The sequence below is a fragment of the Magallana gigas genome, chromosome 1 (genome assembly GCF_963853765.1).
Source record: "Magallana gigas chromosome 1, xbMagGiga1.1, whole genome shotgun sequence".
Taxonomy (NCBI): domain Eukaryota; kingdom Metazoa; phylum Mollusca; class Bivalvia; order Ostreida; family Ostreidae; genus Magallana; species Magallana gigas.
Window position 1 is genome coordinate 59062915 of NC_088853.1, and position 144179 is coordinate 59207093.

At 33.4% G+C, this 144179-nt stretch overlaps 2 protein-coding genes and 3 long non-coding RNA genes across 6 annotated transcripts; 3 read left to right on the forward strand and 2 right to left on the reverse strand.

Annotated features, from left to right (window-relative positions):
* Positions 1-19603: 19603 nt before the first annotated feature.
* On the reverse strand, positions 19604-21656 carry LOC117685124 (uncharacterized). Of its 2 annotated transcripts, none has more exons than XR_010712246.1 (3): positions 21532-21654; positions 20445-20552; positions 19604-19828 (listed from the first exon to the last, which is right to left on the reverse strand). It is a non-coding gene; the product is annotated as an uncharacterized lncRNA (long non-coding RNA). The 2 variants fall into 2 exon arrangements; XR_004598815.2 differs by lacking the exon at positions 19604-19828 and adding an exon at positions 19978-20073 and having other exon boundaries at positions 21532-21656.
* On the forward strand, positions 20449-21597 carry LOC117685123 (uncharacterized). The gene is made up of 4 exons (XR_010712249.1): positions 20449-20533; positions 21019-21102; positions 21209-21256; positions 21493-21597. It is a non-coding gene; the product is annotated as an uncharacterized lncRNA (long non-coding RNA).
* Positions 21657-64841: 43185 nt separating the features above from the next.
* Positions 64842-97920, forward strand: LOC117685755 (adhesion G protein-coupled receptor L2). The gene is made up of 30 exons (XM_066078321.1): positions 64842-64984; positions 71986-72213; positions 79566-79817; positions 80136-80342; positions 80863-81093; positions 81184-81246; positions 81405-81563; positions 81676-81813; positions 81939-82037; positions 82115-82209; positions 82334-82525; positions 83143-83214; positions 83491-83596; positions 83712-83855; positions 85009-85075; positions 85276-85411; positions 86141-86193; positions 86333-86441; positions 86517-86620; positions 87743-87845; positions 88038-88215; positions 90929-90998; positions 92550-92616; positions 92838-92923; positions 94252-94378; positions 94475-94516; positions 96927-97064; positions 97214-97342; positions 97473-97541; positions 97712-97920. Exons 1-30 carry the CDS (start codon positions 64912-64914, stop codon positions 97778-97780), a joined length of 3606 nt encoding a protein of 1201 aa, XP_065934393.1. The 5' UTR covers positions 64842-64911; the 3' UTR covers positions 97781-97920.
* Positions 97921-112492: 14572 nt separating this feature from the next.
* On the reverse strand, positions 112493-115348 carry LOC117685856 (uncharacterized). Its single transcript, XR_010712251.1, has 3 exons — positions 115088-115348; positions 113131-113230; positions 112493-112666 (listed from the first exon to the last, which is right to left on the reverse strand). It is a non-coding gene; the product is annotated as an uncharacterized lncRNA (long non-coding RNA).
* A 14398-nt stretch (positions 115349-129746) lies between these two features.
* LOC136273588 (uncharacterized) lies at positions 129747-135663 on the forward strand. The gene is made up of 3 exons (XM_066078327.1): positions 129747-129764; positions 130355-130591; positions 135089-135663. The coding sequence occupies exons 1-3, from the start codon at positions 129747-129749 to the stop codon at positions 135266-135268; spliced, it is 435 nt and encodes a 144-aa protein (XP_065934399.1). The 3' UTR covers positions 135269-135663.
* Positions 135664-144179: the final 8516 nt, after the last annotated feature.

The following is a 144179-nucleotide window of genomic DNA, read 5'->3' on the forward strand; positions in this document are numbered from 1 at the left end:
TTATTATGCTATGAAAATGATTTTTTTCTTATTGCTGCAGAGGGGGTGGGAATGGTGTTTGTGGAGGGGGTACGCTACGTTCCTCTGAATAAATTTTCTCCTTTTCATCCAAGAGGGCACTTGATAACTTTTATGAAATAGAATCTTTAACCCCTTTAAAGACCTTCTCCATCTTGATATAGATATTTTTATGAAATGTTTGTTTTAGGTAATTGTTCAGACAGAGGGTATAAATCAGAAATATGTCATAATAAAAACGCACACAAATAAGAGAGGGGAACTGTATTCGCCGATTTCAGAATTGTTATAAAGAAAGGCAAACACTTTTGGTAGAATCGGTACTGTCTTCAGGGTTTGCCCCATACATGTAACTTACTAATTTTTAATTAAATGAAATAATTCGACAGCATGAGTGTGGTTTTTGTAAACAGTTAAATGTATGATCATGTTACATATATTTTCTTTGTAAGTATAGAATAGGCGTGAAAATAGGTTGAGAAGGAAAATCACGCTCATTCCGTTCTGTTCCGTGGAATACCAATATCCACAGGGGTAATAATATATTGCGGAACGTAACGGAAACAGAATCTTACAAATAAGTCAAGTACTGCTGACATTGTAATTTTAAAGATGGTATGCTTTGGAATGCGTTTCGTTTGTTTTAAATCTGTAACTAATAGAGAATATTTTTTGCTAGCTTAAACTAGTTAGTAAGTTCTGCCGTGAAAATACTGTAATATGTTAATATTAGAGTAGTAAGTAATATAATTATGTATATTTTTCTTTAAACAACGAATTTAAACAATAAAATTAAAGATCAATCTTATTTTGAAATGAAATGAATAAAAACAAAATAAATCATTATTTTTAAATTTCTATTTTCCCATTGGATGACCCTTTACTGGTTCCGTTCTGTTCCACAAAGTTTCAATAACCCCTGGATACATTTGGGTAAGCTTACCGTTTCCTTGTATATAGAAAGGCCGATGTATCCGTGTTCACGTAACGAAATGATGTTTCACCTTAAAGTAATGGAGCATGCACATCATGAAATAGAGAACTGACCTACAGCAAAGACTTATTCACATCACGTTATTAAGTTTACACATAACGTCATAAACTTATGACATCAAGTAATAAAGGTTTGACATAATAAAACGATATATTTACACCATGTAATAAAGTGTTGATAAAATGTAAAAATGCATTGATATCATGTAATAAAATGTTGACATAATGTAAGGATAGAATCACGATACGTACTGCGGTGTTGATATAATGTAAGGATATATTGATATCATGTAATAAAATGTTGACATAATGTAAGGATACATTCGCCCCATGTAATACAGTGTCGAAAAAATGTCATGATGTATTGACCTTTGGTTGTACAATGTTGGCATAACGTAAGGATGATTTTACATCACAACATAAAAAGTTGACATAATATAAAGACATGTTTACTTCACCTAACGTGCTTTTGACATCACGTAATAACGATTTGACCTAGCGTAAAGATATATTCACACCACGTAATGGACTTTGACATAATGTAATGGTAATTTGACATAATGAACCTATAGTCTAATGCTATAAGGCAGCCATGGCGTTTCATAGAAAGATGTAACTATTGATTTTTTAACATCTGTTTATCTTAGGCTCAAACACTCATAAACGGCTGGTCAGTGTTCAAACCTTGTCGCAGTCACCCGTTCGTTTGTATAGTTACGTGTATAAACTTTGGATGTTTTTCTTAATCCCAGACAGGCAACAAATTTGTATCAGTATATAGACATTCACAAAAAAAAGAAAAAGTCTACTATCTTTAATAAAAATGACTTTTTAGCGTTGACTTCAAATCAGTATGAAGACAATCATTAAACAATGAATTTCAAATTATTTGAATCCATAGACATTATCCCGTAACTTGAAATAAATACATGTTTAGGATTTTTGGACGCCAATGTAGATTTAGCCTCTATCCAATTTACTGCATGTTACCTGTACTAGTTCTTATTTAAATGCTAAAACATTTGTACGAGAGAGAGAGAGAGAGAGAGAGAGAGAGAGAGAGAGAGAGAGTGAGAGATTTTCTAGTTTTTTTTATAGTGTTTAGGGAATCAGTATATTAGCAACGTATGTCAATAAACACATTTATATACATGCATGCGTGTATCTATATATGTGAATAAATACTAATCACTCCTCCTTTTAAGGTACTGTTGAATACTTATTTAAACGTGGGTGCATTGCTAAATCTTGTGTGTGTCATTGAGATGGCGGCATTTCTTTGATGCCAGCAAAGCGACCCAGCGTACTGCAGGGGTACTTCGGCGGCACGTCTTTGATGCCTGCGATGCGACGAGCGTTTGAATTTAGCGAACTGCTGATAGAAACAAGCTATCTATTTGTAATGAAAAAAAAAAATACTATTATTCTTATTAACAATAAATATAAAACGGAAAACATTAAAATCCACCATTTTAAAGATAAAATCGTTAAACAAACCTCAATTAAGAAAGAAAAAACGTTCGACACTCGGGAACTGAACCCGGGTCGCCTGGGCACAAGTCCACCACTTAAGCGACTGAGCTACGCGGACTCTCGCTTCAAGACTTTGAAGCCTAAAATCTCGAGAATGCGTTGATCGATTTTAAAACGGATTTCATATTCTGAAGTTATTTATGTGTCTCTATCGATTAGTAACATAAAAACAATTTCAAAACAAAAAAGTTAAAAAATGACTTTGTTGGTTTCCTTCCGGTGACGACCGGAAGTGACGGCGGGCGTTCGGATATGCGTAGTACACTGCGGCTGGACACTCTCTACTATCCCTGAAAATTTAAAAGTTCTACCTTAAATAATTTTGGAGATAACTCGTGAACAAGCAAAAACATAAAATCTTTAATATCTCCGGACCGGAAGTGACGACCGAAAAAATTCAACGTAATTGTCTTACAAATTTTGTCATTAACAAGATCTGAAAGTTTTATCAAAATCGGCTGAAGCGTTTTTGAGAAAACGTGGGAGAAAAAAAAAGGATAATGATAATAGAGGAAAAGAAACAAAGCAATAACAATAAGGTCTTCCGTTGGAAACGGAAGACCTTAACTAGACACGATCTCGTTGCGAGCAACGAGGAGGTCTTCCGTGCGATTTTTTGAAGGTTATATGACCTTGACTTTGATATTTGACCCTTTATCTCCTTATTGGGGCAACAAAAAAAAAATTGATGGTTGAATTTTATTAGGAACAACATTCTCAGCATTTTATTCTATATTGATTTTCAAAATAATGTTTTTTTAAAATATTTGTTCTGTTTGAGGTATGTTATCAAAGTTTGGTACTTCTGGCCCCTTAAAACCCATTAAAACCCCTTAATACAGAACACATGATAAAATAATTATAATATGTTGTTAAATAAATGTGAGATGAACATTTTTGCTTCCTAAACATATAACAAAACATTTTTCAGTAAAGTGCTATGGAAGAAAGACTTTAGAGCCCTTTTGGTCCCTAAATTGAAGGGCCAGCCCCTTTTTCTTGGCATCATACGAAAGTTCTTTTGATATTAAACATATTTTGTTCAACAAGTGTTTAGAAATTCTTTGCCGTTTTTGAGCTATCTGGGATATGACGTTTTAGGGGCCGACCCCTAATCTCCTTATTGGGGCCAGGTAACGAAAATTTTATGATTGAATATTGTTTAAAACATCATTCTAAACATCTTTTATTCTATATTGCTTTTCAAAATATTTGTCCTTTTTGAGATATATTCGATCGACGTTTTGGACTTTTGGCCCCTTAAAACCCCTAATTACGTAACGCATAATAAAAAATTAATAATGTATAGTTTAATTAGTAAAAGATGAACATTTTTGCTTCTTAAACATATGACAAAATATTTCTCAGTAAAGTGCTATGGAAGACAGACTTTATAGCCCTTTTGGCCCCTAAATTGAAGGGCCAGCCCCTTTTTCTTGGCATCATAAGAAAGTTCTTTTGATATTAAACATATTTTGTACAACAAGTGTTTAGAAATTCTTTGCCGTTTTTGAGCTATCTGGGATATGATATTTAAGGGGCCGACCCCTAATCTCCTTTTTGGGGCCAGATAACGAAACTTTTATGATTGAATATTGTTTAAAACATCATTCTAAGCATCTTTTATTCTATATTGCTTTTCAAAATATTTGTCCTTTTTGAGATATATTCGATCAAAATTTTGGACTTTTGGCCCCTTAAAACCCCTAATTACGTAACGCATAATAAAATTTTTATAATGTATAGTTTAATTAGTGAAAGATGAACATTTTTGCTTCTTAAACATATTTAAAAAACAGTTCTCAGTAAAGTGCTATGGAAGAAAGACTTTAGAGCCCTTTTGGTCCCTAAATTGAAGGGCCAGCCCCTTTTTCTTGGCATCATACGAAAGTTCTTTTGATATTAAACATATTTTGTTCAATAAGTGTTTAGAAATTCTTTGCCGTTTAAAAGCTATCTGGGAAAGGACATTTTAGGGGCCGACCCCTAATCTCCTTATTGGGGCCAGATAACGAAAATTTTATGATTGAATATTGTTTAAAACATCATTCTAAGCATCTTTTATTCTATATTGCTTTTCAAAATATTTGTCCTTTTTGAGATATATTCGATCGAAGTTTTGGATTTTTGGCCCCTTAAAACCCCTAATTACGTAACGCATAATAAAAAATTAATAATGTATAGTTTTATTAGTAAAAGATGAACATTTTTGCTTCTTAAACATATTACAAAATATTTCTCAGTAAAGTGCTATGGGAGAAAGACTTTATAGCCCTTTTGGCCCCTTATTTAAGGGACCAGCCCCTTTTTATTGTTATCAAACGGAAGGTAAATATAAATTTTATTTGCTCTATATGTTATGGTAAAATATTTTCAGGAAAGGAGATAAAGAACGAAAACCATTAAAAATTACGTCGTTTTTTTAGACTCGATTTTCGGGTCCAGGCGAGCTTCGACGCCTTTGAAACCAGACAACCACAAATGCCTTTAAACACATCTACAATCTTTTGTCTACAATCCCTGAAAATTTAAATTCAAAATCTTTTTTCGTTTAGGGGTTTAGGGGGAGATAGCAGGACAAAATGACCCTCTAAAAATCACTAAAACGTCAATATCTCCCGAACGGAAATGACGTCATTAAAATAAAAAATTATATATAAGGTTTTTATCAATATCTACAATATCTAAAATTTTCACGAAAATCGGTCAAGTCGTTTTCAAAAAATCGCTTGTACAAAAAAGCGTAAGAAAAAAAAAAAAAAAATGGAAAAAGAAACAAAGCATTAACAATAAGGTCTTCCGTTGGAAACGGAAGACCTTAATGACATTTTCCTTAATAAAAGTTAAGGTAAACAATTGTCGAGGAAATTCGAATTGATAAAAGTAAATAGAGTTAACAGTTATCTAATGAACGAGGCTTTACACAAACGAAACGGTGATTCAAACAATGTATTAATTTACCTGAGTATTCCTTTAAATAAGGATCAATTAAGTATTTAAAGTATAAACTTACGATATAAAAGTTAAGTGCTGCATCGCTGTGCAGTAAACAAATTTTAAACTCAAGAACCAACAACGGAATAACTATTTCCGACTTTGTAAAAAGAAATAAATTGCAAAGGCTGCAGGTGTCAGTTATGAATCAATAAACAAAAAAAACTATAATTAACTGATTAAAATAATGAATTCATAGACTAAGACAGAATTGTAACTAAAGTTAACAATTTAAAATAGCAAAACAAGGTTTAAATAAAATATAGCTCGACTAAGAAAATTAATGAAGTAAATCAAACTTTAACTTAGACGAAAGCTCAAATTTCTTAAAAACACATTAAACTTGAAAATGGCATGAAAAACTTTTATGCATTTAAAAATTTAGAAATGGTTAAACTTTTAAAATAAACTTTAAATTAAAAAAAATAACATAAACCATATTTTACTTGAAATCAGAACAGGGAAGCCTTTAGACAAATAAAAGATGATGTTTATTGTTGCAGGTCTCCGATTAGAATGACCAAGGTAGGGTACGCTATCTCAATCGGAGACCTGGGCTTCCCTGATCTATTTCAGCCAATCAAAATTTAGATTCTTTGTTTGGACACAATTTTGGTAATTAAAAATTAACCCACGTGACCCTGATCTCCGGACACTAGCCATAAAGAAATAATTAAGTTAACGTAGTTAATCCCCTAACAAAGAAATATCTGCTGACACCTGAGCACATCTTGATTTTGACACTAGGTAAAAAAAGATAAATGGAAACCTTAATAACAACTAGAAAACTGACCAGTCAGGAAGGGCCCCGCTATGACAATTAATATACAGAAGTGAAAAAAACTTTGAATTCCATCCTCTTTATATTAACAATGATGAAAAATAAATGCCCGGCATAAGATGTAAAGAACTGCAATATATAGGATCTCATGATTTGTAGTTGGATATGATTTTAATCCAACAATTAAAGTGTTAAACTGAGGGGTAAAAATATAAGGGTGCAGCTCATGGAATGAGAGTTTAATTTGATTACATTTAAAAAAAAATATGAAAATTATAAGTAACAACTGTATTTTTAAAGTTTCAAGATAATTCCTGAATGTCCAAAAACTCTAAATAGTAACCTTGTATCTGCATAAAACAGAGATAACCTCATGTCTTATAAAAAAAAACTAAATGTGTATTTAAAAAAGATTTAAACAGGTGTTTTATAAAATGCAAGCCTTCAGTGAATGCAAATACATTGCATCACCCAGGGTTGACCTCAACTTCAAAACAAACATCAGTTGCAGACAAAGGTGTTCATTAATCTTCATATGACAGATAGAGATAATCCTCTAAATTTTCTGCAGCAGGCAAGATAATTAATCCCAGGGGGTTCATTGTTCTGCTCGCTCATCCTTTTCTTCTAAATTTACAATAAGATTTGTTTTTTCAGAAATGACAGAATGGGGTTATTATCTGATTACCTGTTAAAATTAACAGCATTAAGGCAGAAAAACATAAAAATAAATTATAATTAAAAAATAAAAAAGTGAAAAAGGATATCTTAATATATATTTTGATTTTAGAACTCAATAAAATTATCATAAATCATTGTGTACGGTATTTTAACCAAAATAAAGTATGAATATTATATTTTAAATCCATATTTCAAAGAATGTACACAATACTACATATCATTCAAAACTGACCTTAACCTCAAGACAAAGTTCATTTGCAGACACAGGCAGTGCAGTAATTAATCTCAATGTGACAGATAAAGATTAAGTTTAGAATTTTCTTCCTGTGGAATGTTAATTAATCCCAAAGGACAAATACTGCACAGCCTTCCTAGTATATAATGGTAACATTCTCAGCAGTTATCTCTCTTTGCCCATTCTTATGCATAGTTAAGGAATCTACCTTGCATAATACTACATTTTTGTGACATTGTTACTCTGCATACCTAACAGGATAAGTTTTGATAAGTAATTAGACAACCTTTAGGTATTTACATTGAACAGCGTTGCTTTGTACAAATTTAAAGTGAAATTTAAAATCAAAACTATTTTTAAAACTGATCTAAAAAGCACAAAACTCTTTTTTATAGTGTGAAGGAACCAGAACATGAGGCAATGTGATTATTCATGCGTGAAAGTGACGTAAGTAAATTTAAACATTAAATAGAATTACTGATTCAATGATCATGCAATGCGGCTAAATATCATCAACACAAATGCTTTATTAATCATACCTGATGCCAAAAAAAACACAATAAGAGAAAACTCGTTAGATTGAACAAATATTACTCATTCATGGCTTTTACGGCTTTTACAGTACTGTTGGGACTGAACCTGAGAAAAAATATATGTACTAGCATCTCCACCTTCATTATATTATTTTTCTCTCTAATTTAACTTAAATCATCAAATCTTTTTCTTTGCCATTTTGTTTTTTTGAAGATAATGAACATAAAAAAAAATATACGACACATGAATCACATTATACATATACTCAAAAACAGTGAAGTTCTAAGCATTAAATTACGATAATCAGACAAATAAAACAATTACCGCGCAATTGCTCTGTGTATAGAATATTATGATATGTTTCAATCAATTTTGATGGTACATTTTACAACAATTACACAACTGAAACTCTGTTATTTTCTATCTTTTTTACACACAATTGTTTTTATCTTATAAAAACTTTATATGCATCATTAAAGTGAAAAACTGCAGATATTTTCTGCAACTCAAAATAAAGATGTCATGTGCATACAAAGTTTAGTCATGAATGCCAAAAACAATTCTTTTCTTTGTTTACTGCAGGATGACAAGTACATGAGTGTTGATTATCATTCACAATACTTTAACGTGAATTTTGAACTCCTTAAGTTAGAGTGAGCCAAGAAGAATACACATGAGGTGTCTTTGTCCTAGATCTAGTGCAACTCTTCCTCCAAAAGATAGACTGTCTGTGAACTCAAGAACAAAACCTGCACTTCTCTGCAATAAATTTGGAATAAGTGTCTGATGTCTTCATACAAATGAAATGACACCAAAACATGCCACATTTTTCACATCAAATATGAAAATAAAACATGATTGCAATAAACATTACAGATTAGACTGCTCAAAGATAATGTGTTATAAAAGTCATCAAAAAAACATTTTTTAAGTTAACATTAATGAAGAATGTTCAAGGGAAAATTAAAACTGCGAAAACATAAGTTAAAGCTGATATGTATTCTTTACGCTCACATGTGCACATTGGTAAATCAGCTAGTATTAAAAAGATTAATATATAAGTGGCTTTGCTATTCTGGAGAAGAAGACTTTTAAAGACTTTTTTACCCTATGCACTCCAATGTAAAACTAAACTTGCCCAGTATTACAAGTTTAAATTGGTTAAAAAATGAAGGAATTTGGGCTTATATACCTCCTACAAAGCAACCAATGGGAAATAACTCTTGCTAAGTTTGTGTCTATTGAAACCTATCTAACCTTCATTAGCAGCTGATAAGGGGTCGATAGTTAAAGTTTAAACAGTGTTTTTCGTCAACCATCATCCAACATACGATCCCAATATATACGTTTGGTTCTCGACGATAAATATTGGAGAGCTAAAGTTGCTCGTGGAACTAGCAGATAAAAATTGGTTTTCCAGTACTTGTTCTTAAGAAGAAGATTTTAAAGATATTTCCTATGCAATGTGTATCAGATTCTTACGAGGGATGTATAGGCTTTCCTTTTACGGTGCCTGAGTTAATGATTGGAATTATTATTACGACACCTCTGTCTGAGGGTATATCACACAGTACCTTAACTTTCTCTTATCTAGAGATGGAGACTGGGTAAGGTACTACTTGCACCATGTTTCTCCTCTAGGTTCCCATTGATCGATAAGAACCAGTTGTCGCAATCTTCTTCAGATTTACTACACCCAAACTGATCATCAATTTCTTAGGATACTTTCCACTGGTGTTTATAACTTTTATTTTGCTTTTTCAATCATTAATAAGGTGATTGCATTCCATTTTGAAATGAAAATCTTCATTTAAAAATCTACAGAACAATGGTTTTACTTACCAGGATTCTGTACAATTGTCTGAAGAATTGTTTGCCTGTAGGCAAAAACAAGCTCTTGAGGCTTGGATGACTCAAAGTGAAGACAAATTCCACCTGCATATTTTTCTGCAAACTTGAAACAAAAAAAGGAACCCAAACATAGGACACTGAACATATTTATCTTTTTGTACATGTTAATTTTCACAAACAAAACAATTTTATTTAAAATTATCTTTTTATATTCTCATTCCAGGAAAAGATGAAAAAATATATTCTTAATAGTTATTCCGGTCTCTCCAAGAGGATCCACAACAACTATCTCGTTGGTAATAAACTTGATAATCTAAAAACAACTAGAGGTACTGTGAGCAAGCTCACAATTGATACCCCCCGCTGAGAAAAAAATCATAACGCGTGTATTTTTGCTATTATAGAAAATTTTGGATGAATCTATTTCACTGTCCATTTTCTATAAATAACAACTGCTTTATTTTTGAAAACTGTTAATTTTTAGCTTCTAATATTCCCATTAATACAAGACATTACACAGACAGAATTTAGCTTTTTTGAAACAATGACCTTGAACTTTCTCAATTGACCTTGGGTCAAGGTCATGACACACCCTTTAATCATAAGCAATCTTTGTGTGAAGTAAGAACTTCCAATGTTTCTCCATAAGAAAGATATGGACCGGACACGAATTTTGCATTTTTTCTGCCAGTGACCTTGACCATGCCCAAATGGCCTTGGGTCAAGGTCATGACACACCCTTAGGTCATAAGCAATCTTCGTGTGAAGTAAGAACTTCCAATGATTCTCCATAAGAAAGATATGGACCGGACACGAATTTTGCACTTTTTCTGCCCGTGACCTTGACTTCGCCCGAATGACCTTGGGTCAAGATCATGACACACCCTTAGGTCATAAGCAATCTTTGTGTGAAGTAAGAACTTCCAATGTTTCTCCATAAGAAAGATATGGACCGGACACGAATTTTGCACTTTTTCTGCCAGTGACCTTGACCTTGCCCGAATGACCTTGGGTCAAGGTCATGACACACCCTTAGGTCATAAGCAATCTTTGTGTGAAGTGAGAACTTCCAATGTTTCTCCATAAGAAAGATATGGACCGGAGACGATTGCACAGACAGACAGACAGACTGACGGACGGACAAGGTGATTCCTATATACCCCCCCCCCCCAAACTTTGTTTGCGGGGGGTATAATAATGACTGTTCGAGATGTATATAACAATATGAAAAAGGGCCATAATGCTCAGATGAGTCCAACTGGCAATGCAATTTATGATCCCCACCCCTCCCCATATTCTTGTAAAAGAATTAAAACCATATTAGGGTCCCACCAAGCCCATTTAGTTCACAATTTTAAATGGAAACTGCACTACATCAGGATGTGTACAAACCAAATTTAAAATATTTTTTAAAGTATATTCTCATGAATAGCTTTGATCCTATATTGTGGTTCCACCATACCCTTGGGCATGATCAAAACAAATCTGCTTCACCAAAACATGATTACATATTAATATAATTAATCTGGGGTTTGTTGTTTTTGAATCTGAACATACTTGCCAACATCCAAAATGTAAAAAATTAGCTTCCACTTTGATTTAAATTTGTATATAATGTATTTTTTTTTTAATTTTATGCCGAAAACCACTGCACTTGAAATGCCAACATTTCCACTAAGCTTGTATAAATAGTTAAGTTTCAAAATTTTAAAAATTGTGGTCTTCGGACAAAAAATTGGACGGGGTTCGAAGTTAAAATAAAAAGGAAAATGATTAAAAATCTTCTTAAAAGCTACAACGCGACTTTTTTGGATATAACTATGCATATATCTTTGGCTATTGCAGAATCCTAATCCCTTTATTGTTAAATATCCTGACCCCAGACCTTAAATTGGGGTTCAGGCGGCGCTTAACATAGAAATATATAAGAAACATGTTTAAAAAATATTCTTGAAAACTACATAGTTAAGTTTCAAAATTTTAAAAATTGTGGTCTTCGGACAAAAAATTGGACGGGGTTCGAAGTTAAAATAAAAAGGAAAATGATTAAACATCTTCTTAAAAGCTACAACGCGACTTTTTTGGATATAACTATGCATATATCTTTGGCTATTGCAGAATCCTAATCCCTTTATTGTTAAATATCCTGACCCCAGACCTTAAATTGGGGTTCAGGCGGCGCTTAACATAGAAATATATAAGAAACATGTTTAAAAAATATTCTTGAAAACTACAATGTAACAGATCTGAGATTACTATGCAGGGATCCTTATATAGTGAAAAATCAAAATTGTAAAAACCGTGACCCCGAACAATACCGAGCCACCATTTTTGCGGTGATTAATCTTTTCCTTGGTCCAGATCCTGATTTCTTGATGTAGCTTTCAACTGATTTTGTCCATGCAATAAGATTGTCTTTCCCCTGATTACAGGCAGCGACTATCTGCTCAGTGTGCTGCTCAAAAAACGATTGAGCTTCTTTTATGTCTGTAAATCAAAACTCAAATTTTATTGTTTTATATAGATATTTATGACTAATCATAAAAAGAAATAATTTTTTCCAAAATCATATAAAGGTCTGCGTTTATGTTAGTAATTTCAAAAAAAATTTACGGATTGCTATGGGTTTGGATTGGGAAGGAAATCCCACCAATTAATCTGTGTGTTATCAATTAATAAGTGTGTTATTCACTCAATCATCAATAGTGCTCCATCATTTTAGCAGTATTAGAACCTCATACACAGGGCCTTGAATTTATAGTTTGCCTTGCTAATTCTCATAAGAACTTATTTTGCTGTCTAGATAATAACAGAGCCACAGTTCAATTTCTGGTATGTTTACCTGTACACCATGGGTAGAAACTTCATGGACCAATCACGCTCTATAAAGCTTTCATCTTCTGATAAATTCCTCAGGATCTCGGTACGTGCTCCATGTTGATTTACTGTGCGCAAGATGTGTTTTTTTCCATTCTTCAATTGCTTTACATCCCCGAAATTTTTATAGAATATTTTAGGGATAAGTTATACGATATATATTTTTCAAAACCTTTTTATTAAAAAAATTTTGATTTTTGTCCTATCCTTTGTCTCGATATTTTTTATTTGACTTTCTTTGCAATACAGTTGCTTTGTTGCTATTCTGGTCTATAAACAAATATTACCTGACTCAAAGTATAGTGAATCTTATCTTTCTGGTCTTCAGATTCATACTGAACTTTTGAAGATTTAACAGCATTCTCAATAAACTCTATTGTTTTTGCAGGCCTTCGCAGTTACTACATGATTTGTCATGTTGATGTACACAGAAGCTAGGAAATTCTCCATTGCCAAGACTTAATGCAATGCAAACTGACAGCAATGATCAGGAATTTCACTCTGATTTGATACATGCATCTGAAAAAAAAAATTAAAATCATTATTAAAAAATCCATCAGAAAACCATCGTATGGATTTAGGCAAAACATTAAAATCAGGGAAGATGTTGGAAAGAAGCATGTATTTTTTAATGGGCTTATAAGTAAATGAGAAAAACTATGTATGAAATAACTTACTTTATATTCCATCTTAAGATACTGTTTTGTATCCACTATTACTGACTTTGTGTCTTCTGTCATTGCTGACTTTGTGTCTTCTGCCACTCTGCCCCAATTCCGATTCTTCCAAGAGTTGACACAACCTTGCAGCATTCTTCAACTGCTTTAGTCCCGTCTGCTGCAAAATTCTTAAGTAAAACGAGACTTACCTGAAAGGTGAATTCGACTGGAATTTCTTCGACCAATTGGGGTGACGAGGGATCAAATGAGATGATAAGCTTACCACGTGATTCATACTTTAGAGCTTTATTTGGATTTATCATTTTTTTCCAATGGATGGGTGTATATTTCTAACATACGGGAGGACATTTGATCCCTCGTCACCCCAATTGGTCAAAGAAATTCCAGTCAAACTTCACCTCCCAGGTAAGTCTCGTTTAACTTACAAATTTCATCTCCTAATTGGATGCCTCAGCCTCAAATAAGACTTTGGAGTTGATAAATCCTGATAAATAATTAGATGTGCTTAATAGTTTTACTATAGATTTAATACACGTTCTTTAATTTTTCTTATGTGTATATATTTGATATGGACTACAATGATAATATTTAAAACCTCCTTAATTCTTATCTTGGTATCATATTACTTCTTTTCTGTTTAAAGCACAAACCGAAAGCAAGTTCTTGTTACTTAATCTATTAAACATTTTCATATACAATTTTTTACAGTCACTTCGGAACGTTTCACAATTTATCATATTTTTCCAACACTTTTTTTTAACTAAAGTTATCATCAACCAAAACAGGTTTATTATTAAATTTTCTGAAAACACTGTTACTTTTCCACCCAACAGTCTTTCGAACAGTAGCCATCTGGAGTTTGCGCGCGAATGCTGCACTCCTGGATGCCGTCCTTGTGTTGTGGTGTTTGAATATGCTGATGTCGATTCCCGCCGCATACATGAGTGATTTCATTCACCTTTCAATAGTATCTCGCGACACCCCTCTGTGGGGTTTCTGCGTCGCGAAGTGGTAACAGTTTTTCTCAGATCTTTTGTTCTTTCTAGAAAATGTCTCATAACTCGGACAATACACAATCTTTCATCATTTGGATAACGAGGGAAATTTAACTCCCCAATATGTTATCCAGGACTTGATGTATTAAAAGGTCACCAATTCCAATTTTGACAAAGTCATCGTACATACAAATATTTCTTACGTCTAACCAATGTAATGTTTGACATCTCTGTCCAGACTATAGTGCAAGTAACATTAACAACTTGTGAGATACATGTAACAAAGTTAATTTACTCAAAGGTTCTAGTTGGCAAATAGTTCAACACAATATATACATTCCATGTAACGTTATATCTAGGTAATGCTGGTCTCATTATAAATACACCTCTTAAAAACCTACACACTAAGGGATGTGAACCAATATTTACAGAATTTCCTAATTGCCAAAAAGAAGATAATGCACTTCTTGCGGTATTTAAGCTACTGTAACCTAAACCTGATTTATACAGTCTTGTTAAAAATTCTGAAACGTTATTTACATTTGTGTTAAATATATCAATTTGTTTTTGCTGACAAATCGGCCAGAGGGGTGCCACAATTACTGCCTCCACACTATCCGTCATTATATTTTGGAGCACCCTACTGAGAACACTCTTTTGGAACCAATTTTGTTTCCTTTCACGATGTCGTCTACCACTTTTCCGAGGTCGTCCCCGAACAACTTATCCGTTACGGGATGATCATTGGAGCACAATGCTTTAAAATCCTCGTTTTTTCAGGCTGAACTATAAGTTCTCTGCGTCGGTATAACAGGATACAATACACAAAAGTCATGAGCTTTAGACTGTCCATTGCGAGTCTTGTAACATCACCCATTGATGCCGATTCGCCCCTCTTTTGGCTTTCAACAATAGATCTAGGTGTTGAAGTTGAGGCACAATGGCTTTACATACCAGCGCCTGGGACTTTTGAAGGCGGACATCTTGAATCCTAACTTTTCTGTTTAAGTGAGGCCTGATTTCGATTCGCTGTTCACTTTTGTACAATTGACTCAATGTTTTTCTCAGGTGCGTCACCTTTAAGAGTTTGATCGTTACTATCATTGCCATTGATGGCCATTGTTTCTGAGCATAAGCTCTTGTCTCTGGGCGATTCGCCGCTAGACATTGTTCAAGTTTTAAACACGAATAAAAGTTCCAAAAAATAAATGATAAGTCCGTAAAATCACTAAGTCAATAAAAACACACAACCTACACTAAAAACTATTGCACCAAAATATAAACTAAAGAAAATATTTTAATAATATTTTCTGCTGCCATACGAACCACGTTTACTTTATCTATGAATCACGTGGTACATGTAAGCTTATCATCTCATTTGAGGCTGAAGCCCCCAATTGGAAGAAGAAACTTGCAACCTCTTAGTGTTGCTCGTGTTACTGTATAATTTAATGACCGCTGACAATTTTGCATGTGCTCTCTGGAGTCATGTCATTGTTTTCGCACTTTGTACAGGCGGACTGACAGACGGCTAAGACAACAGAATGCCTTGATTTTCCGCAGTAAGACTGGAGACAATGCTGACATCGACGGCAATCCAAACAGGTCTTTTCCTCTTGAATACATTGAGCGCAGTTTGTGTCAAGGCGAGGGGCATATCCCCATTCACACTGCACTATTTCATCCCTCTGCGATGCCTCTATATCGGCAAAAATGTAGCGTCGCGTTCCGTTGTCGGAAGGGGGGTAGCTTCTCGCGTAACAGAGATGTTCCGGTTCTACATACTGAAGGCAAGATTTACACGTAAAGTACCCGCACTTGTGATCCTCAGGCTTCATCTCGCATTGTTCCACGATTTTGTGACAGGTCGGACATTTGTATACTAGCTCGCATGGTACTCTACCGCTTTCGGTACGCATTTTATGCCTCTTGTAACACTCCGCAGATCTGCAAGTTCGGTGTCAATCTTGACAAATCCAAACCTGCTGGTTTTCACAATCATCCGACAAACAAACGCTGCAATGATTCTTACAAGCATGTTTATGTTTATGATCATACGGGGTCAGACACGAAGAACAGAAATACGAACTTAAAAAAGCCACATATTTTAACAATGGCATGAAAGTGTCCCAGGTCCCTGTCTATGTGGTATAAAAATATTTTTTGATCTTTTTGATTTTTTAAGTCATATCAATGACCCCCATTAAAAATTACATAAAAAATATTAGTTCATTTCGATGAAAATGTATAATTATTCATGACTGATTTTTAAATTTTCATCAAACGTCATCCTTCATGAAATTAAAATAAATTTTAACTTGTAAAAGGTTTTTAGCAATAAAATTACTTACTTGCCTAATTTCCATGCACAGCTCATGCAAAAAAAAATTCTTCATCGGTATCATCATTTTCCCAATCACTGACGTGCTGAGTTACATGTTAGTGTTTTCGCCTACGATTAAAATTTCTTTTAATAATATATATAATAAAACATGCAAATATCAAAAGAGGTACACAAAATAAAATGTAAAGCAGTTGGTCGTGATTCGTACCGAAGGACTCAGTGTTTTTCGTTCCGATGGTGGTTATACGAGTTTGTATGTCAGCAGTCGTCAAGTCCGTCAAATTTGAGGTGACAGTAAAATGATGCAAAGAGAAAGTAGCTGCATTTGGTAAAGAGGCATTTGTTGTTATTTGTGGAGTGTTTAATAAGGGGGGTGGTCTGTTTTACTGATTGCGTAAGCGGAGTACTGTCATGCATAGTCGCTGTTAAAACATTAGCAGTAGTTATAGGAGACAATGCCAGGGATTCATTTTCGGGCGAAGTAGTTTCATACGGGATTGGTGTACTATTAAATGCATTAGATTCATTAACAAGTGTGCTTCTGTTAGCATGCTGTTCGGTTACGTCAGTCGTTGAAAAGTTGTTGTATGTCCGTGACGAACCCCTTCCGAGTGTAAAATCTAAATTTAAGGGGGAAAAAAATCACATTTTAATTTGCAAAATAAAAAATGGATTCTGGCATGCGCGGATCCAGAATTTTTTTTTTCCAAAAGGGGTGTGGGGGGGGGGTGGTGGTGGTTCCGAAGGATAATTGTTAGCCGGGGGTGGGGGGTCCGAGGCATATATGCAATAATTTTACCATATTAATATAATAATTTTTCATTTTCCAAATAGAAGGGGGGGGGGTGGTTGGTCGGGACCCACCCCACTCCCTTTCAGATCCGCGCATGTTCGATAATAATCAATTGCACTCTTCTCCACTCACACGAACAGAGGAGTGTATTCACAACATCAACAATAAAAAGTTGTCCATAATTGTTTTTATTTCTTTTCTTTTTCAATCTCTAAAAAAAAATATTTCATTTTTACCCTGTTTGTGTGCGCGCTCGATCGAAACGATCGAACGCGTGGGGAAAAAACCTGTAATACAATGTTAGTTTTCCCACGAAAACTTTAACAGAAATCTAAAACCAAATCGCCCAATTAAAGGTATTAATAAAAAAGAAGATACAGTGACAAAAAGAAGAGATTACTCACGCTTCTCGCTGGTGATTTCCAACAGCCCCGGTTTCATCGTCGTGGTCAAATCTACAGATAAAGTTTAATTTTCCACTTCATTTGCATCAGAGATTTGATATTCATAAAAGCGTTTAAACATTTGACATAAAAGACAGAATTTTACAATGATCTGTGAGATTAAACAAAAGTTCTGTACCTTTACACAACACGCGTCCGTTCATCAGTGAACACGCCATGAGGGAATGACTGATAACAGTGTCACGCGTCACACGGGTGATTGCACAGAGGAAGGTTCGCAGATTTGAGAAACAAAGAAGAGGTCATGTGACCAAAAAAAGTTTTATTCCGATCGAATAGTAACAAAACTTTTGAAATCCAATTTCTTGTATTTTTTTTTATTTTATAAAATATTTTTATAATTTTTGTACGCAAATTTTATAAAATTCAACTCTGAAATACAATAACTTAACTGTTTCCAAAATAGGTCTTCAAATTAACTTACCTACACAATAAGTCAAAAATGTCACCTTAACAGATAAATTAACACTCGAGTACAGTAATTTTGCTTCACCAATCACACTTCAGTTTTTTAAGTATATAATTACCTGAACAAAGGAAACTTTCTCTGGTAGACCGCAATACTATTTGCTTAATTGCATACATGCACAATCGCTTGTATACCGACATGTTGCTACATTCCCCGTGGATCAGTACTTGGTCAAGCGACGTGTTTGCTTTTAAAATTATTTCATTTATCGCACATTCCACCTGGACATTTGATACAAATTCTGGACATGCCCGTACATGGCGACAGTAGGCAATTCCTAATTCGTTTAGACAGTCACAGGGTGGAGTGTGCTGAGACAAACATATCCCGAGAAATACATGTAAAATAACTATCACAATCATTATGAAAAGAAAATGTGAATAACATTCAACTGTTCCACTTGGTAACTTTTTTGCGGGAAAGAGAAGAGAAAAAGTTCCTACGATTTATTTATATCATTTTTATTCGACTTTGATTCGTTTTTGTTGATCTAGGAGTTTATTCTGATACCCCTATTACTAATGTTTGAAACAATGCAGTATTGTTCTCTACCCACTCATAACATAATCTATTTGGCTGCAAATTAATTATTTGCTCTCAATATGAAAGGGTGTTGTGACCCCCTTATTCTAATGAAAATCTGACAATCGAACCCTCGGAAAAAACAGAACGCACTAACTTATTATCAGGTGGTGAAATATTTATGGAAGGGGAAGGGGGATGAAGGGGAGGGGGGTACAACACCAAACATTACTTCTTTGTAATGTATAAGTTTATAGCTTTCTGCATTCACTCGTAAAACAAATCTTTATCAGTACAAAATATGAAGAAAACAAAATCCATGAAGATTTCCTATTCCTTGTAAACAGTCTAGTTGAAATCATTCAAAAATCATATTCCAATTTCAAAAACAGAAACCCGAGACAGGTCCTGAGACTATATAACCAATGTTTTAAATTTGCAACACTATCAGAACTCATCTTTGGAAAACCAGCAAAACTAACAGCTCGAAATTTTTTTGGAAGCCATTATCATGGGATAACTGTCCATCTCCCAGAAACTTACAGAATATTTTGTTTGAAGTCAATCATACCGGAACAAGAAGAAAGAAGCTTTGGGGATCTGCGGCGTCTTTCCCTACAAACAACCAACAGACACGCAAAATATGTGGTGGACAATGCTGTTCTACGATTTACAATTCAACAACAAATTAACTCAAAACCGGACACTCTAAAATAACAAAACTCGATGATCAGCCATCAATCCAAGCTCCTCGAGAAACGTGGCAACACCATTTTCTCAAATGAATTTGTTAAAAAAAATCCAGTTCTGTTTCAAGCCCATCTAAAAAGGATCTCGGACTTCATGTTGGCAGGAAAAGATGTATAGTTGTCATGGGTAGAAAGCGGCATTGAATTCTATGATGGTGAGGATGAGCCTTGCAGGAGACAGGAAGGTCCACGAATTAACAACTTTACCTCCTTCAATCTGCACAGAGAAACATCCTTTTTGGCCTCTGTTTGGAAAACATGTGTTGACAAATTTGCAGAAGGTCTCCTCAAACTCCCCATCAAGAGAATCAGGGTCTACTATGAAGAGGAAGCAAAATTCATATATCCACTAAATGGTAAATACATATCTTAACATTTCCTTGCTATTAAAAAAGTAAAGTTTTTGAACTTTAACTGTGGCACTTAAATTGTAACTAGTTGCCTAAATAGAACAATAAAATTTTACCTCTAAACACGACTGATCCTTGCGCAAACATGGTGACAGAACAGGATCCTTTTTGCAGACAAGGGGAGGACTCGGAGTCGTTGAGTCAGGTAACCTACAATTTCAATGTTAAATTTTAAAAAAAGGCAAGGTGTTAAATGTCATCTTAGTACAAAAGAACTTGCATCTGTTTGCTTTTCTCTGATTTTACTGTTTAATAATTATATGCTTGGTGTTAAGTGTTAAAAACATGTGTATTTTATAGATGAAGAATGATGCAGGAAAATGTTTCCAGCATTACCAGGACAATGCTGTAGAGACACATCCCAATAAGGACAATAATGACAATGGGGCAGAGGCTTGCCCCAATGATGCTCAGGAAGGTAAGAACAATTTTTTAAATAATCAATACTGGTGCAGAGGGTGTTCACAAAACAGCACTTAACTAACCATGCAAATGAAAAATACAACAATAAAATGTTTTACCTCTAGACACAACTGATCCTTGCGCCAACATGGTGACAGAACAGGACCCTTTTTGCAGACAAGGGGAGGACTCGGAGTCGTTGAATCAGGTAACCTACAATTTCAATGCTAAAATAAAAAAAAGGTAAGGTGTTAAATGAATTATCAAAATGTTGGTAAGGCTGAGAAAAAAAGTGTGTTTCCTGTAACCTGACATACCCTAATTTTTACACACGACCCTTCAACCTTTTATTCCACATCTGGATTTGGAAATGTACTTCTCTGCGCATGCATATTTTTCATGCAGTATTTATTAAAATGCATACCTGCATCATAGAATGTGTCTGTTCTTGTACTTTAAAGAGTTCACATTTGTTTTGTTGCATGTTTTTATTTATATGTGTATGTATATTGACAAAAGACAATGTATTTAAAATAAATAGTAAAAATAAAAAAAGTTCTTGCCTAACTACCTACTCTAAATGTTTTTGTCATGTTACCAGCAACGCAACTATTTTTTTTATTTGGCCTATGTTAAATGTTCGTTCTTTTTTAAAACCATATTAAAGTTTTCATTGACGTTTTATCTTTACAGAATATATTAGCACAAGAGATTCTGATGCACATTTACCGGTAGAAAGTCTTCCACGAAAGAAACGTTCGCTTGTAGCTGAATTTGGTAAATTATCTGATACAAATTGCTTAATGGTGTTTATTGTAATAACAAAAATCAAAAGTTACCATTTTAACCGACAAAACTTGACATTGAAAACTCTTTGTTTCAGACCCTCAACCAAAAAGTTGCAAAAAGAGACTTTTCATTGAAGTTAAAGGTAAACATTTAAAATGACCAATAAAGGAAAAGCACAAGGACAAAGTTTGACAAGAAAATTCTTTAAAAGAATTCTTAAGCAAAATACACTTATTTTATGATTTATATTTTAAAAATACATGTAATAAGATTTTTTTACACCAGTAATTACTGTAATTCATTGGAATATTTTCAATATTTTTTAATGGATCCAGGAATTTTTAAGCAAGAAATTTATTTTAAAAATAAAATCTGTAGATCAACCAAAATCAACGGCTGATATTCTGAATGCCTTACTTGGGAACTCGAAGCTTGTGACCGAGTACACGAAATACAAGAGACTGTGTAAAACCAGCCCTCATGACAAAAACTTCAGGAAGTGTTATGATGCTGCAGTAGCCAAAGTACAGATTGCCATTAGCAAATTTCAGAGAGAAACTAAGAATAATCCTCTCCTAGAAGAAAAAAGAAAATTGGCAGAATCCTTACTTACACATTGGAAAATATATCATTTTTGAATTTATTCAACTTGTCAATATATTCCATCATTGACAATCAATGAATTCTAATATGCCAGCATCTCAAATAAATTAATAGCATCTTAATACATTTGTATAAATTGTTGTTTCCTTTCTTGATAATTTCTAGATAACAGGCAAGATAATTAATCTCAGGGGATTAATTATCCTGCTCTCATCCATTTATTGAATTTAATCAGGGCTTACAGAAGAAACATTTTCAGGTACTATTCTTAAGTTTCCTTTAATATAAACATAGCAACCAAAAACAACAACACCAAAACATCCATTAAAAAAGAAGAAAAAAAGAACAAAAAACTGATATCTAATAAATAAAAAAATTAATTTATTGTAATTCATATATTTTGTTTTATTTTACAGAATATAAGTATTTGGACTAGAATGAAATATATTCTTTATCAAATACCATCCTTTAAACTGAGGGGAAAAAATATTAGGGTGCAGCTCATGGAATGAGAGTTTAAATTGCTTCAAAACAAACATCAGTGCAGACAAAGGTGTTCATTAATCTCGATATGACAGATAGAGATAAGCCTCTAAATTTACTGCAGCAGACAAGATAATTAATCCCAGGGGATTAATTGTTCTGCTCTCACATCCTTTTCTTCTAAATTTACAATAAGATTTTTTCTTCAGAAATGACAGAATGGGGTTATTATCTGATTACCTGTTAAAATTAACAGCATTAAGGCAGAAAAAAATAAAATAAATAATTAATAAAAATAAAATAGTGAAAAAGGATATCTTAATATATATCTTGATTTAAGAATTCAATAACATTATCATAAGTCATTGAGTATGGTATTTTAACCAAAATAAAATATGAATATTATATTTTAAATCCATATTTCAAAGAATGTACACAATACTACACATCATTCAAAATTGACCTTAACTTCAAAACAAAGTTCATTTGCAGACACAGGCAGTGCAGTAATTAATCTCAATGTGACAAGTAAAGGTAAAGCTTATGATTTTCTTCCTGTCACGAGTATCCCGACACCCACCGTATAAAAACATTTGTCTGTTGTCTGTCGGCGTTGGTGTTGTCGTCGTCGTCGTTGTAAACGTTTCACATCTTCATATTCTTCTCCAGAACCACTGCGCAGATTTCAACCAAACTTGGAACAAAGCATCACTGGGTGAAGGGGATTCAAGTTTGTTTGAAGGGCCACACAATTGAATTCGCAATCGATTGAATTCGCGGAAAACAACAAATTGTATATGAAAAATGTTTTAAAAATATTTTTCTCGAGAACTATAATGCTACAGTCTGTGAGATTACTATGCAAAGGATCCTCAAATAGTGTAAATTCTAAATTGTTAAAGCCAACAATAAACCTAAGACCAATACTGGTGCCCCAGAAAGGGGTTCAAAGTTTAAAATAGAAATAGCATATTTTACGAATTAGAATGTTACATGGAACTGCTGTTCAGGTGAGTGATGTGGCCCATGGGCCTCTTGTCTTATTTTCTTTTCACCTTAATCCTTTTTCTTATTTTTTTTCTTCATAGGCGAGGCAACTTCCAGCTACAACTGCATACAAATACAGTGTATTGATAGTGCTAAAGAAGGTCGTGATTATACAAAACAGCATTTTTGCCATTTCTGCCTAAAACCTCAGACACCTTTTGTCACAGCATCAAGAAGTGAATTTAGAAATTGCAGCTAAAGGTAATGAAAATAGAAAGAAGATTCTAGACAAGAATTGGTAATTCAATCACAACATCGAAATTCTCTTGCAAAAGAGTGGAAATTTCATTGTTGGTAGAAGACCGAAAGATGATAAACTTTACAGTGCAGATCAGTATCTTCCCTGCCAGTATTGTCTAACCTTTTATGTTGCAACTGACCTTTGGCGTCATAAAAAGAAATGTTCATTGCGGACAAATCCGCATGATCCTTTGAAAATAAAGAACTTTACATATAAAGAGTGCATGAAAGCTGGTAAGATGTTACTGCAAGGTGCAGTTAACTTGGGTGAAGACAATGCTTCAGAGGTCCAATGATGTGTTGTAGAATCCATGCATGCAGATGAAATAAGCCGAACAGTGAAATCGGACCCATTGTTGTTACTTTTTGAACAAACACAATTCTTAAAACTGGGGGCCAAGAAAGCCTCCCTTGTTAGAGAAAAATTACGGCTTGCAGGAAGACTCAAATTATCTCTCAGAAAACTAACTGGAATGGAAAATGCCCATAATGAAGATTTCTTGATACCAAATCTTTTTGATGCATGTGTGAATGGGGTAAAAGAAATTGCAGAAATCACGAATCAAAACTCCCTAAGTGGAACCAAGGTATTTGCTAGGCCTTCTTCTGCTCTCAAATTGGGGCAGTTGCTAAAGAAACTCGCAAGTTTGAAAAGGGGCCAGGCAATCAGGAATCGGAATTCCATATTCAAAGAAAAAATAGCTGAATTTATTGAACTATACTCAACGGAATGGAACGAATTATAGTGGCACTGCTCACCAGAATATGAAAGATTTGAAATTCAACAAGGAAACCATTCTCCCTTTGACTGAAGATCTTCAGAAATTGACGGTAAGTTTTATTTTTAAAGTTGTTTACTTGTTTAACGTCCCTAAATGAATGCACTTGAAGTTTCTGTTTATACCAGGTAAGTTGCCTGTCCGTAATGGTTTCAGTTTAGAAGATGTTTGAACAGATTTTATTTTGTCAGATAAATTATGAAGATTTAAAAAAAAAATAGATTAAAATGGCATATTCAGAGAACTATGATGTAATCTTAACAAAACTTAAGTGGTCAGAAGACCAGTGTCATAGATTTTGAGATACTGTAAACCACCTTTTATTTGTGGTGACCTTATTTCACGATTTTACTTCTAATAAACTGGTTCATGATGACTTATTTTCATGACGAAGCTTTATCCAGATTAACAACCGTATGACAAAGACAGGGTCGCACTGAGAAATATTTGCAAAGACAAACTATGCGAAAATTTTCTGCATAAGGAAAGTAGGTTCTGAGAAGTTTTAATTGATTTTTAAAATTGCACATATTTAGTGATAATTAAAGTTCTTATAAAGATAATGCTGACACATAAACACGGCACAATTATTAAATTTGAAACTCTTATGTATAGTACTTATTTTTATACCCCTGCTCCGCAGGAGGGGGGGGGGGGTTACGTTTTACCTTTTTGTGTATGTCTGTACTGAACAAATCTATCACATTTTCCCCAGCAACTGTTAATCATTTTAATTGCAGATGCTTGAAATTTTAACACTCTCGTTTTAGAAATGTCATATGGTGGGATTCATTTTTATAGCTCAAGTTAGCTATTCTGATCACTTTTTGTCATGTCTGAAATGGTTCTTATTCGCTGAGACACAGCTCAAAGTCAGAAGACAATAAAGACAACTACGCGTGGTTTGAAAGACCGTTAGTAGCCTTCTCATGTTTCTGCCTATTTATTTATAAATAAAATAAACAGATTTACCCTTTGTGTATCACAAACGTGAACAAATAATGACTAACAATTTCTTTTTATGTGTTTTAAATTATATCCTCTAGTTAACTATTTTTCTTTCTTTTGCGAAGTTACTAAAAAAATTATATACTCTCATCTGATTTTATTATCTAGTATTTAGGACAAATAATGAATGGAAAGAAGAAAGGTGTGTACCAAAAATACCTTTTTTATGGACCAGCTTTTTTCAATCAAGTAACTGAGAATGAAAACGTTTCCTCCTCTTTTCTGGTTATTTTATTCACATATGTACAGTATTAATATTAAAAACAATATTTTCACTAGCCTTTTGGACGTTTTTAGCTCACACCTGAGCTGAGCGGAAAGGTCAAGTAAACTTTTCTGATCCCTTTATCTCCGGCGTCCGTTTGTTTGGAGGTAATCTTCTTCTTTAGAACCACTGGTCCGATATCAACTAAAGAACTCGGTCCACAACATCCCTCATTTGGCCTAGTAAATTTGAAAAAATTACTCAAAGATTAAGAACATTTCTAAGGGAATATTTTCCATCTATATCAGAGTCCAAATCAAAATATGCACTAGTTTCCTTTCACCGGATGTTTGCAAATGAACACTAATTGCCCAAACCCTACCCGGTTCACCATTTTCCGGGAAAACCTTGAAGTTTTACTTAATTCAGTCGTAAAATTCACCAAGAGCGCATTCATTATGGCTCAATTTTATTACAGAAAATAAAGATATAGCTTCAATTGAATAAATTACATTCAAAATATTAAGCCGTAAACAATGCGGTCATATCGGGAAAAAATAAATACAACATTCGCGGCAACATCAAAGATGTCGTCTGAAAGCTGCTAGCTGTCAAGATCAAAAGAATAGCGTTATGTAACGAATACACGAAAGAAAGCAAACCTTTTTACTGGATTCATAAAAGTTGAAGGTGAGGTTTTTTTTTCATTATTCTATTTAATATATTCTGTAACCTTTAATAAATATAATTAAACAAACTTGAGAAGAGAAAAGTCACGTCACCCTGTTCACATTTTGAGCACTCAGGGAGTCATGTCGGTTTTCTTCTTGGCTTACTTACTTTTTAGCTCACCTGAACTGAAAGCTCAAGTGAGCTATTCTGATCACATTTTGTCTGTCGTCCGTCTGTTTGTCTGTCCGTCTGTCTGTCTGTCCATCTGTCCGTAAACTTTTCACATCTTCAACATCTTCTCAAGAACTACTGGGCCAATTTCAACCAAACTTGGCACAAATCATCCTTAGGCAAAGGGGATTCAAAGTTGTGAAAATTAGGGGCCACACTCGTTTTCAAGGGGAAGTAATTAGAAATTAATGAAAAATTTCGAGAAATTTTCAAAAATCTTCTTCTCAAGAACCAGAAAGCCAGGAAAGCTGAAACTTGTGTGGCAGCATCCTCAGGTAGTGTAGATTCAAAGTTGTGAAAATCATGACCCCCAGGGGAAGGGTGGGGCCACAATGGGGTGGTCGAAGTTTTACATAGGAATATATAGAGTAAATCTTTAAAAATCTTCTTCTCAAAAACTAATCAGCCAGGAAAGCTGAAACTTGTGTGGAAGCATCCTCAGGTAGTGTAGATTCAAAGTTGTGAAAATCATGACCCCCAGGGGTAGGGTGGGGCCACAATGGGGGGTCGAAGTTTTACATAGGAATTTATATATGGAGTGAATCTTTAAAATCTTCTTCTCAGAAACTAATCAGCCAGGAAAGCTGAAACTTATGTGGAAGCATCCTCAGGTAGTGCAGATTCAAAGTTGTGAAAATCATGATCCCTTGGGGTAGGGTGGGGCACAATGGAGGGTCGAAGTTTTTCATAGGAATATATAGAGTAAATCTTTAAAAATCTTCTTCTCAGAAACTAATTGGCCAGGGAAGCTGAAACTTGTGTTGAAGTATCCTCAGGTAGTGTAGATTCAAAGTTGTGAAAACATGATCCCTGGGGGTAGGGTGAGGCCACATTTGGGGGGGACGTTAAAGTTTTACAAAGGAATATATATAGTAAATCTTTTAAAATCTTCTTCTCAGAAACTAATCAGCCAGGAAAGCTGAAACTTGTGTGGAAGTATCCTCCGGTAGTGTAGATTCACAGTTGTGAAAATCATGACCCCTGGGGGTAGGATGGGGCCACAATGGGGTGGTCGAAGTTTTACATATGAATATATAGAGTAAATCTTTAAAATTCTTCTTCTCAGAAACTAATCAACCAGGAAAGCTAAAAATTGTGTTGAGGTATCCTCAGGTTGTGTAGATTCAAAGTTGTGAAAACATGATCCCTGGGGGTAGGGTGAGGCCACATTGGGGGGGGGGTGTTAAAGTTTTACAAAGGAATATAAAGAGTAAATCTTTTAAAATCTTCTTCTCAGAAACTAATCAGCCAGATGATTCTTTATAATTGTTTAGACTTTGGCTCCAGGACAATTCCTCGGCCTCACAAGAAGGTTCAGAGTTTGATGTAGCTTAATATCCCATATATAAACAATTGTAAAGGATCTTTTTGAGGACTGCAATACTCAGCATGTGATATGACTATAAAATCATCCTGTTAGAAAAGGGACTAATGATTATAAACATAAGAATATCCTGGGGGGAAAATGGATTTTAATTTTACAGGATCTGCATGTATTATTGTACATTGTCCAGATTGTTTGTATTCTGACTTCATTAAGCTGATTTTATCATACCCATTGTTCCTCAGGTGAGCGATGTGGCCCATGGGCCTCTTCTTTGTTAATATCAGTCATAGAGTGTATACATGTATATAGTAGGCATGTATAATTTTATAACAGACAGTTTATTTTATGTGCTTCGTACAAGTTCATAACGTCCTTTTACTCTCATACCCATGTACATATACACCAACACGCTCTGATCTAGCAGAGTAGCATTACCTATATAACGTTATACTCTTTATTTCCTTATCCATTTTTAATTCGTCGGTTTAAATTACTAATCAAACATTCTATAAACATGGACAAATGCCATTTAAAGTAAAAAAAATGTATATGGACTTATCATAATGAAAAGAAAAAAAGTTTCTTTCACTTTTTGTTCTTGTAAGTGACAATAAAACTCATACAAAAGGACGAGAGAAAAACTTCGTATGACTACTTCAGATAAAGAACACATAGAGATAAATGTTGTTTATTAATTTTAATCATACCTTGTTTTCTATGTGATATATACGTTTGCTGTTTATTAATTTTTTTTTATTTCAATAAAGGGCAATAACTCGAATTGGCCAACAGGTGCGGATCCAAAATTTTAACTATGTTAAAAAAAAACAATGAAAATGAATTTCTTTAATTTATACTACACTGTACAATTACTTGTATTCAATATTGTGGAAATGAACTTGACAACAGGAAATGTTTATCAATTAAAAAAAGAAAATGAACAGCATATCAAAATATCAGCATATTGTAACACCCCCCCCCCCCAAAACAAATTTTTTTTGTATGCGTTATTGTTAAGCTACATAAAATTTGCAAATTTATAAATGATTTGCAGCATATTCTTGTATACATTATATAGTCTGTCTCATGTTACAGTTTCCAGCCATTTTTTATGAATTTTAAAGATAATACAGGTACAAATACCTGACAAATTGAAACAAGGGGAAAATCTTCACAATTTTAACCTGGAAAAATTAACATAAAAGAAAACAAAAATAATAATTAGTATTAACAATTCCCATAAGTATCAATCATAATATTCCTGCATATATCTTTAATACTCAACTCCAAAAAATAACATTAAAAAAAACTATTAAAAAAAACTAAAAGCAAAAAACAATTCAATATTGAAATACATTTAAATGAAAGCTTAAAATTGTTATTAATCATTATCTAGATTGAGTTTTCAACAACTTACTCGTCAAATAAAAACCCCATCAATTACACCGCTAAAGTCATCTTCCACGTCAATGTTCTACAAATAAATATGACAACCATCAATAACTATCCCAGTAGAATCTGCCAATAACAAAGGAAAATATATACCGTTCATGCGATTTCACAAAAAATGAAAAATCTTTCATAAAGATGTGTGTTAAATTTTTACCACAATACCAATTCATAACATGTGAAAGTTGACCTTTTCATCCATGAAAGCAGCTTTTCAAGTTATTAAACTTTCAACATACTTTGACATGACAGTCTTGGACAAGAAATATTTCAAAAAACAATTATAATTTCACAAATTAATGACAGACAGATTTTCTATTTTCAAAGTTACACTCTAAATGAAACATTTATAAGAGAAAAAATGGAAGAATAAAGATTTTCCATTTTCAAAGTTACACTCTAAATGAAACATTTATAAGAGAAAAATGGAAGGATAACACACATATATGTCTCACATTGATTAAAATGTTAATAAAATGCTATTGTGGTGTAAATACATGTACAACATATGCAAAAAAATAAAATGAGACTTACATTAAACAAAGAATGTATTTCAAATACTACAACAATATACAACACAGATACATGTATATATAGATACCATAACCACTGTTGAATAAATTGGACCACGTTCAACTCTCAACATACATTAACACTTGTCAAATGTTACAAAATATCATTAAAACATGTTACCAATAATACCTTAACTTTAGTGCTGGCGGACGAGTTCATCGATCTCCTGTTTTGGTAAAGATCGACAATCACACACGTTATCTCAACAAAAGATCCCTCATGTATCCTCAGCGCTGATAAATCGCCACACAGCTTCAACTCTGCTGTTGCGTTGCCATCCGACAATGTTATGATCTTCCTCTTTGTCTCGTCTGTATAATGCCAGATACCTAAAACACACCAATAAATAAATAAAAATGCACATTAAACATTTTAGATTTGTAATTCAATATACCAAACAAAAGTATATTGATAAAATGCATTTGAATAACCCGAAAACCAGTAGGGGAGTTTCATGAGGGCTGGTTAATTACACTTCATATACCCCTAGCTCAAATAATAGACCCACCCAGAGTATGTAATCTACATATTGCAGTGCAGATGCACTAAAAACACACTGGGGGCCCTGCAAGATTTTGGCTTGATTTTTCAAAATTTGGGCCTCATCCGCACCCCTACAGTCTCTCCCAGTCCCGAGCGAGGGAGATAAATTACAAAGCATTTGGTAGATCATTGTATGCCCTGATGAAATTTCACCAATCGATCTGGGGTCAATCACCTTCGTTCTGAGATACAGACCTTCTCCTAAACCCTACTGCTTACCAGCGGAATTTCCTCAGCATCTCACAGCATGTATTAGTTTCGCATTTGCATCTAAGTCTATCCTAAGCATCATAGTGACACCTACATATTGCACATCATTTTTCTCAGCAAGCACTCTGATATACATGAAATGTATCTGATAATTACTTCATTCATTTTTATTCATAAAATATCTCATCAAACAGCACCTATCACTAATTCTTAAGAAATTTGACCAGGTCTTTGATACGAAACTATCTACTGCCACCTTTAACTTTAAGGAAACCCCTTTAAAATGGCCCTTTACCCCTATTTTAAGAAGTTCAGTCCATTCCGAGTAAAGAAAAACCAAAACATCATTCCTACTGCCATTTTTAATAAAAACTCTAAAAAATCACCTATTTTTGTGTGTTTTGTGTTATGTTCTGTGCAAAGGGGGTGGGGTTACATTATCAGCTCTCAGAGATACAAATAGCATAACATGTAAATTACATGTAGTGTATATGTTACCTAATATGTAGTGTTACATACTGCACATGTAATCTGAAGATGCTTTGAAGAGGAAGGAGACCAGAAAGGAGGAAAACGACAGGCTGAACCAAAAAAAAATGGAGCTAATTTATTACTTTTTCTTAATAAATTTTCATCTAATGACCCCAATGGAGCAAATAAAAGAGTCCCTGTTAAGCAAACAACTCTCTGACATTGTTTTATCAACAAATTATGACCTAAATCTCCTCCCTGGTCCTTTTTGATCGAGAATACTACAGATGTGTGAAGAACAACTAAAGGTCAAAGGGATGTAATTTAAACAATCACCTTGACAAGACTAATCTCTGAAACTGAAATAGCTTATCTCCTTAATGCCCAAATTAAGGGAAATGTGTTTTGAAAAGGACAAGCAATGAACATCTTATCTGAATTAAGCTCAGTTCTTATCTTCGAATAACTAATATTAATGTCCACACATCCAACCCTAGCCTCACAACCATCCCCCTAACAGAATCGACATTGTAAATGACCATTTCACACCTCTAACAATGAAGACTAACAGTTACAAGAAAAATCAGTCCAGGAAAAAGAAAGTCCTATTTAAGGCGGGACATACCTATTTACCTCCTCGGGTCTTAGCCTCTGGAAACGAAGACCAAGCAAGTACTGCATCAGGCGGCAAAGAAGTACACCAACCACAGTGGTTTCGTCCAAGCTATGAAGAGTACTGGGATGCGGTGCATATGTCAGCGGATGACGACTGCCTCCGTCCCACCAAACTCAGGCCAGCAAAGTCTGCAAATTTTCGGTTAGAAGAAGACATAGGTTGTGAAGAGAACATTATTGTGAACATACAGTCACTAGGGTCACTGTTACAAAACTCTAGTGATCATAATTGTGAAAATCCAGCAATGAATTTTTACATCACAAAAGACTGGGCCTATGCATTACTGGCAGAGCAGAGTGCTCCTACTGCCATTTCAAACCCACAGAAGTGAAGCTTCATACAACATTTAAGAAAAAGAGAGGGCCTGAAACCGGTACCTTGAATGACGGACTCGCTATGGCCCTGACGAAATCCAAACTGGGAGTTGCAGACGCGAAACTGGTGATGAGCTGCCTAAACATCAACCCATTTGACGGCCGTGGTCTGCAGCGCAAGTTGAACCAGATGTGTGACCGGGTGGAGGCGATCAACGAAGCATCCATGGTGGAAAACCAGCAGTACGTAAGGCGGGTAAACACACTCAGGGGTGAAGGGGACGCCGTGGACCTGGAGACGGACACCTCGTACAACAACCGGCTTCAGGCCGGATTTGAAGCAGCGACGCAGAGCTTTAGTCCCATGGTGGAGGCCAGAACACCTAGGAAACTGGTTGTGTCCATCCAGACTGCAAACAAGCTATGCTGCAAGAGGAAATATGAAAATCACAACAACTGTAAAAATAATTACTACACCGAGGACTCCATTTCCTCGAGCGAAGCAAAACTGCTGCGGAAGAATCTGGACTTCATTCAAACAAGAACATATTGACCCCCCGCTCAGTTACCAGTGATGCCTCGGCCCAAGTGAAACAAGTGAAAAGCTGTCAATGTGACAGCAAACCGGGTTTTCTTTTATGTAAACTGTATCAATAATCCATGTCAACCCTTATCCAGTGAAATGGAGTACCCTACATGTATATGCAATATTTAGCTAAAAAATGACTAAGTTCAAAAGCTGGTATTTTTTTCATAAATTATCGGAAATCAAAATCCTAGCAATATGCACACCTCTGATATATGTACAATTGATCTGCAAAAAAACAACTTCCTATCTTGAGAACTATAGGAGGAGTTATCCGTACAATGAAGGTACCCTATATGCAATATTTTGCCAAAAAATGACTAAGTTCAAAAGCCGGTATTTTTTTCATAGATTATCGGAAATCAAAATCCTACCCGTATGCACACCTCTGATATATGTACAATTGATCTGCAAAAGAACAACTTCCTATCTTGAGAACTGTAGGAGGAGTTATCCGTACAATGAGGGTACCCTATATGCAATATTTTGCCAAAAAATGACTAAGTTCAAAAGCCGGTTTTTTTTAGATAAATTATCAGAAATCAAAATCCTACCAATATGCACACCTCTGATATATGTACAATTGATTTGCAAAAGAACAACTTCCTCTCTTGAGAACTGTAGGAGGAGTTATCCGTACAATGAGGGTACCCTATATGCAACATTTTGCAAAAAAATGACTAAGTTCAACTAGAACTGTCCTAATGGGACTAAAAGTCCCGCTAGGGTACTTTCAAATGGGACAAATAATTGAATTGAATAATAAAGGTTTGGAACACATACAAAAATAAATTTCTAGAATTGTAAAAAAAATAAAAAAAAAAATAGTTAACAAAGAAAAAATAAAATCAAAATTGTCAGAATTTCACTGTAAATACATATCTATAACAGTAATAAATTTACAAATGTATGTATTTGATGATATAATTTCTTAATTTAATTGATTTAAAGAAAAACCAAAATAACAAAATAGAAATACCGGTAGCCAAGCAATGCTCTTCTGTTGATAAAACTTTCAATATCTTACTAATAAGAGTCTTGACAGATGCAATTAGTTGTTTCAAATTTTCCTCACTTTCTCCTATGGCACAATGGAACTCCATATCAGAAAATTGATCCCATAGGACTATGATTTTCTTTGATGAACTTGTTAAATTTAATAAACTCCCAAAACATTACCATAATTACCATACTATGTAAAAATATGTAAAAAAAGAAAATTTTATATTACAAACAATTTTAAAATTGCCAAAACACTACAATCATATCAGTAATTTTGAATTTCATTTAAATTAATGCCCAATAGGGTCACTTCATCGATTTACTTGACAAATAAATTTAAACAACCTCTAAAAATAGTTTAACTTCTTTATTAATAATTAAATTATTTATTACCTTATAATGATAGACCTTTTGGTTTACATGAAACAGTTTTAAAATAGCCCCAAAACCATCACCCACTTTACAGATTATCAATTTCCCCTATACACATGCTCCATCTGAACCATGGCTCAGATAATGGCTCCCTTGGGACAGATGAATTCAGCCACACTTGTCTTTGATGTTCTTATTAGCTCCTAAGAATTTATCATTGACAAACAAAAACTTTGCATTGTCAGTTCATAGAATACTTATAAAAAATAATTTTTTTTTATTAATTAAGACATAAAGACAAAAAACTTCATCTGGATGTATTTATATAAATATATTTTAGAGCGTTTTCTATTAATTAATTAATAAAATATGTAAGGATTACCTCCCTTACTTTTCAACATTAGTGTACAATATATAGAATAAGGAAAATGAAAACTGTCATAAAATCATTAAATCTTGTCTGATCTTAAAAAAATTTGCAGGTGCACATCTTCAGATGGTGTTCAACATATGTACAAATTTTCAAACTGTTTCATGCAGTAATAAAAAATTCTACAGGGGGGACAAAGTTGCGTCTACAGACTGACGGACAGACAGACAGACGGACAGACGGACAGGGTGAAACCAATATACCCCCCTAAACTTCGTTTGCGGGGGTATAAAAACTGGTATTTTTTCGATAAATTATCGGAAATCAAAATCCTAGCAATATGCACACCTCTGATATATGTACAATTGATCTGCAAAAGAACAACTTTCTATCTTGAGAACTGTAGGAGGATTTATCCGTACAATGAGGGTACCCTTTTGGCAGCCGCCCGCCCACCCGCCCGCCCGCCCGCCATTTTCACCATTTTAATAACCGGATTTTTCCGTTGGAAAACCCGGTTAAAAAACCATTAGAGACTATTCGGAGGACCACAACCTGAACATAAAGCACTACCACTGCTTCATCCACAAGCTGAGGACCCTCCAGAAGAATCTCCGAAGCATTCGACTCAAAACCAGACTGGCTGCGGGACAAGACAGAGAAGCCTTTATCCAACGAATAGCCACCTGCATCCGTGCCAGGATCAGGTATAAGCTGGTGAAGATTCGCAGACTGTGCAGGGTGGATGCTACATTCCTACGTCATGCACAGAATGCTGTCCTCAATATTTTACCCTGCTTTTCGGGCATACACGACAAGTGTAGGAGAAGTTCATTTACCTGTTGTGCCCATCTTCCTGGCTACACTACCTTCCGTATGGAAAACACCTGGACCTGGACTTTGCCGACATGGATGCCATTAAGTCCGTCATCTGCAAGCATTTCGGCGATGATGGTCTCCGGAAAGTCTGCACAGTAATGTTAAAAAAATATAATAGTTTAAATAACTATATTCTGACATTCTTAGATTATCTCTATACATTACCTTTCCATGTGATTAGAAATAAGAAAGAATCAAATTTTACTAAAAATTCCAACTTTTTCGGGATTCGAACATAGTCAAAAATATAAGACACGGTATTAGTATATTGTAACTGCGTAACCACTCGACTAATCTAGACATGAATCGTTTTTAGACTTCAAAGGTATTAATGATTTTTTCCAAAAGTCAGGTTTATTAAAAATATGCCTCTTTGAAACAAAAATCGGAAATGGCAGATTATAAGAAATTGTCTTACTTAAAACGTTAAGGTTAAATTATTTTTGTTTCAAAGAGGCATTTTTTCACAATGATGAGGATTCCCCTATCATATGGCGTGAATTCTGCCTAATTTGTCTTTGTAACCATTTTTAAATTTATTTCATGGTCTTAAAATAGATCCAGTGTTCTGTGATGTCACACTTTTTTGTAAAACTTTGAATTCTTTAAAAATTCTGCAGATAGTTTTATTTATTTTATGTGAATATAATCACATGGATGTAATTAAAATTATTGGTAGGTTCAAGATATTTTCGCACTTAATTTTAATATATTTTATCTATGCAAAGGGGAAATAACTCTTTTTCTGACTTTTCTCTCAGTTGTATGTCTAAATGCTATAGTTTTTTATTACTATTCCAACGATTAATTTTAAAATATTTTTGTAATTTTAGTTTTCTGATAAAGTTGACATTAAAATTAAACAAGAAAAACAAATTTCTGCCAACAAGATTTTACTTTTAACAAAAAAAAAAATACATTTTTCTAATGCTAAAATATGCTTTAGTTTATGTTTATCTGGCATCTCAAAAAGTGTGATGACATGTATATTTTTTCTAACAATTGATGACATTTAAGCCTATTAAGTCGAAATCAGTTCGGTTTTTCAACTTTCCTCAGATAATTTAACGAGTATGGAGCTACCTTAAATAAGTTAATACAAACTTCCCTTAAAATTCCACACTGATTTATGTACAACGTTGCATGGAAAAAAAAATAACATCAAATTCTGTAACTTTTATTTTTCTATTTTATCTGCAACTCCTTTGGGGAAAATTAGCATAGAAACTGCAACACCTTCTTTCATGTTACTAGTCTAAGATAGTCTAACTAATAACAAAGAATGGAACAGAATAATAAAGGTTTAGAACATATACAAATACCAAAAAAATCTAGAATTGTAAATATAGAAAGTCAACACAGAAAAATTATAAATAAAATTGTCAGAATTTCACTGTAAATACATATATATATATATATATGTATAACAGTAATACATTTACAAATTTATGTATCGGATGATATTTTTTTTATTTAATTGTTTAAAAAAAACCCAATAAAATCGCAATAACCCCTCCCTTTGCAGTAAAATTAGTGAAAATACCGGTATCCAAGCAAATGCCTTTCTGTTGATAAAACTTTGAATATCTTTCTAATAAGAGTCTTGACAGATGCAATTAGTTGTTTCAAAAACGCAATTCCATATCAGAAAATTGATCCCAAAGGACTATGATTTTATTCGATAACCTTGTTAATTTACTAAACTCCCACAATATTACCATAAATACCATACTATGTAAACATTTCTAAAACAGGATATTTAATATTGTAAACACTTTTAAAATTGCCAAAACACTACAATCATATCAGTCGTTTTGAATTTCATTTAAATTAATCCCCTTTAGTGCCACTTCATCCATCAACTTAAACTTCTTTTTAAAAAAGTTAAATTCTTAATTAAAGGGGCATGGTCACGATTTTTGTCAAAATTTATTTTCCCAGTATAATGTTTACAATGCTTAAGTAAGGCATTTTTAATAGGCAACCAAAATTTAGGTGTCAATTGTTGAGATATAAGCGAGTTACAGAGCTTACAATTCATTGCTATGTAAACAAAGCTTTTGTTTACATTTTGTACGTTGGAGTGAAAACACTAGTTTTAGACCGAAAATAAATATGGTAAACGTTAAGATTTTTTACAGACCGAGAGCTACAGATTAAGAATACGACAATTCTCGCGCTTGTGCGCATATCATACTGAGTTTAAATATCATTGTCCGAGTCCAGGCTTTTTACCCCCTCAGGAAACAACAGACAGTCAACAAACAAAAAAGCCTCGAATTTTCACACGAGCCGAGGCCAAATCAAGCATGTATTTAACTGTTTAACATGTTGTTTTTTATCTTATAAAACATACAGTCCCTGTTGCTGGCAGGAAATCTTTAAAATCGAACGGGAAAATAGGGAATTACTTTGTCTATAACATGATTTGTAGGGAAACTTTGAAATTGTATTGGTTTGAGACCTTCATTCAAAACGGAGAAAAAATGATATTATGTACGGGTTAACAAATCTGCAGACCTTCGCAAAATGTTAATTTATATCTTAGAACATTGTTCACGTTTATCAAAATGAATCAAACACATACGACCTAGAATCATATAAGTAATTTGACATTTTAAACACTATCCGTCTTAAATTTATGAGCTAAAAATTGATAATTGTTCATCATAGTGGAAAAAAACAAGCGACCTAATTAGGATAGAATTAACAATTTGTGGATGTTTAACTACTTTTCGGAATTTTCTGGCAACGTTTTTATTTCCGAATTATTTTTAGGCATTATGAATTCATTGTGTATGTTTTGTTTTCTCTATTATCGTTCGTGTTTAACCACGTGTAGAGCGGTTGAAAGTATAACCATTGGGTTGCTTAATAAAATCATAGCTATGTTTGATGCCTGTGGTGTGCAATACCATGTGTTTAGAAAAATTATGAGTGTCTCTTTTGCATAAAAACTTAGTATATCGAACCATTTTCGAGGAACATTCTGCATAAAATAGTATAGTCTGTTTCACTATTGATGCTATTGCTAGGTCAGGCGCGGATCGAAAATTAATCCTCAGGGGGGGGGGGGGGGGGTCTCCACAAGCATGTTCACTTGCAACAGCAGACAAAAACTATTTTTTTTTGTAGTGTCGCATTTATTTCTAGAACACATTTTATCCACAAATTAATGAAGATAAAGTTTAAAATCAATAAACCTCTAGATTTTATATTTGACTACAAGTACCTAGATTCTATGAAATAGACTATAAACACGAGGCATGATTTTTACTGCGAAACTGAAAGGATCAATTAAAATCACGTGGTCGAAAATGTAAATGACAATAACATTCGCAGGGGTGTATATGACACCATCAAGCAAAACATCATTTGGGTTCGGGCATAATTTTCAAACGCTACCACGACACCGGAAGTATGAATTCATATGTAGATATATGTAAAATACATGGTTAGCGTCATAAAATAAGAGCTGTATGACACTTCGGTAGGAAAATAAAATATCACAAACCGCTTGGTTTGATACAAAGGCCGATATAGAAACAATATTTAGATATTCTCTTTATCCCACAAAAAAGATCGATTAATGATTTTATTGTGTCAGTAAGCATTTTGGCGACGCACTTTGAAAAAAATTTGCCACTTTGAATTTTTTCTTTTCATTTGATTGATTACTGGTACTGTACCAGTTATCGGCTAAACTGAGAGTTCGGGTTAATAGCACGCGACAATCCAAGATTTTTTAATTCAGTGGTCTTTTTCGAATAAAGAAAAGTAAGTTTGCTTGAAAACTTTCTTGAATATGTTTTTTACATGAGCTTAAACGATCATTGTTTAAAGCTGATTTTAAATCTTTGCACTTTCAGCAGTGGGGGAAGTGACGTAATAAGTTAAAAATAGAATATTACCTCTTTGTGATACGTTATTATATCCCTTCTTTGATTTGACATATAAAATCAATACATGTAACATGTGTAAACAAAAGGAATTCACGAATTTCCGAGAAATTCGTAGCGCAATTGAACGCCTGATTGCACAATTATGTATTGAATAGTATACGATTTATTACAGTATGATAATAAACGAATTATTTTATGAGTTTTGTTTATAATGTATCATGACCCCGAATACTTTAGTCTGACCTAGCAGAGGGGCATAATTCAAACTACATTTAGCAGAGTATAAAATCAACATTAACACGGATTTTTACTATGTTATTATCACGAAGCCGATAACTGGTACAGTAAATCGTAAAATCTCGGCGAATTCGGGGCGTGCTTAAAAGCACAAAACAAAATGTGTTGGGTTCTAAATAATGATATAAACTAACAGATTGATAATTAAGGAGTTCACTTTTTAAAGTATGTCAAGTTTCATCCAAAAATATCAAGAAATAAGGAATTAAGAAAAGAAAACGTTAAATTTTAGCCGATAACTGGTACAGTGCCAGTACAGGAAAAAGGCTCCTACCCCCTCATTTTTTCCCTCCTAAACATATGATATTCAGCAACTTAGAGTAAATGTATAATATCGGGAAAAAAATACGCTTTGTTGTAAATTAAGTAGTTATATTGTAAAAAAAGGGTGGTCAAACAATATTGTATCAATAACGTATCCTGTTTTAGCTCACCTGAACCGAAGGTTCCAGTGAGCTTTTCTGATCACCTGTAGTCGGTTATCTTTCTTTCTCTCACTCTGTGTGCATGCTTGTGTGTGTGCGTGCGTGGGTTCGTCAGAGAGAGAGAGATTGTTAGCACGACGAAGGACGACAACCAATTGCAAAAGGTCATCATATAATAAATACATTATTTTCATTTCAGTCTCGAACGTCAAAAATACTACAAACACCAGCAAAAGGCAAAATCCTATCCAAACAGGTATATGTCGCTCATAATAGACGGAATGGATCAGAGTAAGACTCAACTCCCACACTTTGTGCATGTTAGTAAATTCACCTCCGCCATGTGGAGGTTGTGTGTGCGATTGTAAGGGGTGATAGTACATGGGATTGGGGTATACGCCTTTTTCGATTTATTTGAATACAGCCATTCCACCAATCTGACATTATCTGTTTTGCTGAGTGTCATTTACATGTTGAGGGAGTCTCTTCCCGATGTCCTCTATCTCCAAATGGACAACTGCGCGAGGGAGAACAAGAATAGGTAATGATTTGCAACATTTTTTTATCACAAAAATTCATTTCAGTGTTCCATATTTTTAAAAGTTGTTTTTTTTCTTAGTATTTAACATCATTTGCTTATTTTTTAACAGGTATTTGTTAGCGTTCATGGCTTATCTAGTGGAAAAGGGTGTGTTTAGGAAAATCAAGGTTTCCTTCTTGATGGTGGGCCATACCCAGATTGTGGGCCATACCCACGAGGACATTGATCAGGTGTTCTCAAAGTACGAATAACAGTCGTATCATCTTATCTTTGGTTGTTTCTGCATTTAAAAGTGCCCTCCCTTTTATGTTGCGGGGTGGGGGGGGGGGGTTATATACAATAAAGTAATAAAAGCATGTGCATAAAAACACTCACTTTGAAAAAATGGTGTTCTAAATAAGTGATTAAAATTGCAAGATAATGCAATAGCAATATTGCGTTAAACAAACCCAAACAAACACACCAATGAAGCTGACATGTCCTAATGTTTTTTCGGTATATCAGATTCAGCCACTGGTTGTGTAAACATGCAGCAATAACCCTGGAAAAGCTGATGGAGGGATTTGAGAAATGTTATACTCCAACACCAGCAAGCATACGGACCTCGACGGTGTTCAACATCACCGAGTGGCTTATTCCACATCTTAACACCATCAAAAACCACTCCAAGCCACATAGATTTAAAATCGCAAAAGATGACAATGGCAGGGCTAGAATTTTTTGGCAAGAGAGGTTTACAGACAAAGTACGTGCCGTAAAGTTAGAGATGTTAACAAATGTTGTAACAGGTCGGGTACACAACCTTTTATGGATAGCATTATTTAACACGTGACAGTATTTATGTCAAACAGATTCTCCAATCCAGTGAATGAGTTGCAATGCATGGCGGTTTACAACGTGTTTACGATTCAACAAACGCACGTAGTTTTTGTCCGTTTTATTCACAATATTTTATTGCTTGCCGGAATGTTTGTACATCTTGATTTTCACTTTAGAAGGTAAAAAAGGAAATATTACGTACCATTAAATTTGTTCCATGCTCACATTAAAAAATACCGTTGTTTTAGTTGATCAATTGTTGCCTCAAAAAATGATCAGTAACAAGCGACTGACAAACATACGCATAAAAGTACAAACAGATTTTGGTAAGAAAAACCGCCAATTGTGTTTTGGTGACTTTATCATTGTATACTAGAAATAAATACAGGTAACTGTACATTTTTAACATTTATGAATAGCCACGGTAGTAGAAATGCACAAATATACAAACGCAGAAGCGCAAGCTATGCAGCATATAGTATTTTGTCTGTTAAGCATTCTGATGAACGTCACTGAAAAAAATATCAAAGCGCATTCTACTAAAGTTGTCCCAAATATGGGCTATCACGTGAAAAAATGGTACTCACTGCTTTTAATTCAATAGGACGTACCTCTCTTTTGAACATTGACAATGGGCATTTTAATAGGTTGATATCAGTCCTCATATGCAATAGATTTTAAATGTGAGCATAGAAATTGAAGTTCAGACATAATTGTCCATATTAATTTCATAAATTCTGAAAAATCATTCAAAATGAGTTTCCAAAGGACAATTCAAAATGGTATATATTTTCAATACGCTTTGTATACACTGAAACTTGTAGTGGCCCACAATGCCTTGCAACTCATTCACTTGATTGGTTAGTCGATAAAAGTAAACAGATGGCTAATTTAGTACGCAAATTTATGCCGACGTCACATAATATAGTGGTGTCGACCTGTGTAAGGTTGTTTGTCAATTCACTTTGTATGGTATATGGCAACACCCCCCCCCCCTCTCTTTCTCTCTCTCTCTCGCGCGCGCGCTCACACACACGCACGCAAACACACATATAACTGAGATAAAACATAAGTCATATGTAACTCGTATTCAAAAAACAAAATGTATATGTATCTTATTTTTAAGACTCTGAATGCTACTGGGGAGTATCTTCTGAAGACGCAGGTAGAGGAGCGACTTCACGGAGATAGTTTCTAACATCGAGAAGCTGGAGGGAGATGTCAGGGCAAGTTTTAAATATTTTGCTAAAGAGGGCGACAAAGAATGGTGGAGGTCATTTTTTGAAAACTACGAAATAGGTATTTATTTATTTGAGCTTAATTTTATAGGCACAATATTTTAGTTGATATTAATCATCTTCATTATTAATTATGATGATATCAGTCATTCTTGTTGTTTAAGTACATACTCACAAACTGTTACATGTATTTTTAGGCAATCACACAGAGTGGTTCATTGAAGAAATCCTCGACTCCAAAGCAGGTACTGTACGCTTCTTTTCTCTGTGTGTGTTTGTGTGTGAATAAACTTTAAAAAGTAAGGTATTTCTGTCTTTCAGAACCAAATTCTCAGGACAGTGCGAGCGTCTTTGATTTCGGCGATGACGAAGATGTGCCCTCCGGTAAATAATCATTATACACTTATACATGCACATTCAATAACAAAACTCCTACGTTACAGAATAGTAACTCATTTTAAATATTTCTATTTAGGTCATTATAGGAAATGCCTGCGGACCCAGAAAGTCGACACAAGAGATCCAGGTAGACGATTTTGTTCTGGTGGACATTCCAAAGTATGCAGGAGATTGGCCTCAAGTCTGCTGCATTCTGGCTATTGATTGTCAACATGTGACTGTGAGGTGGTACAATGGATCCAAGACGACTGCTTGGACTCCGTGTACTAGGCGTGTCAAGGGCGCCCGAGGGAAGACTGAGCCCTGGACTGAGACAGTCTCCAGATCTCAGATCTGGACATCGGGATTTTCTCTCACACCATCCGGATTGCTCCCAAAGAAAATCAGAGATGATTTGGACGTATATGAACAGTATTAACACGAGTAGATAATGAGGAGTGTTTCATCGGAGGCGGAAACTGTCCGCTCCGAAATGAATGTTTTATGTTCTTATTTTCATGGGAGTGTTCAAAAGGGGGCGGAAACGGTCCGCTCAGAAATGTATATTTAACTTGTCTTTATCATATTCTTTTGCGTAAACTGCCCCAAACCATTTTATTTCTTATTAAATAAATAAATATTGAATTCATTTCTTAAATAACTATTTTATCCTAATCCCCAAGCTTTGTGGTGTATAAATTAGGGGAGGGGGTTACATGTTCGTGGTTGCACAGTTTTCCTATTCCTAGCAGAAACTCAACACAGGTACATATATGCTTTAAAGTTAAATTATTCAGATTCATTAGGTGACAATCATATTTATAGAAGGATACATAAACGACCCGTATATATTATTAAACGTAGCTGAAGATCTAGTGATCTGTAGTCTGATTTGAAGTACGATTCTAAATGCTTTTGTCTCCTCTGAAATTTGGACTTGTTCTATTGTAAGTAATACGGGAAGATTTGTCCGAAATCGACTGCTTAACTTGAATGTAATAAACTCATATGAACAAAAACGTGACTCAAACCAAGCTATATATCTTGCTTATAATTCTACGATTGACGCTGAAATTTTGGTTGATCAATAGAAATGTCTTGCTAAAAGGTTGATATGCTGTAACTACTTTCTGGTGCCCCTTCTTGAACGATGAATTGCCTAAAATCTACACAAATTTTTGATAGTTATTCAAACACTAGTAAATGAAAACGACACTTTTCTTCTTTCACATATAGAATTTTTTAAAATACAATAACTAGTAAGTAGTGGAGGGAGAAAATGTACCCTTATGCTCTCATGTATTTTAATCGTTTTATAAAGTGATTGGTGGTGGGGCTAAAATAAAGGGAACTGGAAGTTAACCGTGAACACCAACTGAAAATTTGGTTATTTATATTGCATATGATCTTATTTTTGGTATAAATGGTATTCCAGATAAATATGTCAAAGAGTAAGTATATGCAAAAATAAGTGAAAATTCGGATATTCAATTTTTGTTAATCTACTGAGGGGCCACATGGCACAATATCCTTTGAACGCCCATATAAAGCCAGTGTTGCTCAGGTGAGCTATGTGGCCCATTGGGCCTCTTATTCTTGATATGGGTTTTCCGCCAGCGACAAGGAATGTACTTTTTTATGAGATGAAAAACAACGTGTAAAATGCCTGATTTTCCCACCTTTGTAAAAATTATCACTTGAATTTTCGATGCCAGTTGTTTAGGCAGGGGGTGAAAGGGCTCGGACATGATTTTCAAGCACATGTGTAACATTGATGTAAACATAACTCGTGCCTTTGTGGATGGGTGTGTTTTTAGCTACTAGATTGGTCAGGAACAATTGTTTTTTAAAAAGTTGTAAAGAGGGATTTTCCCAGAAGTTTGTTTTAAACTCGCTACCCGTGTCTAAAGTTGCGTAATTTTGTATAAGAATATATAGTAAAAATTAAGTTAACAGTGGTGTGCAACCTGAGAGGATCCATCTAAAATTGTGATATAAATTCCAGTTGCCGAAAACTTAATGAAAAATGTTATTATCAGTTCAATGATTTATAAATACCCGTAAGATTTTAACAACAAAATTATCCTGATTACACTACCAACGAAAATACCATTCCACGAACCACCTTTTTATAAATGATATATTTTATATATTTATATTTATTTAAGGATTTGGAGTATTTGCTACTCAAAGTTTCATGAAAGGAGAATTCCCGCTAGGGGACAGACTTACACCCGAGGAAGCGGAGCAAAGAAAAGAAAAGGGACGACATAATTACATGTTTTATTTTACTTGGAATGGAAAACATGTGTAAGTGTGTGGTTGAAATAGCAAGATACTTTGTGATAAACACTTAAAAATCTCTAAACGCAGCTATGTTAAGGCTGTCCACAATGACAAAGCACCCTATATTACATCGGATATTTACACTAAAATTAAATATAAATAACGAGAGAAAGGAGACACAACATACAGTGTCGTGTTAAGCACATGTTAGGCTTCTGAGGAAATCCCCTGAAAAACGTCACGTGACCATATTAATCACGTGATTCGTTATTAATAGGTTTCAATATGCCAATTGTAAATACCCTATTACAGTTGAAAGATGACATTAAACACGTCAAAGAAAAACAGTTTCAGAAAGAACGCAGGCGAATCTACCTGAAAATTGCTGGGGTCAGCTCACCAACTGAGCTGCATTTATGTATTATAGAAAACAATTGATATCCTCGTATGAGTGGGGGGGGGGGGGGGATTTCCGAATTAAATAGCAATTCTTTTGTATGTCCGCCAACTAGGCACCTGACCCCAACATTTTGTGAAATCCTTACCATTTAAGCCAACATATTAACATTTTCCCAACAAGATTCTACATCATCTTTCAACTGTAGTACTTATTTAAAACCAGTGTTTATAATTCTCTCCATTTTTATTTCAGATCCCAAACGCTCAAAGGACTCGGAAGCAGGGGCGACAACTCCCTTTGTTTACTTACTGAGGCGCGCAATTCAAATAGTCTAAATGTATTGATATACTGAATTAAACTCTAGAAATTCACACTGCTGTTTTCTTTCTTTGTTCCTCCTTCGATATTTTAAGAGTTTAAATTCTTTCAACTTCTTGGAAATTCTCTTTTATTCACAAATCTTTCAACAGAGATAAAAATACTGAAGGTTTATATGTCCACTATACTGTACACACCACGTCCATGTTCACATCAACATTTTAAAAAAAATACAAGAAGCATTATATCTATATTTTTATTTTGATCAAAATACATTTGAAATTTATAATAACAACTGGTTTCAATCAATTACACATGAAAAATATCTGCTCATCTGCAAATCACGCAACAACAACCCCCCCCCCCCCCCCCTTCAATAAAAAAAAATACAAAACTGGGACAAAGTCAATTCAATTATTAAATATTATCAAAATATAATAAATTTCGAATTTTCTATAGGTATATAATCAGAATATTTATTCAAAAAAAAAATTCACGATATTATAATATATTTTTAAATTAAATAAATAAATATGTTATTGGCTATTTTCTTACAAAAATTTCCCAAAAAATATTAAAAATTAATACAATTATATTTTTCATTTTAAGAAAAACTTTTTGGTGCAGAACTTTAATGCAATGGAGGTATATATATGCAATTGACGTTTTCAAGGGCAACAGTGAAAAATGACAAAATGAACAATCATGGTGAGAAATAGTCATGTGCAAGTTTTTTAATATCATGTAAATTTGACAGTATCTATGTTTTGAACCAAACAGACCTTTTAATGCAATCATGAACTATTGTAATTTTGCAAAAGTGATTATTGCACGATCCACCAAGGACAAAAATTTGTTGACTTGGTGGGAAAATCATGAAAAAAATGATGCTGATGCCGGTGAAATATCAATTAATCGAAATTGCAGGAATTCAAATGATGTGCGATACAATATGTACCATCAAATTATGCACAGGTTTCCAAAAATGTATGTTCCCCTCTCTGTGTTTAAAAAACGTCTACCAAGAATTCAAAACTATGTAACTGATGCAAAATACTACAAAAAGAACAACAGGAATGGAGAACGCAAACAATTTGTTGAATTGTTTTCTCTACAAAACTAGGCAAAACTATCAAAAACTGCAAAACAAGGCCACAGTATAACTGACTGTCGAGCATGTACATATGACTTGCACAGCATGTCATCATTACATTTGTCTTATTCAAGAGAACTAAAAGATGCAATAAACAATTGCCAAGATATGACCGAGAGTTTTTTAAACTCAACTGGTACAAAAACAATGACAGGTGCAATCAACATTGTCAAAGCAATGGTGAACACTATGAAACCCATATTTGAGAAAAAAACAGGGCAAAACTTTACAGATGCCATATCCAAAAGTTTAAATTTGACACCAAAACTGACAAGCGAAGAAAAAAGAAAACAAAACAAAGAAAAGTTACAAAATTCCCATGAGAAATTAAAAACAACTTTGTCTCAAGATGATTATGATGTCAATTACTTTTTATCGTCTGGGAAATCATACAGCCAACATGAGAGAGACAGACTGGCTGCTGGATTTACTTCAAAGGAAGAGAGTGCAGCTGCACATAAGAAAAATCGAAATGTGAAAAACAAGAAACATCATGGCCCTTTACAATCATACCACATTAATCAAGAAGCTCTAGAAAATGAATTGGAAAACATGCCATCAAACCGTCCAATAAATTGGACACGACTTGCCAAACAAATAAATGTTGTAACAAAAAAAGAAAACACAATTCCATTAAATGGTGGTCAGGTCTTGAAACAGTTTGCAATTTCAAAAGGCATAAATCTTAAAAAAATTTCTACAAACGGAACTGAACAGTTGCGGCGCGTGAGGAGATCCAAAAAGAAAATTGGATACAGATTGTCTATCCCTTCTATGAGATCTGCGAAAGTCTTTAAAAGAATTATAAAAAGAAACATTCAGAGCAAAAAATTTGACATCGGCGAGGAAGTTGCTCCTAAATTTTACAAGACAAATTTCATCAACTCAGATGGCGATCTTCAGGAAAAAACTGAAAAAATATATGGCAGAAAAATACCCCTCAAGACCATAATCAGCAATGAAGTCAACAGACTGGAAAAGGGTGGAGTTGTTAGACACTCAGATTATGAAAAAAGGACACAAGAACAGTTCAAACACTTTTGCACTAAAATTTTGGAACCAGAACTTGCTGAGCACCACAATGGAAAAGACACAATTCAACAGAAAGAAAAGGAATGGAAACTCAAAATGTGGCATGACCACTCTGATATTCTAAATCACTCATACGTCAGCTTCATGACATGCTTCCTATACGACCCCATCAACTTTTTGACAGATGAGGAATATGCTGAAAGATTTCCTGAGAAGAAAAAGATTGATGTGCAGTCGTTTGTGGAAAGACCCCAACTCTACATATTTGGATTATCTGGTAAGATAAAGAACAAACATGAATAAATAACTTTTTAACATAAAAATGATAGTAACTATATCTACACTGAAGAAGGCTGGATGGTCATGGCTATTTTTAGAAAGCATGTGAACTGAAGAGCTCTGAATATAATCAAAACTGAAACACAAGAGGCCCATGGGGCCACATCGCTCACCTGAGCAACAATGGGCGTTCAAAAGATATTGTGCCATATGGTCCCTCGGTAGAATAACAAAAATAAATATTGTCAAGTATTCGAATTTTACACTTATTTTTGCATACACGTAATCTTTGACATTGTACCTTCATGAAATACTATTTTTACCAGAATAAGAAAATCCTTCGCAAGATATAAAACTAAACATTTGGTAGGGGTATACTGGTAAGTTGTTAACTTCCTATTCCCTATATTTTTGTTCTACCCCCCCCCCCCACACACACACACTTTGTAAAGCGATCAAAATATATGAGAGCATATAGGTACATTTTTTTCATCAACTACATACTAGTTATTGTATTTTTAAAAAAATATAATAGTTATTGTATTTTATTTTTAAAATCCTACATGTGTAGATGTGAAGAAGAAAATTGTACCTCAATGTGCTCAATTCCTCAAATTAAAAACATTCATAAATTCAATTTGTCTTCTCCATTGTAATTAAATTACTGTTATTTACCTTGCGTACAAACCAGGATAATTTTCCGCTGTGATATTTTCTTAGGAATAGCGATAGTTACTTTATCCCCGCAACAGAAATGTGTCAGAACTATGGAAACTGTTTTAAATATGTCGTTTTTATTTACTCGTGTCTGAAAAATTATCAAAACTGATGTAGATTTCACATTATTTATTGTATAAAGAGGGGGCCCCAGAGAGTAGGTATACACAGAATATCATTCTTTTATTTTGTTTGTACAAGTATTTAACATACTCTAATTCATATAGAATTTCTAATGTTCAACCAAAATTTCAGCGTCAATCGTAGAATTATAAGCAAGATACAGAGCTCACAGTTCGCCTAGGTTTGAGTCATATTTTGTTCACATGAGTTTATTACATTCAGCTTAAGATTTTTAACTTGGTATTTCCTATTCAGCATTTAAAATGAAAAAAAAGAATGGCCTAAGATTTTAAATTCTTTTATTCACTCAAGACAAGTTCACTGGTATTTGAGGCTCAAAATGAGTTTATACAAATGTACACAAACACAGTCAAAGATCACGTGTACAGTAGGAGTAATAATGACGAAAGAAGGTTAAGTTTACAATAAGTTGTTAAAGTTGGTTTCTGGAAGAACAGACTTTGAAAATTTTCTTAATAAATATTGACAATTGTTTTACTTTTTTAATCTTTTGTTTTTAAGATCTGTGTACAAACATAGAATTGTGAGCAAATCTCTGTATCTTGCTTATAATTCGAAGCTTAACACTCAAATATGGTTAGTAAATAGAATTCGTAAACAATTAAACACAAGAAACATGCACTATAACAAATAAAGAACACAATTCATTTTTTCGAAATGAATCATATATATACATGTATATACCTACATATTTCCATTAGCGATATCAAACTCTATTTAAACTGAATAAACTAGAGAAAATGCCGAACATCTCAACAAAACCTATTGCATTAATCTACCATTACGCAAAAACCGATAGAATGAATTGTATTTCAGTACTCTTTTGATACATCAGATTTTGCTTAATTTGCGCAGGTAAACAGTTAACTGTTTGATTTACCGAAGTCTCTGTTTGATTTGATACGTAAAAATCACGAAATACAGACGATAGTTCCCAGGTTACAAAGCATAAATAATGAAAACGAAACGAAAATCAGAACAAGCTAACACCAACGTCATGTGTAAACTGTCAACGCATTGAAATATTTAGCCTCAATTTACTTCACAAAATCGGCACCAATATATTTTGCATGTTTTAAAAATTTCCCTTCATACGCGAACTGTTGCATAACAAGCAAATTCATCATAGTCAGATCGACCCTTTTTCGTATAATGTCATGGCTGCTTTAAACAAAGAACCTCGTTTTAGAAGTATGAGTACGAGTATTGGTAAAATGGGTATGCAAACCCGGGCCGTGTCAAAATAAAAGCCGGGCAGATCGGCAATCGTCAATTCCAAATACGCACTATTTTGCAGCAATATTTACAGCGAATACAAATATACTGGTTTATCAAATATCCTGAAATTTTAATGAGATTGGCAGATTAATAACTGCCAATCTTTTGTTTTGCCCAGGCCAAGACTTGCCTACCCATTTTACCGGATGCCGAACTCGAAGCTGAAACACGCCTTTCCTTTATTATTATTTTCGTAATAACTCAGATTTGAAACAGAATTAGCACTTAATTTTTGCAATTTATATTTTCCTTCCCATAAGGATAATTTATGCTCAACTACGTTGAATTGGAGTCCGTAGTTCGTGAGAAGAAGATTTTTAAAAATGCACCCCCCTTTTTCTACAGTTTCAAGGTTTTCTCCGCTTTGAATACAGATCGGACTTTTATTTCTGCAATTTAAATTCCCCCTTCCATAAGGATGCTTTGTGCCAAATTTGGTTGAAATTGGATAAGCGGTTTTAGAGAAGAAGTTCAAAATGTAAAAAGTTTACAGACGGACGGACGGACGGACGGACGGACGGACAGACAGACGGACAGACGGACGACGGACAAAAGGTGATCAGAAAAGCTCACTTGAGCTTTCAGCTCAGGTGAGCTAAAAAACTTTAGGGAATTTTCTTTTCAAAATAATAGTTTGTAGCCTAAAGGGTGATACAAAATATTTAGGGCTTTTTGTGACCAGCCAGCCTCTTTCTGATTAAAAAAACCTATTTATCATGCATGAAAATATTTTTTTTAAATTTAAATAGTTCCAAAATTTCCTTTCACCAGGAAAAAAAAAATTAAATATATGACACAAAAAATAATGCTTGCCTGAGCTACAAAATACATCAAATAAAAATTGCAAATGTTGATAAAAAAAAATTCACACAGGAAAAAATATACCTGTACACGCATCATTAATAAAGCTTGTCTGAGCAAAACTTTCTGTAGATTGATCGATCGATCGAGAGAGAGAGAGAGAGAGAGAGAGAGTGTTCACATATGAAATGCTATGAGACCATAACTATAGCAATATCTTTTTAATGATTACAGGAAGCAGCGACAAAGAACAGCTGACATACACGGAAACAAGACTGGAGGACCTTGCAAATGTAACAAAGGAGGTGGAAAACATCAAACCCATTCTTAGAGTGTTTACTGGGGATAATCCAGCTCGCCAGTTCGAGAGCGGTCAGCAAAGAGGAGGAAAATTCAGCTGCGTATGTGGTGTACCAGGAAGCGAGCACAGTAATTTTATGAAATGCTACTTCACTGAGCCTCTGACCCTCGAAGAAAGAAGAAAGCATGTTGTTTCAGGGCAAGCATGGCAAAGCATGGCAAGTGGAGTAGCCAACCCATTCCAGGGCCTGAGGAAAGAACACATAATTGAAGAGTTAGAAAGCAGAGGTATATGGTTGCATGATGAGAAAAAACCAATAGTGCAAGACAAACTGACAGAAATTCTCCATGGGATTGTTCGACCACCTGCACTTTGCTGTCTCCATCCTCTAAAGTCAACATCAGAGCTCAACATCAAGTACTATGAGATACTCGCCTGCGAACCTCTCCATGACCTGACAAATGTTATACAAAACCTTATTCAAGAATTGCCCCATCACGTCGGAGAAAACAACAAGCAGGACTTCCTATCTTTTAGTGATACCACAATTGGAAATAAAAATCAAATAAAGGGGTCCGATGCACGACTCTATGTCGTAAAGTTGGCAAAATTTTCGATACAGAAATATGAAAAAGGCAAAATTACAGAATCGATTCCAAATCTGGTGAATTCTCTAGTTGATATAGTTACCATCTGTTACTCTGATTATGACACTCGCTCTCCCAAACAACTTCTTCGGCTTTACAACCAATGTTTTGTATTTGGACTTCTTTGCAAGTCAGTGATAGGGAATCCACAGAAGTATTATTTGGTGATGATAATAAAATATCAAAATACTCCTCAAATCACATATATACTGAAAAAGGTCGAATTTTTTTTTTATTTCTAATTCTAGATTCTCATGTTAAAAAATGCCGGAGACAACTCTTTCAGACCAGTGAAAGAGAAAATGATGAACAGAGGAACTGCACAAAAAATGAGGGTAAGTTTTATTTACTAATCAAACTCTACAGAAAAAAATACCTTTTAACAATTGTCTGCATTTCTACATGCACATGATGTAATGTTGACAGCCATTTTTTCTTTCATTCTTAGCCAAGCGGTACATGACAGATGACCTGGTGCAAATGCTGCTGGGAAAATGTACAGAGGTTGAGGAGTTCCTGAAATACAGACGTTTGTTAGCAAATGATAGGTCTTTTTACCAACAATATGAAACATCATTAGCCAAAATACAAACAAGAATTAGTAGACTACACAGAGAACTGTCAAATTCTAAGAATGAAAAAAATGAAAAGTTCATTATGTATGCAGAATTACTACTACAGCATTGGAGGATTTATTTCTGAAGCTAAATCTCAGTTGTACTATATATATACCAAAATATATCCCAGGTATAAATGAACCTATTGTGTTCAAACTGTACTTTTATGGTAAAATTGATAATTAATACATTTTAAATTGTAAGAAATAAATGTATTTTCCTATTTGAAATTTCAATAGTTGTTTAATTGTATTTTATTAAGTTGGTGTGCTTGGCAAAGACTGCACATGTATTCGAGACCATTTCTACATTATTTAATTTTAGTACCTTGCAAACTTTACTTTCCTTACCTAGGTCATATGGGTATAGTCCACTAATGCATTTCAATATTTTACCAAATTTATTTTGTTCATATTCTTATGAAAAAGCTCAATTATGTCCGATTTTATAAAAATTTCGTCGTAAAAATCATGAATTTTTCTTTAGTTACAAAAAAGAATTGTTTTCAAACACCATGAAAAAGGTAAAATAGAAAAGTAAAGGAATTTCCCTATCCATCAAGGTATTACATGTAGGTATTGGTTTATAAATGATTAAGTTATATGACTCTATAATGTGAGGCCCTCAATTCAGTTTTTGCTCCATGTCAAAAGCAGCCATTGAGAGAGAGAGAGAGAGAGAGAGAGAGAGGGAGAGAGAGATTAAGAGACACAGAGAGAATTAGAGAGAGGGGGAAAGATACAGAAAGAGAGAACAGATAGGCAACAATATCTACATCTTCATGCACAACACATATATACAGCCTAAAGAACAACACCCCCCCCCCCCCCACCCCACCAACATTCAATATCAACCCCCACCCCAACATATTGATATATTTTTTCAATAGTATGAGCTAATAAATACTAGTAAATATCTACTTTAAATGATTACTGATAATTTCATTATATTTTGATTAGGATAAGAAAGATATGTTTTGTGGATCAAGTACTAACCAACATGGTAGGCTTCTACATGTTAAAGAGTGCATACCTACATCTTCGGTACATAGTCATGTCACATGCATGACAAATTAATTTACTCAAATTTAATGCAAATCTATCATCATAAATATAGAACTGGAACCTACCGGACACTAATACAATTCCCTTACAATGCAAACTAATCTTAGATAGCTGGACACTGCTACAATGAAGTATTTTTCCTCACCGGAAACTTTCTGCTTTTCTACTTTCACTTTTGCTCACTTGAAATGATCGCACTAAAAACCCGAAGTGATATTTGGTCTCAAAATTTATAAAAATGTCTTCTAAACTCATATATAATTAGAAACACAAATACATTTTCATTTTTTTTAATGTAAAAACTCAAAATAAATTACACTCAAGTTAAAATCACAATTTCTTTAATTTAAATTGGTTTTTTTGAAAATCCGGGGGGGGGGGGGTTGTGATGGATATTATCTAAGAAGATGTGTTGTTAAAATGATTAAACTTGTTGGAAATTTAGTTTATTCACATAAATTAGAAGATGTACAAAAGAAAAATGCACGTTTATCATATTAATTGCAAATAAACAAGAAATATGCCTTACCAGTATGGAGCTCAATATGGGTATAGTCCACTAATCATTTTCCATAGGCGGTAATGATAATTAACATTAGGGTTCATAGCTCCGGCCCTAATTTTCGTTCAGCAACGAGGGACCTCTTGAATGAAAGCTCAGCAAATTGTCTCTTTCCTGTTAAAATTTCGTGGTTCAGTTTCATTTTCCAGCAAAATGCTTCAGTATTGAAAAACTCAGAGTATTGAAAATGAAAGTAAAAGAAGGGAATTTCTCAGTTTTGGAAAGGGTGTACATCAAACAGTTTCAATTCTTTTCTTCAAATGATAATTCAATTTTGACACTTGTTTTTAAAATTGCAAATCCTCTTTTCTGACATGTGTCAAGCATTCTGATTTAAAATGTCCCAAAAATGTATATACACTCTGAAAGTATAGGGACTATTTTGCTTAAAGGCACTACTTTGTTGTCCTACCGATTCTAAAAATAGTTAGAGGAATATACCCATATATGTTGCTATTAGATATACAAATTCAACTTAGTGAAATCTAAATATATCTGAAAAATCTTTTGATGATCACTGAAAGCTAATACATGCATTGATCAAAAATTTAGCATTAATCGAGCAAAGGCAGCTTTAAACCAGCAAAGGCAGCTTTAAACCATAGCATGTCATTGTAAATAAAATTAATATAAAGCATTCTGACCTACATTGAACTACTTGACAGTACTAGTTCATATTTGTATCATTTTACAGTTCCCAATACTGTACAGCATAGTTGCTTCAAAAAGACAAGTGAGCCGTAACATTTCCAAGGCATGTAACAACCAATTATCCCTGATTTTATCCATGTCATGTGTGCACTTGACAGTGATGGAGGAATTTCGGATTGTGTTGGATATTTCGATCCCGACTTTATAAACAGCAAAAAAGAATGTCACAAGATGGCTGTTCCTCAAATTCTAAAATTATTCAATCTTTTAAAATGTATCCAATAATTTTTAGCATGTAAACATCTCAAGGTACGGAACTGTACATTAACAGTTTTTATAGAGGTACATACAATTTTTTGTACTTGTAGTGAAATGCAACCTAGAAACTCATTAACTTTTCCTTACAAAACAATTCCTTAAACTTTCAACCAATTTTGGCTCTGGAATATTGCTTAGTATCATGTTGCAAAGATCAGGAAAAAAATACAAAAAAAAAAACATACAAAAATTAAAATAAATGGTAAATACATGCAAGTTGTGTCTGACCTTAAAACAAAGATAGGCAATGTATTACATGTCAGGGTTTGACACTCGTCAAAATCTGTACTCGCCATTGGGCAACCAAGAAACAGATCTCTGGTTGCCCAAACAAATTTCAGCTTGCCCTAAATATTTTTTGCACAAAATCAAAGAAAAATGTGTTTTGTAATACTAAGTCTGTTTCATTCTCTCTCCTCTCTCTCTCCTGACAATACTTTTTTTTTTATGGTAAGAAAGTTTCCTGTCTTCACTAATATCTGCAATGCTATGTGGACTTTGTAAAAATTTCTACTTGCTTTATAATTAATTTATATTGGTCATTTTTGGTACTAAGTGGCTTTGTCAAGGATGAGAAGTGTGCACATGATGTGAGATTTTTTAAATTTTCATATTCTTGTGTTTATACCATTACTGGAGTCTAGTTCGAAACCGAGCATTCAAATTAGATTGGTTTCCTCCGAGACATATATACATGCAAGTTAAAACCGAGTGGCCTGATCGTACACATCGGCTTAAAACTGAAAAATTGCCACACATCATAATATGACTTTTGTTCACAATTTATAACAGAAGACAAGTTTTGTACTCAAGAAATACTTAAATATTTTGAATTTATCTCATCGTGTATGATCGTATAGCTCTAGAAAAAAGCACATTCCATGTGACATGGCCAAAAAGCGGATACACGTGTGACCAGGCTGAACGTTAAAAATTGTGTTGTTTACATCAATAAAATAAAAGTCAAGCAATAAAAACAGCTGCAGAATGTTACAATCTTTCTGAACATACCATAAAATCTGTCTCAGGTGCATGTTCTTCTTCTACGACTTGTTTTTTCTCCATATTTCTCCTCCTTCCACCGCGACACTCGCACCTGCAGTCTGAACTATCACCACGAGATGTCAAGAGCTGCGAAGACACCGATTGACCTCTGCGCATGCGCATATTTAAGTAGCAAATTACGAAAGTAAGAAAATTATGCGTTAATAGATTCATTTATATAGTTTAAATGGTTTACTACGGATGAAATGTTAAATAACGTTATTAAAATATTAATCTTTTGATAATATAACAATATTTTAATGAAAAGTGCTGGAGCAGAAGTACACCATTATGACGTCACGAACGACGACAAACTTTTCGCGGAATTTTTGAAGGCTCAAATGTCTATGGGAAGCCTTAACACAGCTGCGTAGGTTCAAATGTGACCTTTAAATCACCTCTTAGTAATATCGGTCATACTAGCTAGTATTATTGACAACTTCTACATTTATTAAAGTACAAGTAAGCGTTGTTACCATTTTTAATCAAAGTACATGTACTAGGAGTACTGAAAGACGGGGTCTCGAAAGTTTGAATTTGTAATTGTACACGTTTTCCTCGAATATGTTCCAAAAATTATGAGTTTGAATTAGTTGTTTCAATCTAATATGTTATAATTCGCTTTTTGCAATAGCCTGATACTTTGTCTAAATTTCACTAAATCCCGGCCGGGACTGTTCTTCATAATTGTAGAAAATTGACACAACGGTATTTTATGTAAAAAAAAAAGACTTCAAGAACAAATTTTAAAAACTACAACTAACCGGAAAAATCAAAACAACTATATTTAGGTAGATAATTAAAATCATTAGATTTATTTATTTTGTGATCCAAGGGATCCAAAAGTCGGATGGTATCTGTTATACAAGATTTATGAAAACTCCGAAAACTCTCAAACTGCTGAATTACCGAGGAAAGTTAATATTTGTATACCGATAACAAACACATACATCTGACGTTAGAAATATTTCTTTTTACCATAAGATTATTCCAAGAACTATAACAATAAAAAAATCGTTGCGGTAGCCATTTTGATTTTTTAGACCGACTTATCTATCACGATTTTCTTGCAGCGATTCATATGAAATTAATACGTAAAAATAAATTCGTTCGCCATTTTACTACTCTTTTGTGTAAACCCGTGCACCATCAACGCGAATTACGATAAAACCGTTTCTGAAATTTCATTAAAAACCATACTCCGAATTCAGTCATCTGCTTTTCAAATCGATAAAAATAGAAGTGAATGAATCACTTCATTTTTTGGGGTAGACCTTTTCTGATTGGCTGTTATATATGTCGTTAAAAATAAATCAACAGAATAATAAAGTAATTAACTGATAAATGTACATAGATAAGTCAGTTAAAGGACTGGTTAGAAAAAAATAAGGAAAATGTCCTGATCAGTTACTCAGTGCTAATGAAGGAGAGTTGGTTTCATGTCTCGGAAAAAATATTCACATGGCGGTAATATGTTTTACTGATAATTGATAAAGCAATAGATATTGTATGATAATTGTAAATTGTTAATTTAAGCTATTAAGAATTATTTGATTTTAAAATTTTTAATATATGCAAAGTTAACGCTTTTAACAGCAAAATTAACAAATGTCGTAGGACATTGTCATTTCAGGGATCTGTGTCCTTTCAATACACTCTCGTCTATTAAGCGCACTTTTTCATGTGTGTCTTGGTAAAAATGAACTTAATTTCGAAAGCGATTTAATTTCAATTTTTTCGAAGAGATAAGGTAAAGGATATGTAAATCAGATTTTAAAACTACGATAAAAACTTTTAGTTTTTATCTTCTTAAACCTAGATAAGTCCTATTTATTTACATGCACTACCACACGGTAAATTAAAAAATTAAAACAAACCAACCATGCATTATCTCGAAATTAATAGGTCTAATATTGGTGCGAGATATTTTCCGATGGGAGAAAGATCAGCTGAGTTTCTGGTGAGAGACATTAAGATATTGATAAAGAATTCTTTTAAAATCATGAATATGACTGGTTTTGTCCGTTATAAAGTATAGAAAAAACTGTTAACTTAATGTGTCTCATAACATTAAAAAAAATTACATGATAATATATTCCAAGTAAGCCGGACAATATGAACATTAACATTTCACTTTGTTCTGTAATCGATAAGATTGTAATATTATTTGATCTGTTTGTCACCCAAAATGTATACTTTATACAGATTCTGCTTACAATGCATTGTTCAAAGTTTAAATTCAGTTTAATTAACTAAAGAGTCTATGAACGAGAAGGCAAATCCAGACTAGTTTTTATTTTCTATCTACAAATTTCCTTTAGAGACGAACAGCAGTCATACCACAATTGGACTGGAAGCCAATGATATTTAAGACATCTGTGTATAACCCGTCAAGATTTTAACCTCGGCTCGCGCATGATGTTCGGTATTTTTCAGGTGATTGATTGTTAAAATGAAATTCACAACTTTTCAAAAATGGCACATTGCGTTAAAATTCAAAACTTTTCAAAAATGGCACATTCCGTTTGGGGACTTTACTTTCGATTCAACCTTCAACCTTGAAACGTTTCTGCACTATTTTCTTACGCGTAGACTCAATTCATGCGTTGTACGCGTGCCTTCCGGTTTGGAGACTTCGGCTGACAGGAAACTAATACACGGGGTCACGTGATCTATCTCATTGAACTTTTTTCCCTACTGACTAGTGTACATGTATAGCTACTCGTAAGATGAAAAGGAAATATTTCTGCAAGCCGCGGTGTTTTGATGGGATTACTAAGTACTGATTGTCTCTTATCTACAAATCTTGAAAAGATTATATATTTTTAATTACCCTTTTAAAGTATAATCACGATGTTCATTTGAATAGGTTTTTTTTCCTACAAAAAAAACTCTGCTTAAAACTGGCACCCCTTCCTTTCAAATCCTGGTCCGTCCTTGCCTTAAACAAATAGTCATTAATGTCATGTTTATGATGTACATCTGAGGCTTCCTCAGTAGGGCAAGTGTTCGAGAGCGCCTGCATATATTTGCGATAGATTTAGTGCACCTGCCTATCTGAACAAGGTTCCTCTCTTATCTCCCCCCCCCCCCAAAAAAAAAATCATACACCCTGATTCTCTTGTAGACTGGCCATATTTCAGATGAATGCCTGTCATGCTCTACTGACGATCTGTGTGTGACGCTCTCCAGTAAGAAAGTCCATTGCATTCGAGGTAGGCTAGCTAATTGTCCATCCATACATTAACAGCTGTTTTAGTACATTTATGTCAAATTCAATAATAGAGATTTAAGTCAGAGAACTTGGTAATTGTATCATTTGATCATTTTTATACAGTTCATTGTAGACAGGGGATGTGTGTTTTTTGAACTCTGTAACTAGAATTTTATTTGTTCCATTCAGCACAGATACGTTTATTTCACTCCTTATAAGGTCAACCTCTATTTTGTGAGGAAAATTCCTAGTCAGGTTCTTCTGAGATTTCAACTCCGGGTTGACCTTCGGTACAATGTGCATGTTGCACCATCACATGTTAGAAACCTACCGGTGTATAGTTTACTAAGTCGCATCCACCGGAAATGCCATATCACGTTTATGGCTTTAAAGGGGAGATAATTGAGAATTATTGAAAATTTGTTGGTATTTTTCAAAAATCTTCTTCTCAAAAACTATTCGGCCTGAAAAGCTTAAACTTGTATGGAGGCATCATCAGGTAGTGTAGATTCAAGTTTGTTCAAATCGTGGTCCCCGGGGGTAGGGAGGGGCCACAAGAGGGGGATCAAGTTTTACTTAGGAATATATAGAGAAAATCTTTAAAAATCTTCTTCTCAAAAACTATTAGGCCAGGAAAGCTCAAATTAAAATGGAAGCATCCTCAGGTAGTGTAGATTCAAGTTTGTTCAAATCAGGGTCCCTGTAGATAGTATGGGGCCACAATAGGGGGATCAATTTTTACATAGGAATATATAGAGAAAATCTTAAAAAATCTTCTTCTCAAATACTTTTAGGCCAGAAAAGCTCAAATTAAAATGGAAGCATCCTCAGGTAGTGTAGATTCATGTTTGTTCAAATCATAGTCCCTGGGGTAGGGTGAGGCCACAATGTGGGGATCATGTTTTACATAGGAATATATAGAGAAAATCTTTAAAAATCTTCTTCTCAAAAACTATTAGGCCAGGAAAGCTCAAATTTGAGTGGAAGCATCCTCAGGTAGTGTAGATTCAAGTTTGTTCAAATCATGGTCCCCGGGGGTAGGGTGGGGCTTCAATAGGGGGAACAAGTTTTACATAGGAATATATAGAGAAAATCTTTAAAAATCTTCTTCTCAAAAACTATTAGGCCAGAAAAGCTTAAATTAAAATGGAATCATCCTCAGGTAGTGTAGATTCAAGTTTGTTTAAATCGTAGTCCCTGGGATAGGGTGGGGCCACAATTGGGGGATAAATTCTTAAACAGGAATATATAGAGAAATCTATATCTTTAAAAAATCTTTAAAAATCTTCTCAAAACTATTAGGCCAGGAAAGCCAAAATTTGAGTGGAAGCATCCCCAGATCGAATAGATTCAGGTTTGTTAAAATAATAATCCAGGGGTAGGGTGAGGCCACAATGTGGGTGAATTTTTACATAGGAATAGATTGAGAATATCTTTGAAAATCTTCTTTTTAAGGACTATTTGGCCAGAAAAGCTTAAACTTTCGTAGAGGCATCTTCGGGTAGTGTAAATTCAAGTTTGCAAAATCACAGTCCCCAGTGGTAGGGCGGGGCCGTGATGGTGGTTTGAATTTTTACATAGGATTATGGAGAGAAAATCTTTAAACATATTCTGGGAAAGTTTTCGGTCCAAAACTCAGTACTTAGTGTGAAAGCACAGGTTATGCAGATTTAAGTTTGATGAAACCATGATTCCCTAGAGAAAAGTGGGGCCACAAAATGGGGGGGGGGGGTATATAGGAATAGAGAGAAATCTTCTTACAAGTACAACAACATAAGGGGCTTGGTATTTACCAAAAAAAAGAGTTGGATAAAAATTTGCAGATTTTCAATTTTTTTTTAGCAAGATCTACTGTACTTAGTTGTCAAGATATGTTGATACTGTAATGCTAATTTGATCAGAATTAAGGCAATTGTGGCTCAGGTGAGCGATGTGGCCCCATGGCCTCTTGTCTTATTGATATTCTCATGGAATTCTATCAAATATCGCCTTGTATTCAATTGGCTTCAGTTAAGTTCGACACGGAAAAAAAATCAAATGTATACGAATTGTGAAATATCAAACGAGTATATTAGCAATAACTTTTTACTTATTTTTCTTAAATGGTGTTGCTGACATATCAGCGTAACGTACGCAGTTAATGAAAGCGTTTCGTGTGTTTTGTGAGTATTTTTATATTTCAAATATGATGTATATACTTACATCAACATTGCATTTTCTGTGTTCTATACGATCTTAAATCATACAGACGATACAGTATCACTGAGATAAAATAAAACCGTACGACTGACGAAATCCAAAGTAAAAATACATTAAAAATTAAAAACCATGTACTTAGTGAAACTAGTATCTTTAGCAATGCAATTTTGTTTTCGTTTGCATTACTTGACAGTTGTTCATTCCTGCATGTCAGGTTGTAAATTTTTTATTTACTGCCACCCGGTAAATTAAAAATTTACAACATGACATACATATGATCCGAATAGAGAGCTCTCGGCGTAGCCTGGTTTGATTTTCCGATATAAATTGGGACTATAGTTTGATGATCCAAAAATATTCATGCAGCACATTTAAACGATTTAAAAAAAAATACATGTTAAAGATGCAATTGAAATTGATGAAACAGGAAATATAAAAAAAAACTTCATTGAGACATTATCATTTTTTAGTTGAAAAAATTCACAGGATCGAATTCGAAAACAGATTCTTACAGAGATTTATAATAGGAAAACGTTGACATATTTTCTTCATTTGAAAGTCACTCAGAAGACCCAAGAATATGTAAGAAGAACTGATTTCATAATTACGTAGACCAGGAAGCTCACTACCAAAATTGTTTATTTCATTATTTCCAAGGAGTATGAGTTTTGACTCTCGGGGTGGGTTGGATGTAATTACGGGCATATAGTGTAAATGCATATAATGTTTAAAAATCATGAACTTCATGAATCATCATCTTATCTACTCCCACACATCTGTAATATCCTTCGCAGTTCTACTTGGTCTTGCATTTGGTAAACAAACGAAACAGTCGTCAACACATGGGGCCTATGGAACTGAATATGCAGTAGACGGCAACAGAGGTACAAACATTTACCAAGACAAGTGTACACATACAGGGAATGCCGACACCAATCCCTGGTGGATGGTGGATCTACTGACTGTATATTCCATCAAATCTGTCAGAATAATCAACAGAGGCATAGACTATAAAGGAGGTAAGCGTACAAAGTATCAGCAAAGCAAAATAGAAATATAATGGATGGAATTAATATAGTTTTACATGTGTATTACTTTTGCTGTAATGGTCTATCACTTAGACTAAATCATTGATTCATGGCATAAAAGTAAACGTTATCATTTAATTTTTTTTTCTTTGAAGGTAGAATTTTATTACATTTTCTCAAATGCATTTGTTATAAAGAAATTTATATTCTTATATAACATACATAAGAGTAATATAATGAAAAAATAAATTTAAAAAATAAGAATAATTTTAAAGAATGCATTTCTTGAAACGTTGTTTTATTTATTTTTATTGTATTTTTTCACTATACTAGATTTTTCAAACCGGCTGCGGAATGTTACCGTCACTATAGGGATGACTGAATCAGACGTCAATACTCCCTGTGGTTACTTTGCTGGCCCCGGACTGACGGACGGACCGACAGACGGACTGACGGACGCAGAGGAAAGCTATAGTCCCCTCCGGTGAAACCGGTAGGGGACTAACAAGCATTCAGAGAGTATTGCATGAGCGATACATGTCCCATATTGGACACAAAGGTACACTTTTTAGTCCCCTACCGGTTTCACCGGAGGGGACTTTAGCTTTCCTCTGCGTCCGTCTGTCCGTCCGTCCGTCTGTCTGTCCGTCCGTCAGTCCGTCTGTCTGTCCCACTTCAGTTTTCCACACTTTTTTTCTTTATGCATTTGAGGAATAATATGAAGTTTGCTGAACAGCTTCAAAATGTCAAACTACAGATCAAGTTTACACTTTTGTAGCGTCTGATTGACATATTTTCGAGAAAATTAATTTTTTATATTCCAATTTTTTAATGTTCAGGTTCGTTATCGGGTTCGGTGTGTAACTGAATAAACGAGGCCAGTATGTAGTCAGTAATAATATCGTGCGTTACTTCTACCATTCCTTTTCCTGTACCATTACTATTATCATTTCTAACAAACAAATAAACTCTATAAAATAGTGTCAAGCATTGTGTTGTAAATTTAATCGGCAGGTTTTTTTTGTATTATTATTACAATCAGGTTCGTTGTCGGGTTGGGCTGTTTAACTGTGTGGTTTGATTGGGGGTACAGAAGACGGTAAGAAATGATATTGTGCATAACAGTGCATTGTTTTCACAAATTTTTACCAGCGAATACAGAATAGACTTGGCGAAATTACAGGAGATGAAATAAAGAGTATTATTTTACCTTTTTCCTATTAAATTTCTATATCAACTATATAGTTTTAATATCCTCTGTTCTTTTATCTCTGATTAAAGCATGACATCTCGTTTACAATAGCTCTGAAATAGTTGTGTGCTTGGAAGCTTTCATAGAATAATACAAACCGGTAGGGGACGTGTATTGCTTATGCAATACTCTCAGAATGCTTGTTAAAATAGCATGTCAAATGTTACAGAAATAATGTTGGCGGAACTTAAAAAAAAAATAATTATTCTCTTTTTAATCTGTGAGCAAGCTCAACTCGTAGTAATAAGAGGAAATTTGCACGAAATTTGGCTCCTTTTTTTCCCTTAAAGTGGGAATGATGTCATTTTCATTTTCTGCTTGTTTTAACTTTTTACTTTCTAATTTATCAACACTATACATCGTCTGTATTTTACATCTTCTAAATCTCACAATATCAAGTATTGGTTTTTGTTTTTTTTAAATTTGTATCCTTGATTTTAGCTATCCGGAAGTTGGTATAGTCACAGGGTTTATGAAATAGAATTTCTGTTACAAATGTTGTTATCAAACGATATTTTAACAAATAATTAACCATTCAAATGCTTATTAGGTGCGCCCTTTACCTTGCCAAAAAAGTGAACCAAGTTTGATAATTCTTAGTCCGTTGTTAAGCATGTGCTTTTGTAATTTTTTAAATAAACACAGATTATACAAACACGTGTACATGACCTTAAATTTATCTTCCTGTTTTTTTTCCTAAGTATGAGGAAATAAAACAAGCATGTAAGACGCAAAAACAACTACGTACATTATTCAAAGTTTACAGATCTTATAGGGTACGATAGTGTAGCGCCTAAGATTTTACTGAATATCTTGTCAATTGACAATCATTACTTTTATTTTAGGAGAGCGATGGATCATAGTGTGTTAGCCATTTACACAATACCTGTACTATTGTTGTACATTGATACAACGTACGCATTAGGTAAGTTTAGCTTCTCACTTAAATGCATTTAAGATTCCACGATTATACCAACATTTAGAAATTTCGTCAGTGTAATACATTAAAAAATTGTTTAACACAACTAAAGAATAAAATTAAACTAGATGCTGTCATTAGACAGTAATACCCGCACCAAGTGTTTGCCCCTAAATAACACTGTTTTGTACCAGTTTAATCAAAAATAAAGGCCACATGCAAGCTCCGGTAATACATTCAAAAAATATAATTTAATAACTGAAGGATGAGATCCTTTCCCACATGATAATACACATGAGCAGCACTTTATGTGCAATTTGAGGTTGAACTGTTTGCAGTGAATTTTCAGTTAATCAATAATCTTAACATTTAATGTCATAGAAAGTATAACGGTCTATATAATTATTACAAACAAAATTAAAAATTAAATTATGCACCCTCCCCGTGGCGGTTGCCGGTTTTAGATTTGCTTCTGTGTGTCTAGAGAAGAGGTGGGAGTGAGGGGTCCAGACCCCCCCCCCCCCCAATGAAAATTCATTTATACCAATTGTAAAATTACCAAAATTAACCTTGGACCCCCGTGCCTTACAGACATGTAAACGCTCTAACCCATTGCGCTTCAATGTTTGGTAACATTATCTGGGGGGTAAATATTTATTTAATATTTAATATACTTTATTGTTTATCTCAATAGGAAGTATACATCACAATATGCAGGTGTCCTGCACCACCTTAAAGCTGTTACTTACGTAATAAAATAGTGCAAGTGGATTTGAAGAATAGGTCAAAAAAATACATGCATGTTACAAATAACTGATCTTTGTGTGAAGTTACGTACACAACACAGGTCTGCAGGTCTCATTAGCGGGTACTAGTTTTACCCAGCTCTTTGATTAGATGGGTTCACGTGTATACATTTATGTCTTTGTTTCCATATGCAGAAAAGGATTAGTTAAGATCAGCTAAAGGAATTCATTATTGTGTTTTAATTGGATTATCATTATGATGTTGACCAATATAGGTAAGCATAATACATGTAGTAGCAGAAGCACAATATAATGAGATGCCAGCATACATATAAGTTCTACTTTCACTTTCTAAATGTGATCTCCCTTTGACAGCATACTGTATCGTCATCTTTTAATATTTAAATAAGCTTATCATAGTTACCTATTTTATCGCATTTGTAAAGTTTCTGTAATTTTAGTTGCAAAAGTTATTTTTTCATTTGTCAGACTTGCACTATTGAGTTGACCCCATCTTGACCCTGTATAAACAATTTCTTATTAAATGTGTGTATCACATGTAAGTAAGTGTACTAGACAATTATTTATCTATTTCATATGAGTTATAATAGGAAGGAAGGAGTATTTCTTTCTTAATGTATTATAATGCATCAAATACAATGTAGGTCATGACCTTATGGGACTGTTCTGACCCCACGAAACAGAAAAATATAAAATATCTTCTAATGTCATTCTGATGCATTAACCCCAACTCAAATTTGCTACTGCACACATGTAAGAATGTATTAAGAAGACTGAATCTTTAGAACTAGGTTAGATGGAGGGGGGGGGGGGTGAATGTAGGGTATAAACATTTATAATTTTAATCATTTATTGTTATGGGAGAACAGTGTATATTTGAGTTTGTCTGGGGGTGGGGGTTCCAAGTCATATATTTGACAATTTTTTAATGTAATTTAAAATAAGACTTAGCCATACTACAGTCATGAACATGAATAGTATAGAACAAAACACAAACTAATACATGTATATATACATAAGACGTATTACAAAACATAGATGATTGATCTATATCTGGGTTCTTAAATCGAATCATATATCATGTACATATTATATTATTGTTTCTTTGTTCAAGGCATTTCAGATGGTATGTAGGCCATGATCCCAAGTGCTCATCCTGAAATTATCAAATATCATAAAAACCATTGAGATCCCCACCTTAATCCAAATATATTATTCCTCCTTAGGTCATAGCGCATCAAATCATTATGGCATGTAAGTCATGACCCTACGGGGTAATCCTGACCCCCTTAGAATCAGAAATTGTCAATTATCTTTACATTATTGATGTTTGATGATCCTATCTCTATTTAATCTTTAATATTAAGTCTCCCTAATGAAATTTGGAGACTTATTGCTTTTGTATAGTTCTTAATACATGTATTATTATTCTTCGTCTTCTTCTTTTCTTCTTTCCCGCTCTGAACTTGTTTCTCAGATTGCTGAACAGAATTGTAAAAAAATCTAGGATATGATAGACCTGCATATCCAGTTGTGCACTCTGTTTTGATTTTTCTCATTTAGGGTTAGAGAACCACTTTTCGGGGGGGGGGGGGGGGGTGTCAACAGGGTGTGGGGTCTAACATTGAACCTTGTAGGAAGAATCGTAGACTCTATTTTAAATGGTAACTTGAAAACGGACAAAGATAATAATACATGTATAGGGTTTTCATAATCATATATTGACTGTTACTGGCAATATATATAGGGTTTATTAGATCGGACCCCTGGGGTCATCCCCGCCCCCAGGAATTTGAAATTACCATATATCTCAGAAACTGTTATAATCATGACCCCTAAACCATATATACATACATGTATATATATTCATGTTTTTGATGTCAAGGGGCATCAAATGTTATGTAGGTCATGGGCCCTGTGGGTGGTCCTGACCCCCTCACAAAGCAAGTCCCTTAATATCTTTAAAACAGTGAGATCCCCACCCTTAAACCATATACAGTGGAGCCTCACTTATCCGGACACTTTTGTCCCCAGGCCAAATCGTCCGGATAGGTGAAGCGTCCGGATATCTGAATTGTGATATTTACCTTTAATATTTATGGAAATATAACTCATAAATAAATTATACAATTAAACATTTTATTTTGATAGCCATAAGGACTACCAAAAAAAGTTGAGTTTTTTTTTAAATTAAGAAAACAAAATATTGTTAAAAACATTATTTAAGGTATGTTTTTTCCACAGGAAAGCAAGCACTACATTCGACAAGGCAACACTTTACGCTGACAAATCTTTTTCTTCAAGCTAGCGGTGATCGCAACTCTCGCTCTCTTGGCCGGTGGTGTTGACATGTTTAAAGCTGCTCAACATTTAATGATTGAAAATGGATGAAAAATCTATATATATTCCCTTATTGATAATTGTCCAAGCTTTTTTTCATTGATAGAACTTACCCAAGCTAAGTTTTACGTATCCATCTTTCTATAGAGTTAATTGCACCCAAGCGATATTTACAAGTAGCGTGAACACTCATCCACGCCATGTTTGGCATAAATTATTATTACACTGTTAATTGAACACGCGCTATAAAATTAATGTAGATACCCTGAACATCCCAAGCGGTCTTAATAACTATCGTAAACAGAACTCAAATTATCAAATTTTTCAATTCAATTACGTTTTAAAATGAATAGGCGTACAAACGATCTAATCACACTACGATTAATAGAATTTTAATTCAATCAATAGATGAATTTTTAAAACACAAATTTAACAATTTTCATGACATTTTAATCAAACAATAACAGTTCATAAGTTAAATGGCGACAATTAAACATGTCGCATCCATGGTTATCGTAATATCCTCGGGCGAGTACATAGCGTGACACAGGTGACCCCGATTACCGGACGAAGGCATTGTTTCAGATGTTTTTACACCAATTTGCACTTGCGCATAAAAAACTGTTGTGCCCCCGAACACTAAAATGTGACCGTCCGGTTAAATGAGGTAAAATTTAAAGGAAAACTGTATTATGTGGTAAAATTTGACCGTCCGGATCCGGAACGCGGAATTCCGGATAAACGAGACAAATTATTGTGTAAAAATTCCGTTCCCAATAAAAATCGACCGGAAAGTGAAGCGTCCGGATATCTGGCGTCCGGATATCTGAGGCTCCACTGTATATTCTTGTTTCTTATGTCAAGGGGCATCAAACGGTATGTAGGTCATGGGCCCCGGGGATGGTCATGACCCCCTTCGAACGGATGTGCTCGAATATCTCGAAAACGGTTAAGATCCCCAACCCTTAACCATATATATTCTTGATCCTTAAAGGGCATCAAAAGGTATGTAGGTAATGGGCCTCAGAGTTAAATTTAATTTTTCAAAACCGTAATTCACATCTATGGAACAGTTCCTATCATATCCCAAGATATGATGTGTCTATCTATTAAATCATAAAAGGAGTTCTATGATCTATGGGTTTTTTTTAAGTGATAAACGTCAATTTTCTGCTACTTTTTGACTTTCTGGATGAAATTTAAATTTTTAAAACCTTACTGCACATATATAGAACAGTCGCTATCATATCCCAAGATATGATGTGTCTATCCATTAAATCATAAGGAGCTCTTGGATCTATGTTGTTTTTTAGTGATAAACGTCAAATTTCTTCTACTATTTGACTCCCTGGATGAAATTAAAATTTTTAAAACCTTATTGCACATCTATAAGACAGCCTCACTCATATCCCAAGAGATGACGTAGCTACTCCAAAAGTTGTTAGAGGAGTTCAGGAAACCATACTTTTTTTGCAAAAAAAATCATTTTTTGTTGCCCACTGATCCCCTTAATAAAAAAAATCTGGAACCTGATCACACCTCAATATGACACCCCGAATCATATTCTAGAAGATCATTTGGCTACTGCCAAAAAAAGACGTTTTTGAAACTAGTTTTTTTTGTAATAAAAAAACGTCATTTGTCAGCCATTAAATGACCCGCAGGACAAAATTGAAAATTCCGAAACCATGTTGCGCATCTACAAGATACCCTAAAACATATTCCAAAAGATGATTTGTCTACTGTTGAAATTGTAGGAGGAGTTCGAGGAAGAAGGTTTATTTTGTGAAAAAACGTCATTTTTTACCAATTATTTGACCCCCAGGACTAACAGAGAATTCTTTGAAAAAATTATTTAATACGAGGGTCAATATAAAAATCAGAAGAATATATTGTTCAGTTAAGTCATAACTAACAGGTTAATCTAAGCAACAATACTTGTTTTATTGATAAACAAAGTTTCATTCCACTTGATGAAAAGGTATTTTTGTTGTTTCCAGATTTTATAATCAACATGTTTTGTCACCAGGGTGCACGGTAACGTCAAGATAATTCATGCACAGTTAATAGAAATACAAAATATTTTACCCCTAATTTTTTTTTTATCTTTTATCATACAACTTTATACAATATTTCACTTGGAATCTAATTTGTTCACATTTGTTCGAAAATCATAAGTTAGTTCCTCGATTGAAGTTTTCTTCTTGCATGTCTCGACGTTTACAGTAAGGAAATCCCTGAATGTCAGATGACGTTGTTTATTTTTTTACAGGGGTCAAAGTGTATGCGTGTGTCTACCTACGGCCAGGTGCAATAATAAGCACGTTCTCTAATGTATGATTCATTCACGTGATCATTATACCCCTGCAAACAAAAATTGGGGGGGGGGGGGTATATAGGAATCATCTTGTCCGTCCGTCCGTCTGTCTGTCCGTCTGTCTGTGCAATCGTGTCCGGTCCATATCTTGGTGGTTCTTACTTCACACAAAGATTGCTCATGACCTAAGGGTGTGTCATGACCATGACCTAAGGTCATTCGGGCAAGGTCAAGGTCACTGGCAGAAGAAATGCAAAATTCGTGTCCGGTCCATATCTTTCTTATAGTGAAACATTGACATTGGAAGTTCTTACTTCACACAAAGATTGCTTATGACCTAAGGGTGTGTCGTGACCTTGACCCAAGGTCATTCGTGCAAGGTCAAGGTCATTGGCAGAAAAAAATGCAAAATTCGTGTCTGGTCCATATCTTTCTTATGGAGAAATATTGGAAGTTCTTTGTTCACACAAAGATTGCTTATGACCTAAGGGTGTGTCATGACCTTGACCCAAGGTCATTCGTGCAAGGTCAAGGTCATTGGCAGAAAAAAAATGCAAAATTCGTGTCTGGTCCATATCTTTCTGATGGAGAAATATTGGAAGTTCTTTCTTTACGCAAAGATTGCTTATGACCTAAGGGTGTGTCATGACCTTGACGCAAGGTAATTTGTGCAAGGACAAGGTCACTGAAAGAAAAAATGCAAAATTCGTGTCCTGTCCATATCTTCCTTATGGAGACGCATTGAATGTTCTTACTTCACACACATATTGCTTATGACGTAAGGGTGTGTCATGACCTTGACCCAAGGTCAATTGAGGAAGTTCAAGGTCATTGTTTCGAAAATGCTAAATTTTGTCTGTGTCATTTCTTGTATTAATGGAAATATTAGAAGCTAAAATTTGACACAAAGCTTGCTTTCCTCAGGCCACATAAAATTATTTTTAGATTTTCATCCCCGTCTCTCTGAAAATGGCCTGCCCCGATGAAATTTTTATTTGGAAAAAAAAATGTTAAAAAAAAAATTTCGGAAAAAATCGGGCTCAGTATACCAATAATTCAAAATGTTTAAATATTAAATGGCTGCTTGACATATGGATTTCGTTTGATTCGAGTTTAATTTGAGTCATGGTTGTTAAAGGAAGGATGCAAATGTCTTCATGCATTAACAGTGAACTTAAAATAAAATGGAATTAAAGGATAGAAATTGGTTTGTTTACTCCTATTAGCATTAACAGTTTTAAAAAATAGAACAGTTGTTATTTATCGAGAATGGTCAGTCAAATAGATTCAAATATTTTCTATAAAAGTGGCGGACATATCGTGATGGCGGACATAATGTGACTCAACAAAAGTCAATGTATATCCATTTATCAATATATCCATTTCCTATCTCAGTATTTATTGCATTTTCTGATGTCACTCTTATCTTGATTGAGTAGGAGACACAAGTTATCTAATTATGTGACGTATATGAGTTAAAAATAAATCAAATACGGTCTTTTAACTTATAAAGTATCTAATCTGATTAATATAACTGAAATATGATACGTCTTCAAAATTAAATTGAATACCATATTATTCAGAAAATCTAGCTCTCGGGAAACCTACTTGGGAACAACATCCTTGGCCTGAAACAGAAGTAGACTTCGGTAGCGAGAACGCTGTTGACGGTTTGTACACTGACCGTGGCCAAGGAGGTCAGTGTACGATCTCTGAAAATAAACAAAGCACTGCTGAGTGGAGGGTGGACCTAGGGAGTGTGGTCAGCATCAGTCACATCGACATCCACTACAGGACCGACAATATCCCGCGTAGGTGGTGTTTTAAATGTCTTTACTATATCTTACCTTTGATATTTCCTTCACATGATCAAATTTTATTTAATAACTAGATTTTTATTCATCTTATTTTCGTGAATTTTTAAGCCTCCTCTCTTTTTAACGTGTTCGGAAATTCTACCACTGGTGTCTCTATGTATAATTTGCTCTTTGTTCTGTTGTATGTTTCTATATCAATTATTTTAAAGCTATGGACTTATACAAATATGTCTTAAAGCTATCATGAATTCATAAAACTACACGTACATGGGTATATATACCGGTCGGGAAAATAATGGAAATTTTTTCCGACCGAGGCTTCAGAACTTTATACTAATATATTCGAAAAAATATAAAGAAAACCGTAATAATGATCAATAACGGAGGATATTTTTCTGTAATCATTTGAAAGTTAACCTTATTATCTATTCGGATAAATTAAGGCATTTCGCTAATAAACTACAAAATGCCTGCATCAGAGGACTTGCTTGAGCCTTTGGTATTTCAACACCTGTGTAATGATGTCCGTAAGGTATAATTGAATTTTATGAAATTTACCAAAAACCTACTTTCATTTTCGATAGACAAGTCCGAAATGGCAAAAATAAGAGTAAGGTGGTGGACACGCTTTGGCGGATCCAAGTCAGGGTAGTCTCGATCAAAATATATACTTGCAATGAAATAATATTGAATGATTACGTAAAGAGTTAATTTATATACCGTGAGCCTATTTAAAGAAAACAAAAAAAGTTAAGATTTGACAAATGTCGAGTAAATACAATGAGTCGATTCGTTTCTTAAGTGGGCGATTTTAGTTTTGATACTCGCTTGCGAAGCACGACCTCTGTTGACGGAATGGAAATAGAACTTTCCAGAACGGGGTAACTAAGAACGCGGATTGACTCATTAACGAAAAGTGTAGGACGAGTTTTTCATGTATCGCGGGCAGATACCTTGGATCAGAATTCGACTAATACAAACATTTGGTAAATAAAAGGGAACAATTATTCCGACTTAAGTATTAATGGAAAGAACTTTCTAGAGCAGGCGTCCAGAAACGGGTTGCCTGATTGACATCATGGCGGAAAGTGAAGGGCGAGTTAACCATCTGGCAGGTTTAAAATATGACTGCAAATGAATAATAATGCACCACCAAGCGTGTTTTAATTCTATACATTTTCATACCACGACAGATTGGTTGTAAACCATAGACATTAATTTGTAAACGTTAATGAACAGATTATTGTATTCTACGTCTATGTCATGTTGTAAATTTTGAATTAACCAGGTGGCAGTAAATAAAAAAATTACAACATTATGACAGCTTTATAGAGAGATACACTAAACACCCATTCACTGGTTTGAATAAATACAATTAAAAAAATCAGTTTGATTTTCATTTCAATTTAAAAAATAAATAAGATAAAGAATATTAAACAGTATATACAAAAAGGAAACAACAAAATATGGTTAAATATATTTAACATTTCATCATAGTAGTTTGTAAAGTGATAATTCCCGCGCTTGCGCGGTCATCATCTTGTCTTACATATAAATTTGTGTTGCGCTGTCTTTTTTCCATCGCACATCGAACATTATGTCCCCAGTCGCACAGGATCCAAAGAAACAATAGGTGATACGCAGCAATGTTAAGGCGTCCCGATGCTAAAATACGACTGGAAAACGATATTATTTGAATCATCGGCTAGCGCAAACATTGTATTTTGAAAGGGAGTGTGTGTGAGAGGGGGAGGAGACCGCCCTAAAATCAAGACGAATAACAATTTTAAAAAAATCAGTAAGTTCACGAATTCCCAAAATCCAGGTTCGTGAAATTGTGGTGTCGTACATGTCTATCTTAATTTAATCAGAATTATATATATATGCGTAATTTCCCTATATTAGCGTTGTCCTCAGGAAAAAAAAAATAAGAAAAAAGTTAGAAATTTATATTTTTATATTTGATTTCTAGAATAAAATCGATTTTTAATTCCATGCCTTACTTATTTTCATAACAACTTTCATTTCCGCTTATCAGGTAGGGTTGTTTTATCAGAGAATTCACTATACTATCATCCATCCGTTAGCTCTAAAATTGACAAAAATGTTACCCTTTTTAATTCCCATTTAGTGAAGGTTTCTAGATATGCTTAATATATATATATATATATATATATATATATATATATATATATATATATATATATATATATATATATATATATAACGCTACTTTTATTTATAAATTAAGTCTTGTCCGCGAACTTTACGGACAACCCTCGTACTGCACGATATTCTCAGGGAAAAGCATGTGTGATGTTTAAGAGTACGACACAGAGACACGTTTTAAAAGATTAAGGATTTTTTAAATAATTAAAATTAAAATATAATCATACAACGATTAAAGTTAAAGAACAAAATACAAAGTTGTAATTTGTTTGTTTGCAAGTAGAATTGGTAAGCAAAGCATTATTGCCTCAAAATGTTTCCTTGGAGATCACTTTTTTTGAGAGCATCTGTTTTTATTTGTGAAAAGGGGTTACTTTTGAACTTTATTATATTTGATTTCTTACTAATCAGTTAAGAGAATTTTTGTTTTACTAAAGACTGTATATTTCAATAATTAATTGCTGCGTTACATTTTATGCCTTCATGGTTACTACATATCTTTAACAAAACAAAAAACTAACATCAGGATTAAAATATTTACTCAATATTTGTTCAAAGTATTTTATCAGTGGGTAGAATAAATCAAACAAACAACTATCAATTAAAACATCTCTGATGATTATTTTATGTAAATGTCGCTATTTTCTGTTTAGAAACATTTGGAACGATCATTCAAGATTTAAAAATATAATGAAATATCAATGTCACTGTACATCTACAGATATCAATTCAACATTGTTTCAGTCCCTTCACAAGAAATGCGATATTGCTCGCACTTGTCAAATCAGTTTAAACATGTCATGTTTACATTATTACTCTTCTTCATCATAATCCAAGTCAACTTCGCTAGCATCCAGAATTGTGTCTGTTGAAAATGTAACTGCTCTAGTTGGATTTTCCTAATGGCGCTCATATCCCAGGAACCAAATGACAATGGCGATGTGAGAGCAGCAACCAACTATCCTTGCACCAACTTTGCAAGTATAGTACCAAGATGTAATAGGTTCTTGAATGTCGTTGGGGTCAAACTCAACCCACAATGTATGGGTTACACTTCTTACGTGCCGTGATTGAATTTTCACTTTAACAAGATTCTGGTTTTCCTTGTGAATTAGAATGTTGTAAGACCCATTACACATAAGTTCTTTTGAATATGAAGGAGCTTGTTTCACTTGGTAAACTCCCTGTGTTATATCACGGAGACTTTCAATTGAAAGCTTTGGGAAGTTGTCAAGCTCAGGGTCATCTTCTCGAAGTTCTTTAAATAAGATTGTTCTCTTGTAGAAATGTTAGGAGTTTCTTTGGTTGTTGTGATTTTTGCAACCTTTTTTCAATAATAGGAGAATTTTGGTCATTAACTGGTGTCAACGGATCCCAAATGCATTGCAGAGTGCACATACAATACGCACAAAATCACCAACTGCTGGAACAAGTGGGTTTGGAACTGTTTTCCCTCAAATCTTCCATTGCTTAATTCGACCATTCGCACTTTTAACCACCCAACGGACTTTTGTTATTAATCGAAAGAGGTTAGCTTCCTCTGTTGAATGTTGCTTTGATCCATTTTAAATGGGCATGGTCACGATTTTGGTCAAGTTTTATTTTTCTGTTTTTATTATTTGCAATGCTTTAGGAATGCATTTCTAATGATCAAACGAAATTTAGGTGGAAGTCGTTGAGTTTTAAGCAAGATACAGGGCTTACAATTCTTCGTCATGTAAACAAGGCTCGTGCCCTGTTTTTGTTTACATAGGTTCAATATACCATTAAAAATCTTTATAAAGCTGATTTGTCTATGTAATTATTCATTTAAAGCATAAACAAACAGTTCCTAACGATTAACACATTCATTTTAGGTCTAAAACTGGAATTTTCACTTCAACATTCAAAATGTAAACTAACGTTTTGTTTACAAAACGAAGAATTGCAAGCTCTGTTACTCGCTTATAACTCATCAAATGACACTCACATTTTGGTTGCCTATTAAAAATGCCTTGCTGAAGCATTGTAAACATTAAAATCGAAAAAATAATTTTGACCAAAATCGTGACCATGCCCCTTTAAGATAAAATGGCATCTTGACGTTTCTTCCAGAAAATCGACAGCATCTGGGAAACCCGTGTCTACTATAAGGATATCATTTTCCTGAAACCAATTTTTGGCAATTTCATTTGTAAGTAACAAGTGTTTGTTATTGCTGCATCATTATTATGGTAATCTGCAAAATAGGGTCCAATGACGTCGAGAATGTTACCATCTGTCCCTACGATCATCATGGGTTTTAGCAAAGGCCAATTCTTGTGCATGCTATATGATCTTCTTTGGAAACTATAATCCGCGCTCTTCTGGATATATATGTAGGTGATATCGAGGACTGTAATGGCATCACTAATGTTAGTCCCAAACAACTCTGAAGCGGTCTCAGTCGTTTGACTTCTGCAGAACTCATTGTGGGAAATATATTCAAAGCCAAGATGTAAGGGCACAAAATCATTAATCAATGCCTTTCGAACACTTGTGATAGATAAGTTCTAATGGATCTCACTTTCGAGTTGTGTAGGGAAGATAATGAACTCGCCAAGTCCTGAAATTGTTCTTTGTTGAGACCAGTAAGGGTGAAGTAATCTTCTGATGTTAGAAAAGCTGGATTATCGAAGTTAAGATGGCTGCAATTGGCGGTCATCATTTGGCGAATGTTGGTGACCAATTGACATATGTCACTTCTTGAAAACCAGTTCTGATTTTTCCTCGAAGCTATCAATCTAAGAGCATGTCTGTTGAAGAAGCCAAGTTCCAAATGATGGCTGGAACATCTATTATCTGAGTAGACAAAAATTCCAGTTTGGATAAAAGCATGCGTTGATGTCGACTGGGGAATTTGTACAAGTCGAAGTCGTCTACTTCCATCCCGTCTGCAGATAATTCAGTACTGTGTGTTCTAGGAATAGAACGGATTTGTAGAGAAATAGACTTTGGACTGTTGAATACTGCGGTAGAAGACTGTTGAGGCAAATATTCAGCATCACCGGATGGCTCTGGTCGAGAAAGCTGAACCTTGTCTTGGGTTCGTAGACTTCTGTTAACCCGCGCAGTACATGAGTTGCACAATACATCGGTTTCCAAGCAATCCTTTCCAGTGATTCGTTTTACATATCGTCTGAATTTTATGCCAGGTGGAACGTATCGTCTCGAGTTGAGTTTACAGCGTCTATAGCATAAACAACAGTACTCCTGTTTTGGCATCTAAAAAAACAAAATGATATGCTTATATTTCTTTTTTGCAAAATTATATAGAGACCAATCATATGTTTCTGTATACAGTTGTACATTAGTGAGTTTAATCAATAATTTTAAAGCAAACAACATGTTTTTGCAATGATATCATACTACAATCTAGATATTTCTGTCAGTGACAATATTTTAAAATCTAATTGATACCAAATCATGGAACCACTTTGCGTGTAAAAAGAGAAGAGTTTAAACAAACAAAATAATATCTGGAAAGCATATTACTCTTCCATTAAATCGAAAAAGTTGATCTGTGCAAATTATTTGTATTATATATTTCACACACACGTGTAATAATTATACAATACAGCAGCAAACTTATGAGAAAATAAATAAATTAGTGAACAATAATTATTTATTTTTTATAAACAATTTTAAAAGGGCTAAGACTTTTTTTAATTATTTATAAAATTTTGGTACATGAAATTTTCATCATTATAGTTATAATTACATAGCATGTTTTGAAAGAATGGGCAGACTTTCAAATGCACATCTATAGTATGATATATTCATAAGTGTACATTTTAACGTTACATGTGTAATAATTATTATATAAATCATTTGTGATAAAAATATTTTGTATATGTGCTCAACAAGCTCAGTAAAATCCTACTTTTCATGAAAAAAATACATATAAATTATATTATTATCACAACTCCCCTCCACCACCAGTTCTATCTTTATGATATGCAGTAAGCCTTTTTCATTTATTAATTGCACGAATGGCAGGCCTTATGTTACTTGCAGAACTTCGTGCATGTATTTTGCTCATTAGCTCCTATTCTAAAAGACAATTAGAAATAATAATATCAGAAAGTATATATGAGAATTTTAATCTAAAAAATCTGATACATCATGTATGTACGTTTTTTTGGACCTGTGATGTATGTAAACATAACAGCATGACAGCAGACGATATCGATTTACGACCGGGCTTTTAGATCAATCCTTTAAATGAAAGTTCAAATACAAGAAAACAGAAATCATTGTATTTGTTTAATATACATACCTGTCTCGTTGTATTCAAGCGGTGGTATTCTTTAAAAAATTGGGATCCACGCCCGACATTCCGTGTTTATACAAGTCATAGCAACGATCTATTTTTAGAGACCGATCTCGATCAAAATAAAAAAAAATTGTTGCTATTATTTAAAGATTCATGTTGTCTACGTGTTTTTATTGGGAAATTTGTAAAAATGTACCAAAAGTAGGGGATATAAAGTATAACATTATCATCAAGGACCTTAGAGTGCGCCTATCCTTGACGTCGGCATGATCGACCGAGCATCAATGTTTTAAACATTTTTTCCCTTGTTTGATATGTGCGACTTTTTGAACAACTTTCACATTTTGCACGTAGATTTTTTCTTAAAAAATCTTTTTTCTTAAAAATTCTTTACACTGTGAAAAAACCATTCTTGTTCATGGAGTCGCATATGTTAAAATTCGCCCCAAAAGGTGTCACCGACCATCATTTATAGCATTTTCTTGAAATCTAGGGTTAGTTTATACCTCTATTTCGACGCATATGTAATTGCGTTTTTTAATAAATAAATCAAGAATGAAAAAATTTTGAATTTTATACTTTAAAATGATATCAATATCAAAACATGTTAACAGCGTTAAAATTTTTACAAATTACGAGGGCCAAAAACAGCCAAAACTATATATAGTTCTTTTTATCCTGAATTTCATAAACCTGTAGGCACCTAGATCTTGAACTTAAGAAAAAACATAGCAATGAATTGTCATACAATAATAAATCTTTGCAAAACAGTTGATATAAATTCTCCGAAATATCCTTTATTAGTTAGCCGATATAACCTAAACTTTTTTTAAAACTCTATAAGAGAACTCGTGAAATAGAAATTGTGTTTTTTCTTTCTCAGAGCCTAGTCCTTATGTCAACCGAATGGCGGGATTCTTCCTTTACGTTTCCAATACAACATTTAAAGAAGATGGTTATCTTTGTTTCCACGAGATACAGACTGTAGCAGGCACACCGACAGAAGACCAGACAATCAGATGCTCCATTCACGGACGCTACATCATCTACTACAATGAACGAAGACAAGGCATGGTTTATCCTAGCTACTACTCACAGTACGCATACAATGAACTGTGCGAGGTAGAGGTGTACGGTGAGTATTAAACAAATATACGTATCGTGGTGGAAAAAAATGAATTAGCATGATTATTTAAGATACTGTATTTAATGAAAATATTTGATAACTTATCTAAAATGCCTACACTTTTAAAACAATCCTATTAATTAGAAATGTTTATTTAACAAATGTTCTAAAAATTAACCATATCAAACTGGATTTACTTAATTGCCGAACGATACAATTGATATGTATAATGTTAAAATTTAATAAATAAATTTAAGCTTCAATAAATCTAAAGCTATTATTTTTTCACCTATTCAGTGTACGATATTAATTTTTAATCAACATCAGATATATCACCAGAAGTTCAAACAACAATCAAAGCCTCTTTGCCTTTTACAACAACTTCTGGTTTGTTATCAACTTTTGAAACCTCAACTATTGAATCAACACTCAAAGATCATCCAAAGTCATCGTCTTTCAATACAATTGAATTAATACCGCCTAATGTAGCTAACCAATCAACATTAGAAACACCGAGCACAACACTGTCACTTTGTAAGTTTTTTTTCCCATAAATTCACATTTTTTGGTTGTTATCGTACTATATGATTTTCTGTAAGCGACACATATATCAAACACATTTAAACGAAAAGTAAAACTCAATAATATAAAAACATAGTACATGAAAAATAGATATGATGAATGATCTTTTATGTGTCAGTGGGACCAATTTTTTTCAAAGCAAGAAAGACTTGCATCATGTTAATTATAAAAAATAACTTCAAATATGGTATCGTTTTTTATAAAATGGAGTCGCAAATGATGTTGCCTCATTTGGTATTATGTGCAAACGTTTTATTTCCATTAATTTCATTTTGATCCATTGTTATTGTTTACGGGATAATCATGTTGTTATTAAATGGTTCATAATATTGAGAAATAGCATGCTTAAGGACAATGGTATACAGACTTATATTCAAACATGTATCGCGTTTGATTATTAATTGAAATTAGACTATAAGTTCATAGATATATGTTTCAGTGAAAGAGAAATTTACTGAAATTACAATTTCAGGTGTATTAAAAATACTCCACTTTAAAAGTAACAGCTTAGTACTACGTGAAGGTTCCTCTGCTTGGTTTGAATTCCTAGTCCTAAATAACACAATGTATGAGAGGAAGTGGTTTCATGATGGAAACTTAATTACCAGCTCGTCTACAAGATTTGTTATAACAACATTTCTTACAGAGAATGGCACATCAAAAAATACTTTGCATATTGCAAATATTTTACAAAGAGATAAAGGTAACCTTTTGGAAAACTAAGAAATATCTAAAGATAGGAAAAAAATGTAAGGATTAAAAAAAGTTTGTATATTCACTGACTTTATTTCAGGGGAATGGAAAGTAGTGATTTCAAATAGCCTTAGATACACAACAAGGAGTTTAACATTAAACGGTAAGACTTACTTTTAAGAACAAGTAGTTTATTTTTCCTTTGGAGGTTATTCCTCGTTTAACTTGAAAAACAATCTGAAGTAAATTTATTTTAAAAAAATGTATAGTTTGATTAGTACATGTATTATAACTTAAAGGTATTATTGTCCATTCGTTCAGTTATTCCCAGACTTGTGATTCAGATGAAACCAGAATACGACTTCTCTATACTGAGTGGTGAAGGAATTAATCTTCAGTGTATGGTCAGTAACCCAGAGTCCCTGATCGATGTAAATAATGGGAATCTTATTATAAGAAAAGACGGATCCTTATTAGCAGGTATTGGCATTTTTTAAAATAAAATTCTTTTATATCGTAACAATAGTTTAACAATTTTTCCGTTGAATTCACCTTTTACTCTATTAAGTCAGAACATTATTTGCTTCACTAGATGTTAGTGAAACAAATGTGTCCATTAAATGGAGCAAGTCGGCAGCAACGGGCGCTGACTCTGGAAGTTATACCTGCCTACACACCGGTTATCCAGACCCTGTTTTTGTTTCTATAAATATTATTGTCATCCAACCAGGTAATATTTGTTTTGGACTGTAATCAACGTCGAACTTTAACAAACGAAGCAAGAAAGAAGTTTAATTTTATGTATTGGATATTTTCTACTTGTACATTAACAGTTATGTGATTAACAATCTGTAGAACAAAAAAGATGCCAAAGTGAGATGTCGGATGGCATATTCTGGACTAATACACTTGCAGGATCAATTAAACAAGAAACTTGTCCTAGAAATAAAAAAGGTAGAACTCTTCTATTTGTGATGCATCAACAGTTTAAATTTATGGTGGTTTTCTATGATATAAAAGACATTTTTTAGGAATAGCAACAAGGTATTGTGATTTAAGTGGAGTATGGCAGTCACCTAGCCTTATTAATTGCACGAATGAAATTCTGATGAATGCATCAACACAAGTGAGTTAGCCTTTTTATTAATTTTGTCTTTTGGCACAAACATATGTTGTTAATTAAACACAAGTGTTTTCTAAAGTTTTAAACGAATTAGTTGCATTCTTAAATTTTGCATATATTAAAATAGTTAGATAGTATATTAAAAGACGGTATACAAAATACGGACAAGATTCAAGAGACGGTAAACAGCACCCTGCGGCTTATGAAGAACCTTACGTCGTCCAACGAAATCAGCGCTGGGGATCTAAGCGCCTCTCTCGATATCTTGGAGAAAATTGTAACCGTCACAAACAATACGGGATCAACTATAGAGGAAGATGTAAGTTATGTTCTTACAACTCTTACAACTCCTTTGTTGTTTGTATCTTGGAAGGTTTTAATGCTGAAGGTATTCATTTTACGATAATTACAAGTACATGTAATCCTTGATGTATAAGAATAAATGCACTGTAGTATACGGACTTCAGTTCTTGTCATCATTGTTAAAGTTAAATCGTTATTAACGATGTTGTTTATATGGTCTGTCCTTATTATCTGTGTTGTATTAAGCAGATATATACTTTTAGACAAACTCAACTTACTTAAAACATGCCATAAAGCACATTATTGCCACTACTGTATGTCGGCTGATTTACTCAGCCCATATTGGTAACTGGCCAAACATACATTACCATCAAATCTCACGTTCCATTTATGAAGATATGTCAAATCTTAGTTTTGTTTATCTCTAAAGATTAATCACGTAGATCAAAAATTACCAATAAAGTATCTATCAGCTGCATATTTAGAAATTTAAAAAAGACAATGTTAAGTTTGATTCCGATTTGAAAACTGTATGCTTTAAATTTAATGCACATCTGTTTATTCACTTTTACATAACATTGTCTCTTACTTAACACATTTTTGGAAGATCCGTGTTTTGTACATTAATTGAAGGTATTTTATTCCGTTGTGGACAACGTTTTATCGACTAATAATTCAAAATCATGGACAACTGTCAGTGAAAAGGTAAACGAATCTCTTATATCATATCACTTTTGGATGAATATTTCTCTTTTGACAAATGTTTCAATGAAATAAAAAAATGATGCAAAACGTCATTCAAATGCACTATGAAGTGTAATATAGGATAAATAATGCGAGTTAAAAGTATTTTAATCTTTGCAACAAAACTCACTAAAGTTATCTCTTTTTATGTCATACAACATCAAGGAATAGTTATTTTTTATTCGATACACAGGTATATACAGCATTCAAATCTTATACATAATGCATTATGTTTAGACAGAAAAAGACGCTAGTTTCATTTTAAAGAATATGGAACGCTTTGGCGAAGTTGTCATTCAGAACGACAATATAACGCCAACTGGGTACAGTGGATTTAATTTCGGTAAATGTTTAGCTTTACACTATTCACAGCAGTAATATTTTCTTCATAATATGATGAAATGCATGTTATATTTGGTTTTCAAATAAAGATTTGACGATTTGGATTTCAAATATAGATTTGACGATCAACCGTACACAGCTAGCTGAAAATGGAATTAGATTTCCAGAACTACATGTACAATCAAAGAATGACACAGTAAATGTTGAGGACGTTTCTACTTTTCTGGAACTACCGAAACAAGACCAAAAGAATGAAGATTGTATGTAATATTGCAAAAAGATATTTTGCACGTTTTAAGTAATCTTTTAAAATAAAAAAAATTCTCCGGAAAGAATGTCGGCATTAAATCAACAATGTAAAATAATGTCAAATAATTTCCCATACTAATTATCGTAAAAAGTTACATTCACCTATTAACACTTGCAGTTCTAAAATAAATTCTATATATGAGCGGAAAAACAACTACGTAAATGTATCATTAGCTTGCAAATATGAAACCGTTTTGTTTCGGTCCCCGGTTAATTCGGTTTATTCAACCCGAATAATATGCATTGATCGTTAACAAAACACACTTTAGAAACTTTGATGAAAAAATATACACAGGTTTATTTTTGATTTGCCAATATACGTTTGAAACCCCATTTTCTTTATTTAAAGTCATAGTTGTAATACAATCATACCCGCCTCGATTTCGGGGGGAACCTTGATAAGGGCAGAATAACGATGAATCGTGAATATGGCCTATTTCACCGAAAGAACCACGTAGTGTTATTATTATTCACATACTTTACAAAACAATTGTTTATAAGCGCACATAAAAATAGATATGAATTCGGGTCAAGCAGCATTAATTTGTAGCATCTGCAAAATTCTAAAGTGTTTTAAGTAAAAAAAAACCCCGAAAATAGTAGATTTTTTCAAATCATATGTTTACAATCACATTGTTCTCTGTGCTTTTTAGATACCAAAAGTCTTAGTGGCTCTAAACACAAATATCTATATTTATCAAGTATCTTATTCAAATAAGATACCACAAATAGAAAATCAATATGATTTGTAAAATATTTTATATGCGATTTTCGGTATTTATAAATTGAAATTGAATTAAACGTTTTGTAAAAAAAGAGGGTATCTTGAAGTCATAAATGGCAAAATAAAATAGTTATCCGATTATGCATGTCTTGGGGGCTAATTGTTGTTATTTTTTAAATCTATGGTACAATATAAATTTATGACGAAAAAACGACAATATCAAACTGTCAAACATCTAAAAAAAAAATCCAAAACATTGAAAATTTTGTAAAAGAAATAAAAATCTCAAACTTGAATCTAACATGATTATTATCAGACGATACCTGGGCAAAACTATATTATACAGTAATATTTATAATTTAATTTTCGTAACTTTACAGCGCCTATTAACTATGTAGCTGTTATATATAAAACAGTGGCAGAAATTTTACCGTCTAGTTTAGGCAGGTACGTATTTCTTTATGCATTCAAGGTTAAGTTTGACATTTCTTTTATGAAAAAAATCACAGCATTTCAAAGTCTCATAATTTTATCGATTGTACACTATTTCAACCCAAAATCTATTATAATATAATCTTTTAAAATATCTACTCTATGATCAATATTTTCAACTTGCATTAAAATGTATAAGATTCATAATACAACAGCGCCCAGAAGGCTGATCAAGAAGAAAAACAAAAGACAAATACGGTCGTCAATTCACCGATACTGTCCCTTACAACACAAACTGGATTGGGAGTGTTGGTTCCACCGCTGAATTTAACGTTTAAACATGCCGAGAATGTAAGTATTAATCAAAGTACTGAAGAACTGACGGGAGTTGATTTTGTCTATGTTTATTTCTTTTAAAATAAATGATATGTTATTTTGCATGACATTTTTATATTATGAATATTTGGACTTTTTCGACGAGAATATCGAGAAACCCCCATATGAATCATGTTAAATAATATTTAAAGATAAAATTAATTCAATCAAACTATGTATCGGTAATATAAATATATCTCGAAAATTGTATGGATCCAAGCAATATTGAATTCTAGTCTCGTTCAACCAAACGCTCAGCTGACACCGTAAATCTCCGACAAGCAAGAGAGACTCTCTGCTTGTTGGATATTTACGGAGACAGTCAAGCGTCGAGTTGAACGAGACTATATTGAATTCTGGCGTAGGAATACATTCGACTACAAATAAATATCTGAATTGTTCGTACCATTTTAAAATCTGACTAATTTCAAGGTATTTATAAATAAGTTTCCTTGAAAAACAATGCTTAAGCATACATTACATCGAATTTATCAATTATTTTTAAGAACTAAGTCTTGTCTGCAGCAATGATTTGTGCTGAGGTCCATACACTGTTCCACTTTCGGTTTGTCCGAGTAACTGCATAGGAGAGTTAATTAAAATCAACTCCAAAACGGTTAGAATATTGGTTTTAAACAAATAAAGAAATAAGACTATAAACCGTTTTTGTTATACGTGCATCTGTTTTCCATTATATCAAATTAGATGGAACCTAAAGAAATGTATCCAGTATGCGTTTCCTGGGATTTTGCTATAAGGTTTGCCTTTTATCAATTTTAATTTCTTTAGTAGGCCAAACAATAATCACATTTATTTCTGTTTAAATAAACTTTGAATAATCTAAACCCTATTATTTTTTTACTTTTATGAAAATATGTTCTTTTTTGGTTGATAAAGCAAATGGACGGACAAGGGATGCACATTAAATGAAAGTAATTCAAAAAGAACAATTTGTCAATGCAATCATCTGACAAATTTTGCCATATTGATGAGACCATATTCAAAAGTAAGACTTGTTTTAGAAACGTGTCGAAATTGAATATCAAAACTGTATAATATTTTGAACATTGTCGACGTTTAGGTGACTGAAGAAACACGGTCCTTAAAGACGATGTCTCTGGTGGGCGTTATAATCTCCATAGCTTTCACGTTTCTTACGTTTGTTATTTATGTCCTTGTCTGGAGGTATGAAATATATATATATATATATATATATATATATATATATATATATATATATATATATATATATATATATATATATATATATATATATAACGAGAAAATATGGCGCATACGTATTTTACCGCAAACGCAAGAGCCAGTACATTAGCGCAATTATATTTTAGCGCATGCTTCTTTAAAAAAGAATACAAAAAATGTTGTTGTTTGATTAACGATCACGTCCAAAATTTAATTCTGTGTTCACTCAAGCACGTGAACACAAAGACTTTGATTTCTATCTCGCATGCACGGTAAACTGTCGTTGAGAACAATACACTTACTTTTGTGTAAATTTTTAGTAGATAGATATGAAAAGCTCATTTGTTGGCGATGATGTGCAATTTTTGTTGGTAAACAAATTTGAGAAATCGGACTTTAAAGTTAACGTGTCAACTTGGATAACACTTGAAGAGTCCCGAAACTAAAAATGAAATCGAATGCTACATCTACCATGGCTTTCGATCACCTTGAGAAAAACTTTTTTCACAGTAATTTTACATTTAAAAAAAACAAAAAAATAGGTATCGTGTTGTTATCTTTATAACTACTAATCAGAGATCAAAGAAATTATGATCAATCATGTATTGCCAGCGTTAAAGATCGCCACGCTTAATCACATTTTCACCTCGAGGCGCTAAATGGAAGTGGCATGAGGAGAAGCCAAATTTTCATGGTGCTAATGAGAGATATTAAAAAGCAATTAAAACTGAATAAATTAATCCATGTTTAGGCACTTATACCCGATAACCCATTCCGTTTACCTGTGTAATTGTTTAAACAAACAGAACTGACAGCATCTTATATTTAAATGAACACTTCTGTATAGCCTTAAAAATGGACTGACGTTATTGTTTTGCAACTTGAAGAAATTTAATACATATGGAAAGTCGTTGGTGCACTATTAATTTTAGCGCTCAGAGGCAGTTGCGCCAAAGGCGCTAAAATTTGTGCGCCATATTTTCTCGTTTTACAGTATCTATCTATCTATCTATCTATCTATCTATCTATCTATCTACAGAACAATGCGAATAAACATAAATTTGAATCTATTTCCCATTTTTTTTTACTTTTTTGTAATTTAAGATACATTAAAAGTGACCAAAACATCCTTACGTTGAATCTGTGTGGATCGTTGGTTTTTTCTTACGTCATTTTTATATCTTCGGTGGAAAAGACAGACTATGAGGTCGGTATATACACCAATATTTATTATTAAAAAAAATCTGGTTTATAATTTACATTTATTGCGAGAAAGAGTTCCGAGGACTGTTCACTGTTCTTTGTAATTTAAAATGCAAAATATTTTCAGATGTAAAATGAAAATTAAAGATACTCATACGTTGAAATGCACTGAGACAATGCCATTTTAATGTTTCAGAGATTGTGTATTGGAATCACGGTCCTGACTCACTACCTTTTCCTAGTCACCTTCTTTAGTATGTTAGGGATGGGCGTCTATTACTTCATGAGTATTACAGTCACGTACTACGCCATGTATGTGGCAAACAACTTCAAGTCTGAATCAAGGCTCCGATGGTTTCTGTTAGGAATATGGGGTACGTACATAAAAATGTTTTACAAAAATGTATCTTACTGCAAAACTGATGTGTGTCATTTTTAGTTACAATTTAGTGTTTTTTGCCTGATCACTACTTGAATCAAACTTTTCTTTTAAAATTGGTAAAAAAAAAAAGAAAATTCATCTCGCATTTGTCTTTTTTCTGTTATTTATTTTTTTTATATTCTGTTATTCTCTAGTTTTTAGCTCACCTGAGCTGAAAGCTCAAGTGAGCTATTCTGATCACATTTTGTCCGTCGTCCGTCTGTCCGTCCGTCTGTCCGTCTGTCTGTCCGTCTGTCCGTCTGTAAACTTTTCACATTTTTGACTTCTTCTCTAAAACCACTGGGCCAAATTTAACCAAACTTAGTACAAGGCATCTTTATGGGAAGGGGATTATAAATTGCTAAAATAAAGGGCTAATCCCTTTTTAAAAGGGAGATGATTGCGAAACAGTGAAAATAGGGTGCATGTCTTTAAAAATCTTCTTCTCAAGAACCACTGCACCAGAAATGCCAATATTTACGTAAAAGCTTGTATATATAGTAAAGATTCTAAATTGCAAAAATCGTGACCCCCAGACCAAAACTGGGGCCCCAGGTGGGGTTCAAAGTTTAACATAGAAAAACATAGGAAAAATGTTAAAAAATCTTCTTCTCAAAAACCACTGCACCGGAAATGCCAATATTTACATAAAAGCTTGTATATATAATGAAAATTCTAAACTGCAAAAACCGTGACCCCTGGACGAAAACAGGGGACCCAGGCGGGGTTCAAAGTCTCACATAGAAAAACATAGGAACAATGTTTAAAAATCTTCTTCTCAAGAACCACTCCACCGGAAATGCCAATATTTACATAAAAGCTTGTATATATAATGAAAATTCTAAATTGCAAAAACCGTGACTCCTGGACGAAAACAGGGGCCCCAGGCGGGGTTCAAAGTCTAACATAGAAATACATAGGAACAATGTTTAAAAATCTTCTTCTCAAGAACCACTGCACCGGAAATGCCAATATTTTCACAAGAGCTTGTATATATAATGAAAATTCTAAATTGCAAAAACCGTGACCCTCGGACCAAAACGGGGGCCCCAGGCGGGGTTCAAAGTTTAACATAGAAATACATAGGAAAAATGTTTAAAAATCTTCTTCTTAAGAACCACTGCACCAGAAATGCCAATATTTACACAAAACCTTGTATATATAGTGATGATTCTAAATTGCAAAAATAATGACCCCCGGACCAAAACAGGGGCCCCGGGCGGGGTTCAAAGTTTAACAAAGAAATACATAGGAAAAATGTTTTAAAAATCTTCTTCTTAATAACCACTGCGCCAGAAATGCCAATATTTACATAAAAGCTTGTATATATAATGAAAATTCTAAATTGCAAAAAATGTGAACCCGGACCAAAGCAGGGGCCCCAGGCGGGGTTCAAAGTTTAACATGTATAGGAAAATGTTTAAAAATCTTCTTCTAAAGAACTACAATGCAACAGTTTGAGATATTACATGTACTATGCATACATCCTTGGCTATCGTAGATTCTAAATTGTTAAATTCGTGACCCCCGGACTAATACTGGGGCACCAAGAGGGGTTCAAAGTTTAACATAGAAATATATAGGAAACATGATTATAAATATTCTCGAGAACTACAATGTTACAGTTTGTGAGATTATTATGCAAGGATCCTTAAATACTAAATTGTAAAACCGTGACCCCCGGACCAACACTGGGGCCCCTGAAGGGTTTCAAAGTTTAACATAGAAGTATTCAGGGAAAGTGTTTAAAATCTTCTTCTCAAGAACTAAAATGCAACAGTTTGTGGGATTACTATGCAAGCATCCTCAAATTGTCAAGATTGTTATTTGTGTAAGCCATGACCCCCAGACTAATACTGGGGACCCAGAAGGGGTTTAAAGTTAACATAAAAATATATAGGGAACATGTTTGAAAAATCTTCTTCTGAAGAACAACAGTGCAACAGTTTGGGGATTACTATGCAAGCATCCGTGGCTATTGTAGATTCTAAATTGGTAAACTAAATCTAATACTGGGGCCCAAAGAGGGGTTAAAAGTTTAACATAGAAGTAAATAGGCAAATGTTTAAAAATCTTTTTCTCGAGAACTGCAATGCTACTATTTGTGAGATTAATATGCATGCAACCTTGGATAATGTAGATTCAGTATTTTTAAAAAAGTGACCCCTGGACTGATAATGGTGACCCAAGACGGGTTTAAATTTTAACGTAGAAGTATATATTGGAAAATGTTTAAAAATCTTCTTTTCGAGACCTACACTGCTTTAATTTGTTATATTACTACGTAAGCATCTTTAAATAGTGTATATTCTAAATTATTAAAGCCTTGTAGATTATTAATTGTTAAAGCTAACCATAAACCGTGGACCAATACTAGGGCCCCAGAAAGGGTTTCAAAGTTTAAAATAGAAATAGCATATGATACAAAATTTAATGTTACAAGGAACTGTTGTTCAGGTGAGCGATGTGGCCCATGGGCCTCTTGTTAATGACTTAAAATAATGTTAATGATTGAGCCGGTTCAATTTTTACATAATTTTTTGAAAACCGTATAGTACGGGAAAAAAATCATCACATCAATTATGACGTAATATCGGTACTATCACCAACATATTTATTAGATATTGACCTGAAATCAGAAAATATTGGTTACCCTTTTAATGCAGGTATTCCCGTCATCATTACAGCAACAACTCTTGCGGCGTTCTATGGAAAAGATTATCACCAAAAGTTTTAGTGCGTATCTCATTGAGAATTTTTAGAGTAATATCAGTTGATAAAGACTTCCCATTAAACTAATACATTTAAATTAAGATCAATTCTATGTAAGAATCAATGATTTATAACAGGGTCTGGCCACACATAGTCACCAATTTTCCTTATATTTCATACATGGACACACCTAGGTGTGAAACGCAAAAAAAAAAAACCCACTAAAAGTTGGTTGCTGTGGGTAACCGTTGCCATGATAATCGAGTCTAAAGAAAATAGCAAATATACCTACTTTGAAGCCTTATCAGAAGGTTTTGCCTGCTAATGTAAACTATTAAAGATATAAACCATCCTTTATCCTGTTTTCAATTATTTAAACATATAAGAAAATTGGTGGAAAAACCAGCACTTTTAAAATGTCACCATGGAAACCGTAACAAATTTTTGACATCAGTTTTCTGCGGTTTTTTAATTAGCCCGAATTGTAAACTTTTAAATTCTTAGATCCATATCAATGTCCATGCAATATATATTTTATCATGAAAATTGACATCCGTTGCTATGGCAACAAGGCCAAAAATTAAGAAAAACTGAGAAATTGAAGATTATTTTGATATGCTTTCATTCCTGATTTTAGAATTTATTTGCAATTGTTTGAGTTGGAACTTGTAAAAATATATCTAAATTTTCATTATACACCACAAAAACCTTTTTTATGCAACAGAGACGTGTTGTTGCTATGGAAAGTTAAGTTGCGTAAAAAAATCACACATAAATTCTTACTTTTTAAAAAGTCTATAGCAACGGCAGTTATTTTTAAAAAAAATCAGATTTTTTTCAAGTATTATCAAAGTTAAGGACATACTTAATTTATTCTCACCTTTTGATTTCATTTATTTATTCGTTAAAAGTGAATAATATCCATTAAAAGATGCCTAAAATATTATAATTTTCCTAATTTTTGAGCTTGATTTTTGACCATAGCAACGGTTCACAATTTTCATATTTAAATTTTTAATTGTACAATCATAATAGTGTTTACCAAAAAAATCCAAGATTTGCACTTTTTATTCAAATAAGATGAAGAAAACAAATTTTAGAATTTCTGTTTAGTAACCATGGAAACGCTCTCAAAATATGCATTTCCCCATGAATGTTTTTCTTTCTTTTAAAAAATTAAAACTATTTTTAAAAATAAATTCTACCCTGGAAACCCGAAGTTCTGCAAATTGCTCACACTATGTTCTCAAATAAGCATCAAAATGCCATTTTTACATCGTTACTCTCGGTTACCATTGCAACGGGACCACATAGCAACAAACAAATGGTGTAAGGCTTTTTTACTTTCCAAAGTCTATCAAATTGTCAAGTATTAAGAAAATCGGTGACTATGCGTGGCCACCGAATTTTGATTCTTACATAGAATTAATCTTAACATCGATGTCTCATCAATTTTTCCAATGTTTTAAATGACATATTTTACATATCTTCTGTCTTTCATAGCATTTTCTGTTCAGTCTAAGAATACTAGTACCGTCACTGCTCAGTTGTTGGCTGATAATATTTTCTTTTTAGTTGCTGGTTGTCTATGGAAAGTGGCTCTCTCTACATGTTCATTATTCCAGTCTGTATAATAATCCTGGTATGCTGCCTTTTATATATTAAAATGGAAAACAAATCGCGATACAATATATAAATTCCATTATATAATGTTCTTAACTACGTGCATGTAACATGTAATTGTCTTGATTGTAAATGCATTTTTGGTAGTTAGATTACTGCAATGCTCCAGTAAAGATGGTGAAACCTTTGACAATAATATCAGAGAAAGTTCAATTTGCAATATGCTGTTTTAAATTTCAGTTAAACCTTCTTATAATTGGTTCGCTAGTAAGGGTGTTGTGTGCCTCAAGCGTAATGACAAAATCTTCATTACGGAAAAAAGCAATGTGAGTAAAAACTAACATAGGTAATATGGTTAAAATTTATGCATGATTTAGGGAGATGGGTAAGTTATCGAAACGACATAAAGAACTGACAAATATTATCAATCCATGCATTTTTATCTTTTATTTTAAACACTGCGTGTATTATTGAACACACAGGAAATAGTTGAGATCTAAACGCAAAAAACTTTAATACCCGGTTACTCAGATGTATGCTGTATCATAAAACAAGGGACCCATTGTTTGTAATATCCAGTCAATATTTATATTACGTATCTATCGCTTCCAGTATTGTTATTTAGTCTACCGTAAAAATAACACGAAACAAGTTTTTATCAATTTCTGCAAATAGTACTTTTTGGAGAAATTGATAGACTTAAATAATTGCACAAATGTTACAGGTAAGATTTTTATGTCAGATTATTCTGTTGATAAAAATCATAACAAATTGTTTTCGTTTTCCTGTATTTAGTCCAAAATATTAAGTTGTGTAGTAATGTGTCCAAAGTTAACAACCTAGAAATTTTTTAATGAGTTTTTGACATAAATCAAAAAAAAATTAATTGTTTCTTTATTTTTTAAATATTTAAAGAAGAAAAAAATTCGCCACATATAACATGTGACTTTTTTTAAAAAATAAAATATTTTAGATATCCATCAGAAAAGGAGTTTGCAATTATAGACTTTTGCCTCTTTTTTTTTTATAAATCTCATTGTCATTGTCCCTAAACAATTTTATATGTTAAAAAAATACAAGCACGGTAATTCACAGTATTTTGAGTTCTATTTAATAATACAAGAGAACAATTTTGATTTTTTTTGTTGGTGTCATATCATGTATATTCATTTAGATCATTGAGAAGCAACAATAAATAAATAAAAAAAATCTAAGGTACCTCCAGAAATCATGTGTAAAAAAAATCTTATCAATGAATTGATATATTTAATAACAACAATGGTAATTTAAGACTATGAATGTTTAAGTTTTCTCGTCACTTGGTTTCTTGTATTGCTGAATCAAATTGAAGTAGAATAAAAAAACTTGATAGGATATGGATAAATGTGTTGTTTTTCAAAATCCATTTTGTTTATTAAACTTGTAAAAAGTTACTCTGTCGTACATTAACTGAATTGATTTTTTCTATAAATTTTTAAAGTAATACCTATTACAAAATGTTGAAGTTATTCTCAAAGAACTTAGTATTTAAAAATATTCAAAGGTCAATAACTGAAAAATGGTTCAACGTTTTTGCTTTTTTTCTTGAATCAAACTTGCAAAATATACGATTGCCAATGCCATCAGTTTATTTATTTGAGAGAAATTCTTTCAGGTCGGCTGTACGATCCCTAGGAACACTGCTACCCGTCCTAGGAGTCACGTGGTTATTCGGAATTCTGGCCGTCAACGAAAAGGCAGAGATGTTTCAGTTTATCTTTGTTATTGCAAATTCACTTCAGGTCTGTCCTATGTTAAAAAAAATCATAAAACTGTTTTGTTATGTTTTTTTTGGTAATTATATATCAATTAATAATAATATTAATTCAACATTTTAGGGACTTTTTATTTTTGTTTCACATGTTATGCTGAACAAAAAGGTAAGTGTTTAACTAGATCAACAGCTCAAGTAAGCTTTTCTGATCACTTTTTGTACGGCGTCCGTCCGTCCGACGATTTGTTTGTCCCTAAACTTTTTTCATTTACATTAAATTTTACACCTTCAGCACCACTTAGCAGATTTCAACCAAACTTGACACAATGCAGGTAAAAAGGATTCAAGTTTGTTAAAATAAAAAACCATTCTTTCTTTAAAGAGAACCATTTGGCAAAAAGCTCAAACTTTCGTTGAAGCATTCTCAGGTAATGTACATTCAAGTTTGTTCAAATCATGATCCCAGGGGTTAAACGGGGCCACAATGGAGGGGGGGTCAAATTTTTACCAAAAGATATGTAGAGTAAATCTTTTTCTCTGAAACTGATTATCCAGGGTAGCTGAAACTTGTGTGGAAGCATCCTCGGATAGTGTAAATTCAAGTTCGTTAAAATTGTGACCCATTAGGGTTGAGTGGGCCCACAATAAGGCCCACGAATTTCACATACGAATATACTGTAAACGTATTATATTTGGCGTGTACGATATTTGGCGAAAATTAGTTTTTGAACAAGTTGGCGTAGATTTGAATTAGCGTATTCCTGAACGTGACTATTCTTTTACACACACACACACACACACACACACAGATATATATATATATATATATATATATATATATATATATATATATATATATGTGTGTGTGTGTGTGTGTGTGTGTGTGTGTGTGTGTGTGTGTGTGTGTGTGTGTGTGTGTTGTATATATTTAGCGATGTACTTGATTAAGCGGAAGCTGCATTCCGCCAAAATTGCTGAATAGAATACACAGCCAAATGTAATACGTTTACAGTATACAGTAAATCTTTAAGAATCTTATTCAGACTTATCAGCCAGTAAAACTGTAACTTGTGTGGAAGTATCCTCAGGCAGTGTAGATTCAGGTTTGTTTAAATTATGATCCATGGGGTAGGTTTGGGTCACAATGGGGTCGAATTTTTATACAGGAATATATAAGAACAATTCTTTAAAAACCTTCTTAGAAACCGACCTGGCAGAAAAGCTGCAACTTGTGTGGAAGCATCATCGATTAGGTGGTAGATTCAAGTTTGATAAAATCATGATTCCCAGGGGTAGGATGGAGCCTAGGTTTCGGCAGCTAGGGGCTGAATGAGAAACATAAGAATATGCAGGAGAATTTTTTTATACAGAATCTATTATACGACAATGTTTAGATATTTGTATACGCATTTATTAAGCTGATTGTATTATCTCGGCTGTTGCTCATGTGAGCACTGTGACCTATGGGACTTTTGTTTTGGGTGAGGAATGTTTTAATAGTCCTTAAACTTCCTATAGATGCATATTTAAAAGAAATTGAAATATTAATTATTTAAAACTGAAATAATTTACTAATTAGGTACTCAATTTTTAAAATGTGTTGGTTGAATCTTGTACTAAAACTATATTTAAAACAAACTCCTTTAAACGATGTCTTAAATATTTAATATTCAGCATATTTACTTTCTTTGATTTATGCCAATTGCAAGTTCATTATTATAATAAATGATAGCTCTCAAAATTAGAACCATTAAGAGTTAAACAAACAATCTTCAAAAGGACTATTTTTGATATGGTCAAATATCAATCCAAAATTTTAACTTATTTTTAAATGTCATTTTATAAAAATTCCAATATTCATAATACATTATACAGAGGATGTCTGCAATATAATCTTAATATAAGTCATCAGTGTCCATTAGCATCTATGATCGGCAAACTCCCTCCATTTTGTAAACAAAAGAAGAAATTGGTATTTTTTCAATTTCTTTTGCCTTTGGAAATAGAGCCAGGTCTGCTGAAGTAGGATGTTTCCCAATCAAAAAAAAAATGATGGGAAATACCCTTTTTGCTCCAGATCATTGATATGAAGATACAATCTTCATGGCGTCATTTTTACATTATAACCTTTTCCCACAGTTACGTTCAATATGATTATCTTATCTTCATTCTTATCTTTAAATCTAGTTTATATAAACTTTAATTTTTGGAGCCAGAAATGTATAAAACAGCATATAGTCATTTAAGAAAATTAGAGAGTACGCGGTCTATTTTAGCTGAATTATTTAATTTGATTTGTTAACATCAATTGATAGACTTTTTTGCTGTTATTTTGTATAAGTTTACTTTATTTTTTTCCAAAGAATTAACGTTGAGAGAAAAGATATTGATATTGACCTGATCATGCTACCAGAATAAAATGGTCAAAATTAAAATTTTTATTATCATCACTTTTACAAATTGTATGTTTTACAATGTGAAATTTTAATTAATTTCTGAATATAACAAATGTAGGAAGACCTCTTCCTTGATATGTTTACTGTCAATAGTGTTGTAGTTTCAATTAATTTGACAAGGTGATGCAGGGCTTACGAAATAAATATCCAGCCTTCAGGAGTCTAATGAGTTTCACTGAGGAAAGCAAAAAAGAAACAACTTCTGTTTCCCGGAGTCAATCGACATCAAGATCAGATACCCAAGCGCTGAAAACAGAGGTATTACTTCATAACAACTCTAAATATGCATGATACACTTGCGCATTGTTTTCACGTTTACTATCGCATATTTTCTATTCAACCATGGTACTTTTCCTTACCATATTTATATTTTTCATTATTAAATAATTGTTCATTTACACATGTAGAAAAATGGATGGATTGAGAGATTTCATGGCTTAAAATCAGCTGTGAATAATAAAAAGAAAAAATCGGAATCCTATCTAACTGAGAAAACCGTGTCTACTGAATGCTCAACAAGAGATCTTAATGAAAAGGTAGGTATATGTATATGTATCACAAAGAAAGATATATGACTTGGATAAATCATATGTATGCAATTTTACATATTTCAGAAATATGTATCTGTATCGACCATGTAAAATGTATTCAATACATATATTTCAGAACCCCGTAATTACCGAAAATGAGTCGACCAGTCACACATTAGAACTTATTTCAGAAGGAGGACGCGCGGTACGACTATACACCATATTTACCTGTAAAAATAGGCATTTATTGTATCTATAATGCAATTGTAGTTTTTGTGATTTACATAGTGATGTAAATGTCGCAGTTAGAATGTGTTGACATTGCCTCTCCTTGTTTTTTAACTGTTGTATATAATTATTTCATTTCGTTGACAGGTAAAAAGAATCCCGTTTTCGTTCAATTTAAACCCATGGAAGAAAAAATACAACGTGACGGAGATGTAGAGAAGATAAACCCAAAAAAGATCTTTACGTTTTTTAACGATTGTTCAGTGATTGTTGACTAACTTCTTCCATCATATTTGATTTTTAAAATCTGAACATATATATTATACATAACAATGGGTGTTCCACTGTCCATGTATTTAATTTTCTATCGAATGAATGAATCTGCATGACATTTTAGTTAATTATGTTTTACTTTAATTTAATAATGCTTTACTGCACTCAACAACATTCCTACAAAATGTAACGTTAATGTTTGGTTAAGAAAACATTTTTTTTTTCCAAACGCATCTAAAAATTACTTGCCAAATAGTTTTTTACTTTTTCTGTTCATCTTTTTGATAAAATTATTTTTTGTCTGTACATGTATTTGTCATTCAATTTACAGTTTTTGTTTAACATTCATGTACCTAATGATGTACTTTCTTTAGAACAGTTTTACCAATGAGCACTTTGTTAAAGTTTGCGTTTAAAACATCAGAAAAGTTTGAGATATTAATATTATAATGCCTTAATAACACATAATTGGAATGTGCCAACAAAATATTTAATTAAAACGATGTTGATATTATAATGGAGCTTTAGCAAAAAATTACCGCTGTTATTTTTTTATTTGGTCAAGATGTTAATTTTCAATTTATTACCATTGAGTTGTAACATTCATCCCGTTATCAGACAGAATACTAATACGTACCTTAATTCAAACAGGACGGCGATTTATTTTCTTATATAAATAACATTTAAAAGATTTTCTTTTGTTTTACTTTTTGCAGTGGAGGAACGAGCATCATTATCTTTAAATTAAAAAGTTTCAATTTGATTCTTTTTGGTAAAAGATATTGCAGTGATGGATAAAAGCAAAGAGGGCTGTCGACTGCAAACGTACAGTACCGATCAGACCAAACGTAACAAAAAGTAAACCCCATGTTTACTTTTTGGTTTACTCCGTATCTACTAGAGTGGACCCCGATCAAACCCAGAGTAAACCCAAAATAAACCCAGAGTGGACACAGAAAGTTAACCCGGTCAGAAGTATACCCCTGAAAGCAGACACTCTCTGTGTATCCGGAATATACAAGGGATAGGAAATACAGCCAATAGGATGGTTAGGTAAAAGATGGGTCTGCTTCACACGTCAAAGCGTAACGTTGACCTCAAAAGCAATATCCAAGTAAACCCTAAGTAAATCCTGAGTGGAATAAAATTTTCAAAAAGCAAACCCAGAGTAAACCCCAAAAAGTAAACACGGGATTAAATTGGGGTTAACTATGGTGTTAGGTTGGGTCTGATCAAAACTATTGAACATGAAAAGGAAGTCTGTTATTACGATGGACTTTTCTCGCAGATAAATATCCTTTGGGCTTACTGAGAAATGTGATTTTAAAAGTTTGTTGAATGACAGATTCTTTATTTTATCATTGTATTTTTACATATTCGAAAAAAACAGAGTATTACTAATAAAATATCACATACTGTTGACGACGTTGATCAGTCTTTGGGGACGATTTCCATTTGTATGCTTCCTGATCTAATATTCCAATCCGTTCAAAGACGGTTATTCTTTAAAAACTTTTTCATGCAATATATTGTATTGATGTCGTAAGAAGTTTTGTGAAAAAACGTGTTCATGGCTTTAAAAGTCGTGTTCAAATTTTTTTTAGGGGACGGGGGGGGGGACAAAAAGTTTAATAACACATTTAGAACAGCCACTTTGAGAATATGTAATATGCGAACTAAATTATGAAAAGGTTCTTACATGGAACTCGACTTAATGCTTTTAGCAGTAAGTTCAATACCGTCGAACAACAAACAAGCTGCTGACATTAACTATGATGTGTACCTATTCAGCTATGGAAAGAAAACCACAGTCTAATTAAATGATGTGCTTAATTTTAGGAGCAGCACACAATGGTTGGCCCTCTAAAAGATAAATACTTGAATGTAGTTGCATTCACAACAGTAAGTTTTGCGTTGAAGCATTATACAAGGGAGAGACATGTATTGTGGTCCCGTTGTCCTAGGTACTCCATCATTTGTTGGGTTAAATGAGTTCTAAAAATAAAGTTGAAAAAAGCCCCCCCCCCCCCCCCCCCCCCCCCCCCCCACGGATTGATTTTCAATCCCCGCCTGACCTGGAAATAGCACCAAAAGTGAAACAGACTATGCTATTTTATGCAGAATGATATTTGAAATTGGTTCGGTATACTACGTTTTAATTCAAAACATACACCAATTCATGTTTCAAAAGGCATGGTAATGCACATCAAAAGCTTCAAACATGGCTATGATTTTATTAAGCAACCCAAATTTTATATTTTCAACCACGTGTAGAGTTGTTTAACACGAACGATAACTCTGTTTACAGTCGGTTCAAGCATATCTTTTACAACATAAACCATAGCATAGCATAGCATTGAAATCTCATAGCATAGCATTGGAATCTCATACCATAGCATACAATCTCATAGAATCGCATTCGTCATATAATACCATAGCATACCATAGCATAGCATACAACATTCTTTTCACTCGGTTTAAAATGTTTTTAATTCAAAAAATAAATGTTTACATAATAAATTTGTGGTAAACTTTGGCTTCTTTTTATTTTACTTCGAAATGTGTGGAACTCTTCTGCGTATGGAGGCGTTTTTGTTCAAATCTCATAGCATACCATACCATAGCATAGCATACCATATCATTAAGCCCATCATTTCAATTTCTCATAGCATAGCATACAAATCTCATAGCATATCATTAAAATCGCATACCATAGCATAGCATAAATTTGTAAAAGATATGCATGAAATGACTGTAATATCATCGTTTAGTTTAAATAACCACTAGATAATGAAATAAGACATAAATCTTAATATATTTTCATGTTTTAACATAAACTAAAGTAGGATATGATATAAAAAACAAGTACTTACATATTTTGAGAATATTAACCGAACACTTATATTTCTGGTCGAAATTTCACAGGAACTGAACAAAAGTCTAGCAGTGAATTTTCATTCGATTACCTCTGAATTTACCTCGGGGGGGGGGGGGGGGGGGGGGGGGTGGGAGGTTACGCGACTGTTTAGCGAACTATATTAACTACAAACATTTTGACATATTGATACTCAAAATTTTAGGAATCAGTAGGGCTTCTGGAAAATTGTAGGATCCAACAATGGATTTAAAGTCCGTTTTAGGTTTACAGATATACTTGTTAAATTTATTCTAGAGAACTGTAATGCAATGCTCAATATGTAATATGGCTTTAAAATCGTTCGGTTAAAAAAGGTTTATTGTTAAGCTTTCGAATATTTAAATAGCAGCACAAATATTTTTAATATCTTGAAAAATAACTTGCAGAGAAAATTATAACAATGACTATTTTATTTTACAATCCACTGAAAGGAGATTCCAATGGTAGGTTTGGGCGATATGGGCAACAATTGTAAGGTCGGTTTTTTGTTTTTCAAATTTTACGTATTAAAAGATTTCATTCCGAAGAAAAAAATATAAAAATTTCAAAAAAATTGAATTTTAAAAAAATTTAGGCTTATATCTGTTTTGTACTATCGTAAGCAAGATTATATTTTTCCGCATGTTAATTATCACACGTTATTGTAACCAATATGAATTAACTTTGTTTAAATAAACTCAAAATCTAACGCGAATGGATATTAAATGCTGTGTTTTCCCCATACCGTTTTTGCATAGAGGTATAGCTCCCCGCCATGCATCACACAGTGCCGCCATGCTTCCCGCTATGCATACTTAAATGTATTTTAAGCAAATCTTTTTCCAATTATTTCAAATCTTAACCGTGATAAGTAGATGTGAAATTGTCTTCATTTCGTCAATCTTCATGAAAACGTTTGCACCCGCAGAGAGCGCTGGTACCTTCACTCGACATCAATCTCAGCAAGGAGGCACACGTAGTTAACGGTTAAAGGACTGACCTTATGATTGAGATATATTAAAACTGAGTTTTTAAATCGGTTATAAATGCATAAATAGACAGGTGATTCCTCCTCGTTTAATATAATGGACCTTCTTCGACACCTCCGCCATTATCGAATGTTGGGGATATTCCAAGATCTAAAAATAGCTCAATGTTCCCTCGATGGAGTTAGTTTGGTTGTGCTATGATTGAAATGCTTATTTGCCGTACAAATATTGGAAACTTATGCAAATGTACTCAAATAAATAAAAAAAATACAGTTAAGCCTGATTGCAAGTCATACACGAAAGCGATGCCACATGTTTTATATATATGTGCATATTATCTGATCGGGTTCGGGATCCGAACAAGTGTTCAGAATAAAGTAGTCTCGCTTACCCCAAACTATCGCTCTCGAGACTTGCCTCGTGCGAGAGTCTGGTCCGATTCCTATTCTAATTTTGTAACCAGTAGAGGTCGCTTTCGTCAAAATGGCGACCCCCATGAAAAAACACGACCGCATTTTTTTTATAAACAAAGATGTGTGTGTTTTCTGTTCTGTAAAATCTAAGCAACGATATTTTATTGTGAAGGCCGAAAATACAAAAGGTCCCGCATTTGATTTAACGGAGCAGTTTTTTTCTTCAAAAAAGCATCTGCTTCAATGAAAACTGTGGAAATTTTGCGTGTATATCCTGTTACAAGATGCTGCAGAGAATAAGTGACATGGACTGCAGACACAGAGATTTATATAACAAACTTATGTCAGCATCTCAGACATACAAAGAAATAACTGTGTTAAGACGTTCTTATGTGTGGAACCAAACGCCTTTGACAAAGTTTCCAGATAATAAAGCCACCCCATCACCATCATCACGATCACAGGATATTGGCATACAGGGTGTCAGCAGAGGTAAGATACATTTATATTACGTGTAATGGAACATATTTTGTTCAGACATATGATATGTTTTACGGTGTGACCTTTGGGGCGAGTTTATCATTTGATTAAGTTTGTAAATTTATATGTACATGACGTATCATAATTCAATATGAAAAATTAATTATGAAACGAGTATGTTTTTACAAATGGATGCAAAAAAATTAAATGAACTTGAATACAAAATAAACAAATTTTCTTTTCGCACATGCCTTGCAAGTAACATAGTAAAGCTATCTTCGCGCCAGGTATTCAAGCTAAGGCTGTATAGAAGTTTAGTAACAAAAACAAATACAATCCCCCCCCCCCCCCCCCCCCCAAGTGAGACTAGCAATGTTGTTGAATAAAAATCCCTTTTTTCAGGTTCTCTCACCAAAAAAAACCAAACCACCAAGTACAGTTAAGCCATCCACAAGATCATTGTTTTATTCTCCTTCTACAAAGAAAGAACAAATGCATCTGTTCTTGCTGTTTCTCCTTTCACCATTAAAAAGCAAACATAATAAAAACTAGATACGATCTCGTTACGAGTAACGAGTAGGTCTTCCGTACAATTTTTTAAAAGATACCATTAAAATATCAAAGAAATTTCAGAATTTCCACTCTACCCCTTTCATTCAGATAATGTATACGATTGTCAATATCTTTTCAAATGCTTGACAAAGAGTTTTGCTTTTTCACATACAGCAAATTAAAGATTTAAGATTTTAGTCCCCTTAAATCCCTAATGACCTCATCAGTGGGTGTGGCAATGAGTTTTACAAACTAATATTGATACGATCAACAACTTTGCTTCTATAATGCTTTACAAAATCTTGATCGTTTTTATGGTATTTGTAAGAGATTTTACGAGTCCCTTGGCCCCTAATTTAAAGGGCCAGTCCCTTTCCCTAGAGTTCATTCAAACGGTTCCACAAATACTAACATTTTTTGTTCTTACAACCACCTAAAATGGTTGTTCCTTTTTGAGATACAAATGATTGAATATTTTAGGGGCCAATCCTATATATCCTTAATGGGGACAGACATTGGTGCTTTGATTAATGGAATCGATTAGAATCATCAATGCAAACATTTTTTCTTCTACAATGCTTAACAAAATATGTCTCCTTTTCTAGATATATTTCGTCCAAGTTTAAGTACTTTGGCCCCTAAAAAACCCTTATTACTCAATTAATGGGCGTGGCATTGATTTTGTTCTGATAGATATTGGTATTATCAACAACTTTGCTTCTATAATGGATAACAATATCTTTATCTGTTTTAAGGTATTTGTAATAGAGTTTACGAGTCTCTTGGCCCCTAAAAAAGGGGGCCAGCCCCTTTTTCTTGATTATTTGAAAAGGTTTTAAGAATACAAACATTTTTTTTCCTACACCCATCTTAATTCTTGTTTATTTTTCAGATACAAAGGTTTGAATATTTTAGAGGCTAGCCCTGTAGATCCCTAATGGGGACAGACATTAGTGTTTTGATAAGTGGAATCGATTTAAATCATAAATGCAAACATTTTCTCTTCTATGATGTCTAACAAAATATGTCTCCTTTTCTAGATATATTGCATCAAAGTTTAAGTACTTTAGCCCCTAAAAATCCCTAATTACGTAATAAAAGGGCGTGGCAATGATTGTTTCTGATAGATATTAGTACGATCAACAACTTTGCTTCTATAATGGATAACATTTTCTTTATCGTTTTTAAGTTATTTGTAATAGAGTTTACGAGTCTCTTGACCCTAAAAAAGGGGGCCAGCCCCTTTTTCTTGATTTCTTTGAAAAGGTCTTAAGAATAAAAACATTTTTTTGTTCTTTCACCCATCTTAAATTGTTGTTCATTTTTGAGATACAAATGTTTGAATATTTTAGGGGCCAGCCCTGTAGATCCCTAATGGGGACAGACATTGGTGTTTTGATAAGTGGAATCGATTTAAATCATAAATGCAAACATTGTCTCTTCTATGATGTTTAACAAAATATGTCTACTTCTCTAGATATATTGCGTTAAAGTTTAAGTACTTTGGCCCCAAAAAATCCCTTTTCGCGTAATAAAGGGGTGTGGCAATGATTTTTTCTGATAGATATTGGTATTATCAACAACTTTGCTTCAATAATTGATACAAATAACTTAAAAACGATAAAGATATTGTTAATAGAATTTACGAGTCTCTTGGCCCCTAATAAAAGGGACCAGCCCCTTTTTCTTGATTTTGTTGGAAAGAACTTATGATTATCTACCACTTTTGTTATATATATCTTAACAAAATATCAACTGTTAAAAAGATACAGATCAAAACGTATGAATATTTTGAATAAAAATTCGTACCCAATATTCGTGCCCAGGCGAGCTCCAAGAAATGGCGCCACTGGCGTAAAACAACATAATAGTGCACAACTTCAAACTATAGACTACCTATCCTGAAAATTTCATAGTCATATCTCTGACAGTTTCTGAGATCAGCTCTGCACAAAAAAGGTCGTAAAAATGTACAAAATGGCCGATAAATCGGTACCGGAAGTGACGACTGGAAAAATCTCAAAAATGTATTAAGTTTACATCAAGTCCCATCTCCTGTGTAAAAATAGTTGAAATCGGTTGAACAGTTTTCGAGAAATCTCGTGCACAAAATTTGGAAAAAAAATATAATAAGAAACAGTACGAAAACTATAAGGTCTTCCGTTATAAAAGACAGAATGTTATAGTTTTTCTGAACGTGACATGAACATACAACTTCAAAACACAGCTACGAGTGAATTGGAAAACTTTGACTTACAGAAAATTCAACGAGATTTTGAAACCCATGCACCTCTTTATGGGCTTGTGCATCTCAAGCTGCAACATCAACGCATCACAACACATTTAATTCTGTCAAAGTTTGTGCAGCTCTCAGTGTACTGTTTCAAGGGAGGTCAAGAATTCTTAATTCTCTTCAACATGCTGTAGCCATAGCCATGTATTATAATCAACTACAAAAGGATGGCTTCTCTGTTTTATCAAATTTAGGCTTTTCTGTATCACATACTGTACAACAGTGAATGCAAAATTGAATATAGCAAAACACAGAATGAGAAACTTATGATAACATATCAGATAAGTTTGGCAGACTCTATGCAGTATGTACCACAGAACCACAGAAAGACAATGCACCTCTAGATTTAATCTTGATAATCTGGACTTTCAGATCCGAGTTCGAGAAATGACACAAGATCATCAAAATGTTTCTAGACATTTCACATTTCATTTCTAGATTTTCACGCCCCATGAAAAGACCTAATATATGATGTAAAAAAGTTGTCGCATATCTGATGACGTAAATTTTATAAAGAGTGTCAAAATTTTACTGTCAAGTTTTCACAGATAAAAAAAACCCAAAAAATAATCAAAATACTGAAAAACTGACGGGAGTTGATTTTGTCGATGTTTATTTATTTTAAAATCAATGATTTGTTATTTAGCATGACAAGTACATGTAGTTTCTAATTTGAATTACGGACATTTTCTATAATATGAATTTTTGACTTCTTCGACAAGAATGACGAGAAACCACATATGAATCATGTTAAATAATATTAAAAGATAAAATGAATACAATCAAACTATGTATCAGTAATAGAAATATTTCTCGAAAATTGTATTAAATAAGCGCTCGACTGACACCGTAAATCTCCGACAAGGATTTACGGAGAAAGACGAGCATAGGAATACATACGACTACAAAAAATATTTAAATTGTTTGTACTATTTTAAATCTGACGATTTCCAAAGTATTTATAACAATGCTTTAGCATACAATACATCGAATTTATCAATTTTTTTCAAGAACTAAGTGTTGTCAGCAGCAATGATTTGTGCTCAGGTCAAAACTCTGTTTCACTTTCGGTTTGTCTGCGTAACTGCATAGGAAAGTTGATGAAAATCAACTCCCAAAAATTAATTTAATGATAGCTCTTCAACATGTCTGAGGTTATAAGCAACTTCGATTTTTTTGGACCACATTTTAAAGATTTAGACGATTTGTCTTTGGGCCAGGCGCTTGACAGCAGGCTTGGGGTAATGCTAAACGTAATAGTAATGCATTGCAATGTATTAGAAATGCTAGTAATGTGTAATGCAACAAAATTAGCATTACAAGTAATGGTAATGTAATTCATTACTTTCCAAAATCTAGTGTAATGCTGGCATTACATTGCATTACGTTGCATTACTATGCTTATTTATGCATGTTCACTTTAAAAAATATGATGAATAAATGAATAGTTGAAATTGAATTTGATTAAATTTATTTTTAACGAAAAAAGAAATAATTCTTGAGATAAAAATGTTTTAGTTGTATTATTAAAAAAGATTTTTAAAAATTCATTGTTGAATTGTTAATATTACAAAATACAACAGCACAATTTCAGAACATTTTTAAGAGTGTTGTTATTAAGAGTTTCAATTTACTCTAATTAGTTTGCACTTCAATAATAAATGTGTCAAAAACACACTATGCCCCCAGGATAATCTATGTATCAAAACAATCTATTGTTATAAGAAGTGCTAAACACTCAAATCCCCTACCCTTCGCCATGTCCCAATAGAATAGGAGACAGACATTTAAAAGCAAAATGAATGCACTGTCCATCCGCGATGAAAATCAATATCACTTCCAATATTATTACCCATTTGAAATAATTTTACCTACTCTCTCTCTCTCTCTCTCTCTCTCTCTCTCTCTCTCTCTAATATTACGTACACTGTACATTAGTTTGGACTAATAGAAACTACAAGATTCATGTATTTTTTCTATTTTTCACTTAATATATCCTAAGATTAAGATCGTGAAAAGTACTTTTCAGTCCAAGCTTTCGACTGCCCCTGTAAAACATTTATTTAGTATAGTTGGGAAGATTTTCAAACTAACAGGATGCAGTTAAAGGATGCACCCTTTGAAACTTCGATCATAAATTGCAAAATCAATCTTTTGTCTTAAAGTGTCCTCAGTAGAAAGAAATAAGATAAAAATACCTTATCTTAAGAAATATAACTGGGAAAAACCCTCTGTTTATGAATTAATACAATTAAGTGTCCAAAATTATGAAGATTTGTGTAATCTGGGGAAATATCTCTATTTAGCTTTTAATAACCGCAACATTATTCCATAAATTGTTTATGTTATGCATGTAATTCTGTGGTTTTTTTCTTCTTATTCTACATTGTATCATGCCAAATGTCTATAAATATCAGTTTATTTATGTAATATGTTGTTCATAATGCCACAAGGTGATTATATATTGAACAAATAAAGAAAGACTATTGTAAAGCCATTGAATTTGAACCTAATACTGAGCATGAACCTGTAGATATGTTAAAGAGTGTGGTATATTTGAAACATTTGCAAAAACTCTTTATTAGCGTTACTTTTTTAAAACAAAGTAATGGTAATGCATTACTTTACTCATGTAATGGTAATGTAATGCATATTGATATTGATGCATAGTAATGGTAATTTAATGCCCAAATTCATGAAGTAATGGTAATGCATTACTTTACAATGTAATTCGCCCCAAGCCTGCTTGACAGATATAAAATTACTGAAGCGAATCTTGGAGGTTTTTATGATATAGACTTCGGTGACTTGTCATGTTGTCTAAACATGGAAGTCAGGAGGTTACCGACGGTAAACGTTTACAGTCCGTTAATCAATCCGGAAACGATAATTTCAACAGTTAATCGCAAATCAAGAAAGTTAGAACAATTGGAGAAATAGAAACTTCGGTAAACGTACCGGGGATGTACAGAGAAGATGTTCCAGGTTTCACCGAAATAAGTGTTAGAGATTTATACCATTTTATGTTGTGTTTTGTGTTAGAATGTAGACGGAAGGACGGGTCTGAATATCCAGCTGCTACTTTGTTCCAAATCTGTGCAGGCCTTTTAAGTTACATGCGGGAACACGGGGTTACCAATATGAACTTTTTTGATAATGATTAACAGATTTTACAACTTTAGGAAAACACCCGATGCAAAAACGAAAAGAAATCAATACTACTATATAAAAAATAAAGTTTAATACCGAGAAATCCATTTTACATCGCAGTTTACGATATTTTCATACAATGTTGGTTACATTATCATCGTTATCCGATTTAACAAGCAAATTAATGCTTAATAGAGTCGCTGGATTGGTTCCTTGATGATTTCTTACACAAGCTTAAGAAAGTGGGGGGGGGGGGCATGATGGAGTGACATTGTTTCTTTTAGCAAAGGGAAAGAACAAAAACAGATCTCAAATATTGAAAAGGATCAGTCAGAAAATAAATGCTGTTCTCCTAATTACTTTGTTATACATTTACAAATAATATATTTCTGACTTGTATGGAGTTTTTCTCTTTAAATGTTTGATTTACATTTAAATTAGTTTTATGGAGAAAGAACTCATTAAACCATGACGCCATGATACAATGTTTGCCTCGATCGCCATATAGTTCATTCGAAACGAGAGAAAGTTGATTAAAATCACTAACTTATATTAAATTATACAACCATGGCTGTTTGAAAAAGGTATCGCGTTATTTTGCCCTATTGCAAACTCACACCTGACGTCGAAGCGGGGATAATTGTACGAATTTGACATTGCTTTTAATAGAGGCATTTGGTTTTTTTCAAATTATAAATAAACCTGTGTACATTTTGCTAATAATTATTTCTTAGTTTGTTTTGTTAATAATCGATGCATAACTTATGGGCAAAATAAACCAAAACATTTGGGGGGGGGGGGGCAAAATGAAATGATATCTATTTACTTTTAATGATTTTAAAGTTGAAAGACCGATTCTACAGGTGTAAATAGGCAAAAGTCTATAACTTTCTAAAATAATTGGTTTCTGTGGAAAAATTTTTGATACTATTATAGCCAGAAAGCAGACAATGCAATTAAAATGAAAAACAACATAAATGCTGATTTTTTTTGTTTTTGTTTACTCAAAGAGAACACAACAGAATAAAACGTAACACATACTGTTCAAAGTTAATTACTAAATATAAGCAATTATAAAATATAGTTTTGTCACAAAACTGAACATCAAGCTATTAAAAACCTCACTTGAACATACACATTCTGTAAATTCCTAATTTTACGCGAGTACTTAATTCTGCGATCCCGTCTTTTTGAAAAAAATCGCGGGAATATAAAATCGCGACACTGAATTTTTATCCTAAATCTTTTAGTACTCAACTCCCATTTAAAACAAGCGAGATTTATAATCTGCGAGGAGAGCTTGCGTTTATTCAGGAATACAAAGTAATTGATTGGTCGGAAAGAGTATCATTTAGATGAAAGACTACAGCAATAATAATTAGACAGAGTATCCAAACACTTCAACTTCACATAAAGTGAGGGCCTCAGTTATCATGGAGATCTTTACGAATCTTCCCTGTGGTAATGTCGGACAGTCGATGACAACCAGCTGTGACAAAGTACCGGGACCAGCAAAGAAACCGCAAGGAGTGTTGACATCTGATTCCGTCAGCCCTACAATGACGGTGACATTCCGCAGCCGGTCTGACACATCTTAGTAAAAAAAACCATATATTAATGTGAAACTGTTGACTAATAATTCGAATACCTGCATAAATTTGTTCTTTATAGATTTTGTTGTTTTTTTTCTCCTCGCTAAAAATAAAATAGTAAGATATAAAGGGGTTTTCCCCGTTTTATTTACACGGATGTAACCAAAGCTGTACTCCACTATTTTACGTCGTTTTACAATGTCGTTAATTTGTAGACTATACCGATAGTTCGTTTTACACTGTTACTGTGTACCCTTACCTACTCCCCACTTGTCCATTCCTCTGTTGAATATTCTGACAGATTTGATCGTATAAATAGCCTGCAGATCCACCAACCACCACGGATTTGTGTCTCCACCCGCTGTGTGTGAACACTTGTCTGCGACAAAGTCTGTACCGTTGTTGCCATCAACTGCGAAATTGGCTGAGTAGTTCAGTCCAGCTTCTGGCCTTGTGTACGTTGATGATTGTGTTGCAGGTTTATTCAATGCAAGGTTTGAAGCAGCTGTCAACATAACAACAATGTAGATACTTAGTGATAATATTGAGAAAATACAATACACTGACCGTAAAAAAAATAGAAAAGTTAATGACTTTTTAGAGCTATTACTCAAATACCAAAAAGTTGAAGACCCAATTCTTTCGTTGTGTATATTGATATTGTGTGGAGAATAATAAATATAATTGCTTTCTCTCCCTCCCTCTTTCTGTGTGTGTGTGTATGGACTTTATAAATATGTTTCTAAATATGGACATGTGCAGTGAATGAATTGAAAAACCCTTAAAGTTTATGCTCTGCAACGAGAAAAAAATCCCTCTTTTTTTAAACGTGTAAAACATTAACTACTTTATCAGTTACCACACAACCTAAAAAATAAAACCATTTATTTTATTTTTCGACGTCATTGTAAAAAACACCCGCCATAATTGGTATCACAATTTACAGCTAGTAGAACAATAATATATGTGTTTGAGTTCTTGTTCTGATTTAAAACATGGTGACCTGATTTTCTTAAGGAAGACTTGTTAACAGGTAACATAGGTTACTTGAATTCTAACATTAGTATTTTAACTTACAATTATTGTACAGAAGCTAAATAAAGTAATATTTCAATGAAAATATTACACATTTTCGGCAAAACGATTTTATAAAAACTGCAATTAGAAATCGATTTCATGTGAGCTAGATATCCACACATAATTTTCAAGTAAACTTTACATTATGTCATATGTACATACAGTGTATATAATAAAACAGTTAATCTTAATTAGGGTGTTAAACCTCTTAACCCCACACGATTTACTCAGTATTACATTTACGTCAATATAAATATATTTAAACATGTTTAAAAACTCAGTTAATTTGTTAATAATGACTCGATCTGTCTATTTAGTTTGTAGTAATGTCATATCATGAAAACGTTTCATTACACATCAAATAAGCCCAGGCTCCGGGATCATGAAACTGTCTTAAATTTAAGTTAGAATTTTGTCTTAAATCTAAGATTTAGACTTAGTTAAGATTGCTTACTTAAGTGGATCACAAAAAAATCTAAGAAAAACTTAGCTAAGATTTGTCTTAGCTTAAACATGATAGTCACACACGCGACTTTTTCGACCGAAATGGTGAAAAGTGAAACTCTCTTTCGTTTGAAGATTCCTATCGGCTGCATCGTAAACATTTATTATATATCACAATGTTAAAAAAAATATTTAATGGATGCTTCACACAAATATTAGCAGAGTTTCTTACTGGATAACATGTCAGTCATTTTACAAACGTGTTTACAAACTTTCACTTTAACAAAGGGAAATAACTTCAATAGCAAAGGGAAAACCCTAGACTATAAATAGAAAACCCGAGGACGAGGGAGCCACCTTCTTTGCTGATCATTTCTTATTAAAAATCCAACGAGTGTTGCCATTTTGAACTTACTTAGTAACAATCTATAAACTGAAGTCTGCCTAATAGCAGTCATAAGATTTAAGACAATATTTCAGACTTAACTCTAAGTCATTTTTTTGTGATCCACTTTAAGAACAATCTTAAAATTTATTGACTTAAGTCTGACCTAAGATTTAAGACAGTTTCATGATCCCGGAGCCAGGTATATGTACTTTGAGTATTTGATTTAATTCACTAATTGCAAACATGATGCTTGATTTAAAATTCATTGCACTTCGCATAAGTGGTGACATTGCTGGCGCCGTGAACGTGATTCAGCATTTGTGATATTATGAAAAAGTACTATGCAATTAAAACAAGATTAAAACATGAATAATTAACCTTCTTCACAGACAATGTCGTATTTCCACTCTCCGTTTGACTGACAGATCAGTCGTCCTGAACCAGACTGGGAGTATCCGTCAGCACACGAGGCGTGTATCCTCCTGTGTATACCAATGGCGTCCTCACGTTTTGCTTTACTCAAATCTATTCCTTTTTTATCGGGTATTCCACAATCTTAAAAAAGGGGTATATCGTAAACGATAAGTTTTAACGTTGAAATTTTGTAGATAAATATCAAGGTTAATAAAATATCCCAGACTTGAGTCAGAAGTACAATGATATTTCAAATACTTATTGATCATAGATTGACCCTTGGGATAGTATAACAATTTATCATACACCAGAGCTTCCTTAACAAAAGATCATCCTAAATAGTCGTCAACCTTTCCAGTCTCTTGTAATGATCTTTATCTGGTATAAATTATATATAACAATTCGAATCAAACAATTTTTATATCTGCAAGTATATTAAGATAAAACAAAGATCACCTTTTTAAAAAAAATAGGCATTTATAAATTTGGTATTGGATAGTAAATTCTTTTATAAAACACAACTTTCTTTGGTTAAAAAATTGCCAAATTATTTAACTCGTGTTGATTTTTATTTGTATCTAAGACAAAGAAAATTATAATTTTACCTGACAAAACACATTCAAAAAATTTATCTTTAGAATATCTCTTGTGTCTACATTTCTCGCTGATTTGACAGGTTGAGTTTAGACAAGCTCCAGCCAGATCCTACCAGAATAAAACCAGCTCTTGAATCATCAGTCTTTGTAATCATAAGGCGTGCGCATTGTTTAAAGTGAACATTTCTAATAATAAAGACATTTTTTTCGACCATATACCGACATTTTTTTTAGAAATATTTTTTTGCAAAATGTTTAGCCATTTAATATATTACGTTTTATAATTAGATCGGTTTAGACGTTTTTATTCAAAGTGTATCTCTTTACTGATATTTTTTTTTTGTTATCACACGATTAAATAATTTTCTTTATGAACCCTTGCAGTACATTAATCTTTTTCTTTTTTGGGCTGCTAGCTTCTACACACTTAGTTCCTGTTATTAGCTGCTGCTTGTTTCGTTTTCATTTGCGTAAATACAATCATATAAAGTATATGTGACGCTATAATTTGCAAAAACCCATGACTCGTAAATCTTTTATGCCTATTAAGTTTCATTTTCATTATGAGAACGTGCATTTGCTGGTCGAATATTTTTTTTTTATGTTTTCGTTCGACGCGAAAAATAAACAGAAATCCTTGTATTCATTTACCAAAAAATCTTGTTTGTTTTTGACATTCCTAAATATTCACTTTTTCAAAAACAAATAGTTTCTTTTATGCTATTGTGATCGTTTATTTAAAAATCTCACTAACAAAATGAGTACACTCCGTTTTTCTTAACATTTAAAACGTAAATGATTCTGGTACCGCACAAACCCAAGATATTAAAAATATGTTTAATAAGTTTTACACGATTTGTACATATTTCATATATATATCACGTAAAAGACTAAGTTTTGATAAGCTGAGAAAATAAAATTATTCGTTGGGCAAACACATAAATATTGAGTTTCCCTTCCGCTTCATAGTCGCGCAAGAAAATGTAAATACGGCAGCGTGACATATATCATAAGCAAGCGGTCTCTTAGTGAAACCTTATGTTTTCAAGACATTATTTGTATTTTGAAGATGCATTCTCTATGGATATATACGACGGCAACCCTCGTATTTCTCACTACAGGCATCGATTAACTCCAGTTTTTTTTCTTACGGTGACAATCCCACTGTCACAAATTGTAGACAATATCGCAATCACGTGACACACAAATCAATGTCTAAAGCAACTCGCAAAACTGAACGGCGAACGCAAGCTGAGCACACGGTCAGCAAAGTCTAAAATTAGAAAGTTTCAGGTATTGTATTATTAAGCCTCTAGTATGACCAAATTCAGTATTTTTCTTCCTATATGCGTTGTCATACTCAAAAAGCAAATCATCTGTTTTGAATAACCCAGTCTGTTTAAGAGCAGTTGATTTGATGCATTTTTAAAAGCATCCTTTTTTTAGTAGTTTTTTTTTATTCTGGCAGACATTCAAACCACAACGGAGATTTTAAAATCAGTTGTACAATTGAATGTTTATATATATTTTGGGTTATCTTGTCAAGAAAATAAATAATTTCAAAAGATCTAAATGATTTTTAAAAAGTGCCAAAGACCATACACCACATGCATAATCAAGCTCTGTTCTGCCCCAAGATATGTATGCAGCATAATTTGACGATTTTAATATGTGTAAGAAATGCAATTGAAATCAATGAAATTGGGAAAAATCCAAAATGTAGGAATTTTACGGAGATTTAAAATACGGCATGCTACTTTCATGTCTGTTGCTATGAATTTTTAAACCGTGTATTGAAAACTTACAAGCTAGAAAAGGCGTTTGAATAGAGAAATATTTTCATAATATTAAATAAACATCTTTTGACCCCTGATTTGTTTATAATATCTACGAAAATGTGTCTTGCTGCATAAATATATTGAGACATAGTATAAATAGTTGTTATTAAGGATTCTAACCCATTTACCTTTGGCCAGTGCTCCTTTTCACTGTATACCCAACCAGCACTCTCCATGTACCTCGTCTCTGCTGTCGTCTTATTTTCGTAATTGCTTTCACAGAAATTGGCCCCTTTGAAATAGTTAACAGATTTACACCGCGGTGTAACCAGGCATTCAGTCACACAGTCCAGGAAACTGATTTCTGCGTAGGACTGGATTACTTTCCCGTCCAGTCTGTGCCCACGCTGAAGTAGAGAGAAGCCCGTTTTAAGGCTGCCATAACATGACACAAGGAAACTGAATAAATACCACGGATATCTGAAGATTTTAGATAGTTGCATTGTAATGTTCATGTAGGATAAGGTTTCATGTAAAGTAAACCTTTAACAATTTTATGGTAGTTTTTTGCGCACTTTAGAAAAAAATTGGGGCCAGTTAGATTTAGTATTACTATTGATTTTTTAATAAACGTTCTTGATATGTAGACTAATGGTAGGCATGAAAAGTTAAAATGAATATTTCATAAATAATCAGAAAACATGCTAAGGTGACAATGACAATACGTTTTCATTTACTTTGATCATTAAACCTCATTGTGGTTAAACAAAGCCACTTGAAGATATCTACTTTAAATAATATATGAAATGAAAAACTCAGTGATGCAAAAACTAATTGGTTTTAGAAGTTTCACAATACAGCTACATCTATACAGGTATAAAGTTTCAGTTCCATGATTATACCTGCACTTTCTAAAGGGTATATTGTTGTTTCACTGGTCCGTCCGTCCGTCATGTTTTACTTTTTAAAAACTGCTCTTTCATCCTATAAACCAGCAGGCCGAACTCTTGGCGCTTGGTTTGGGGTGTCATTTTGTTTTATAAAAAAGTTTTTAAAAATAATCTGTTAGTCCTTGGGGTTAAATAATGACGTTTTTTTTTCAACAAAAAAAACCCCTGGATCCTTGAACTCGTCTTATGTTTTTGCCACAGACTAGGCATAAACTGGCTTTGGATTTTTGCTGTTTCAAAAGCACTGCACATGCCCTGGACAAGATCAACTTTGCTGCACATCAAGCAAGAAATTCACACTTGTCGGGAGTAGATTCATCAATCAAGCTGAATCAAGATATGCACCCATTGAGGGTGACGCCCTGGCTTTTGCAGATGGTTTGGATAAGGCCAGATACTTTATACTTGGATGAGACAATCTCTTCATCACTGATGATCACAAACCTCTTTAGAAATACTTTGAGACAGATCCCTAGAGGATATTCCTAATTCCCGACTTTGAAACCCTAAGGAGAAAACACTGCTATATCGATTTCGCGTCACTCATATCCCAGGCGTGCGGCAACCTGAAGCTGATTGCCTCTCGCGCCACCCAGCAGGAAAACCAGAACAACTGCACCTATCTGATGACATAACCTCTATCAGCCATGCCCTTCTAAAATCTCATTTTCTTGCTAGTATAGGTTTTGACGATGACCCCGACAATATGGAAGACAACTTAGTCGCTGCAGCAAGCACAACACTCAACTCTATCCATTCAATCAGTCACGTGGGACAGGTCCGCATAGCTACTACTAGCGATACCAACATGCATCAGCTACTTCAGCTTATCGAATCAGGCTTGCCTGAATCCAGGCACGAATTCTCCCCTGCCCTACGAGAATACTTCCAGTTCAGAAAAAACCTCCACCCTTTAGATGGAGTTATTCTATTCAAGGCCCGAATTGTTATACCCCCTTCCCTTAAGCCTCTTTCACAATTGGCGCACGAGCAGAAGCGACAAAATATTCGTGCGACCGAAAAAAATTAGATATGAATCGTAAACTGTTGCCGACATAATCGCATTTAAAAAAGTTTTCGTACGTAATTCGCAAGATCTAAGCAAGCGTTGTGCGTTGTAAACGCATTATGTCTTGCGATATATCTTGCGTCTAAAACGACTCATTAAGGATAATAAGATAGGATCGCGTGAGAGACCAGGTGATCGGACGATTGGATTGAACGTGCGCCAATGCGATCGGACGTGCGATTGTGCGTTCTATGGTAGGAGTGCTCGTGCGAGTCAGAGGGGGCATATACCGCCCATTTTTGACGCTTTTATAGTATAGTTGACACAGTTGAAAGCGAGAGAACATGCCATCCAAGAAGAAACAGAGATGCAGCAGCATTTATTACATGTATTATACCTCAATATGATTATTTATTACATGTATTATACCTCAATATGATTATTCTATTATATCTGATGAGTCTAGAAAGTCACGTGACTGGGCGAGTTCATAGGGAATGAAAAAGCCGATATGAGCATACGATGTAGACAAACATGACTAAATAAAAAATATTTAGTCATAATGATTCTCTTAATATCACAAAACCAACTTAACTATATTTGATTCGAAATTATGAAAGAAAAATGAGACAGTAACATTAGAAATCAATCAATCACGACGTGTTAATAGTATTAATTCATGAATTTGAGTTTTTTCCCCCTAACATTTAAGGACTCATATAATAAAGCATGTAAACATCACAATGAGCTTGTATGATGATATTTGGAATGTTGAGTGTTAATCGTCATTCTACTGAGGTTGCTTTTAACTAAAAAAGTGTTGATTTTGACAAAAGAAATAGTTGTACTTAGAATTTCCCCATTATTATATTTGTTCAGTAAAATATGACCTCCAAAGTTAGCAAAAGCGTTTTCTGAATCAATGTTTTGAAAATAAAGAATTTATATACATAGCACATCAACTTCAGAAAACCCATTTTTTAAATACAACAATTTCAACGGTACTATGAATGTAATCTGATTTGTGGGAATTACTACTTTTACAGGGGCGAATATACAATGATTGGTTTATGATATGAATAATATGATTCGAGGGTGGCACAGGAAATATCTGAATTTGACATGTATGTTGTATAAACATGATCTAAGCAACTTCCATAGTCTCTTGTAGAATTGTGCATTATTTTTCTTACATTCAATCTTTCCAGATATGAACTGAGATCTCTCTGAGAAAAGAAGTCAATATTTGTGTCTCCCATGACCACAAGGGGGATATCTGTCTCTGTTAACTGATGAATAAACCTCAAAAACTTGCAAAATTACTTATGCTTGCCATATTTATGATGGGACAATAGATAAACAGAAGATTCACTGATGCATCTCGGTAATCAATGGATGCAATCACAGTCTCTACTCCACACAGAATAAGTTTTCTTGGGTTAGGCAACTCTTTTTTTGAGTACAATACCATTCCATTAAATGGTCGTCCTTCACTTGCTACGTGCGCATCAAATCGATACATATTGAAACCAGGGAGTAGGAAATCGTCATCCCTATCATTAGGTACCAGTCTACTTTCTGTAATAGCAATTACGTCTCCTGATTTCAGGATTTCGTCATTTGCAACATCTTTCATTTGACAGTGTAAGGATCTAGTGTTGTGATAAATAATTTTTAAATCTGATGTTATCTGTTTCAGAACTGGTAAACATGTTCTTAAAACAGCATCCTCTCTTAGCCTTTCCATTTCTTTTACAACTTTTGCTGACACTGCTATTATCTGTTCGTTTAATGACATCTTTTGGAGCAGTCCGTATGAATTTGTCACCGGTAGTGGCAATGACAATTAGAATATTAAGACTAATTCTATGTAAGAATCAAGGAAATGAGAAGGGGTCTGGCCACTCAATGTCACAGATTACCTTGATTTTCATTATGTCATCTTCAATTACACTATCTTACACAATTTTGACCTTTGAACCAAAATTCTTACTTCCGTTGCCATGGAAACTGATAGTGGTGTCATGAAGCTGAATTACACAAATAAAATCAGCCAATTTTACCAGTGTTTAATCATAACATTTTTAAATTGCTAAAATAATACCACAACAAATGTCAATAAATCTTAAATTTTCATAAAATTACCTTTCATTTTCTGTAGTTTTTATAAATATGGGATTATTATTTTTTGCCTGGCTCTTATGCAAATTTATTGCCATTTGGAACTTTGCCAAAAATTTTATTTTTCCTGTTTTTCAGTTAAATTTGCATTGTTTGGAAAATGGATATAAAAAATCTAATTATTAGCAATAAATTGTCTAACATAGAACCTTTAATATAAATGAACACATTTATGGAGAAACATTCAAGAAAAAAATTATTATGACATAAAAATTGTATGTTTTGGCACTTTGCCAAAAATCGTATTTTTTCTGTTATTTACAGTTAATTTTGCATTGTTTGGAAAATGGATATAAGAAATTTAATTATTAGCAATAAATTGTCAAACATAGAGCCTTTAATAGACCAATCCACTTTTTACAAAAGTTATGTCCCTTGGCCGCCATCTTTGGGGAAAAACCAATATATTTCTCATAGTAGCCTTTGTAGTTTAGAGGGTTGTAACTTCGTCATTTGACTTTAGAAATCGGTTTCCTCTGTGAATTGTGATTGCCCCAAGTTGGGGCAACCCACACATGGAAGGAATAAATTAAATTCCAAAAGATTATTTCACAGGACGCCCACACATTTGGTTGCATAAAGAAGGGAAAAGTTGTTTTTTCCCTTTTGACCTTTGGGTTGACCCCGCAAAGGGGAACAACTTTTGCAAAGTGTGGATTGGACTTTATAAATGAAAACATTTACGGAGAAACATTCAAGAAAAAAAATATTATGATATAAAAATTGTATGTTTTGGCACTTTGCCAAAAATCGTATTTTTTTCTGTAATGTACAGTGAATTTTGCATTGTTTGGAAAATGGATATAAGAAATTGAATTATAAGCAATAAATTGTCAAACATAGAACCTTCAATATGATGAAAACATTTATGGAGAAACATTCGAGAAAAAAAATATTATGACATAGAAATTGTATGTTTTGGCACTTTGCCAAAAATTATGTTTCCTGTTTTTACAGTTAATTTTGCATTGTTTGGAAAATGGATAAAATAAATAACATTTCTTCCTTAACTACAGACTTACAAGTGGAACACATCATCCAAGTTTTAAAATATTTATGCAAATGCATTGATCAAATAAAAAACAATAATCAATCAACTAAGTGATAATAAACATACATTTGTCATGACTAGAATTTGTTAAAACACAAAAAACTACCAACAACAACAACAAAAATACATATTACAGATTTGTTATCAGTAACAATTCTCTCCATGTATACTTCAATCGTCTTACATTTATAGATTTAACCTCAATGTCATACAATTTTAACAATTTTCAGAACATGAATGACGACATTGAAATGAATCAAGGTTCATGATAAGTGAAAATTATACAAAGCATAATGATTTGGATCAACACAGAATCAGTAAAATTAAACTATGCTGTTTTTTACTCAATTTCCTTAAATGATAAACAGAAAACACTTTAAATACATAGGGTCTACACATTTATCAGCTTCTAACAGTAGTTTACAATAAAAATGACATCTACTGATTAATCAATTCTCAGAAAGTTTAACTAAGAAAAGATGTTAGTGTTCAATATAAATCATGAATTTACTGTATACCATTCCGTTAAGTGGACTAATAATGTTATATACGTGAAAGAACTTCCTCTTTTAAAAAACACATCTTCTTGTCAGAAGACGCCGCCAGGAAATTTCCATCTTCACATTTTCTATCTTTCTGGGAAAGTCTTTAAAAAAACTTGCCACTTGTGTTGGGGTTCGGTACTCCTCCTTACTAAATCGATGCTTGCCGTCTTTTTTCACATAGGGCACATAGGGCATGTCTATGGAGACTTTAGCAGGGTCCTCTTTTTTACACGTAAGTTTACCAATGCTGAATTTTTCATTAAAGACATCTTTCTGGTCATCGTTAAAGAAGACTTTGTTTTTTTTTTTATTTTAAGAGCCCATCCGATCTGTTTTACAGACTTTTCATTCATGGAAGTAGATGACTGGGAATGATCTTCATAGAATGTAGAACAAGTTGTATTGACCGTTGACAATTTTTCTTGATACAAAACCTTGGATCTGTCAATAAGATTCTTCTCTGGTCTGAGACTGCAATTACCTAGGAGCTGATGGTGTTCAAGGGATGATAGAGTTTTGAAACACTCTTCATTGGCACAGTGAAAAACATTGTCAGATGTTTTCGGTTTCCTTGGAACTGGCTCCGATGATTGGTTGTGTTCAAGACTTTCATCATCATCTAAAATTCAAATCATGCTGATCAGCTTTAAATTACAAAAAAGAATTAAATGGAATAATAACCAAATCTTTAACTAAAATCTTTGCGATCCAGTTTATAAAACAAAAGTTGGGATGTAGAAACAAATTCAATGTGACCCCAATAAGGGGATTGTTTAATCCTTATAGATATGAAATAATAAATTATATCCTTCAAATTTACAACTTGTGATTAAGTCACGGAGAATGAGAGTTGTTCAATAGGGAAAGGTTTGGAATGGCCTTTATAGCACATTTGTCTTCGTTGACATCTATAATTGGAGTGACAACTTTGACCTTGTATTGACCATGTTGCTGTGTGTCAATAGGCTGGAATTTATACGTATAAATGAAACAATAGACCATATACACTTTAAATCAATTATTACGTCTTCCTAAAAATGTTCTATTTAACTAGCTATCGCTTACACACAATTATCATCTGTATGAATTTACATGCAAGACCAAACATAATTAATAAGGATCCTAAATAATATTATAAGTTTTCAAATAAGATCATGCAACCTTTCACACTTTTCTGAAATTAATTAAATTATCATTCTACTAAATTTTTTTTTTACCTTTTTCATTTGAGAAGCATCCAGGACATGATTTCCTTCACTGACATATCTTTTAATGGCAGATTTAATATGCGATGCTTTTCGGTCACATGGACCCTTTCCATCTTGCGCTTCACAAAAGTTGTGTGACTTGATGATGGGTTTGAGTTATTGATGTAAGGCATAGAGTGTATAAGAGCTTTTAAAGCATCCTGCATTGTCAGACCAGATGTGAACGTTATGAACTTCTCTTCGATTTGCCATATCCTTGACCACATCAATTATTAAAGCTGTAGTGAGCGTAGAGTCCTGAGGACACTGGGAATCCAGAATATGAAGATATGTGTCCAGCACATAACTGTTATTATTCTTTGTGGCACAAACTGCAATGTGCCAGTTTATTCCTCGCTTTCCGAACCAATCTGTCTGTCCTTCTCTAAATTTTCGAGGCAGAAACTTCATGGCCCAGTCAGCTACAAGGAATAGATCCCCATCCCCAAGGTTTTCTGTCACATTTGTTCTAGCTCTGCTTTGGTTTTTCGAACGCATAACATGTGCCTTTAGTTCCTTAATGGCAGACACAGACTTCTCCACCTAAAAAAGATATAACTCTCTCTATTACAATATAATTGCAGTGTTCATAAATACTCCATAAAGTTTTTTTATTGTGTAGTGAGATACTTTGCATATAGTGATCATCATCACAATACCAATAATAGTTTCAAATATATTATATTGTAATTACATTTTACACTATTAAATATAAAAATGCAAGGCCATATAAAAGCAAATAAAAAGATGCATCACCAATCACAACGTGATAACAACACTCCTCTTCAAAGTAGAGACTGTCAGCTTCACTTAAAGCATGAGAAAGGCAGTGATCTGCCACATTTGAAGATGGCCTCACATGCATCTAAATAAAAGGAAAATACAATTAATCATCAAATAATTTGATACTCCCTTGAATATAAGCATAATAAATTTCCAATTAACTTCTTAATTATTACATAATGATGGCATAAAAACAAAAATAGATATATCCTTATACATAAACTGTTTTGAATTTCATCAAGTTCAAGATTGAACTGCATGTATACTGTGAAATCATTAGATTTCGTGGTGGCTTAATTTTCGTGGAATTCGTGTGTTTCTCTCACCCACGAATTAACGTCCTCCACGAATAAATAAATAACAGTGTAGGACTGCAAAGTAATATTTCCTTTTGTAAGTATCAGCGAATACAAGAAATCACGTCCCCATGAACCTGTAAAATTAAAGCAATCCACGAAAAAGTAAAAAAAAACCCGAAAACGCCTAAATACGTCAATTTACGGGATTTTAACGAGACCAGTTCAAGACTCTTGCAAATCGAGAGAGGAGTTTAGATCGAAAAAGTAAGTAAAAGTTTATGTTTATTCCAGCGGCAAGCTTTTTAAATTATTTTAAGTTGCAGAACAATTGTTTATTAATGTGAAATCGAAGTTTGGGTTGATTATTCTTATCTCCTTAACTATTGCTCAGCATGAAACCGCATGAAGAGCAGTTTTCGATTTTGTCAACAATCTGAAACGTGCTAGAGGGTAACCATGTATCGGTAAGAACATACTCACTTACAATGTTAAACTAGATAAATACCTTCTTAAAAACCTGCAATGCAATAATTCCACTGCATGTGTTACCAAAATGTAAATAAATAATGGTCGTTGTGAAATGTGACTTGAAAGACATGTTTTAGTATGAGATGTGTATGCAGGTGTATTATAGCCAGTTTTTACACATACTGGTACCTAGAATACGTTAAAAAATAGTGTATGTTATTCCTAGAATATTGTGTTTGTGTCAATCATGCCTTCACTGGCTTCAGTCATTTCCATACAGAATTTCTTCGACACGTACATGTATAGTTTTGATACACGTATATCTCTTTCAAACTGTAAATTTTATGTCTTATTTAACGTTATCTATTAACGATGAGAGTGGTTATTAATCAAGGGTCTGTATTTGTTATGTAAATCGACCATTCAGTAAACTGAATGGTGACTGATTTACTACGGAATGGTCACTGACAAGGTACTTTTCCATCAGCAGTCAGTTACAATTCAGTGACCATTCAGTCAACTGAATGGCAGAAACCATTCAGTGACCATTCAGTTACCTTTCAGTGACCATTCAGTTACCTTTCAGTGACCATTCAATTACTTTTCAGTGACCAATAAGTTACCTTTCAGTGACCATTCAGTTACTTTTCAGTGACCATTAAGTTACCTTTCAGTGACCATTCAGTTACTTTTCAGTGACCATTAAGTTACCTTTCAGTGACCATTTAGTTACTTATCATTAACCATTAATTTACCTTTCAGTGACTATTAAGTTACCTTTCAGCGACCATTCAGTTACCTTTCAGCGACCATTCAGTTACTTTCAGCGACCATTCAGTTACCTTTCAGTGACCATTAAGTTACCTTTCAGCGACCATTCAGTTTTTTTTCAGTGGTCATTCAGTGACCATTAAGCTACCTTTCAATGACCATTCTGTTATTTTTCAGTGACGATTCAGTCACTTTTCAGTAATCATTCAGTCATCTTTAAGAAACAATTCATTGATAATTCCGTCATCTTTAAATAACCAGTTTGTCACCTTTACGTAAGTATTAAGTAACCTTTTACTGATCAGTCAGCCATCTTTAAATAACCACTCTATCACCTTGAAATAACCATTCATTGGTGATTCAGTTATCTGTCATTTACGGTTCATTCTACTTTGGTGACCATTTAATTATGTCCCAGTATTTATCGTCTTTCATCATTGTCATTCAATCACCTTAATTATTGATCAGTGACAATGTATATGAGCAGTATTTATGCCTTTATATTCAACTTTTTTTCAACGCAAGTCATTGATTTCATTAGAATGTACTGTTTCCTTTTTTCTCTTATTCTTGTGGTAAAAACCATACTCTGTATTTAAAGCGTTTATTGCAAACAATTGCAAATGCTTCCAAATTCATATATAAACAATAAGCATCATTAATAATTTATTGAAATTTATATAAAAAGGTTAGGCCACACCAATACAAGTTCTTGTTCGTCGGAAATTTAGTGAAAAAGGACACAAGCGGGCAGATTGAATAATAAAATCAAAACTTTTCAATTTGGTAGCGAACATTTTTAGGTACTAATAAATGAGTTTGAGTGGAAGCTTATATTTCTTCTACTTGATTCTAATTAATCAAGTTAAATTAGTTCAATATGCTAAAAATATAGCGGAAATAGAACAGAAAACAGTGTAAAACTTCCTGGATGCAGGAAGTTAATATTAATATTATTGTATACTTTTATTTAAACATGAGCGCGCAGGTCTGACAAAGAAGAAAATATATTGGTATGGCCTTAAATCATGTTTACAAAACTATTTACACAACATACATATTCTATATATGTTATGGCAAAATGTATATCAAATGCATATTCTCTATTTTAATACATGAACCATCCAATAATATTGCATAATATTTCATAAATAAACCACGAAACTTGTTGAAGTTGTGCAAAATATTTCCTCTTTTCAATCAAATCATTTTTTTTTTTAAAAAGTCACTGTTCAAGGTAAAAGTTAATAAGCTTTAAAACATTATATTTAAGTAAAGTACTTTTCATAAGTTGATTACAGGAACAAAAAGGACTGAGAGAGGTAAGGTATCTTATGAATTAAAAGCAGGTTTATCAAGTCTAAAATAGCTACTATTGAATAAAAAATAAATATAAGAAAAAATAAATATGCATAATTGATACCAGTATATTTCTAAATAAACATAATTATTCATGCATTAATAGCTACTATTAAATCTTAAATATAAAAACAAAAGCAGTAAGCAACAAAAATGTGTTAAATAAATATACATCTAGAACGAGGGCCATCTTTCTAAGTTGTGTTTTAAGACTATGATTAACTCATTTTGAACAAATTCCTAAACAACATACCGAAAAGATATCATAAGAAAATACCTACTTTAAACAATTTTTTAATTGAAAATTTTAAAAATTTAGAACAGTCTGTCTTCAAAAACAACTTATAAAAAATGGCTTTACAAATAAAAATAAATACTTATGAAAACATTTATAATTTACATTTTCACTTTCACTTCTTCATCCTCCCTACGAATAAACTTTGGGCAGTCCTTTTGATGGAATGTCAAGGATTCTAAGACTCCTCAACTGACTCCTGTGCTGAGGACTCAGGTTTTCTTTGTGTTTCGCCTCCAGTTTGTCCTTGAGAGTCTTAAAAGTTTGTTTCTGCCATGCCAGGCGCCGGACAATAAAATGTCGAAAGTCCCCATTATCGTCATAGTCTGACTCCTCGGAAGACAAATACTCGGGTGTCATCACTTTGGCAAGCTTTTCCCTATCTACACAATCTAGAGCTTCTTCTTTCATGGATCTCAAAATCTGCTAAAGTCTTGCAGCTCTCTGACAAAAAAATTAAAACATGAGTAAATAGGCGCATTCAATAATATTGAGTAATATTATAAATGTACTACATTTAGCTGTGTATTTTATTTAGTGCTTTTGGCAGAATGCGGCTTCCACTAAATCAAGTACATCGTTTAATAACATGCATATATGTATAAAAATAGTCACATTCAGGAGTACGCCAATTAAAATATACACCAACTTGTTTAAAAACTCATTTCTGCCAAATATAATAAACGCCATATAATACGCTTACAGTAATATGAGTTACATAAAATATTATATAAATGTACCAACTATAACAAGTTAATAATTATGTTCATATGGTACCACATGCAGCTTGTTTCTAAAATGAGGATGAACTGGACAGTGATGGGGTTTTGAAATCTGCAGGTATTTGAAATCTAAATATGTAATTTTAGGGAAGCTATAATTTGCTTTTCTGCTACATGTAATGTTAACACACACTGACTTTTCTCCTTATGGAAAGCACTTCAGGGAAAACTTCTGGTCTTGTGATATAATAAAGAGCTTTTCCTCTCACAACTAATGCCATTAGATACTATTCTAGATAGTATACTAAGTAGACAATCTCTTACATGACAGACATATCAACAATATTAGCTTTAAAATATTAATGTATTATATTTATCACGTAGGTTGCAATTAAGTGATTATTCTTAAATTGTTGTTATTATGGTAACTTAACATTGTAAATTTAATTTGTTAAGTAATTGAAAGATAACTTTCAGTTTCAACCAAAAGCTCCCGGTTGTTCCTGTGTATGTTGTTGTCGGTTGTTACCTGGGGAAATAACAGTGTAAGTATCTGTGCAAATACCACAAGAATAAAATTCATTGGTCCCCCGCCGGTCAAGCAGTATACTAGTATCGACCAAGGCTGATTTAGGAACTTGACCGAGGTATTAGTGGTATACGCATTTGGTTTAAATTTCATGTAAATCCGTCATAATTTGTAGGCAGGGGAGCGCTTACAAGGTCAATGTTCGTATAAAACAGAGTCTTTATTGTGGTCAAAGTCCCATAACTCCAACAAAAAGTATCGACCAATGCTGATTTTCGAACTTGACCAAAGTATTAGTGGTATAAACATATGGTTAAAATTTAATGAGAATCCGTCAAAATTTGTAGGCATGAGAGCGCTTACAAGGTCAATTTTTGGATAAAACGGAGTCATTATTGTGGTCAAAGTCCCATAATTCCAACAAAAAGTATCGACCAATGCTGATTTTCGAACTCGACCAAAGTATTAGTGGTATAAACATTTGGTATACATCTACTGAAAATCTGTCAAAATTTGTAGGCATGAGAGCGCTTACAAGGTCATTTTTTTTTTTATAAAACGGAGTCATTATTGTGGTCAAAGTCCCATAACTCCAACAAAAAGTATATACCAATGCTGATATTCGAACTTGACCAAGGTAATAGTGGTACAAACATTTGGTATAAATTTAATGAAAATCCGTCAAAATTTATAGGCATGAGAGCGCTTACTAAAAATTGTGACGGACGGACACACGGACGCACGGACGGACGCCCGGCATTTCTATGTCCCTGCTCCGCGTTGCGCCGGGGGACAAAATACTCTTGCTATATTAAGGAGCATTTGATTTACTTCTGGTTTTTTTTTTCATTTTGTATTGCAGTTTTTTACCAATTAAATTAAATTGGTTAACTGTCATCTTATTTGGCATCCTACGGATCAACAATATTAGTGGCAGTACAGTAAAAGGACTATCCCTACAGATACTGGACTTTGACAAGATGTCTTTTAGATCCAGAGAAAAGGGATTTAGTGCACTTGCTGCACTTTATAGCTACAGTAAAACTGAAAAGTGTAAACAAGGTCGAGTCTAGTGATCAATTTCTTTTTGAGAAACATCGTTTGTATAAACTCTTTCCTTTGAGCTTTCTGAATATCTGTTACGACACGCGACTATATGTTCCGTGTTTAATTGTAAACACAAAGGGTTAAAGCAAAGGTAAAAAAATGTCCAGGTTTTCAGCAGATCCTACGTAGGCGAGAAGATTAGAAAAACGGGAATATACGACGGTCTTTGGGGTAAATGTATGCCCATGATATGTGTACACATGAACATGATTACTTGTTTTCTATACTTTTTTAACGACCATACATGCATTTTCGGCTAAAAGACAGGCGTGTAAATGCTGCATTTGACCGAATTTGCACTTGCCATTCAAGAAAGGCGTTAAAGACAACAGTCCTGCCCTTTTTGCATGGAGCTCGGTTTTTTATTTTGAAGAGCCTAATAGAATATTTAGGTACATTTTGTTTTAAATACTTATCTTTAATAGTTCGCAAACATAATTATTGAAACAATTGAACCGTAAAAGCAGAGACAAATGTGTGTGACCACCTCGGATGTGAATGACTGTGCCCCTCAACTCCCATCACACTCTGACCATTCTTACCAACTTACTACGTTGGAGTGAATGGTCGAGGACCGTAAGGTTTTGTTTCTTTTTAACAAAATTAATAAAATGTATCAAATAATTATTGTATGTGTCTGACTTTAAGTTCATTTTCTAGAACCTAAAGTTGCAAGTTACGGAACTTACAAGCATGAATCAGGTAGTGTAGTTGAAAAGACCCTTTACCTCAGAAGATATAATTCATGTACACAAAAGATCAGTTTTCATTTTCTTCTCAAAACGCATTTTGTTATTCTTTTTTCCACGTGTGATTTAGACAAATGTGCAAAAGCCCCGTGTCTTATTTATGAGATTTTACGAGATACGGTATTTCGGTAATTAGCAAACATCTACCAAAATGAATATGATTATTTATTGTGTTTTGTTTAATTCAAGAAAAGTGTACTGAAAAAAACCCATCAACTATTCTTTATATCTCTCGAAAGAAGGAGATTATCATATGTACAAATTTTCAGACTGTTCCATGCAGAAGTAAAACATTTTATAGGGGGGACAAAGTAACACGTAAAGAGAGACATAAAGACAGACAGACAGACAAGGTAAAACCAATATACCCCCCTAAACTTCGTTTGCGGGGTATAATAAGTCAACATATAACAATATGTTGGAATCCAGTTGGTACAAAAATATATAATACGATATGTCATGCCTAAAGAAATAGTATGTTAAAATTTCATACATCTGCAATAAATAGTTGCTAAACAATTTGTTTGAAAATTAACATTTTTTACCATATCATGTCTAACTTACCAAATCCACCTACGACTTATTCGTCGTGCTGGAGGAAGGGGAGGAGAAGAACTTCCTTTCTAGGACTGGACAGGTATTCTCACGGTTCCTACCTACGCTCCAGAACCTTAAAATGGGACAAAGATGGTCATATCTACCTAGAACAAGTTCAGTAAGGTTCCAGACGAAGTCTTTAACACTGCTGCGGACTCTTTTTGGCGACAAAGTTTAACTTCACGATGAGAAAAGGAACCATTGTAAGTACCATTAATTACAAATTTAGTGGTAACGTTTAACAATCACATTTACAATTAAATCAAAAAGATTTCTACAAATCAAGAGCTTAAAGAAAAGGCCCATGGGCAACATCCTTAGGTCATAAGCAATCATTGTGTGAAGTAAGAATTTCCAATGTTTCTCTTTAAGTAAGATATGGACCAGATACGAAATTATGCACTTTAAATTATATTATTTATTTCTTTATGATGATAAAAACTTTTGTTTTACATGAACAAGTTTTAAAATAGCCCCAAAACCACTGCCTATTTTACAGATTATTTTGCATAAGACATTTGACAAAGTTGCATCTAAAGGCACACGGACAGGGTGAAACCAATATACCCCTATAAACTTCGTTTGCGGGGTTATAATAAGTCAACATTTAACAAGACGTTGGAATCCAATTGGTACAAAAATATATCCTATAATATGTCATGCCTAAACAAATAGTATGTTAAAATTTCAAGAATATGCAATAAATAGTTGCTGAAAAATTTGTTTGAAAATTTACCTTTGTAACCCTAACATGTCCAACTTACCAAAAACGTTTTTAATTCTCTGATTTCAGAAATCCACCTACGACTTATTTGTCGTGCTGGAGGAAGGGGAGGAGAGGAAGTTCCTGTTCAGGACTGGACTGGAATTCTCCCGTTTTCTAACAACGCTCCTCAACCTCAAAAACGGTAGTACGATGATAATATCCACTGAGAACAAGTTCTCTAAGCTTCCGGGTGAAGTGCTTAAGACTGCTGCAGACTCGTTCTATGCAATACAGTTCAACTTCACAATGAGAAGAGGAACCATTGTAAGTACCATTAACTACAAATTAAGTAGTAACTTTTAACAATTATGTACAATCATATTTACAACTAGATGCGATCCCGTTGCGAGCAACGAGTGGGTCTTCCGTCCAATAATTTATTTTCACATGATTTAATTTTTTTTTTCTAATTTTCAAAAATCCAAAATTCATCCAATCATTTCGAGAAAGATGTCATTAGACACAGAATTCGAAGCACAACTTCGATATCATGTTTAAAAAGTTATTTAAAAAATATTATTTAAATTTAAAATTCATCCAATCATTTCGAGAAAGATGTCATTAGACGCAGAATTCAAAGCGCAACATAGATATGTTTAAAAATTAGTCTGATGCCATTTAAACACGATTTAATTAAATTTAAAATTTTCAAAAAAATAAAAAATCATCCAATCAATTCGACAAAGATGTCATTAGAAGCAGAATTCGAAGCGCAACTTAGATATCATGTTCAAAAAATTTTCTGATCTCATTTAAACATGATTGAATTAAATTTAATTTTTTTAAAAAATGTTAAATTCATCCAATCAATTGGAGAAAAATGTCATTGGAAGCAGAATTTGAAGCGCAACTTAGATATTATGTTTAAGCACTAGTCTGATGTCATTTACACACGATTTAATTAAATTTAAAATTTTCAAAAAAATTAAAAATCATCCAATCAATTCGACAAAGATGTCATTAGACGCAGAATTTAAGTGCAACTTAGATATCATGTTCAAAAAATTTTCTGATCTCATTTAAACACAATTCAATTAAATTTAAAATTTTTAAAAAAATGTTAAATTCATCCAACCAATTCGAGAAAGATGTCATTGGACGCAGAATTCAAAGCGCAACTTAGATATTATGTTTAAGAACTAGTTTGATGTCATTTAAACACGATTTAATTAAATTTAAAATTTTCAAAAAATTTAAAAAGCATCCAATCAATTCGACAAAGATGTCATTAGACGCAGAATTGTAAGCGCAACTTAGATATCATGTTTGAAAATTATTCTAATGTCATTTAAACACAATTTATTTAAATTTAAATTTTAAAAAAAAATTTAAATTCATCCAATCAATTCGAGAAAGATGTCATTAGACGCAGAATTTAAAGCGCAACCTTAATATTATGTTTAAGAATTAGTCTGATGTCTTTTAAACACGATTTAGTTAAATTAAAATTTTCAAAAAATTTAAATATCATCCAATCAGTTCGACAAAGATGTCATTTGACGCAGAATTGTAAGCACAACTTAGATACCATGTTTTAAAATTATTCTGATGTCATTTTAACGCGATTGAAATGAAATTAAAATTTTTGAAAATTTTAAAATCATCCAATCATTTCGACAAAAATGTCATTAGACGCGAAATTCCAAGCACAACTTAGATACCATGTTAAAAATTAGTCCGAGGTCATTTTAACGCGATTTAAATGAGTTTAAAATTTTTAAAAAATTTAAAATGCATTCAATTAATTCGAGAAAGATGTCATCAGATGCAGAATTGTAACCACAACTTAGATATTATGTTTTAACATTAGTCTGAGGTCATTTTAACACAATTTAAATGAGTTTAAATTTTTTTAAATATTTAAAATTTATCCAATCAATTCGAGAAAGATGTCATCACACTCAGAATTGTAAGCGTAACCTAAATATTATGTTTTGAAGTTAGTCTGAGGTCATTTAAACACGATTTAATTAAATTTAAAATTTTCAAAAAATTTAAAAATCATCCAATCAATTCGAGAAAGATGTCATTAGAGGCAGAATTGTAAGCACAACTTCAATATTACATTTAAAAATTAGTCTCAGGTCAATTTATTAAGATTTAACAAAATTTAAATTTTTTTAAAAATTTATAATTGATCCCATCAATTCGAAAAAGATGTCATCAGACGCAGAATTGTAAGTGCAACTTGGATATTATGTTTTAAAATTAGTCTGAGATCAGTTTAACACGATTTAATTAAATTTTAAATTTTAAAAAAAATTAAATTTCATCCAATTAATTCGAGAAAAATTTCATTGGACACAAAATTGTAAGCGCAACTTAAATATTATGTTTTAAAATTAGTCTTAGGTCATTTTATTACGATTTAATTAAATTTAAAATTTTCAAAAAATTTAAATTTCATCCCATCAATTGGAAAAAGATTTTATTTGACGTAGAATTAAAGTGCAACTTAGATATTATGTTTTAAAATTAGTCTGAGGTCATTATAACACATTTAATATGAGTTTTAAAATTTAGCTTCCCTACTCGGAATTTCCAGACAATGATTTTTCTCGTGATGCTAGACTATCATGTCCTCTATCATTCCTGAAATTTTCAGCTTTCTATCTTTTCTCGCTTTAAAATAGATGTGTGGACAATGAAAACTCATCAAAAGTGTGTTCTATATCTTGACCCCGGCTAGCTTCCGTACTCAGAATTTCCGGACAATGATTTTCCTCGGGAGGCTAGACGATCATGTCCTCTATCATTCCTGATAATGTCAGCTTTTAATCTTTGGACGTTTTTGAGGAGATGCGTGGACAAGACGTTTTCGTCAAAAACGTGTCCTATATTTTGACCCCAGCTAGCTTCCGTACTCGGAATTTCCGGACAATGATTTTCCTCGTGAGGCTAGACGTTCATGTCCTCTATCATTCCTGAAAATTTCAGCTTTCTATCTTTGCTTGTTTTTAGGAGATACGTGGACAAGAACTTTTTAAAAAATGACAAAATGGCGGATAAGTCCGAACCGGAAGTGATTTTTACAAAATAAAAAAAAAGCGTATCAAGTTAATATAATAATAGATCGATGCTGAAAATTTGACAAAAATTGGACCACCCATCTCCGAGAAATCTTCTGCACAAAAATTGTAAAGAAAAGAAAAAGAAAAAAAAAAACTAGACACGATCTCGTTGCGAGCAACGAGGAGGTCTTCCGTCCGATTTTTAGAAGGACATTTGACATCATCGACTTTGATTTTGACAAAAAAATATGATATGGAAAAAAAAGTGGAGAACTAATGCTTTAATGTATCACATTTTATAACTTATCTTATATTGCCCTTTTAAAGACTTGCATTTCTTCAAATTAAGATAGAAAAGATTAAACTTGTTTACCTCTGGCTCCTAAAGAACCCTTAATACGTAACGCAAGAGAAAATCATTATATTGTTAGGATATATAAACGTATTATACCTAATTCAGCTTAAATAACCTTTCACAAAATAGCTCTTAAGTAGGGGCTATAGATTAAAGAATTTAGAGCCCTTTGATCCCCTAATTTAAGGGGCCAGCCCCTTTTTCTTGAAATCAAATGGAAGGTCATTTCATACTGAACACATTTTGTCAACAAATGTTTAGAAATTCGTTACCGTTCTTAAGATATATGGGAAAGAAGATATTAGGGGCCGATCCCTTATCTCCATATAGGGACCGTTTAACGAAATTTTGAAGGTTGCATATTGTTAAAAACATCATTTTGAACAACTTTTCTTCTGTGCTGCATTTCAAAATATTTTTCCTTTCTGAGATATGGGTGATCAGATTTTTGGACTTTTGACCCCTAAAAACCTCTAATTACATAACACATGATAAAATTATTACATTGCTTAGATACATAACTGTGAGATAAACATATTTGCTTCTATAACATTTTACAAAATATCCCCCAGTAAAGGGCTATAGATGAAAGACTTTAGAGCCCTTTGATCCCCTAATTTAAGGGGCCAGCCCCTTTTTCTTGATATCAAATAAAGGGTCACTGAATTCTAAACAAATTTTGTTCAGCAAGTGTTTAGCAATTTGTTATCGTTCTGGAGATATATGATAAAGAAGGTTTTAGGGGCCGATCCCCTATCTTCTTATAGGGGCCGTTTAACGAAAGTTTGAAGGTTGCATATTGTTAAAAACATCATGTTGAACAACTTTTCTTCTGTACTGCGATCGAAATGATTTGAAACCTTCATGCACAATTTCAGTCTTCCGTCTACCATCGCTGAAAATTTCAAGTTTATATATGCTATAGTTTAAGAGGAGTACTGCCGACAAAATACCCCTCTGAAAATCGATAAAACGACTATATCTCAAAACCGGAAGTGACGTCATCAATAAAAAAATTTGCAAAACGGTTCATATCATCTTCTATTAGATAATATACCTCAGTTTTGAAAAATAAAAAAAATATATATCTTCCTCCCTCCTGGGTCTAGATACCCCCAGGTCGCAATTCCAAACAGGCACTTTTTTAAGGCTGGCCTAACCCCCATACAAAATATGCATATGTTCACAAAATTTAATTCTGTAATTTTGATTGAATGAAAGATTGAAATAATGAACTATGACTTTTTTGTAATTATAAAACAGCAAAATCATTTGAATTTTATAAAAAAGAGATGTTGTATAGTGAACTAAGAGGTTTGTAACTTTGGTGCAATTCCTAAAAAAAATGCTAGTCACATATTTTACCATAAATTTAAATACTTCTTTTTCTCACAGCTCAAACAGCTCCCAGACACTGACAAAGATGTCCTCATAAAGAAATGGGAGGACGAGATCAGACTGTTCCTTTCTCCTGAAGCTATTTCTGTTGGAGATGCTCTGGAATTGCAAGAAGGGTCGAGAGTTACTGTCAGAGGGACATTTAAGGAGGTAAATGATCGACATGAAGTTCCTTAATCAGTTTGTCTAAAAAATACAACAAACGATAAAATACCTTATTCGCTCAAAACAAAATGCGTGTTTCCAGTAACCTGAATAACCCTAGTTTTACACCTTAGGACTTTTCATACAACTCCAGATAGCAACCCACAATTGGTTTTAAGTGTGCATTTGTGTTATTGAAATTAAAACGAAGTAAATACTTCCCTAAATAAACTGGCATTTTATAAATTGATTAAACATGTAGATGTATACTATGGAATCATTAAAATCAACGACGTTATTTTGCATGACACATAGTTTTTATAAGTATTTGAATTACACATTTTTATAACATAAATTCTTGGACTTTTCCGACAAGAAAATTGAGAAAAACCCATATAAATCATGTTGTGCAATATTTAAAGATAACATTTTTTCCATCAAACTACGTATCAGTAATCGAAAAATTTCTGACAAATAGTATTGATCCAAGTAAAATTGAACCCTTGTCTCGTTTAACCAGAGGCTCGGCTGTCTCCGTTAATCTACGACAAGCAATAGAGAGACTCTCTGCTTGTTGGGGATTTTAAAAGACATACAAGCATCTGGTAAATGTCTGGCATAGTAATATATGACTCCAAAAAATCTTTAAGTTGTTTATATCATTTAAAATCTTACTATTTTCAAGGTATCTATAAATAAGTTTTCTTAAAGAACAATGCTTCAGAACACATTACATAGAATTTATCGTTTATTTTCGAGAACCAAGTCCTGTCAGCGGTGAAGATTTGTGCTTAAGTCCAAACACTGTTTTACTTCCGGTTTGCCAGAGTAATTGCATAGGAGGGTTGATTTAAATCAACTGCGAAAAATTAGAGTATTTAGAAAGTTTTAACTGTCCTTCCGATGCTATATTTAAAGAGACAGTACAGCTGAAAACACATGTGTGAATAACCTAAGATTTCCCATTGTATCGTTAGGGAATAAGAAATAACGTTGATTCTAATAGTTGCAATACATAAAAGTCCCTTTCACCTGTGTTTTCCCCAGGCCATTTTTGCATGACAGTACCACCATGCATTGAAAATCCCCCCACCATGCATCACACAGTGCCACCATGCTTCCCGCTATGCATGTTTATTTCAAAGCAAAATTCTTTTTCCAATTATAACACATTTTAACTGTAATTAGTAGATATAAAATGTCGTTTATCCGCTCAAACTTTAGAAAACCACTTGCACCCGCAGTGAGCACAGTTAACTTTGATATTGAACTCAGCAAAGGGGCACACATGGTTATCGATTAAAGGACTTAGCTTATTCTTGAAACATTTTCAAACTGAGTTTATTAATTGGTGATTAATGAATAAATAGAGGCCTGATTACTTCTTGTTTTAATATGTGCTTTTTTCGACATCTTCGCCATTTTCCAAAATCTAATAATAGCACCATGTTCACTCGATGGTGTTAGTTTGGATTCGATATGCTTGAACTCTTTGTTTGCCGCAAGGATATTGGAAACTTAAGAATATGTACACAATAAAGAAAAATCAAAGGCCTGAAGGGCCTGAGAGTCGACTCGCATTTGATTGTCAACAATGGAATAGGCGAAGTACAAAGATAAAGAATATTGCTTCTTTAGTTTAAGGGCATTGCAGATATGATGCATGAACGTTTGAATATGAAAAAAAAATAGTTTTAGCACCAAAATCCCGACACTGCACGTGAATGGACACTATCACACATGTATACAAAGCCTTCAATTTTGTATCACCCAATTGCACCTAAAAGTTGTGCCCAAAGTGTTGTATTCCTTTCTTGGTAATAGGTTTTGCGCAATTATTTGTTGTTTTATGTGTATATTAAGTTTGTAAATAATGCATTCACCTGGACATTTGAGGTAAGCATTCTTCTAGCTTTGAAAAATATGTAAAATTGATACTAACATAGCGATGCAGCAGAATGTACACGTCTACACGGGTGAAACATCGAACTATTTTAAAATGTAACGTGTTGTATAGATATCAGCAAAGAAAAATATATACATGGGGGACAATCCCCATTACGAGTCATGTTCAGCTTTAATATCATTTCATCCTATAAAATGATATTACATAAAGGATATTCAATTTGGCATTAATTTCAACTGCCAATTTGTCAACCATATTCAGTTAAATTAGTGGAAATCAAGCAGAGATATGAACATTCTTTTATTCATAAAATGCAAGAAATACAGTATAAACTGTAAGTTATGAAACATTTTATCATTTTCATATAAGCCATTAATAAAAATTGACTTATAAACAGCATGCATATTGTGTAATAATCCAATCAGTGGCGAATGGACACAGTAGGAAGTTATGCATGCTAAGTCAATAATCAATGGTGCTATAAGAGACAGTCCATTTATACTATATTCCCTATCTCAATCAGAACATTGCAATAATGAAATCTGCTACAATACTCGAAACAACAACTAAATGTAAACAAAAAAAATACATGGTTATGACTACATTTCATGAGAAATTCTTTCTTGACTAGCTTACGTTGCAGGGGTATTCATTGGTTTTAAAAATAAAAAAACTTGGTATCTTATCAGTCTTCAAATCAAATAAAGATTTTTTTTCACTTAGTCTAAAAAACAGCATATGCATGTATCAACTTGCTTTTAAAAAAGAAAAAAAAACATAGCATCTGCTACAAATACATTAGTTCTACAATTACTCAATGTTAAAAACTTATATTACGTCTAAGAGTTAACAAATGGAAATGAGCTTTACATAAAGAAATCGATTATTACCGGTATTAGCTTTTCAGTCATATTGATAGTGTATATAAAATATCACTTGATTTCTCACAAGTTTTTAAAAGTAGAAAAGACATGACAAAACTCTATTCAATACAATCTAAAAAAAATTTCCAAATTAACACATCCGTGCAAAAGCTGGAAGTGAAAATTTTACATACAACACTTTATGGTAAGAGAGATTATTGTGCATGAAAACATATTGCTCAAATTACAATCACGTCAGTGATTGTGAAAATGATGATACCGATGAAGTAATGATGTTTGAAATGACACGCAAATAAAAAATTATTTTAAAAAATATGACTGCATGCATGTTGTAGTTGTTTTTGTTTGTTTGTTTGTTCGTTGTTGTTGTTGTTGTTTTGTTTGTTGCTTTTTTCTTTGCATGAACTGTGCATGGAAATTAGACAAGTAAGTAATTTTATTGCTAAAAACCTTTTACAATTTAAAATCATTTTTATTTTATGAAGTATGACGTTTGATGAAAATTTAAAAATAAGACATGAATAATTATACATTTTCATCGAAATGAACTAATGTTTTTTAATGTAATTTTTAATGGGGGTCATTGATATGACTAAAAATGATTAACATTCTTATCACAGTGAAGTAATGTATTTTTTTTACAATTTTTTAGTGAATGAAGCCTTTAGAATTGCCATTACGGCCATAATCATGGCCAGCTTGATCGGCCTGGGCATTTTGCTGCGGTATCTCCTCAGGAGATACCGCAACTACATTTTGCGGAGGGGGAGGCGGGAACCATTACGGCTGCGCCACGTGAAGTTGCAAGGGTAGATCTAGACCATTCATACCGCCGGACCCTGGCCGCTGCGCAGGAAGTTGAAGCGGCCACACTGACCGCCATTAAGAAGGAGCCGGTGACTCTCCATTCCTGCCACTGCACCCTGGCCGCGGCACAGGAACTCCACCACGCCATCAAAAAGGAACCGGTATCCCCCCGCTCCTGTCGCCGGACTCTGTCCATGCCAATGATCTCTCCGAGGAAGGACCCCTACCTCAGGGACGAGCTGATTGCTTTGTAATCTTAATCATCTGATTAAACCCGATAACAAAACTTTTAAACTTGCTCGGTGTTTTTTCCCCACTGTTTTCCTATATGATGAGACGAAAGAAATATCTGCATTTTTTTTGCTGATTTCTTTCTTTCTTTTATTTTGGTAACTATATTATAATTTTAGAAATTTAAAAAAAAAAATGTTTATATTTCTTAACGTCTCAAAAACTGTATGAAAGTTTCAAGCAAAAAAAAAAAGAAGATGCCTGAGGCAATTTGATCAGCTGAAAAATGAAACGATGGTTGAGAAAATCAAAAATGGTATACAAGTTTGTCTAAAGAAACTGGTCCAAGTAATCAAAGAGGAAACATTTAAGACCATTTAGTATCGGTATTTATCTCCTGTTTGTCAAACAATTATCTGAACGACGTAAAGGACAGTCTATTGAGTAGAATTAAAAAGAAAAGATCATTATATTAAAAAACTCAAGATATAAAGGCATGGTCAATATTTAAACGATTTTGCAAAGACACATTTTTGATAATTAGCTTAAAAATTTAAAAACAATGACAGAGTCAAGGGGAAAATCGATATTTTTGAATGGAACGAATAATTGAATACGCCCACTTGATTTAAAATCCAATCAATATGAACAATTTGAAATGTTTTTCAGTCGCCAAAGGTAATAACCAATGAAAGAATTAGATTTTCTGCAATAAGTTCAAGTTTATTTTCTTTCCTTGTAGTATGAATTTAATTTACTTCGTGTCTGGCATTTTTGGAACGTTTTTTTTTTTTTATCAAACTCTGTTAAGCTTTGAACAAGATGTATCAGTGTGGATTTTGCCATTTGATATTCGATTCGTACGACAGTATGACAAACCATGAGAAAGTACACGAAAACAATGTGAGGTATGTTGATCTATTTTTTTTTATGTGTGTACGTTTTGTGTGCAAGCTAACCGCTTACTTTACAATGCAAGAGGGATGACTCTCGCTCTCTCTCTTTCTCTCTCTCTCATATTTACAAGAGATAATGGACAAAATAACTTTTTTTAGTTAAGAAATTCAAAAACTTTAAGTACTCTCATACTCTCAGGTAAAAAAAAAAAATCCAACAAATCAACAGCTCTCTGTAGGTTATTACACTTAGGATATTTCAGATTTTGATCAATGCATTCGAATATCGGATAGTGAATTACAAATGTATTTATCATGGGTACTGAGCATTATTTGTACATGTGGGAAAGTAGGCGGGTTTGTTTGGGTGATTGCTTTTTACAATGATTGGCTATTTATATAGTAACTAGTACGCATGAGTGGATATGTTATATAAGGGCGTGTATTTGGTAAATGAGCCATTCGAAGGCTCAGATTCTTAACTTAGTTCACGTATTAGAGATATTACCACCCACCCAACCCTTGTTGATATGTTATTTGTAATAATCGATTTGTTATCAGTAATAAAGTTATAATTTATCTTTTGTAGTTTGATGATTGTAATATGGAAGGAGTTAAACGAGAGATTGATTGATCGAGTTGATTAACTGTGATTGGATTTGATAAGAAACAGAAAAAGAGAATTTATGTAATGTGGTTGAATAAAATCTGAGTGCTTCGCCTCCTATCCTATAATAATGTGTTGTTTTAAATGGTAAATGATTTATGTTCGTTTGAGTGTAACGAACTAAGAACATAATAAAAGTTTCTCTCTCTCTCTCTCTCATATTTACAAGAGGTAAGGAATATAACTTTTTTATTAAAAAAATACCATTTACCCTTAGGTAAAAAAACAACAACAACAACAAATAGTAGTTACCTGTAGGGTATTGCTTTTCAAGGATATATAATATTTTGTCAATTCATTGAAATATCGAATAGTGAATTACAGTAAAAATTGTCAAAGATTTTTAATAATTAATTAATTAGTCTAAATCTATAGCGGTATATTTTATTGTCTAATATTTTATTTTTTTTATTTCGTTTAGTTCAATAGTTCGCGAACAGAATTTATATCAACAAATTGAAGATATGAGTTGGAGCGAATTACTGACAAGTAACGAAAATTCAGTCCCGAGCGGTACAAGTCCTGTGGGTCAAGGAGACAGCGATTCAACGATTGATTTTGATGACATAGCAGATTCTTCGTTTCATGGAGATCGTTCTTTACTGATGGACGACAGTACGAGCAAATCGATGGATTTTTCCGACATTGCCGATTCCAGTTTTAGCGAAATAGAAAATCTATCCTTGGATGACGATTTACGCCGATGACCTCATCAGAAATCAAGTTGGCGCGGGCCAAGATGACTACAACATAAAGTTAGTCACCGAGAGAACCCTTAAAGACCGTCGATTACCAGCTGACGTTCAACAATAAGTTTTTTCGCGAAAAAAAGAAACTTATCGAAGTAAAAAAAAATTGTTCGTGATGCATTTGAAAAAATGATCGATCACGTCAAGAAAAACCTCCGTCCCGGCGACATCATGAGAGCTGCCATTCACAATGAAAAACTAGACTTGCCTATCTATGTTCCATGCCGTCCGATGGAAGAGATGAACGCCGAAGCTATGATGGAGAGTCTAGTAAATGTTCTTAACAGTAACGAGGACATTCCTTTTGACTCCACCTGTCGTATCGACATAGGTGCTATCAAGTATCCGCGCGGTGGTAAAGGTTTAAAAATGACCAACATCGATGCAGATATCATTAAAAAAAATCCCATAGTGCTGATAAAAAATACCGATAATCTATGTCTGTTAAGAGCTGCTCTTGTGGCTTTTTGCAGTGCTTGTAAAACAACGACGAGTACAGGAGATTGAAAAATATGCATTCTACTCTCACCCCAGCCGAAATTTTCATTCAGTTTGAGAAATGCCCACAGTGGTACTATAGACAAGTGCGTAAAAATGCTAAGCAAACGCAGGACACCCTCACTCGATCTGTGTGTCATTCATTGGCCATTTCGAAAGACCAACCGTTAACGTACTCATTGATCCAAAAATTAGAGGATTTTTTCAATGCAAACATTTACGTGGTAAGCTCTGCTCTCGGTAAAGCATTTTCATACATCAGTCAAAACTGCGATGAGGAAAGAGAAAAAATATTTTTATACCACGTAGACAAGGATGCGGGACACTTTCATGCCATTGTTAAAATATGTGGCTTTTTTTCAAGATCGTATTTCTGTTCTTCGTGTCTGATCCCGTATGATCACAAACATAGACATACTTGTAAGAATCATTGCAGCGTTTGTTTGTTGGATGATGGTGAAAAGCACCAGGTATGGATTTGTCAAGATTGCAACCGAACTTGCAGATCTGCGGAGTGTTACATGAGGCATAAAAATCGTACCGAAAGCGGCAGTGTGCCATGCAAGCTAGTACAAATGTCCGACCTGTCACAAAATCGTGGAACAACGCGAAATGAAGCCGGAGGATCACAAGTGCGGGTACTTTACGTGTAAATCTTGCCTTCAGTATGTAGAACCGGAACATCTCTGTTACGCGAGAAGCTACCCCCATTCCGACAATGGAAAGCGACGTTACTTTGCCGACATAGAGGCATCGCAGAGGGACGAAATAGTGCAGTGTGAATGGGGCTATGCCCCTCGCCTTGACACAAACTGCGATCAATGTATTCAAGAGCAAAACACCTGTTCGGATTGTCGTCGATGTCAGCATTGTCTCCAGTCTTTCTGCGGAAAATCAAGGCATTCTGTTGTCTTAGCCGTCTGTCAGTCCGCCTGTACAAAGTGCGAAAACAATGACATGACTCCAGAGAGCACATGCAATAAATGTGGAGATCGGTGCAATCGTTGTGCTAAAAGGGATAAAAAAAACAAAAAGATATATCAGAACCACCTGTCCCGGAAAGTGTGGATTCCGAGAGCGCGTGTTTCAGACTCTGCACGACTTTGGTAGATGGATATTCCACGAAAACCACAGAGGGTATACGGTCGTTTATCACAATAGTTCATACGATGGTCAATTTCTACTTCAGTACCTTCTATCGCAGACTATACGACCTTCCTTTATTATCTACAGAGTAGTAAAGTGCAAATGTTTAACGTGAATGCTTTACAGATCAGAGTGCATGATTGATTCATTTAATTTTTTACCAATGGCCCTGGCAAAATTACCTGGAGCATTCCAACTGGAATCACGGGCCCGATGGCATGTCAATCGAAGGTCGGGAAAAATTCTACGAGTGGTATCGGGGAAAAATTGACAGCGGAGAAGTGTTTGATTTTCATAGCGAAATGGTGAAATACTGTCGAAGCGACGTCGATATACTGCGGCGAGCCTGTATAAAATTCAAACACCTTCTACACGAAGCGACTAGCAGAGACGGAGGTCGCGCCATTGACGCATTTGACTCCTGTACCATAGCATCTCTTTGCATGGAAGTTTACAAGCAAAAATTTCTTGAAGAGCAGTGGCAATTAATCGTCAAGGAAAAATTGTGTTTTTGTCTCCATCTCTTTTGATACTTGTGGAAATTCGTGATCTTTTCACCGTCTTTGCAGAAATGTTTGCAATTTATGCGCATGCAGTGTGGAACGAAAGGCTGGGCTAGCAGTGTGTACTGTATGTATGCTGTCTATAATTTTTAAATTTAAGCGATAAATTGAGAATATTTAGATTTTACAAAGCGTCATTTTGCAAAGTTTATACTTTAAACTTTACAAGAAAATTCATTTAGTTACGAGAAAACTCATTTCATTGTATTTGCGCAAAATTAGCTGAAGTGTCTCCTTAAATATGAAGTTCCATGGGTCTTAAAACAGCTACAAGAAGCGATCTATGAGGAGCGGATCAAAGATCTAATTTTAATTAGATTCAAGAAAAACCATGAACACAGTTTTTTTAATCATTTTGACATAATAAGGTTTGCCCCATCATATTCATTTCGTTGTAGCATATTCTACTTAAAGAAGCTCCAGTCTGTTTGTATGAAGTTTGGAATTTCTTTATACACGTGCCTTATTAGAAAAAACGTTGTGTTTATTCAAACATATTGACATTGATAAAAATTATTGTATTTACATTTGTGGATTTGTTGATCTGTTAAGGAGGCTGAATGCCAATATATTAACTGTTACATGTGTTAATATCTT

Coding starts and splice junctions, on each gene's coding strand:
- LOC117685755 (XM_066078321.1), top strand. CDS start 64,912: ATGGATCATAGTGTGTTAGCCATTTACACAATACCTGTACTATTGTTG. Junction 72,214..79,565: donor CAGGACCGACAATATCCCGC/GTAGGTGGTGTT, acceptor TTTCTTTCTCAG/AGCCTAGTCCTTATGTCAAC. Junction 82,526..83,142: donor GATCAACTATAGAGGAAGAT/GTAAGTTATGTT, acceptor CATTAATTGAAG/GTATTTTATTCCGTTGTGGA.
- LOC136273588 (XM_066078327.1), top strand. Junction 130,592..135,088: donor CAATGAGAAGAGGAACCATT/GTAAGTACCATT, acceptor TTTTTCTCACAG/CTCAAACAGCTCCCAGACAC.